Source organism: Hibiscus syriacus, unplaced genomic scaffold (genome assembly GCF_006381635.1).
Source record: "Hibiscus syriacus cultivar Baekdansim isolate YM2019G1 unplaced genomic scaffold, ASM638163v2 tig00110418_pilon, whole genome shotgun sequence".
In the NCBI taxonomy this organism is placed as follows: Eukaryota; Viridiplantae; Streptophyta; class Magnoliopsida; order Malvales; family Malvaceae; genus Hibiscus; species Hibiscus syriacus.
In genome coordinates this window covers 293,271-437,449 of record NW_024062730.1, presented here as the reverse complement: position 1 = coordinate 437,449, position 144,179 = coordinate 293,271, and the positions used below count along the sequence as shown (strand labels likewise).

The 144,179-nt window shown below is 34.8% G+C and overlaps 7 protein-coding genes and 6 pseudogenes across 11 annotated transcripts in view; 6 read left to right on the top strand and 7 right to left on the bottom strand.

Annotated features, from left to right (window-relative positions):
• LOC120124473 overlaps positions 1-439 on the bottom strand; it is a 4,328-nt gene extending 3,889 nt beyond the window's left edge. For both annotated transcript variants that reach the window (XM_039143133.1, XM_039143134.1), the window contains exon 1: positions 29-439. In XM_039143133.1, coding sequence (XP_038999064.1) covers positions 29-330 — 302 coding nt within the window. In that variant the 5' untranslated portion in view covers positions 331-439. The remainder of the gene's footprint in view (positions 1-28) is intronic.
• A 37,942-nt stretch (positions 440-38,381) lies between these two features.
• LOC120124371 (protein NRT1/ PTR FAMILY 7.1-like) lies at positions 38,382-40,527 on the top strand. The gene is given in 5 exon segments (XM_039143072.1): positions 38,382-38,583; positions 38,687-38,904; positions 38,986-39,545; positions 39,628-39,791; positions 39,794-40,527. Coding segments are annotated over 5 exon segments (1,716 nt in total). The 5' UTR covers positions 38,382-38,498; the 3' UTR covers positions 40,483-40,527.
• Positions 40,528-45,836: 5,309 nt separating this feature from the next.
• LOC120124403 lies at positions 45,837-48,289 on the bottom strand (annotated as a pseudogene).
• A 1,060-nt stretch (positions 48,290-49,349) lies between these two features.
• LOC120124323 lies at positions 49,350-53,347 on the bottom strand (annotated as a pseudogene).
• A 1,045-nt stretch (positions 53,348-54,392) lies between these two features.
• Positions 54,393-55,268, bottom strand: LOC120124402 (annotated as a pseudogene).
• A 2,926-nt stretch (positions 55,269-58,194) lies between these two features.
• Positions 58,195-60,766, top strand: LOC120124363 (serine/arginine-rich SC35-like splicing factor SCL30A). Of its 3 annotated transcripts, none has more exons than XM_039143065.1 (6): positions 58,198-58,464; positions 58,720-58,797; positions 59,398-59,562; positions 60,082-60,207; positions 60,302-60,426; positions 60,473-60,766. In XM_039143065.1, the coding sequence occupies exons 1-6, from the start codon at positions 58,322-58,324 to the stop codon at positions 60,478-60,480; spliced, it is 645 nt and encodes a 214-aa protein (XP_038998996.1). In that variant the 5' UTR covers positions 58,198-58,321; the 3' UTR covers positions 60,481-60,766. The 3 variants fall into 3 exon arrangements, with proteins under 3 accessions (XP_038998994.1, XP_038998996.1, XP_038998995.1); XM_039143064.1 differs by having other exon boundaries at positions 60,302-60,434; positions 60,482-60,766; XM_039143063.1 differs by having other exon boundaries at positions 58,195-58,464; positions 60,302-60,766.
• An 849-nt stretch (positions 60,767-61,615) lies between these two features.
• LOC120124383 lies at positions 61,616-63,635 on the top strand. 2 transcript variants are annotated; one of them, XM_039143085.1, is made up of 3 exons: positions 61,616-61,774; positions 62,626-62,771; positions 63,225-63,635. In XM_039143085.1, the coding sequence occupies exons 2-3, from the start codon at positions 62,705-62,707 to the stop codon at positions 63,530-63,532; spliced, it is 375 nt and encodes a 124-aa protein (XP_038999016.1). In that variant the 5' UTR covers positions 61,616-61,774; positions 62,626-62,704; the 3' UTR covers positions 63,533-63,635. The 2 variants fall into 2 exon arrangements, with proteins under 2 accessions (XP_038999016.1, XP_038999015.1); XM_039143084.1 differs by lacking the exon at positions 61,616-61,774 and having other exon boundaries at positions 62,578-62,771.
• Positions 63,636-64,231: 596 nt separating this feature from the next.
• On the top strand, positions 64,232-75,383 carry LOC120124401 (glucan endo-1,3-beta-glucosidase 4-like). Its single transcript, XM_039143095.1, has 6 exons — positions 64,232-64,337; positions 72,996-74,060; positions 74,391-74,418; positions 74,507-74,605; positions 74,796-74,837; positions 75,290-75,383. The coding sequence occupies exons 1-6, from the start codon at positions 64,232-64,234 to the stop codon at positions 75,381-75,383; spliced, it is 1,434 nt and encodes a 477-aa protein (XP_038999026.1).
• On the top strand, positions 75,325-77,265 carry LOC120124348 (annotated as a pseudogene).
• Positions 77,266-78,284: 1,019 nt separating this feature from the next.
• On the bottom strand, positions 78,285-79,867 carry LOC120124329 (probable polyamine transporter At3g13620). The gene has a single exon (XM_039143033.1). The coding sequence runs from the start codon at positions 79,817-79,819 to the stop codon at positions 78,380-78,382; it is 1,440 nt and encodes a 479-aa protein (XP_038998964.1). The 5' UTR covers positions 79,820-79,867; the 3' UTR covers positions 78,285-78,379.
• A 22,355-nt stretch (positions 79,868-102,222) lies between these two features.
• Positions 102,223-105,690, top strand: LOC120124400 (annotated as a pseudogene).
• A 500-nt stretch (positions 105,691-106,190) lies between these two features.
• Positions 106,191-109,663, bottom strand: LOC120124338 (annotated as a pseudogene).
• A 15,429-nt stretch (positions 109,664-125,092) lies between these two features.
• LOC120124361 (non-specific lipid transfer protein GPI-anchored 6-like) lies at positions 125,093-125,775 on the bottom strand. Its single transcript, XM_039143061.1, is given in 3 exon segments — positions 125,093-125,229; positions 125,326-125,440; positions 125,443-125,775. Coding segments are annotated over 3 exon segments (570 nt in total). The 3' UTR covers positions 125,093-125,107.
• Positions 125,776-144,179: the final 18,404 nt, after the last annotated feature.

Here is a 144,179-nt window from a genome sequence, read left to right as displayed (position 1 = left end):
GAATCGTCATTTGATTTCGTATATTTACACGATCGAAACGTCACGTTGTTGAACCTCGCGACGAAGCTCCTCGACGCGAATCTTTCGGAGCTGGTCAACCAAACTGGAGGAAGAATCGGCACCGGCTGGAGATATGAAGCGACGTTTAAGATCGGAAAACTTGTCCTTACAGAGTTGAGGAGTGAAGGAAGACGAGGAGATTCTCCGGCTCTGGAGTCCGAGGGCGATAGAGTCCCAGCTCTTAGTGCCGTGGCGGTTGACGGCACAGACGAGGAGGAGTTCCTCTAACGTACCCCAAGGTCGCGCGGTTGGCTCGTGTTCCCTAGCCATGGTACGCTCAAAGTAGCACCATCATCAATGTAATTTTGTGTTAAACAAAAAAAACTAGGGTTCTATTTTCAATTTTTTGTTTTGATTCTTCTGCTTCGCCGTTTTGATTGGTTCCTTTTATATTCTCCTCGTCCACACCTGTTAAATTGCTTTGCTTGTATGATCTTTATAAGGAAATTACATATCACCTTTATACAAATTTTGACATTTTAATAATATAAATTTAAATCTAAGTATTAGTCTTATTAGTTGTGAACAACTATTCCATGAGAATAATGAGGGTTCAAGGGTGCCGCTATTCAAATATATATATATATATATATATATATATATATTTAGTATATTATTATACAATGATTAGTAGTTTTTTAGAGTAAAATATAAAGGTGATTTAACTACATTTAAATTATTAAATTTTTGAAAAAATATAAAATAATTACTAAATTTATTAAATTATTAAAATTATTATAGTATTAAAATATAATTTTTAAAAATTTAATAATCAAAGTAATTATTTAAATATAATTTAATTAATTTTAATATGCATTATCCAAAATTTTATTATGGGAGTGGGCTGTGTGCGTTCACTAATGTTTGGGCCATTGGATTTCGATGACGGTAATTTTGGGTTCAAGCGTACTATTATGATATTTTGAGGAGAGCTATGTGACACGATGGGATCATTCCAACCGTGCCATAATATTTTTTTCCACATACACAAGTATCCAATCATAATACTAATTAATTTTATAATTTAAACATTATATAAGAAATAATACTCATTGAGTCAAAATCTGAGTATAATTTAATATTTATCTATTTCTTTAGACTCTTTAACCTTTCTTATAAGAATAATTGGATAATTAATTAAATTTTTTAAAGGGAGAGTTCGAATTTTATTGTATTAATAGTTGACACTAAAATCCTTAGGTTTAAATCCTATCGCTCTCTTATTTGGACAGTTGAAATAAATACACTGATTTAGCCAATTGATTTAATTTTAACCAATAATCCACATGCAGGCTTGCTCTTTCGTGAGCGATTATTCTATGCTTCTTTAATTAAATTTGACGATTTAAGATGTCTTTGTTGGCACCATAAATTAGAGCGGTCCCTGGTATGGGGGACTTGTGTGGTAATTTTAGCCACGCGAGGACCATATAACTGCATGGAATCTTTTGAATACTTCTTTGAAAAAATGCTGTACAAGTATGCATTCGATTGTGTATATATGAATTCAAGGATGCTCAAGTGTTACATTTACAATTTAAAGTTATTTTAATATTAGAAGTTTAAACCAATAAAAATACATTTTAAAAATTATTTGTAACATCCTCAGTACCGGGTTAGTGACTAAATTGTAAAATTTCAGAATTTGATGATTAAAGTAGAATAGTTTAATAGTTCAATGATTTATTTGGAAATATTTCCTGAAAGTTGTTAGTAATTATCAAAGGAATTAAAGGGCAAAATGGTCATTTGAGAATAAAGATATTTTCCCCCTTGATAAGAATGAATCACGGGGGGGGGGGGGGGAAGAGAGTTATCTGAAAACTCTCTTCTTCTTCTTGTTTTCTTCTTCCTCAGACGTGAGCTACCGAAGGCAAAGGTGAGTTTCTTTGTTAGCTAATTATTTGTTGATTTTAAGAGTGAGTTTTGATCATTTGGTGCTACTTAAGCTTAAGGAAAGCTTAAGTTGTCCTAAAATCAAAAGATGAAGAAGTTATGAAAGATTAAAGAGAATGGGGTTTTAAGTGAATTTCTGGAAAAGAGTTGATAGGTTGAATTTGCAACTAAATTTGACTTGTCATCAACTTAATTAAGATATATGAAGGGATAGAATTAGATTTAGAGCATCTTGAAAATTTGGTATGATTTTTGATTTCCATATGAAAAATGGAATTTTGAGGTTAAGAATGTATTGAATGAGTAGAAATTAGTTGAAGTATATGTACTTGAGTTAAGAATAGAAAAGAGAATGAAACATGAAGAATTTAAACTGAAAAGAATGAATTTTCGGGCTTAAAATACAATTTTCGGGCAAGGTACATCGGTACACATTCAACATGTACCGATGCATCAAGGATAAATTTCTAGAAATTATTCAGTGTGTATCGATGCACTCCTTTAAAATGAAAACATCGAATGCCATGAGTGCATCGATACACTATAGTGTGTACCGATACACTACAAAGGGAAAATGAAAATAGATCTTTATTTTAGTTTAAGAAATGAAAGATCAGAGTATGCCAAGTGGAATACTGATATGTATACTATATGTGTGATTATGTAGATATAGAACGTAATTCCGTTCTGGAACGATCAAAGAATTAGGATCGACTCAAAGTAAGCAATGCTAAGGTGAGTGCAATTTAATTTGTACTTATGTTATTGAATAAACATTTGCTTGTGATGGGACAGTGACGGAGTTACTATGGTAAGAAGTGACTCCTAAAATGTTATTTGATTTGTGATTCTTATGTGTGCATGAGTACATGGAAATGAGTATATGTTATTATATGTGACATGATCTACATGATTACATGTATATGTGATATGTGATACTGAACTACAGGAATATATGAATTATAATATAAGCTATGTGTTATTGACATAAGTGATTATACGAATATGTAATATAAGATATGTGAATCCAATAATAGTAAATACATGGAAATAATATATAATTAATGTGATATAAGTGATTATGTAAAATTGTGAGATAAGTTATATGGTATTGATATACAGACTATATGAAAGTATGTATATGAGTACATATATAAAGTTTATATGTTATTCTATGTGCTATGTGATGTATATGTGAACATATGTGAACAATATATAACATAAGTGGTTACATGAACATATGTAAAATAATAAAAACTATGAGACACGATCTACACAATTTCATGAATATATGATACATGTTATATGATATGAGATAGATGTTTACACATACATGTGGTATGTGATAGAAGATAATGAACATGTGATTATAAGAGAAACGATATGAATACATGAATTTATGCAACATAATGATATTGCCCATGATAGGTGATATGAGAGATATAGGTATAGTTGGCATGCCAAGAGTCGAGGATTACCTATGTCTTTCGGGACATATGGACATGATTATCTATGTCTTTCGGGACATATGGACATGATTACCTATGCCTTTCGGGATATATGGACAGGATTATCTATGTCTTTCGGGACATATGGTTATGATTACATATGTATTTCGGGACATATGAACAGGATTACCTATGTCTTTCGGGACATATGGACATGATTACCTCTGTCTTTCGGGACATATGGACAGGATTACCTGTAACATCCCAAACTATGTGTTAGTGACTAAATTGTAAAATTTCATAATTTAGTGATTAAAGTGGAAAAGTTGAAAGGTTCAATGATTTATTTAAAAGTATTTCCTGAAAGTTTTTAGTAATTATCAAAGGAAATAAAGGACAAAATGGTCATTGAACAAATAAAAGAATAAAATAATATTTGGGGGGTTATCTTATAACCCACGTGGAAGAGAAATGTGAGAAACAAATGTTTCCATACATTTCTCTTATCTTCTTCCCCTTCTTCACCGTGAAGCATACAAGCAAAGTGTTGAATTATGTTTTGATATAACAATTTAAGGCAAAATGATTTTTGGACTTGAATTGAATTTACAAAATGTTTTTGGACTTAATTGAATTTATTCATTGTTTTAAAAGGTTTAAAAAATAATTCAAAGTCCATTAAATTCGAATTTGAGCCAAAATGCTAAAGGGTGTCAAAGTGCATCCATGTACCCCTGCAGTGCATCCATGCATCCCTGCAGTGCATCCATGCACCTGCACTAGTGCATCGATGCACTATGCAGTGCATCCATGCACTCAAACACCGAATGCAATTAGTGCATCGATGCTTCCTTCTATACATCGATGCATAAAGGTTGTGCATCGATGCATCATGCTGTGCATCGATGCATCCTGCTGTGCATCGATGCATCCTACTATGCATCCATGCACGAAGGTTGCAACGACTAGTAACGGCTAGTTTATTTGAATTTAATGAAGGGGTATCGTTGCACCATGATAGTGCACCGATGCACGATATTATGGGCAGCCTTTTTGAGTAGAAAAATCATCCCCAAACGGTTCCAAAACATCCCCAACGTCTATATACAATATCAAACACATTCCAAGCTATAAATACAAGCTAAGGACACTTGAAGAAGGATGAGAACAACTATCAAAGCAATCAAACACAAGAGAAGAGTTTTTCATTCTTATTTCATCTTTCTCTTGTAAATATTTTGTTATTGTGAGCTCAATCTTATAAACACCTACCTTAGAGAGGTTTTCTTGTTTACTTATTTTATCATTTTGTAAAAGGGAAATGTTCTAGCTAATCCAGTGTAAAAGCTAGGGAAGGTTCTATTTTATCCTGAAAAAACTAGGGAGTTTGTAAGGTTACTCTTTGGCCTCAAAAGAAAAAACAAATTAGTGAATTTGTTGGAAAATCCTTAGTGTGGATAGCTAAGGTAGTGGACGTAGACTTTGATTGAGAAAGTCGAACCACTCTAAATCGCTGTGCAATTACTTTCAATTTTCTTCAAAATCTTCCACCAAAATTTTAATTGCCAATTCACCCCCCTCTTGGCTTTTGCAGAAAATTGAAAGTAATTGCACAGCGATTTATAGTGGTTCGACTTTCTCAAACAAAGTCTACGTCCACTACCTTAGCTATCCACACTAAGGATTTTCCAACAAATTCACTAATTTGTTCTTTCTTTTGAGGCCAAAGAGATAACCTTACAATTCCCTCAAGAGTATACCCCAACTCTTGAGAACACTCTTTTCTCAAAGAGAAGATTACAAATTTGCAAACTTACAAGAAAACCTCACAAGGTAAGATGTTTGCACAATTCTAGAACAAAGAAAAGAACACTCAAAGATGAATACAATTGAGCACAAAAAGTGTTCTTGAAAGCAAAATGAATATTGAATGAAAATAGGCTTGAAATGCTCAAACTTGAGGTTTGATGCTTTCTCTTTGATTCTCTCTTGATTCTAGTTGCTTGATATTTCTTGTTACTGATCAATGGCTTCTAAGCTTGCTTAAATAAACCTTGGATCACTTCTGAACGTTGGGGATGATTAGAGAAGATATTATAGCCGTTTTAGTGTGAAAACATTTAATAAAACAGCTTGGAGCGTGGGGGGAATCGGTTCCCTGTCATAGGGAATCGGTTCCCTAAGTGTAAAATTCAAATATTTCGACCGTTGAACAGGGGGAATCGGTACCCCCTTGGGGGGAATCGGTTCCCTCCGAGCATTCTGGAAATCTCGGAGCCAAACCATTCAGGGGGGAATCGGTTCCTCCTATGGGGGGAATCGGTTCCCTCTGAGCAATCTGGAATTTTTGGCTTTGAATTGGTTCGAAATACTTTGTAAAATTATTTTGAAATTGTTTTATGATTAAAACTTAATTTTACACTTAAGTAAGGATCAAAAATGATTTTTGAAATATTTGGAGTAATGTTTTGATATTCGAATAGTTATATCGAATATACTTAGAAAATCATTTGGAAAATCTTAAAATCCATTTAACTTAATTTGTTATATCGAAATATTAAAATGTTTCAACAATCTCCCCCTTTTTGATATAACAAAACATTTTAGTAATTTTAAGATTTTTGAAATCAAGTTTTGAAATTACTCCCCCTTTCTTTAACACTACTTCAATTTATTTACTTTAACACTACTTCAATTTATTATGTAAAAACATTTAACACTTATTCTTCTCCCCCTTTTTGTTAAATCAAAAAGACATTGTAAAACAAGGTTTTGAAAATCATTTAGCCAATTGATTTATTAATTATAAGCTTAAGCTACTAAGATCACAATCAAAAGATAGGTTAGCCATTAGTTTCATAAATCAATATTCATAAATAATGTGATATGGCAAAATTGGTCATATTGCTAATGATAATGTAAATGATGCAAAAATGAATAAAACACACCAAACATATAAGTTCACACCATTCATAAATCCAAAATCCAACAATCCACAAAATCAAACAATTCAAAATGTTGAAACAATATTCATTTTGTTCAAAGTTTTAAAGCTAAAACATAAAATCAAGCATCCGGATCGGTAGGAGGAAAACGGGCTCGCATAGCGGCCATCTCATGTGTGAGTTCATTGATACGAGCGTTGGTTGATTCATTGTTTGCACTTATCTCCCGAAGAATCTCTAATTGTTGAGCTCCCATTGTGGATAAATGAGACTCTATAGAGGAAAAGCGCGAGTCCATGGTAGCGTATCGGAAATCGAATGTCTCCATAAAGGATTGAAAATATGGAGGCATTTGATGCGTTTGTTGTGCTTGCTCCTCGGGCTGATCAGGCTCATCTTCGGCTTCATCGATATCTTGCATTAATTGCTCAAGCTCGGGATCTTCGTCAGCTTCGGGTGGAGCTTGTGAAGAACTAGCTCCCGGAGTAGAAGATCGAACCCATTCACCGATTTCTTTATCCTTTACCCATCCCGCTCTCGTTAAGGAAAGAAGATTTATTTGTTTCTTAAGAGGAAAAACGGCATCTAGACCGACTCTAAGCCCAGCTTTGGAAAACAGATTACTCAAAAAGCAACCGTAAACTAGAGATGAACAGTGTTTCTTGTTAGGAACAAGATTTACGGTTTCAACAATTTCAGCAAAAATAATCTGAGGTAGGTTAATTTTAATACGGTTTTCGAAACAATGTAACCACCAAAGATCCAAAGCTCTAAGAGTAGAATAACGACCTCCGGATGGTCGAAACCACCAAGAAATCATTAGATGAAGAAAACGCTCATGTAGGTCTAAGACACTCGCACTATCTCTTCTTTTATAACGAGAACCTAAAATTTGTTTTTCATTCGAAATACCATCATTATCTAATCCAAATGTATTGGCTATATATGCCGGGTCAATATATAAGAATTGTCCTAGGAGGTAGGAACGAATTCCTATGGTTTCGGTTTCAGCTTGGTTTTTAACACATACGGCATTAGAGTAGAATATACGAACAAGTTGATGGTAAACGATGGGTTCAAGATCAAATAGTTTATCAAATTTCCATTCTTGTAAAATGGGAAGATATTTAAAATCGATAGCTAACATAGCTTGACGAGAAGGAATACGTTCTTCCCGGATTTTGTAAGAATCGAAATATTGATAATACCAAAATCGGTGATTTCTAGACCCAGGATGATTAAAACACGAATTTTGAATAGTCAAGTTAGGATCAGTGGGATTGGGATTAGAAATTGGAATAGAAAGAGGATTTGGAGGTGGATTTGGTTGACGACTAGAACGACTAGATGAAGACCTAGGACGTTTAGGATTTGACATGGTGAAGGAAATCGGAATAGATAGAATAACCTGCAATTTTAAAACAAATGTATGCAACTCAATTAATCCCAAAACTCAATTGAGTCCTCAATATTTCAAGGTTCTCTAAATCAATCCTAATGGGCAAAGTTTTTGAGAAACTTTTGAAAAATATGGTTTTGAGAAACAATATATGTATAGTTTTCATAATAACAACATAATTTAATCAAAACACAATAATTTGAAAAAATAACATTTTTTTTATTTCGAAAATTAAAAAAAATTTGAAAAATTCTTGTGTTTTTGATGAAATTAGTTGTAACATCTAGTTTCTAATCACTAAATAATCAATGTCCGATCACTATTTCAACCTAGAACTAATTAAAACTAATCCTATGTTCAAAAAATAATGAAATAAAGAGTTTAGAAAAATTACCTTGAAAGATGAAGATTGAGGGAATTTAGATGTTGTTTGCACGACTTTAATGATTTCAACAGGTTTAGAAGATGATATATGAAGTAAATTCCGATTAATATCGTCAATTTGAGACAAAAATGGAGATTTGAGGGTGTAGGAGGTGAAAAACGGCGGAAGAGAGAAGAAAATGAGGGTTTGGGATTTTGGGGGTGTTCTGTCGATTTTAACAGAACCCCAGGGGGGTATCGATTCCCCTGTGGGGGGAATCGGTTCCCCTTCAAAGGGGGAATCGGTTCCCTCAGGGGGGGGATCGATTCCCTCTGCACCAAAATGCTAAAATCCGATTTTTTAAGCACAAAATGCTAAATTAATCTTTTCTAGTGGTATTGGCAACTCATATATCAAAAATTAATTATGTTCAAACAATTAAATTAATCTTTAATCGATTTTTGAACATAAAATTAATTTTCACTAAGAATCACAAACTCCCCCTAACTAATAGCAAGAATGCAATCAAAAATTATTATTATAAGCATTTTTCAAGATTTATTAAAAGTGCTAAAATTATTTTAAACACTAAGTGAAGATAGGTTGGTCAAACCTAATTCTCTCCTAAGTGTCCAAAATCTTTCCTTGTCTAAGGGTTTTGTAAAGATATCCGCTAATTGGTGCAAAGTATCAACAAATTCTAGAACTACATCTTCCTTAATGACATGGTCTCTAATGAAGTGATGTCTTATTTCAATGTGCTTAGTTCTAGAGTGTTGGATGGGATTTTTAGTGAGACAAATAGCACTAGTATTGTCACACTTGATAGGAATGGTACCTACTTCAATTCCATAATCAAAAAGTTGTTGTTTCATCCATAAAACTTGTGCACAGCAACTACCGGCTGAAATGTATTCCGCTTCAGTGGTGGATAATGCAACACAATTTTGTTTCTTTGAAAACCAAGAAATCAACATATTTCCAAGGAATTGACAAGTACCGGAGGTGCTTTTCCTATCTAATTTGCATCCTCCATAATCCGCATCAGAAAAGGCATGCAAGCTAAAGCTAGAGTCTCTAGGATACCAAAGTCCTAAACTAGGAGTGTCCTTAAGGTATCTAAAGATTCTCTTAACAGCTAGTAAATGTGATTCCTTAGGACATGATTGAAAATCTAGCACATAAGCAAACACTAAACATAATGTCTGGTCTATTTGCAGTAAGATAAAGCAAAGAGCCAATCATTGACCTATATAATTTAACATCTACACATTTACCTCCTTCATCTAAGTCAAGCTTTGTTGAAGAGCTCATTGGAGTGTTATGAGGTTTCCCATTTTCCAGTCCAAATTTCTTGAGCATATCTTTGACGTACTTAGCTTGATTAATGAAGATGTCATCTTTTCTTTGCTTGATTTGGAGTCCCAAGAAAAATGAGAGCTCCCCCATCATGCTCATCTCAAACTCACTTTGCATTAGCTTAGAAAATTCTTGACAAAGAACATCATTAGTAGAACCAAATATTATATCATCAACATAAATTTGAAATACTAATAAATCTTTACCTTTTCTTTTTAAAAACAATGTAGTGTCAACCTTTCCTTTTAAAAAACCTTTTTCAATTAAAAAATTTGACAATCTTTCATACCAAGCTCTAGGAGCTTGTTTTAAACCATAAAGAGCTTTTGTCAATTTTAAAACATGATCCGGAAAATTTGAATCTTCAAAAACATGGAGGTTGTTCCACGTACACTTATTCTTTTATAAAACCATTTAAAAATGCACTTTTAACATCCATTTGATATAATTTAAATTCATTGAAACATGCAAATGCTAATAACATTCTAATTGCTTCCATCCTAGCTACGGGAGCGTATGTTTCATCATAGTCTATGCCTTCTTCTTGAGTATAGCCTTGAGCAACAAGTCTAGCCTTGTTCCTCACTATATTACCACTTTCATCAAGTTTATTTCTAAAAACCCATCTAGTACCTACAGTAGATTTATTACTAGGCCTTTCAACTAATGTCCATACTTTACTTCTCTCAAATTGATTTAATTCTTCTTGCATAGCCATAATCCAATGTTCATCTTTTAATGCTTCTTTGATGTTCTTAGGCTCTATGCATGAAATAAATGCAACATAATTACAGATATTTCTAAGAGAATATCGAGTAGTTACCCCTTTTGATGGATCACCTATAATTTCACCATCCTTGACATAGTTGTACTCTCTTGGAAAAGATACTTCCCTTTCTTCAATGGTTGGATTCTCGAGGGGATCATGAGTTTCCTCATCTTTTGTTTCTTCCTTTGATGATGATTCTCCAACGTCATGTCTAACGTCATTTGCTTGTACAATACCTACATCATCATTAACAGAAGAATCCTTCCTCGGAAGGGGATTATCATCGAAAACAACATGTATAGACTCTTCTACAACTAAAGTTCTTTTATTAAATACACGATAAGCTTTAGAATTTAAGGAATAACCCAGAAAAATTCCTTCATCACTTTTAGCATCAAATTTACCAAGATTTTCTTTACCGTTGTTTAAAACAAAACATTTACATCCAAAAGGATGAAAATAGCTAATGTTAGGCTTTTTATTTTTGAGAATTTCATATGGAGTTTTCTTTAAAATTGGCCTAATCATTACTCGATTTACAACATAACAAGCGGTATTTGTGGCTTCCGCCCAAAAATATTTTGGCAAATTATTTTCACAAAGCATGGTTCTAGCCATTTCTTCTAAAGTTCGATTTTTCCTCTCAACAACTCCATTTTGTTGAGGGGTTCTAGGTGCTGAAAAATTGTGGCTAATACCATTAGAATTACAAAACTCAATAAATCCAAGATTTTCAAATTCAGTTCCTTGATCACTTCTAACACTAGTGATAGAGTAACCTTTTTCATTTTGGATTATTTTTTAAAATGTGATGAAATTTTCTAATGCTTCATCTTTAGTAATTAAGAATAGAACCCAAGTGTATCTAGAATAGTCATCTACCAAGACAAATGCATATTGTTTTCCTCCCAAGCTAGTAGTTCTAGTTGGCCCAAAAAGATCTAAATGGATCAATTGTAATACTCTACTAGTTGATACATCATTAATAGATTTAAAAGAAACTCGTTTTTGTTTTCCTTTAGCACAAGCATCACAGATTTTATCATTATCAAATTTAAGCTTGGGCAACCCTCTTACTAAGTCTCCTTGAATTAACCGTTGCAAAACGCTCATACTAGCATGACCTAGTCTCCTATGCCATAACCAACTATCATGTTCATCCTTAGCAACTAGGCACAAATTAGTCATATCAATAGAATCTAAATGCACCATGTAAATGTTTCCTATTCTATGACCAACAAGCATAATCCGATTAGATGTAATGTCAATGACTTTACAACCATTAATTTCAAATAAGACATTGAATCCTTTATCGCATAATTGACTAATACTTAATAGATTATGCTTTAATCCATTCACATATAAAACATTTTTAATTTGTATGGAAGAGGTATTACCTATTGTACCAATACCTTCAATGTGACCTTTTGAATTATCACCAAAAGTCACTTCTCCTCCATTTTTGGCGTTAAGCTCAATGAACCGGCTTTTGTCTCCGGTCATATGTCTTGAGCATCCACTATCAAGGTACCATGAGTTTGAATTTGTTTCCCGTGCCTTGTAGCAATGCTCCTTTCCCTACAAACATAGATTAATTTTTGATTTTTGGTACCCAAATTCTTTTGGGTCCATATTCATTAGTTTCCAAAATCCTAGTCCCCTTAGGTTTCCATTTGTGTAGGATATTTTTATCTTTAGTAGTAATGAGTTCTTTAGGAACCCACACACTTCTAATGATTTTTCCATTAGAGGTTCTTTGGGGACCTCTATGATTGTAGTTTCTAAAACTTTTTCTAACAAAGTTGGATTTTGAATTTCCACCTTTTTCAAAATGTTTTGTTCCAACTTTATCAAAAGAAGTTTTAAGATCATCAATTTTCTTTTGATGATCATCATTGATCTTTGAAAGTAAATTTTGCAAATCTAAATTTTTCTTTTCAAACTCTTCTAGTTTGATTTGCAAATTTTTGATTTACTTTCAAGATCGTTGTTGGTTTTGGATATGAGTTTGTTTTCATTTTTCAATTTTGAAACATCATTTTTATATTTTAAAAATAATTTCTCATAATCCGAAGCCAACCCATTGTACTCCTCAAATAACTCATCATAAGATAAATCATCAAAATCGGATGAGTTAGAGGTTACCTTAGAATCTTCCCCGAATGCCATCAAGCACAAGTTTGCTACTTCTTGTTCCTCTTCATCGGAACCTTCTTCATCGCTCCATGTAGCCACATGAGCCTTGTGCTTATTCTTTGATTGACCCTTTTTCTTCAATTGTGGGCAATCATATTTGACATGCCCCGGCTTTTTGCATTCATAGCAAATGATTGGGTCCTTCTCTTTTGGTTCATTTTTGAGGCCTTCGTTTCGTTTGAATTTTCTTCCTTGGTAAGGTCTCATCATTTTTCTGAACCGTTTGGCAAACAATGCCATTTCCTCGTCATCATCATCATCATTAGAATCACTCTCATCTTTTGTGGATTTGAGAGTAACTCTAATGTTTTTCTTCTTCTCCTTCTCCTTTGGTGTCTCTTCAACTTTATCAAGGTCCACCTCATCTTCAAGCATCATCTCATGAGTGAGGAGTGAACCGATAAGTTCTTCAAGAGTTAAGGACGATAGGTCCTTAGACTCGATGATTGCCGTCTTCTTTGATTGCCATGATTTTGGGAGGGAGTAGACTAACTTCCTCATAAGCTTTTCATTTGAGATGATCTCTCCATATGATTTGAGACCATTGACAATCGTTGAAAATCTATCCGTCATAGCTTTGATGTCTTCATTTGGTTTCATCCTGAAATTTTCATAGCTATGCGTTAGAATACTAATTTTTGATTTCTTTACCTCATCGGTACCTTCATGTGTGACTTGAAGCTTGTCCCATATTTCTTTGGCGGTTGTACACGATGAAACTCTTCCGTATTCATCTGGTCCAAGAGCACAAAAGATAATATGGATGGCTTTGGAGTTGAGCTGGAACATTTTTGTATCTCCTTCACTCCACAACCTTGGATGAGTGATAGGCTTAATGTATCCTTCTTCTACGGCATTCCATGCTCCCATGTCACTTGCTTGAATGAAGTACATCATTCTATTCTTCCAATAGGCGTAGTTAGCTCCATTGAAGAAAGGAGGTTTGTTGACGAGCATCGAATCGAGACCGGAGTCGAAGTTTGAAGCGGAGGCCATTGATGACTTTAATAATCGATATAACTCTTCCCGAATCGACTTAAGAGGCGATAAAACCTTCAAATGAGTTAGGCTCTGATGCCAATTGTTGAGTTAATCGAATGACGAAATAGGCCAAGAGGGGGGTGAATTGGCAATAAAAATTTTGTGGAAGCTTTTGCAGAAAATTGAAAGTAATTGCACAGCGATTTACAGTGGTTCGACTTTCTCAAACAAAGTCTACGTCCACTACCTTAGCTATCCACACTAAGGATTTTCCAACAAATTCACTAATTTGTTCTTTCTTTTGAGGCCAAAGAGATAACCTTACAATTCCCTCAAGAGTATACCCCAACTCTTGAGAACACTCTTTTCTCAAAGAGAAGATTACAAATTTGCAAACTTACAAGAAAACCTCACAAGGTAAGATGTTTGCACAATTCTAGAACAAAGAAAAGAACACTCAAAGATGAATACAATTGAGCACAAAAAGTGTTCTTGAAAGCAAAATGAATATTGAATGAAAATAGGCTTGAAATGCTCAAACTTGAGGTTTGATGCTTTCTCTTTGATTCTCTCTTGATTCTAGTTGCTTGATATTTCTTGTTACTGATCAATGGCTTCTAAGCTTGCTTAAATACACCTTGGATCACTTCTGAACGTTGGGGATGATTAGAGAAGATATTATAGCCGTTTTAGTGTGAAAACATTTAATAAAACAGCTTGGAGCGTGGGGGGAATCGGTTCCCTCTCATAGGGAATCGGTTCCCTAAGTGTAAAATTCAAATATTTCGACCGTTGAACAGGGGGAATCGGTACCCCCTTGGGGGGAATCGGTTCCCTCCGAGCATTCTGGAAATCTCGGAGCCAAACCATTCAGGGGGGAATCGGTTCCTCCTATGGGGGGAATCGGTTCCCTCTGAGCAATCTGGAATTTTTGGCTTTGAATTGGTTCGAAATACTTTGTAAAATTATTTTGAAATTGTTTTATGATTAAAACTTAATTTTACACTTAAGTAAGGATCAAAAATGATTTTTGAAATATTTGGAGTAATGCTTTGATATTCGAATAGTTATATCGAATATACTTAGAAAATCATTTGGAAAATCTTAAAATCCATTTAACTTAATTTGTTATATCGAAATATTAAAATGTTTCAACACAAAGATATTGAGCCTAAACAAATTCCGGAACAATCAAAGAATTAGGATTGAATCAAAGCAAGGCTAAGGTGAGTGCATCTTATTTTATAGAATTATATGGAAATTGGACTTGTGATAAGTCTATTTTCGATAGTTATAGTGCATGAAGTCTTGATTATAAGTAGGTGAATGATATGAAATGTATGTATGCTTGATTATATGAGGTAAATGATATAATAAGAAGCTGTGTGATAAGGATATAGAGAATGAAATGAATGACATGAAAGTGTATATATAAATATGTGATATGAATGTGATATACTTGATGTATGAGAATCATATGAGAATAAGAGATGACAATGATTTACATACCATATGAACACAAGAGAAGTGATATAAGCTAAAAAAATTATATGATATGAGATAAGACAAACATATGTGGTTATATGAGGCATGATATGAAAAATAGGAGAAAATGAATATGTGATATGTGAAAGTGAATAATATGAAAATGTGTACGTACAAGTGAACCATATGATTAAATGTGATATGTGAAAGTGAACCATATATATATATATATATATATGAGAAATAATATATGCTTACACATACATGTGGTATGTGACAGAAGAGAAAGAACAAGTGATATGAGATGTTATAAATGATAATACCCATGTTATGTAATATGAGAGCTAGTGGTATAGTTGGCATGCCAAGATTCGAGGGTTTACCTATGTTCTACGGAACATATGGACAGAATTACCTATGTCTTTCGGGACATATGGACAATATACCTATGTTCTAAGGAACATATGGACAGAATTACCTATGTCTTTTGGGACACATGGACAATATACATATGTTCTAAGGAACATATGGACAATTTACCTAGGTTATTCGGGACCTATGGACAGTTGCCGAGGTTCTTTATGACCTCTGGATAGGTCCGTCAGGACATTTATACGAGCTGTGGTGACAGCATAGTGGTGCACAACCTTAATGTACTCATATACCTTAAGTTCTCAAAAGTATACATGGGCTAATACGAGGGCTTTAAAGAGAGTAAATAAATTAATTGGTATGACACTATGTGTGTTCTGTTGTGAAAGGATATACGTGATCATGATGTGTATAGAAATGTTTAGTATATGCTTATATGATAAAAATAATTAGGGACATGTGAAAATTGATTAATAAAGAGACAATAACAAATACCATATATGAGATGTATATGCTTGTGGTGATATGAAATGTATTATAGGAATTACATGATGTTAGGTGTATTATATGATATACAAAAATGATAAGTATAAAATCATATGATAAATAGAGATTATGATAATGATGGTATATGTACAGGTATGCATTTTGTTATGTAAAATGTTCTATGATTTCTATTATATGTTTTATATGCCTCACTAAGTCAACGACTTAGCGTGTGATTGTTTCATGCGTAGGTTTCGAGAAGAGGAAGATTGATAAAAGTTATGCAAGAAATGTCAGTTCCTCCTTTCCAAAGATCAGATCAGAAAAGAAATGTATAGTATGTATTTTGTAATAAGGATAGTGGTTGGCATGTAAATAAAGGTTTAAATCCGATATGTTCTAATCGGTTTTTAAAATCATATGATAGAGTTTTGTAATGTTTTAAATGTGTATATGTAAATGGAAATTTTATATGAATTTATATGTATTTTGCCGAAGTTACTATAGCAGTATTGTAGCAGGGGAATCGATACCCCATAAGCAATCTTGAATTCTTATACTGAAACATAATTTAATAGAATATTGTGGTATTTTCTTAAAAAGAGTTCAAATGTTTTGATATTTTGTAAGAATATCGTTTTAAAAGTTAATGTGACATCTCGAACTCGTATCCGGGTCAGGTACGGGTTGGGGTGTTACATTACCTATGTCTTTTGGGACATATGGACAGTTACCTATGTTCTTAGGAACATATGGATAGGTCATTCGGGACATTTATACGAGCTGTGATGACAACATAATAGTGCACAACCTCAATGTACTCACATACCTTAAGTTCTCATAAGTGTACATGGGCTTTAAAGAGAGTAAATAAGTCAATTGATATGATACTATGTGTGCTCTGTTGTGAAAAGATATATGTGTTCCATGATATGTATAGAAATGTTCAGTATATGCTTATATGATAAAAAATAAATTAGTTATAGTAATATAAGTACGAAGAAGCATATTAATGGACTTACAAAAGGCATCAAAAGTGTTTGCATTGTTACATGTTATCATGCTATTATCATTTACAATGAATTATTTGTGACATGATAGAATAATTAGATTATATGTTCATATGTATATGAGATGCATTATAGTTATTATGTTTTATATGTATCACTAAGTCAGCGACTTAGCATGTGATTGTTTCACACGTAGGTTTCGAGAAGAGGAAGATTGATAAAAGGTATGCAAGACATGTCAGTTTCTCATTTCCAAAGATCATATCAGAAAAGAATTGAATAGATTGTATTTTGTAATATTGATTGAGGTTGACATGTAAATAAAGATTTGAATCTGATATGCTCTAATCGGTTTTGTAAAATCATATGATTGTGTTTTGTAATGTTGTAAACGTATATATGTAAATGGTAATTTTATACATATGAAAGCTTAAATTTTTATGAGTTTTATATAAGTTGAGCTGAAGTTCCTGTAGCAGTACTGTTATTTTCTTAATATAAGTCTAAATGTTATGTTATTTGGTAAGGATATTGTTTTGAAAAGTCAATGTGACATCTCGGACTCGTATCCGGGTCGGGTACGGGTTGGAGGTGTTACATTATTCATAAAACAAACATATAAATTTATTTTGTGGTACCTAACATTATAAAAAGTGAAAGAACAAAATTTATATTCCTATCCGATTGCAGTTCCATAAATATTTTTGAGGGTATATACACATAAGTTAATGACACAACTTTTAAATAAGGTTGACAAAAATAAAATTTCAGGGTAGACACCATCAATAAAATAAAGAATTAAACGAAGAAAATTCTTATTACAGGGTAAACATGTTCCTACCCTCAACTATATGCGACTCTGCCACTATTACTTTCAAATATGTCTAAAAAGAAAAATTAACCTCATGACAAGTGATATATGAGTGATCCATTAACTGCATGATTTTATAATGAGTATCACAACGCGGGGAATAAACATAATAAAAAGTTAAAGAGTAAAATTGAAATGATACATATATTTTATAATGATTGAAGAATATATTATTTAAATTTGATTGATGAATAGAAGAAATTAAAATAAAATTAGGGACTAAACTTCAAAGTAGAAGCATAGTCCATCCCTTTGAAAAGGCCATCCTGCCACTTGAAAGGGCACTAGGCTGCAAAAACTGCTAATTAATTGAGGCCACGTTTTGCAAGGAGGCATGTTTGGAACTGTTAGAGGACATGTATGGAACTGTTAGAGGACTGACTGTCAAACGAACCTGACGATACGGGGGCGATTCCATGAAAAGCAAAATGAATGTTGCTACATATGACGATGACCCACGGTTGAAAAGAGAGGCGATTAGGTTTTTGTCTCCCTAAAAAACATAGTGGTTTGAAAAGAGAAGTCGGTTTGGTTTTGGTCTATCGAGTTAAAATATTTTTCTAGTCCCTGTAATTTTTTACATTTAAAATTAAGTCACTATTTTTACTTTTTAGGAATGTCCCTATAAAATAGGGTTGACCAAGCTATATTTTTCAATCAAATTTTTATTATGAAGAAGCATGTGGCCAATCCTTAAACATCATAAAATGATTCTTTAATTCGAGAATGTAAAAAAAAATTAAATACTTCAATCCATTTTATATAAAAAAATATTACATTAAGATTGAAAATATTAAATGATGGATTTGGTATTTCTCACTAGTAAAAAAGCTATTTGTCATTTCAAATGTATAGTGTTCACGTGACAAACTATTTGTTAGTCTTCCTTGGTGAAAATTTCTAGGGCTAACGACAAAAATACGAGATTGGCTTTGACTTAGCTTGTGGTAGCCTAAATCTAAGAATTAAATTAAACTAAATCAAAAATTTGACACATATAAACAACTGATATCTAACCAAGAATTTAATGAAATAATCTAATTTAGAAATATATTGATATTTGGGGACTCAATTAAAATATTTTAAAATTCCGAATCAGTTTAAAATTTAACACACATAAATTTAAAGATGTTTGGTGTAAATAATCCTAAATACTTTTAAGATGTGAATTTTGTAATACCCTAATCCAGTACAACACGTAGTCGATCAATTAGGATGCTACACGGAACCATCGAATTGGCTGACCAACATTTTTCTTATTTCTCTTACTTTAAAACAACAATTTTAATAAGTAAACATCCATAAAAAATATAACTTAAAACTTTACACTGGGAACTCCCAAAATAAATATATATACATTCCAAAATAATTAAAGACCAAACTTTAAATTGAATATACGACTTAATTTTACAACAAGGTTTATAAATATACATGCCCTTCAAAACCCTGAGACGTACTTTGATCTGCTCTGGTCTGGACCTTGGTCACTCTAAAGCTCCTTGGTTGCTCCACCTAATCAGCGTAAGGAAACAAATTCCAAACGTTGAGCTAACTAGCTCAGTGCCACACTAACAACTAGATCATACTAAAAGTGTATCACTGAAAGGCTCAAGCTATCAAGTCTACTGCTTTGCTTTTGTGAATATACTTGTATACTCACTCTCTATTCTATGGTAGATATCATAGTGCGGCTGAGGGTTCTGCATCTCGGAGCTCACACTCATCTAGTCTATCGAGGATGAGACCCCATAATCTTTGCGTCGGACACCACACCCTTGACTAACCCACCCCTTGCAAGTGTTAGGCCTTGACCTTAGTTAGTCAGTTTAAAGTGCCTTGCGCACTCCCTAAGGATATCCGAACTGAATCTATACTTTCGACACTGTTAGCTTTTCTAAAAGAACTCGGGTGTCATGGTCGTTTCCCGAGCACTCAAACAAGGCTAGTCTTATTTCACCATACTTTATCTCGTTTCTACGTTTTCTTAAACATTATTATTGTTCTCACTTGTAATCTTATTTGGGAGTAATTATAAACTTTTGGGAAACCTCATTTGATTCTATAATTCCCCTTGAATTAAAGCCCAATTTTTAGCTTTGGTATCGATACTGGCCTTACAATATTGATACCCTACCAAAGGTATTAATAGCCCAGCTGAAATGCCTTGAAAGAAAGAGGAAATATCGATACTCATATGGGAGTATTGATACTAGGACTTTGGGTATCGATACTCCCTAGAGTACCGATACCAAAATGGCATTTTTGAATTTTCTGGTCTCGATACCAAGCACCACGATATCGATACCGAACCCTCAGTATCGATACCCTTAAAGGAGTATCGATAATGCTCTTCAAAAACTCTTGATTTTAAGCTTGAAACATGAATATTATCGATACTGCGTCTTACAGTAGTCGTACTCACCCTTAAACATGCCCTATTTAGGCACGAATTTACCACCCAAACTCTCTAATTTTCCTACTTTAAGGTTTCCCAATGTGTTATTAAGTCTTATTTGATTTTAGAGGTCATAAATAAGGCTCTTGAGCATACTATTAACATTAAATCTAACATGAAAATTACATCTCTAAACTTTATAACTAACTCTCAAGCTAGAACTCATTTCTAATAATCCGCAACGGGTATGAGAGAGTTGTGAGTGTGTTACCTGATTGCCTTGGCTGCTAAAAACCTCTCCAAATCAACTAGGGGTCTTCTTTTCTTTCCCTCTAGCCTTTAAACTTTCTCACACTTCCTTAGCTAAACAAATGCAAGAAAATGGTTTACTAGCTTATCTAAGACTTAAAACAAGGTTAAAGATACTCCAAACAACTCTAATTTACTAGAATTGTAACACCCTAACCCGTACCCGACCCAGATACGAGTCTGAGATGTCACATTAGCTTTTAAAAACGATATTCTTACAAAATATCAAAACATTTGAACTCATTTTAAGAAAATACGATCATATATTATTGAATTGTATTTGTTATAAAATTTTGAGGCAAAAACTTATTTATGAACAGTAAAATACGGTATGAACAGTACCGTTAACAGTACTCAAATGTTAAAATTTTCCAGATTGTCATAGGGGAACCGATTCCCCCGCTACAACGAACCGATACCCTGCTACAGTACTGCTACAGTATTTCCGTAAAACATATATAAACTCTTAAAATTTAAAATGTTCATCTCTATACATTTACCATTTACATATATATACGTTTAAAACATTCCAAAACTCGATCAGAGTGTATCCAATACAAATATGTTATTCATTACATGCCAACTAAATTCTTTCTAACAAAATACATGTAATTCGATCTACATTTCTGATATGATCTTTGGTAAGGAGAACTGACATGTCTTGTTCCTCTTTATTTCTCTTTTCGCTTTCCAAACCTACGTGTGAAACAATCACACGCTAAGTCGATGACTTAGTGAGGCATATAAAACATATAATATAACCATATACCATTTTATATAAAACAAAAGGCATACATCTGCAAATACTATCATTAATCACTTTTACTTACCATATATTCATCATATAAACACATATATCACTATACCAAGGAATAAACATATCATCATGTAATTTCTATAACATATTTCATATTACCAAATATACACATCACATATAGTGTATTTGTTATTATCTCTTATTAATCCATGTACACATGTCACTAATTCTTTTTATCATATAACATATACTAAACATTTTTATACAGATCATGGAACACATATATCATTTTCAACACGTTTAACATTTCACATTCATTATCATTAATTCTTATAATTTAACACCCTTATACATAACATATCATGCATTAACCAAGCAATACACCATTACATAAATCCTGTGATCTATTCCATATAACAAATCACATATACATATCATATTCAGTATACTTATTAAATTTCTTTGTTAGCCCATGTACACTATTGAGAACTGAAGGTATGTGAGTACATTGAGGTTGTGTACTAATGCTGTCACCACAGCTCGTATAAGTCCCACTGAGTGGCATATGAAATTTTTCCCGAAGGACCACTATATTGTCCCGAAGGACCACTGTATTATCCCGAAGGACCACTGTATTATCCCGAAGGACCGCGTAAACCCTCGACTCTTGGTATGCCAACTATACCTATAGCTCTCATATCATATAACATGGGCATTTTTCTTTTTCTTTATATATTCATGTACTCATATCATTGCTCTTATGATCACATATCACATGTGCATATAATCACGTAGTTTATTCTCGTATAATTCATGTCACTTTTCATATCAATTCATATTCATATGTCACATAGCTCGTATCACTTTGCATGGATTCACATAAACATATATATCATTTGATTCATGTCTTATTCTTATATCATATATATATATATATCATCTATGTTTCATCACTTAATCTCATATCATATAACATGCTATATTCTCTTATGTTCACATGACATATAATGCATACAAATTATATTCACACATGCCTTTACTCATGAATTCATACATCATACAAATCATGTCATCTCTTGTTCTCATATGTTTCCAATACATCACATATATCACTAGTGCATTTTCACGTAAACATGTAAATCATGTAACATATAAGAATATATATCCATTTCTATATACTAATACACACATAATAATCACATAACATTTTAAAAGTTACTTCTTACCATAGTAACTCGATCATTGGCTCATTGCAAGCCAATGTTTTTTTCAAGAACCTAAGTACAAAATAAATTGCACTCACCTTAGCCTTGCTTTGATTCGATCTAATTCTTTGATTGTTCCGGAACTCGTTTAGGCTCTGTATCTACATAAATATAATTTTCAAAACAATTATCAGAAGCCTAAACCTTAAACTTGATGTTAATAACTTAAGTTAGTTTAATGAACCAAAATTCCATTTTTCCTTTAGGGGGAATCGATACCCCCATGGGGTATCTCTACCCTCTGCGTAATCTGTAAAACCCAGAATTTTACTATTTAAACCTGAAAATCACTGTTCAACTATGAAAATTCACTATTTCCAACTTCAATTCTTCATATTTCATTCTCTTTCATATTCTTAACTCAAATATACATACTTAAACTAATTTCTACTCATTTATCACATCTTAAACCTCAAAATCTTCTCCTCTTTATGAACTTAAAAAGCATACCCAATTTTCAACATATTTCAAATCCAATTATAACACTTAATACTTCTTAATTAATCTGATGACAAGTCAAATTTAACTTCAAATTCAACCTATCAACTCTATTTCAAGATTTCATTCGAGAACTCAAAATCTTTAATCTCTCTTATACCTTTCATCTTGTTGTTTTATAACAAATTAAGCTTTATTTAAGCTTAATTATCATCTAATGATCATAACCCAATCTTAAAATTAACAAATAATTAGCTAAACCAAAAACTTACCTTTGCTTGTATGCTTCACGGCGAATAAGGGGAAGAAGATGAGAGAAATGTCTGGAAACATTTGTTTCCCATATTTCTCTTCCACGTGGGTTATAAGATAACCCCCAAATACTATTTTATTCTTTTATTTATTCAATGATCATTTTACCCTTTATTTCATTTGATAATTACTAAAAACTTTCAGGAAATACTTTCAAATAAATCATTGAACCTTTCAACTTTTCCACTTTAATCACCAAATTATGAAATTTTACAATTTAGTCACTAACCCATAGTTTAGGATGTTACAAGAATAAACTTGAATCCTTTGATTCCCTTAACCTTCCTTGACAACCCATTTTGAAAACTTAATCAAAACCTAAGATTTGGGGCTTGAAATGAAACTTGAGGGATGGAGATTAAGACTCTTACATTGATTACTTCTAACTAGGCTTGGAATTTGAAAAGCTTCCACCTTTAAGCTTTCTCTTGGGAAGGAAGGAAGAGAGAAAAGAAAGATAATTTGGGGTTTTAGTTTTCACTTGAAATCATCTAATTATAAAAGTTTTTTATCCTTTAAAACCCACAATGGGAAAACTACACTTTTGGTCCCTCTCCTTTTAAACCCATACTAAAGTCATCACTTGTGTAACATCCACAATACCGGGTTAGTGACTAAATTGAAAAGTTTCAGAATTTGATGACTAAAGTAGAAGAATGAAATAATTCAATGATTATTGGAATATATGATGAAGGTTATTTAGTAATTATTAAAGAAAATTAAGGGTATTATGGTCTTTTTCCTTTAAAAGATATTTTTCCCCTTTTATAAGAGTGAAAAACGTGGGAAGAGAGCTATCTGGAAGCTTTCTTCTTCTAGCTTTCTCTTCTTCATGTGGGGCTTAGCTACAATAGGTAAGTTTAATTTCAGTTGGTTAATTCTTGAGTTTTAAGCTTAGTTTGATTCTTTGGGTATTAAATAAGCTTAAGGAAAGCTTATATGGGATTTAAACAATAAGATAAAGGAATTAAGAAGGAATTTGTAATATGAGTTTTAAGATGAAATTTTGATATGGTATGGTTGTTGAAGTTTTATGGATGAATTTGACTTGTCATCAATCTAATTAAGAAGTATGAAGTGTTAGAATTGGAATTAGAACACATTGAAAATTTAGTGTGATTCTTGAATGCCATGTAAATGATGGAATTTTGGGTTTAAAGAAGTGATTATGTAATAGAAATGAGTTTAAATATGTGTAGGGAAGTTAGGAATATTAAAGGAAGTAAAATATGAAGGTTTAAGCTGAAATGAAGTGAATTTCGAGCTCAAAAATGTGATTTCTGGGCAAGGGGAATCGGTACCCATTCAAGGGGAACCGATACCCCTTCAAACAAACATGGAATTCCAGAATGCCAGAGGGGAACCGATACCCCCACAGGAGGGAACCGATTCCCCCTAAAGGAAAATTATAAATATTGGTTTAATAAGTTTGTTTAAGTTGCTAGTATCCAATTACAAGGTGTAGGTATCTAATGATTGCCTCAAAATGTACATTTATGTAGATTCTGCGCGTAAAGCAATTCCGGAACATTTGACAAGTAAGATCAATCAAGGGAAAAATAAGAGATTGAAATTGACTAGTGAGACCAAGGTGAGTGCAATTTAATTGTACTTATGTTATCGAATAAACATTGGCTTGTGATGAGCCAGTGATGGAGTTACTATGGTAAGAAGTGACTCCTAAAATGTTATTTGATTTGTGAATGATATGATGCTTATGTGTGTATGAGTACATGACTACATGTATATGTGATATGTGATATTGAACTATATGAAATTATAATATATATATGAGAATACATGCCTATGTGACAAGCTATGTGAAACTGAATTAAGTAAATACATGAGAATATGACATGAGATAGATAATATGAGTTATGTGATCATATTAGAAAATATGTTAAGTGATATGTGAAAGTGGATTACATGTTTATGTGAATAGGTGATACGATATGAGATTCATAAATATATGTTTATGAGATATATGTTTACACATACATAGGGTATGTGACAGAAGAGAAAGAACATGGGATTATAAGATTAATGATTACACGTATATGTGATACGTGACAGAAAAGAAAAGATATGTGTTTATAAGAGAAATGATATGATATAAGTTATGTGATTTCATGTATGTATTAATACATCTTGCTTGCATTACATGTTAGTGTGATTGTGAATAGGTAGGAAGGAAATAAATGATGATATAAGAATCTATTATAAGATATATGATATGAAATACATGGTTACACATACATGTGGGTATGTGACAGAAGAGAAAAAACAAGTGATGAGAAATGTATTCATAATGATAATGCCCATGTTATGTAATATGAGAGCTAGTGGTATAGTTGGCATGCCAAGAGTCGAGGGTTTACCTATGTTCTACGGAACATATGGACATAATTACCTATGTCTTTCAGGACATATGGATAGTATACCTATGTTCTAAGGAACATATGGACAGTATACCTAGGTTCTTCGGGACCTATGGACAGTTGCCGAGGATCTTTATGACCTCTGGATAGTTACCGAGGTTCCTTGTGACCTCTGGATAGGTCATTCGGGACATTGATCGAGCTGTGGTAACAGCATATGTGTGCACAACCTCAATGTACTCACATACCTTAAGTTCTCACTAGTGTACATGGGCTAATAAAGAGATTAAACAAACATACTGAATGTGATATGTATACGATGGGTTTATAAATGGTTTGAAATGTGTTACATGAACCATATGATGTTTTGTGTGTTTCTTAATGATAATGATAGAGATTATGATAATGATGGTATATGTTTATGTATGCTTTATGTTATATGAAATATTATATGTTTTATATGCCTCACTAAGTCAACGACTTAGCGTGTGATTGTTTCGCACGTAGGTTTCGAGAAAAGTAAAGAGTAATGCGGAGCAAGACAGGTCAGTTCTCCTTACCAAATGTCAGATCAGAAAATATATGTAATGTATATAGAGTGTAGTTGGCATGTAGTCTAAAGATATAAATTGTATGAACTCTGATATATTTTATAAACGTTTTGAATAAGTTAAATGTTATAAAAGTTTTTAAATTACTCACTATTTTATACGAATAAATGTTTGAAAAGTCAATGTGACACTTCGGACTCGTATCCGGGTCGGATACGGGTTGGGGTGTTACATTTAATGGTATCAGAGCTACGGTTTAGCCTATTCTAGGCTAAAAACGAAGTCGAAAGTGTTTTAAAAAGTGTACATGCCAACACAACGTGAAAATTTTTCTGATCTGATAGGGTAAGGAGTGTGATGTCTTGTTAATAGAGTTAAATTGTTATGTTATATAAGATAAGTGAATACTGAGAATGAGTTATGAGATATATATATGTTTATATAATATGATAGATGATATGTGAACATATACAAATGACATATGTTATATGATATGAATTGGAGGATCATATGCACACGTGATATGTGATAGAAGTAATGATATGAGCACATGAATGTATGAGAACTTCCAAAGTAAAGCACAAGGCGATCGACCTGAAGGTAATAGCATTCACCTGCCCTGGCCAAGCAGGGAGAAGAGCAAAAACCTCAGGGAATGCATGTATAAGATTAGAGAATGATTCATGATGTTGAATGATATTCCGATGTGTTTTAAATTGTATACTTTGTTAACTCATAGAATGAATGTATCGAATAGAGTTAAGTGTACCCGAGTTCAAGGGTGAATTTGAGAAAGGTTCTGTTGTTACAGACCTTTGGATAAATTATATGAAGATAATGCTAGAAGATGTTCATTTCTCCATAGTGGAGAAATTAAATTGAGAAGTTTGTTATTATGTGGATAAGATGGAATATGGTGAACGAGTGTCACCATAAGGATATTAAAAAAAAATCAAGTGACGCTGTTATTGTTTGTAAAAGAGTTTGTATTCTAGATGGAAAGAGTTAGCATTGGCTAACAAGAGTATGTGATGAAAATGTAATGAAATTATAATATATTGACAGGTTATGATAACCAAAATATGAAGAGGATTTGGATACAGTTGTATAGTTTGATCATAGTAAGGTGTTGTGGTGAAGAAGATAAAGATTTGTATGTTTGAAGGAAATACAAGTACAATAGATGATAAGAATGAGGTTCTATACAAGTAAAGTTGATTATCAAAGTTATGAAAAGATATAGTTTAGTTATGTTATAAGAAGATTTTGATAATGAAAGGATTAAAAATGATAAAGGATTCTAAGGAAGTGCAGATTATAAGTTTGATTAGAAGTAAGAAAAGTATGTAAGGTTATATAAAAAGAGATTATGTGTATCGTAATACAGACAAGGATGAAAGAATGAGTAAAAGTTTGGATTGCGGTGAATTAATTAGAAAATGAGGAAAGAAATCAATTGATTGATTTTTGATTTTGAGTGATAAGAATTGATGTTACTGTCTATAGGATAAGTAACATTATATGAATGAAATCAGAGTTATGAATTTGAAACAAAGGGATAGTATTGTGTATAAGAAAGAGTGTGTAGATGATAAGGATTTGTACTTTAGAATGAAAGAGTTAGCGTTGACTAACAAGACTTTGTGATGAAATTGTATTGGATATAGTTGTATATTTTTTGATTACGTAAATGTGATATAGTGAATGAAGTGAGGATTCGTATGGAAGTGTAAATGATAAGTTCGATATAGAAACACGAAAAGTGTGCAAGGTGATGTGAAAATATTGTTTGACTCCTTAAAGTATATGTTTAATCACAATTGAAGAAGATTTAAAGTTGTGTTTTGGTCAAATGATGACGAAATACAAGTTTGGTATGGTTATAAGGTAATTAGAGAGTTATGAAGAAATAGATGGATTTATGATATAGAGTGATGAGATGGATGTTACTGTCAACGTGATGAGTGACATTATATGGAATTTTAGAAAGGTCAAAGGAAAAATGCATAATCGAATGAGAGAAAAGACAACAATGGATTGGTATTACTGGTTATTGTTTATATGATAAGCAACAGAAGATGAATGTATAAACGAAAAAGATAGTTGGAAAACTAAAGGATTGAAAAGTAAGTTTCTGATGATGACAAGAAAGAATAAGTCAGGGAAGCAACATAAGAACATTAGAAGATATGTTCTTATTAAGATGTGCAGTGAAAATTCGAGGACGAATTTTCTTATAAGGAGGGGAGAGTTGTAACATCCACAATACCGGGTTAGTGACTAAATTGAAAAGTTTCAGAATTTGATGACTAAAGTAGAAGAATGAAATAATTCAATGATTATTGGAATATATGATGAAGGTTATTTAGTAATTATTAAAGGAAATTAAGGGTATTATGGTCTTTTTCCTTTAAAAGATATTTTTACCCTTTTATAAAGAGTGAAAAACGTGGGAAGAGAGCTATCTGGAAGCTTTCTTCTTTTTGCTTTCTCTTCTTCACGTGGGGCTTAGCTACAATAGGTAAGTTTAATTTCAGTTGGTTAATTCTTGAGTTTTAAGCTTAGTTTGATTCTTTGGGTATTAAATAAGCTTAAGGAAAGCTTATATGGGATTTAAACAATAAGATAAATGAATTAAGAAGGAATTTGTAATATGAGTTTTAAGATGAAATTTTGATATGGTATGGTTGTTGAGTTTATGGATGAATTTGACTTGTCATCAATCTAATTAAGAAGTATGAAGTGTTAGAATTGGAATTAGAACACATTGAAAATTTAGTGTGATTCTTGAATGCCATGTAAATGATGGAATTTTGGGTTTAAAGAAGTGATTATGGAATAGAAATGAGTTTAAATATGTGTAGGGAAGTTAGGAATATTAAAGGAAGTAAAATATGAAGGTTTAAGCTGAAATGAAGTGAATTTCGAGATCAAAAATGTGATTTCTGGGCAAGGGGAATCGGTACCCATTCAAGGGGAACCGATACCCCTTCAAACGAACATGGAATTCCAGAATGCCAGAGGGGAACCGATACCCCCACAGGAGGGAACCGATTCCCCCTAAAGGAAAATTATAAATATTGGTTTAATAAGTTTGTTTAAGTTGCTAGTATCCAATTACAAGGTGTAGGTATCTAATGATTGCCTCAAAATGTACATTTATGTAGATTCTGCGCGTAAAGAAATTCCGGAACATTTGACAAGTAAGATCGATCAAGGGAAAGATAAGAGATTGGAATTGACTAGTGAGACCAAGGTGAGTGCAATTTAATTGTACTTATGTTATCGAATAAACATTGGCTTGTGATGAGCCAGTGATGGAGTTACTATGGTAAGAAGTGACTCCTAAAATGTTATTTGATTTGTGAATGATATGATGCTTATATGTGTATGAGTACATGATTACATGTATATGTGATATGTGATATTGAACTATATGAAATTATAATATATATGAGAATACATGCCTATGTGACAAGCTATGTGAAACTGAATTAAGTAAATACATGAGAATATGACATGAGATAGATAATATGAGTTATGTGATCATATTAGAAAAATATGTTAAGTGATATGTGAAAGTGGATTACATGTTTATGTGAATAGGTGATACGATATGAGATTCATAAATATATGTTTATGAGATATATGTTTACACATACATAGGGTATGTGACAGAAGAGAGAAAGAACATGGGATTATAAGATTAATGATTACACGTATATGTGATACGTGACAGAAAAGAAAAGATATGTGTTTATAAGAGAAATGATATGATATAAGTTATGTGATTTCATGTATGTATTAATACATCTTGCTTGCATTACATGTTAGTGTGATTGTGAATAGGTAGGAAGGAAACAAATGATGATATAAGAATCTATTATAAGATATATGATATGAAATACATGGTTACACATACATGTGGTATGTGACAGAAGAGAAAGAACAAGTGATGAGAAATGTATTCATAATGATAATGCCCATGTTATGTAATATGAGAGCTAGTGGTATAGTTGGCATGCCAAGAGTCGAGGGTTTACCTATGTTCTACGGAACATATGGACATAATTACCTATGTCTTTCGGGACATATGGATAGTATACCTATGTTCTAAGGAACATATGGACAGTATACCTAGGTTCTTCGGGACCTATGGACAGTTGTCGAGGATCTTTATGACCTCTGGATAGTTACCGAGGTTCCTTGTGACCTCTGGATAGGTCATTCGGGACATTGATCGAGCTGTGGTAACAGAATATGTGTGCACAACCTCAATGTACTCACATACCTTAAGTTCTCACTAGTGTACATGGGCTAATAAAGAGATTAAACAAACATACTGAATGTGATATGTATACGATGGGTTTATAAATGGTTTGAAATGTGTTACATGAACCATATGATGTTTTGTGTGTTTCTTAATGATAATGATAGAGATTATGATAATGATGGTATATGTTTATGTATGCTTTATGTTATATGAAATATTATATGTTTTATATGCCTCACTAAGTCAACGACTTAGCGTGTGATTGTTTCACACGTAGGTTTCGAGAAGAGTAAAGAGTAATGCGGAGCAAGACAGGTCAGTTCTCCTTACCAAATGCCAGATCAGAAAATATATGTACTGTATATAGAGTGTAGTTGGCATGTAGTCTAAAGATATAAATTGTATGAACTCTGATATATTTTATAAACGTTTTGAATAAGTTAAATGTTATAAAAGTTTTTAAATTACTCACTATTTTATACGAATAAATGTTTGAAAAGTCAATGTGACACTTCGGACTCGTATCCGGGTCGGATACGAGTTGGGGGTGTTACAACTTGCCCCTTTACTTTTGGGCCGACTGAAGCCCAATACCTTTAAGAATTGGTCTAGGAGATCTCATGGGCTCAAATTACGGGTTTCGAGTTGACCCGAACTATTGATCCGAAATTCGGGGTATTACAAATTTATAACTTCTTCCGAAAAATGCATATAATTTAATGAGATAATATTTATATATTTTTATAAATAAATTTAAATATTTATTATTTTTTATTTTAGATTTGGATAGAGCTAAACCACTTTAACTGAAGGATAACTTGTGAATAGATCGATCTTATATACTTTTTTTATAACTTTCATTATATAATTTATAATCAATTAATTCAAATCATATATTATAAAAGTCTATTATAAGTAAAATTCTCTCAACCTAATTTATTTCATTCAAAATATTATAATTTAAACTCTAATAATTAAATAATTTAATACAATTGTCACGCCCCCAGAACTTCGACGCCTCACACCGTCGGAATATCAGAGTCAAGGTCTGACGGGTCGTGCGGCCTTAGACGCTTTAGACGCTCCTCGGTCTTCTCGGCGACTAAGTAAGCCTTACCCAAGCTAAGTGAGTGTGCAAACTCACAAAGGTTGGAACCAAGCCCTCAAGGCTTCGGATTGCGGAAGCTTTAGAATGCCGACAAGGTCGGACTATCGTGTGGAAGTGCTAACACGAAGGTGGCTACTCCTGACCACCGAGATAGGCAACAAGAACAAAGAAACTAAAGAACTCAGAAACATAGAGCAAATGCCTCAGAGCTTTATTACTCTCTCAAAGAGAAGAATGGAATTGGGTCATTACAAATGAGGAGGAGAGCTCTCTATTTATAGTTGAGCTCCCTCTCAATCAATGGCCTAGATCGTTTTACATCAACGGCTATGATTTGCCCAATTAATGACAAATCCCCTAAATCAAGGAATTACAACCAAATCCTTCCTAATTACATCCATTAGTAGGATTCTTTCCTTGGATAGGTGTTCACACTGGATATGGTAAGATTTTCCCACAATATCTTCCTGATTTTGTTGCCTCTTGCCATATTTACCGAGCTTCTGTGATCATCTTCAGATATGATGCCACTTTCCTTTTCTGCACGGCCAATGTGAACGGGCTCTATAGCATTCTCCAAGCGATGGGCCAAGTCTGGTGGCTTTGGCAAGCCCGATAACTATCTTGAGATTCCCTTTCGGACTCTTGCACCAATGTCTTAGCAAGTCCGATCCTCTGTCTTGAACCTCTCTGTCGGACACTTGCACCAGTGTCTCGGACCCAAGTTCCTAGCCCGTGACACTCTCCCCCACTGAACTTAGAGACGCCCTCGTCGCTGCACTCAACGATCATGGGCAACACCACTCTGGATACTTTTCCTTGCCTTGGCTTGTTGCGGTCCTCTCATACGAACTGCTTGCCTTGGCTTCTGCCGCATGTAACTTCACGATCCCTCGCGCCATACTTCACATCAACTTGGTTGCCTTTCGACGCCTTCGCTTGCTCATGTCCCCCCATAAGGACTCAGCCTCCCATAATGGTTGTGCTTGCTTCGGCTCTTGCCGCCAAGTGATGAAATAGGCTAACACGCCCACAAGTGCATCTCTTCCGTAGGAACTCCTTCCTACAAGTCTTGATTTGCCTCGACTTGGACCTCCTTGTCCTTTGTGGCAAAGTCTTGGATCCCATCCAAAACTTTGTTCCATCCGCGTTAAGAGTTAGGTCTTGCCCGACCTAAACTCACTTAAAGTTGCAAATCAAGCTCACAAGAACACAAGAATAGTGTTGAGATGTACCTTCCCCTCTGATTTAGTTGGCATTTGCTCAAATTTTTGCGTCAGCCCTTCTTACTCCATGAAGTCTGACACTCCCCGCATTGAACCCTTGTCATTGGAGTTCTTTGCGCCATCCTGCATCGGCACTTTCTAGCGGCAAAGTCCGATGCCCCTCCTTGCTTCATCCCTTCTAACACGAAGGTTGGAGCTCGCTTCCCACCTTTGAAATGGGTGGTGTCTCCATGGTTGCCTTGTCCCTCAACGTCTTGGCCTCCTTCGACTCTTGTCTACGAGTCTTTGAAGGATTGTTCCTCTCTTGAACATCCTTGGTAAGCCCTTGTCTCGACTCCTTGGACATGGTCAACTCAGTCTGCCCTTGGCCTCTACTTGCTTTGGCAGAAATGAACCGTATTGAGCCAAGTTGCAACGCCCCCTCGATCCTTGGTTCGTCCTCTTCTTTGGACAACTCGATCCTGGGCTCATCCATCACCTTGGATGACTCGGCTCCCCTTGGGTAATCTTGCAACACTGTTGGCACCTCAAGTTTGCGCCCCTTCGCTTGCTCGACTCTTACCCTCGGCTTATCATCTGTGTCACTTGAACTAGTGCACACATCATTACCAGATCCACCGTCTGGTTCATCATTGAGTGGACTTTCCCTACCACTCGAGGAACAACCTTCCTCATCATCCGACTTGCCTTCATTTCGGAATCTCCTGCCGCTACCCTCGGCTTTGGGCTTTGCTTTGGAAGTCTTCTTCTTGACTCCAAATTCTTTGATGGACTCGGCGGTTGTCAAGGCTTTAGACAGCCCCTTGACTTCCCTTCGCTCCAACACTTTCTGTGCCCACGGCTTTAATCCGAACATGAAGGTGAAGAACCCTTCTTCGTCAGTCAAACTTGGGACTTTGAGCATGAGTCCTCTGAATCGGCTCACATACTCCTTCAGTGTCCCCTTATGCCTGAGGCGCCTCAACTTGGACCACGCCTCCATCCTGGCATATTGTGAGCGAACCTGCTCACTTTGAACCCTCGGCTTGACGGCTTTATCCCTTGCTATCGCACCGGGTCCTTTCCTGTGCTCGACTGCTTTGACACCCGCAGTCTCATCACGTCTCGATCCTGGCTTGACTACTTGAGAACTTGTAGTCGCACCATGCTTTCCCCTTGATTCGACTACTTTGGAACATGTAGCCTCGTCAAGTCTTGCCCCTGACTTGATTGCTCGATCATTCGCAATCGCATCGGGCTTTCGTCTAGGCTTGGCTGTCTCAACATCAATAGCCTTGCCTTGTCTGTCTCCTTGCTTGGCCGCATTGATCCCATCAATCGGACCAAGTCTTTCCCTTGACTTGGCAGCTTGAACTCTTCTGCCTCCGCCAATGCTTGCTACTCCTCCTTCTCCCATCCTCTCCATGATGGTTGTAAGGCGACGTTTCTCGGGACATCCTCTAATCAAGTGAGGACCATCACAGAAGTAGCACTTGAGCTTTTCCTTGCTCGCCTTCTTCTTTTCCCCGGACTTGGCCTTGCCATTCTTACCCGATGGCTTTCCTTGGCCGCGAACAGTCGTTGGCTCAACTTGGCCACTCGAAGAGCTTTCTATACCATCTCCCCGCTGCACCTTTTCCCGGTCTCCCCCATTGTTGCCACTATCCCTGGGCATGGGCCTGGACGACACATCGCTCTTTGGCTTGACATCTGCAAGCTCAGTCGGCGTTCCGGCTACAGCTATGGCTTCCGAAAATCTCTGGGCATCACCTTGCTCTCCCCCGAGCATCGCCCCTGGTCTAAGTCCTTCCAAGAAGGTCTTGAGCGCACCCCATTCACTCATTGCTCCCTTGCATATGAGTAGCTCCCTCTTGAGCTCATCCACCTCGCTTCTCAAAGCCGCTACCTCGGCTTCTTGGGCATTTCTCCCTCGAACCATCTCTAACTCGTCAAGAACTCGTTGCGTCTCGACCTTGAATCTGCCCTCCATGGACTCTAATCGATCAAGGCATGATTCCACAACACCTTGGGTCTACTTGGCCTCATCCTCGGCTTGTTCAAGTCTACCGACCCTTTGTTCCCACGAAGTTGAGATATGCTCTAGATTAATGAGCTTCTCGGTATGGTCAGCAATAACTTCCATCCAATAAACCCACTTCTCGTCGATCGTCAGTTCTTCTTGTTCCTCGTGAAGACTTTCCTCGTCTTCATGAGAGAACGTGTCTCGCTCGGACATGCCTTCGGCGTCACCCTTGAGCCTCTCTACCTCGAGAACCGGCTCCTCTTGGTGTGCTATCGTTGCCTCGAGCATTCCTTGCGAACTCATCACGGCATCCTCATGCTTGGACACCGACGATGCTCTCGAGCCCAACGGACTCTCTTCCCGTTTCCCACCATGGCACTCCTTGCCTTTGCGTGCGGAAACTCCTCTTTTCTTGTGCCCCATTCAATTATCAAAGTAAATTGATTGAAAGTAAGTAAAACAAACTTACCCGACTCGCACCTTCCACCAAAACACGGTTGAAACGATCGTTGCTTGCCCACAACGACTCGCTCTGATACCACTTGTCACGCCCCCAGAACTTCGACGCCTCACACCGTCGGAATATCAGAGTCAAGGTCTGACGGGTCGTGCGGCCTTAGACGCTTTAGACGCTCCTCGGTCTTCTCGGCGACTAAGTAAGCCTTACCCAAGCTAAGTGAGTGTGCAAACTCACAAAGGTTGGAACCAAGCCCTCAAGGCTTCGGATTGCGGAAGCTTTAGAATGCCGACAAGGTCGGACTATCGTGTGGAAGTGCTAACACGAAGGTGGCTACTCCTGACCACCGAGATAGGCAACAAGAACAAAGAAACTAAAGAACTCAGAAACATAGAGCAAATGCCTCAGAGCTTTATTACTCTCTCAAAGAGAAGAATGGAATTGGGTCATTACAAATGAGGAGGAGAGCTCTCTATTTATAGTTGAGCTCCCTCTCAATCAATGGCCTAGATCGTTTTACATCAACGGCTATGATTTGCCCAATTAATGACAAATCCCCTAAATCAAGGAATTACAACCAAATCCTTCCTAATTACATCCATTAGTAGGATTCTTTCCTTGGATAGGTGTTCACACTGGATATGGTAAGATTTTCCCACAATATCTTCCTGATTTTGTTGCCTCTTGCCATATTTACCGAGCTTCTGTGATCATCTTCAGATATGATGCCACTTTCCTTTTCTGCACGGCCAATGTGAACGGGCTCTATAGCATTCTCCAAGCGATGGGCCAAGTCTGGTGGCTTTGGCAAGCCCGATAACTATCTTGAGATTCCCTTTCGGACTCTTGCACCAATGTCTTAGCAAGTCCGATCCTCTGTCTTGAACCTCTCTGTCGGACACTTGCACCAGTGTCTCGGACCCAAGTTCCTAGCCCGTGACACAATGAATCAAATATTACTACTATTTATATCCTTTAATCTCATTATTTGTGGTTGTTAAATTATGACAAGACCAAAATATCGGGGGGAAATCTAACAAAGCTACGATTTCAAAGGACAAACCAAAATAACATAACATCCCGTGCCACCAAATATAATATGTCGTCTAAAGCATACTAAAGGCCAAAATAGAACAATTTTTAGAAGTATTTGCGAATAATACTAATATAATTAGATTTTTGTTATGAATTAATATTTATTTATTTATGTGGATGCCTATCTCTATCTAAAAGATATGATTTTTATATATTTTATAATTAGAATTTTAATATCAATTAGAGTTAAAGTTTTATATGATATTTACTCCCGGAGAACTTCGACTATCGCGTTGCAAATCTGGAAACTGATTTGCGATACCGGAGATCGCGTTGCGAATTATCGATCGCATTGCGATTTACTTGGCCATTTTGGCAAATCCAAAAAAATTGGTCAAAATCGTATATTACAAAGCATTTTCGGTCACTGAGGTTATTTTCTCTTATTATAAACCTTATTGATATTTATTTGTTATTTTTGGCCCATCTATCTTTCTAAACAACATCATCTTCAAGATTTATAAATGGATCTCTGGTTGAAAGTGTAATGTCATTACACCTAAAGGTGCGTTTGGTTCACGAAATGTAAGATTACCAGTGGGAATAAAAGATTACCAGGGGATAGGATTACTGAGAATGTTATATTTTGTATTTGGTTGGTTTAGCAGGAATGTAAGATTATCGTGTTTGGTTAAAGGAATAAAAGATTATTAGAATGTATATTTGACCAAATTGTCCTTATTATATATTTGTTTTTTTAACAAGTTGGAAATTATTTATATATTTTCTTTAAAAAATTTAAATTCATAAAAATTATATAATTTTTTTTACAAAATTGAAAATATAAAAAGGTTTAATGAAATGGTAAAATTTTATTTTAACCCCTTAACTTCATATAAAATTTTAATTATACATTTTTTGTAAATCTAAAATAGTTTAAGGATAAATTTGTAATTTAACCTTCGTAGAATTTTTATTATTCAACGACAGAATAAGGATATTTTTGAAAGAATTTTTTTGAAAGAATTTTTTTAAGGGCATTTTTGTCCAAAACGCTGGTAATCCAACAATATCTAAGGAAATGGAGGTAATGACATTCCCGATAATATGCCAAAAAATCCACTATTGGTAATATAAGATTACAGGGAATGACATTCACATCCAACCAAACGGGGGAATGTGGATTTCATTCCCATGGGAATCTCGCATTCCCCCAACCAAACACACCCTAAGAGTTATGGCCAATTCATTACGAGGGGATTATAATCTAGCAATTGATTTTTTTTTATTTTATCAATCGTATCACTTAATTATTTAGTTAATGTAAATCAAGCCACTTGTAGTTAATTTTTGATGGAGGAGTTAACGTGAGAGTTAAAAAAAATATCATTACACATTTGATTCTAATTACTTTCACATTCCTTTAATTTAGTTCTAAGTTTAATTTCATCCAATGGTTTTATCTTTTAATAAGATGACTATATGTGCTACTATATGATTAGATAATTTATTTAAGGATGAGGTTGAGAGTAATTGAACTTGGGTATTTGGGGAGTACGGGACGTGCTTAATCACCGGACCAAATGTGCAATTATACCGATTTTGTTAATTCTTTGAGAATTAATTCGTCACATGTTAACAGTAGTTGACTTGATTGACAAAATTAAAAGATTCGATGATCCTCTACATAGTTTATCCAATTTCTTTTAACTGTTTGATTGTTACTTGGATTTTCAGGTTTATGCACAGTTTGAAACTGTTCCATATGGTAAATGATGAAATTAATAAAGCCTCTACTGGTTGGATTTTTGTTCTTTGTATTTAAGTCATTTAGATAATTGAAAAACCCGGAATTAAATAAGTGATTGCAGTGTAGAGAAAACAGCAGATCATAGAAGAGTGAAATTTAGGAGTGAATATCAAATATATTTTGAAAAACTTAGCACAGAGATAATGATGGAATATCACTTTCAAATTGAAAATAAAAATCCCACTAACCAATATTTCATGGAAGAAAAAAATGACCTAATATATGTGGCATACACTCTTCGTATTAATTTCTATCTTTTTCTTGATGATGAATGATTCTGTATATTTCTTAATAAAATTATATAATAATTATTAGATTATAAAATATTATTTATTTAAGTAATGGTGTCACTTCAAATATAAATTTTATATGTATATATATAATGGATTCTTCCCTCGTATTGTTTCTCGTACCATCCTATCATCTCTTCTCTCCTAACAAGAAACCTTCCTTTTCTATCTCTTGATAGCTTGCCTTCCGTTAAAGTCTAGGTAAGTTTATCTTAATTGTTCCCGCTGTTTTCTTGCAGAAGAAACCATCAATGGCTGTTCACGAGACTGAAATTACAGTGAACGAAAATGAGAGGAAGAACTCGGGAGGATGGAATTATGCAAGTCTTTTACTGGGTACTTCTCAAATAAGCATTTAAATGATCTTTTGTACCTGAAGTTATACTGTTCATATGAAGTGAACATGAGAAATGACTGATGAACTTGTGTTTTGTTGCAGTGAATCAGGGCCTGGCAACGTTAGCTTTCTTTGGAGTAAGTGTGAACTTGGTTTTGTTCTTGACAAGGGTTCTAGACCAAGATAATGCCGATGCTGCTAATAATGTCAGCAAATGGACCGGAACCGTTTACCTCTGTTCGTTGATCGGAGCGTTCCTCAGCGATTCCTACTGGGGTTGTTACTTGACTTGTGCCGTCTTTCAGCTCATACTCGTGCTGGTAATATATCTGAATATCGAAATGTTTTCTGCGTTTAATCAATAATCAGTCTCGGATTGATATTGAGAATGGTGTTTTCAGGGTTTGGGGCTATTGTCCTTTGCTTCATGGCTTTTCTTGATAAACCCTGCTGGTTGCGGCGATGGGACGAAGATCTGCGCACACTCATCGCCAGTCGGTGTCGGTATCTTTTACTTATCGATATATCTGATAGCATTCGGATACGGTGGACATCAACCGACGATAGCCACTTTCGGGGCAGACCAGTTTGATGATTCGAACCCGAGGGCGGCGTATTCGAAAGCTACATTCTTTTGTTACTTCTACTTTGCACTTAACGTCGGATCTTTGTTTTCAAACACCATACTGGTTTACTACGAGGACTCAGGAGAATGGACGCTTGGCTTCTTGGTTTCGTTAGGTTCTGCAATTATAGCCTTACTGTTGTACTTGTTGGGAACATCAAGATATAGGTATGTAAAGCCATGTGGCAACCCGCTTCCTCGAGTCGGCCAAGTATTCGTCGCTGCTTATCGGAAGTTCGATGTCGTGCCGGCTACTGCAGATGAATTGTATGAGGTGGAAGGAACAGAATCTGCAATCAAAGGCAGCAGAAAAATTCTCCACAGTGATGATTTTAAGTAAGTGGATAGAAGATATCGTTTTAACGAGTCTCGAGTTCAAATCTTAACATTTACTACCTTGCTCTGTATTTACTTGCAGGTTCCTGGACAGGGCGGCTACAATAACACAAGATGATATGTGTGGAAAAGATCCATGGAGGCTTTGCACCGTAACTCAAGTTGAAGAAGCCAAATGTGTACTAAAAATGTTACCTATTTGGCTATGCACCATAATTTATTCTGTTATCTTCACTCAAATGGCATCCCTTTTGTGGAGCAAGGAGATGTAATGGCCTCGAAACTCGGAGACTTCCGCCTTCCGCCTGCCAGCATGTCTGCTTTCGACATCTGCAGCGTTCTTATTACCACCGGAGTCTATCGACAAATCCTCGGGCCTTTGGCCCGAAGATTTAACGGTAACCCCAAGGGATTGACCGAGCTTCAAAGAATGGGAATCGGCCTCGTGATCGGAATGTTCGCAATGGTCGCAGCCGGTGTCACCGAGATACATAGACTCAAATATGTGACCCTGGGCGAGAGAAAAAGTTCTCTGAGTATATTTTGGCAAGTTCCACAATATGTTCTAGTCGGTGCATCGGAAGTTTTCATGTACGTCGGTCAATTGGAGTTCTTCAACGGACAAGCTCCCGACGGCATTAAAAGCTTCGGAAGCTCCCTCTGCATGGCGTCCATTTCACTCGGAAACTACGTCAGCAGTTTATTAGTTAGCATTGTCATGGGGATCACAGCAAGAGGTAACAGTCCAGGTTGGATCCCGGCCGACTTGAACCAAGGCCATATGGATCGGTTCTACTTCCTTATCGCCGGTCTAGCCGCTCTCGATTTTATAATCTACGTGCTCTGTGCCAAATGGTACACATGCATCAACCTTTACACCAACGAGAAGGAAATTCAACTCGAAGAACAACAGAAGGACATGCTTGCAAAGGTTTAAACTCTCTTGAACACTAAAATAAAGTACCCTAGCTTGTTTGATTAACGTTTTCACATAGGAGGCATGACCTTTAGCCACATGATTGCCTCCATTAGTTTGGCTAATTATGTTTGTTTCTTGAAGCTTACCCTGTTTTAATTCCGCTGTGATTTATATTATCTTTTCACTTTAATTATGATTACAACGATCGATGTTACGATATGAACTTTTACAATAAATCGTAATCTATGTCATGATCACGACGAAAAGCAATGAATTGTAGCCAATACACTTTAGAAACCTTGGGAACTCATCGGATCAATCTCGAAATTTTAGCCAAGTGAATGGAGTTTGGAGCGATCAAGCAGCAGAATCGGAAATGTAAGTTATTGATGGATACTGATCGAAAATGAATGTGTTTTTGGATTTTACAAGTGGAATTAATGACTTTACAAACTCCTTTAAAGTAGGGACTTGAAACACTTGGTCATTATTTGAGACGAAACATTGTCTAAACGCCATCAAGAAAATGATATACAAGGGGCCACATGCATGAATATACAACCTTGTTTGCATTCGAGTGAACCATGGATGAGACCTAAATGATTAAGCAACCTTAATTGTCTTTTTACAATATCCATATGGGGAAAAAAGGCTTCCATATTCATGGAACGAATGAGGCCATAATCTGTGTTCTTTCAAGGAGAAGGCCAAAGGGGGGCAAACGCTTAAAAGAAAATTTACAGAAAGGGAATCGAAATAGGTGATAGTTAATCTGTTAAAGTGTGGGTTGTACAGAACGAAAAGAACATAATTGAAGCATGAATTAACTTACTTTAGTAGTTAAAGGAATTATTATCTATGCTAGAGGTTACGGGTTCGAGTACTAATCGTAGCAGTTAGATTATGTAGCGTTTATTATTAAATGATTGGGACTTGATAATATTTAAAATAAATATTCTTGAGTGATGAATATTGCTTTCAATTCTTTTTGGCCGGTTACTTGCTTCCATTTACTGTAATTCAAATCCGAATATTAAATATAAATATTTTCTACATGCCACTAATAGTTAATGTTGTAGATGAAGTATATAATATCTTGTTCGAATTAATTAATTAATTAATGGACGAGATACATGTGATTATACTCAAAAAAATATCTTTTTGAATTTTCGATGTATTTAAAGAATTCTAAATTAGAAAGTTTATCGCTGATTATAGGATGATGTTTTATTAAGTTATCTGACTATTAGTTTTTTAAAATTAATCCGGGATAAGTATAAGGAAGTATATGTTTAAAGATAACTCTCAACCCTTTAACATTAAACGCTCACACCCCTGACATTCCTAGTGTTCGAACCCGGACCTCAAGGAGTAACAACAATTTATTTAACACTGAGGTCGCTTGGGTCGTACATTCTCTGACTATTAAAAGTTATGAAATGGTCCTTCAATTATAGAATGTTGCTTTGTTGAGTCATTCGATTATTAAAAGTTACAAAACGGTCATTTGATTATTCATTATGTTCCAAACTCATCATTTTCCGTTAAGAAATTGATTACAATCTGAACTGAACGTTAACCTGTTGAATGAGATATGATAAAATCTGACATCAAAATATCAAACGACTACTATATCTCAATTAGCATGTTAACATTCAACTCATACGGCCATTAATTATATAACTTTTAATAATCAGGAAACTCAATAAAACAACATCATATAATTACGGGACAATTTTTGTAGTTTACCTTATTTTTAATAGTTTGGATAACCTTATAATTTCCTATTTCTTTTAACCTAATTTCTTAAATAAATTTCCAACGTTCCTATTTCCTTAAAGAATGTAGTATTAATTTTTATTAATTATTTCTCAAAACAAGCCTCTTAAATCCCTGGGGTAGCCGGGGTTTAAGGTTAATTTGAAGAGAGACAATTAAAGCAGTGGCTTCACATCGTAATCCCCTTTTCCTATGATTTAGACTGCGAAAAGGAGATGACATGAGCAGCTTTCATGAATAATTCAAACCCAGAAAATGGGAGGACACCAACACGACCTGCAAGTCCAGGAAAGCACCAGCCATCCCACCTTAAAACACATCCATCTCTTCATGCAAAATCTCGTCAGATGACAGCAATTCCATTTGATTTGTAGACGATGAACATGAACTTTTCTGCTATGAATATGATGGGAAATTGTGGGGGGAAGAATTAAGGAATAGTGAAAAGGTTGACCTGCAATGGTGTAATTTCTTGGTCACTGTCGGATATCAAATGATTTAAAGGCAAAGGCAATAACAAGAGATTCAGACTTTGGCAAGGGTGGGGAATTTATTATTAAGTATTATTCCCATGACCCCAAAGGAGTTGTGGCTGATATTCTTCCTCACACAACCAAGCAGGAAGTATATTGTATAATCGTATTAATCAAATTATTTTAGTAATTAAAAGAATAATTATTATTTTTAGAAATTTTAGATCTGAACACTAACAGCTGCAGTAAAGATTACTGAGCATTAATTGTTAAATGATTAAAAATATTTAAAACAAATATTATTTTATAATCACCTTAATTTAATAAAAAATTGTATATTATATAATCATATAAGAAAGTCTACTCTTCTTTTTGGTGAGTGGGATTGGTTTATGATTGGATAAGGTTTGTGAAATTTAGGATTCAGATTTAATGTTACTTTTCTTACAACTTTTATTATTTTAGATTTTGTTCAATTTGAGTATAAATTTAATTACTAACTTGGTCCCTCTCCTTATTACCCAACTTAAAACCACCACTAACTAAACTCTTGGGCCTACCTTAGATTTAATACTCTCAAGAATTGATCTAAAATAGCTTTGACGATCTAATGGGCTCAACTAATGGGTTTCGAGTTGACCGAAACTATTGACCCGGAATTCGGGTATTACACATACAATATTAAGATTGTGGTCGTCAAATGAATGGACAATTTAAGTTTAAGAACTATATGAACAAATATATTAACGAGACAATATTCCATCCTACAATACATGACCTATGCAAATTAAGCAAAAGAATGCATATATGGAGAATACTTGAATTTTCTTTGATCCAGCCAGACAATCCATGAATATCTCGTTGCACTTCTGCAAGCTCAGAAAAAAGAAAACGAAAAGAAGTTATGTATCATTAATTGTTAATTAGTGTGTTAAGAGTTAGCACCTATTTGTCATGGTTTATGTACCCACTTGGATTCTGCTTCTGCTTCTGCTTCATCTTCACCAGTTCTGGTGAGGATGATGTGTGGCTTAGTGGGGAGGTGGTCAGTTGCTCTTCCGTATGATGTTTCCAACCGTGTGGCAGTTGTCTCTACTCCTGGCATGCCACAACGGTAAGTTCTTTAAGGATAATCCGTTTAAATGTAAGTGTTGAAGCTTTTCGAACCCTTCGGTGAAACATAAATGCTCCCCATCAAATGCCTTTTCCGAAAATGATGCAATCCCCTTTTTCTACGATTTAGACTGTGAAAAGGAGATGACATGAGCAGCTTTCATGAATAATTCAAACCCAGAAAATGAGAGGACACCAACACGACCTGCTAGTCCAGGAAAGCACCAGCCATCCCACCTTAAACACATCCATCTCTGCATACAAAATCTCGTCAAATGAAAGCAATTCCATTTGAATTGTAGACGATAAGCATAAAGTTTTCTTCTGTGAATATGATCGGAAATGAGATAAAGGAATTAAGGAATTGTGGAACGGTTGACCTGTTATGGTGTAATTTTTTTGGTCACATGTTAATATTTGTAAATATTAAATTTAAAAAATATTCTCTAATTTTCCTAAGGAATTTTTAATTTCTTGTCAAAAGCATTTTATCCGAATAATTTCACCCCAATAAAAACTAAAATATTATAAAACATATATGTACTTCACAACTAAGTGTATCATACCCTTATTTGTCATTTTACCCATTTCATCTATCAGCTAAATCTTACCGAACACTTCTATAAACAGTTAATCAAATCAGTTTCTCAAATCAGCTAATCAAATCAGTTTGTCAAATTAACTACTGGAATCATCTACCAGCTATCAGCTATCGGTTGTTTGCCAAACATCCCCAATGTTTTGTAATCACCTTAACTTAATAAAAAAAATAGTATATTGTATGATCATATAAGAAAGTCTACTCTTCTTTTTGGTGAGTGGGGTTGGTTTATGATTGGATAAGGTTTGTGAAATTTAGGATTCAGGTTTAATGTTACTTTTCTTACAACTTTTATTATTTCAGATTTTGTTCAAATTGAGTATAAATTTAATTACTTGAGTTTATATTATATATTGGATAAAATTAAGAGCTTCCTACTGAAACGAGATGTAATTATAAAATTTTGGGACTAAGATTAAAATTTTTGTGCTAAAAAGGCTTAAATTGAATTGTTAATGTTATGAGAGACTAAAGATACAATTTGACATTTAGTAAAAGAGGATAGAATGACTTAAATTTAATTATTAATTTTTTGGAGGACCAAAAGTAAAAATTATTGATCAAAGTCCCTGTTTAATTTAATATAGAAATAGATAGATATATTTATCTCTATGAATATGTATAATTGAATTAAAACCAGTATTTCATATATTTGAAACACAATCAAAAGTCAAGATTTAATATAAAATTAAATAGAGTTTGGTTGCCATTGTGGATCATATCATCAAATGAATATAAGTTCCAGAATTATTTGAATAAATATATTAATAACATGATAGTCGAGCATACAACACTCACTGAGTGCCTTCCTGGTTATCATAAGAGAGATGATTGACTCAGGTTTAGCAATTATTTAAGCCCTATCCAAATTAAGTAAAAAGCATATGTATAAATGGAGAATACTTGAATTGTCTTAGAACCAGACCTTAACCAGCCAGCAGCCAATCCATGAACATCTTGTTGCACTTCTGCAAGGTCAGAAAAAGGAAAGAATGTTATGCATCAGTAATTGTTATTAAGAGTTGGTTTGGTGGCTGTTTGTCATGATTTATGGCACCTGGGATTGTACAAAAATCAACTAATTGAGGATATGATGTATCCACTTGGATTCTACTTGGGCTTCATCTTCATCTTCATCGTCAGTTCTGGTGAGGAGGATGTGTGGTGTAGTAGGGAGGTGGTCTGTACCTTTTCCGCATATGCTCTCCACCAGCTCACTCGAAACATCATACAATCTCACCCTCTTTAAATGGGTTTGACGTTCCCAACCGTATGGCAATCGCCTCAACTCCTTGCATCTCAAGACGGTCAATGATTCAAGACCAGGCATCGCACCATTCTCTATCACAATCTCCTTCAGCTCACATAATTCGTCTAACTCTAACCAGTGAAGCTTTTTGAATCCTTCAATGAAGCGTAAGCTTTCCCACAAATGCATTTCCCATAAGATTGAGTCGCAACAAATTAGGCAATGTCTGGATGTGAGTAATTGCAGCTTTTCCCACTCTAGAGCCCTCTAGGGACAAGAATTTGAGGCTGAGTAGGGTGTTAAACCAATGTGGCACTTTCCTCAATTTCCCAACTAGAAAAAGCCTCTCGAGGTAAGGAGGGGCTGATGGAAGAGCATCCAACTTTAATACAGCCTGAGGTAGTGCAGTCAACCATAAGCAGTGAAGGTGTTGCATTCTTTGAATAGAGTTGCACAAATGCTCTTCATCGGTTTCTGTCAATCCAGAAAGCCCAATCCTTCTTAATTGTTCCATTTCTTTAAGTTTAATTAACAATCCACTCGTTGCTCTGGCATAGTTTAGAACTTGCAAACCCTTTATCATACAAATATTTGAGGATACCTCTATGCACTGAACATCCTCCATGACATCCCTCACTTCGCTCTCTACCAAATAGAAAGCACTTAAATGCCTCAAATTTTGCAGCTTCCCAATTTCAGTCGGAAGCTCCTTAATTTTACCAAACTTGAGGAGTAATGACTGCAAGTTAAAAAGTTTATCGATGGACTTCGGGAGCTTCTTCACTTGAGTTCTTAACAAGTTCAGATATCTCAAATTAAATAATTCTCCAAACTCGGTTGGTACTTCATCCATTGGTGCATTTTCTAAATCCCATACTCTTAACAACTTTAAACCATATGGAAATTTATTGAATTTAGAATTTTCATCAACAAAAATGATCAAAGAACGGAGTTGAGATGTACCGTTCCTTGTCATTGTTTCTTTATCCTTCACTCGAACCGAGTAGCGATGAATTCCTCCCTCTTCTACTCCTTTGTCTCCATTACATGCAGCAAGAAAACTTTCTTCTTTTGCTATCGAAAGTGCAAAGTCTCGTATAATGTCATGCATTTTAAATTCCCTTGGTCTTCCGAACTCATTTCTCCTCGTGACTTGAATCAAACTTCGGCTGATGAGTTCCATTAGGTAGCTTTCAGCAACTGCTTCTGGTTGTACGTCGTTAACAATTTCTAGAAAGCCTTCTGCCATCCAAAGTCTCATAATTCTTTTTCACGCAATCTCATAATCTTCTGGAAAAAGAGTGCAGTACAAGAAGCACTGCTTGAGTTGGAAAGGCAAATCATGATAGCTAAGCATAGAAATGGTTTTCATTATTTCAAGTGAAGGATTGTTGCTTAGCTCCCAAGCCATATTATCATGAACTCTTTTCCACTCAGTTATCGACTTCTTTGAAGACATCAAGCCTCCTAGAGCTGAAATAGCTAATGGCAGGCCTTCACACTTTTCAACTAGATTTCTTGCCAGTGATTCATCTAGATGTGATGGACACCCTCCTAAACCGTTTGGAAAAGCTTTCTTACAGAAAAGCTCCCAAGCATCATTCATTCTCAGGGGTTGAATTCGGTGGATATGGCTTACAAACCCGGATTGACAAGGCACTACATCTTCTCTTCGAGTAGTAACCACGACCCTGCTTCCTCGCATACCTTCTGGCAATGCAATATTGAACTCCTGCCAGAAATGAGTGCTCCACACATCGTCTAAAACAACGAGGTACCTTCTTGACTGCAAGAATTGCACGAGTGTCTCTACCAACCATCTGTAGGTCATGGTTTCAACCTGCATCGAAACTTCTCCAGTTGTCTGGTTGTAGATGTCTTTTACAATGGACCTAAACAGATCTTCAATTGAATATTGTTGGGAGACGGTAATCCAAGTGCAGAACTCGAAATGTCGTTTAACACTTTGTTTGTTGAAGGTGTTGGCAACAAGGGTTGTTTTTCCTGAACCGCCCATGCCGACCACAGAAATGACAGTGCGTCGGGGTTCTTCAGCTAGTAGCCACCCCAATAACTCGTGCTGTGCCTTTTTTATTCCCACGAGATCGTCATCTTTAAAGAATAGAGATGACTCGCTATGTCTTTTCTTCCAATTAGGATCGTAGTGAGAAGCGGTAGCCCTTTCTTCTAGTTTTTGAACTCCAAATTGATGGGCTCTCTCTGTGATGCTTGTCATCCTTTTGTTGATGTCCTGCAACTTGGATGCTACTTCATGCCTTACATACAAATCCTTTGGGAAATGAAGACTCGTTGGATGAACCTTTTGCAAGTGTTACCTCGCCGCCACTGTTGACGCTTGTTCTCATGATAAGTGAATTCGTCGATAACATCTTCGACTTCATAGGCTAGCTCCCGGACGTTTTTCACCGAAACCTTCTGGATTTGACTTCCCGCCCCTACCCTATCAGCATCAACGAGAAAGGAACTCATGCTTTCCAGTAGAAGCTTCATTTCTCGGATTTCGTCAGGAACTCGTAATAGGGAAGATGCTTCATTTTGGAGGAGGGTGATGAGTCTGCCTAGTACAAAACCAACAGAGCTTGAACTCATTTTGGTTTAGAGTCGATCAATCAATGGCTGTAATGAATGAATGCTAAACATTTGTGTTTTGTTAAAAATCAATGAAGGAGAAAGGAAGGGATTGAAGATTCATAAGTTTCCTAATACTGCAAGATAGGAATCAGAAAGATGATGGAGGTTCATAAGAAGCGTACAAGTTGAGAAAGAGACAATCCGCTGATGCTGCTTTGTTTGGATACTTTCCAAACGGAAAGCACATTATTTTCAGGATTCATAAGCTGCTACTAATGGAAGATAATGATCAGAAAAATAAAGAGAACATCGTTTGCTTGTTCCCTTTGTTTATTCCAGTTTTGAGCCATATCTCAAACCTCGGTTCATGGTGATGTTCCGTTGGCTGTGTACCGATTAGTGGCTACGTAACTTGTTTGTCCAATTCAGATGCTATAGAAGCGAAATTCTGATGCTAAATTCATTAAAAGAAAAAAAAATGGATATCACATTCGTAAAAAGGACAAATTCGAATACCAAATTGTATATTTTATAACCTTTTGAAAGAGAAACTCCCAGGCATCCATTGATGACATCTAAGGATAAAAGGAAATTTGCAAACATGATAGGAAAGAATAACCATTCAAAATTTCAGTTTATAATGAAAATTGAGGCAAAATATTTTGTGCAAACTGAAACTAAAACACATTTGGGACACCAAAACTACTACAAGAATTGCCCTTATTGACAACCCTCAAGCCTCATGCACTTACTTGACCCCATGAAAATGCAAAAATGCTCACAAGCATAAAATCACTTTATTCTTCTCTTCCAGACTCAACACCCCGTATTTATAAACCCACAACTTGGAATACACACATTCTACCGAGAAAACAAGATAAAAAAAGGATTCACTTCAATCGTCAGTCCGACCACTTTTTCATGCTTAATCAAAGTTTCGCCGGCCTGCGAGTAAGACATCATGCAAAGACAAACAATGGGAACCTTCCCGGGGAAAGAATTGGTAATGAATAATGCTTCAACACACAGACAGGACGGACTTGGATGCTGGCTTCGAAAACAGAAAGTTGCTTTTTGGCATCAGACCAATATACTATGAGGACAGGATGGATTGCAGAGCAAGCTGTTGCTGTGGCTGCAAAGATGACCAAGCTGAGGCCAATGTTGAAGCTGCCAAAGTTTGCTGAAGCTGCCTCAGTAGATTCACCATCCGACTTGCAGTTTGCTCTGTTGCTAGATCCTTACCGCATAGAACCTACAAAAACAGCAACTGCCTCTAAGATAAAATACTCACTCGCATATTTCACATCCTCAAAAGAATCCAGCTTTCTTGGCAACTGCCGCTAAGTCCTAAATGTCATATTTCTTCCAAGATAATGTTCATTCTTTTTATTTAATTAGTATTTCATCCACAGTATTATAAATTATGGAATTATTAAGTTCTAAGTGCCAAAAGAAATGATGCATGATACTAAAAAATTGTCAGGATTATCATTTTTTAATTATTTTTCAGAATCATATTCATTGGATTCTAAAGATAGCATGTGTTTCAAGAAGAGTTTAATGCAGTAACTTGAAATTTTACCTCGGCAAATATTGCAACTATCTTAGGAAGATACTGATGGTTAGGACCCAATACATCGTTGTCCGACCTGAAAACATATTAGATACATTGTAATGAGAAGTAACAGCACATTAAGACAAAATGAAATTGTGGAAATCAGATCAGTGCAGTTAAAACAAGAAAGCTGAGTTACCTCTCTACCATTGAACAAAGCTGTTCGTGAACAACTTTGGCTTCTATCAGATCACCTTTTATCGGCAAGCAGTTTAACCATGCAGGAACAACCTAACAAACACACATGGGAGCATTCAGAGCAAGCCAAGATAGAGAACAGAAGTGAAGCACCAAAATAAGTATAATGACATACAACTAGCATTACTTCAATCAAAAAAGCTTGCAAAATTGATTCAAAAAATTATTGTCACAGAATAATTTCAATCCATCAGAAATTGTAGAATGGATTTAGCCAGAGTAGGTATTTGGAGTCTTGCACGATAGCTCAGGGCATGCATGTGTTTAATTGAAAGCACAGACCCTCTCCATTTATATCAAAACAACTAATCAACATGGAAAACAATTTTATTGTCTGCCATACCTGAGCTGCATCAATACTGCCCCGATGGAACAGACATATTTTTCCCAAAGCGGACACAGCATTATCGTATGCCATCACATTTTCAGATTGCAAAGCATTGAGATGCCGTATTACAGCATTTAACCTTGACAGAGCCTCTGGAAAAAGTAAAAAATGCATATGTTAATTCTGAAAAATGAAATAAAACACTTTATTAACAATTATGCAAAACATACCTCCAACAAGTGGCTTAAATATAGGACCACAAAATTCTGTACAAACGCCAAGTCCGTACACTGCTGCCTGAATATTAATCATGCAGTTGAATTACAAGCTCAACATTAAAAGATGCACTAGTTATTCAGAAGTAAGAAAGTACATACCTGTCGCACATCTGGGCTCTCATCATTGCAAGCCTCCAATATGAAAGGAAGATATGTGTCATAATACCTGTTTCAACAATGTTACACCAATTGCATCAAATGGAAGTTCTCTATGATGATAATTATCCTAAGAAATTCATGCAGCGTACTTTATAGCTGCTTCACGACACTGCTCTGCAACATCATCAAAAATACAAATTGCAATTCTTCTTTCTTCAGCTGTCTTATCCCTTCCCTGTATTTAAGACACATACAAGAGAGAGAGAGATGAGCACACATTAGCAAAGAAAATTCTCTTTTGGCTGTTCCTTGAGAACTGTGATCTGACATTCCAAACAGAGAATGTTCTGGGAACTTACCCACATGGGTGTAAGATATGAAGATAGCTCATCAAAGAAAGGCAAGAAAGAGGCTTTAAATGTTTTGACCAAAGTTCCCAAGATTTCACTCACCTGGAAGCAGAATATTCAAGAAGTAAAGAAGAGTGAAGCATTGTTGCTGAAAATCTTATGCACTTATTAAGACAAAAAGAGGTTACAAGGCAAAAAAAACTTATGAGCACTATACCATAGATTTTTTATGAAGACTTACTTGGTCAAAACTTCTTCCTCTTGTTCATTTTCCTCTTTTATCAGCTCTCCTTCCTCAACGTCAAAGTCTTCGGCTTTAGCTCTTTCAGCTCTCTCCCTTTTCCTGCTTGCACTAGCAGTGATTACTTGTTTTATCTCGTCCACAATAGATCTAACCTAGCTTTCATCCAGAAGAGTACCAGAGATCTGAAAGAAAAATGCTCAGAATTTTTACAAGAGTTATGCACTTTATATGATATACAATAACAAAGAGACATATGCTGATTAGACCAGAGAACATCCCTGGTCAATGGTACTCATACATGTCCATTAAAGTAAATGAACCATAAAGGTCGTGAATGGAACTCTGAAATAATACTCTCTCGATAGCTTAACTACACATGTCAACTAAAAAAGAGATTAAAAATACCTTGCGTACAGTTTTCAATGTAAGTCATTATGAAAGATTTGATTTTGGAATTAGTTCAAGTTTTAGCCGATACTGAAATACCATATTAAGTTCAAGTAGTTCCCATTTTTTATTTATTTAAATATATTTTCACTTCTAATCATCTGTTGCCCCATAATGTTAACTAATAAGCAGTATGATTTCAAACAGATGGCAGCAAACAGAAAAGACGCTGTATAATTAAGTTTATTTCTTAGTAGAACAAACCTGTATGCATTCATTCAACGCATCCAACATGCTTGCACAAATTTCTGTATCAGGCTCCTACAAGAAAGAATATGACAACTTAAGTACTTCATGTAAAACAAGCAACACATCAGCAAAGCAATTGGATCTTCGATAAAAGAAAAATATTAAAGCCAAAACAACAATAACCTTATGTAATGCCTCCACCAAAGCCGGAACGATGTAGTCAGATAATTGCTTTGCATAGGTCTCGTTACGCCCTTGAGCCATTCCCTTCTCTACAGCTAATTTCGCTGAACGCAATAACTCCGGCATGGCTAGAAATAAATTAGAAAAAAGGGCAAAGATAGAATTAATAAAAGCCCTGACTTGGCAAAGAATGATTCAAACATTAAAGAAAAGTCTATACTTATACCTGAAACAGCAGCTTTTCTAACTTCCTCATGGAAATAAAATTTAAGAAGGGGAACTAGGGTTGGAGCGACCTGCATAATATGTTCATTTTTTTGTTAGTATTAAAACTGCTAGAAAATAACCTGATACCAATATAATGAATTGAAACAAACCTGATCAATCCATGGAAAAAATCCTTCCTTCAACTCATCAGCATAGCAACATAGCATGTTACATGCTGTAGCCTTTTCCTCTAGGACACTAGTCTTGATCCCAATCCTTTTGTCCCCAAGTGTAATGGTTTCCATACTGTTCAATACCAACACAATATTAATACAACATCAAATAACAGTGCAAACGACATGCCGTAGTAATAAGCCATACACAAACACAGCGAAGGACAAGACTCAGCGCAGCTAGTGGTGCGTGAGAACATGCCAACTTGTGCGCATGTGTGTGTTTCTCACTGTTTCTGCATAACAGAGAGAAGAAGAGGAAGGCAATAGACTTTTCCAAATCTATACAAATGAGTGAGGAGGGTAAACAAAATATAAATACATGAATCAATGTTTCTGCTACTTATTAACAGAATATTATAGTTAAAGAAGTAACAAAGTATAACCTTTCATCATCAGAGTCCTCAATGTCATTATCTGGATCTGCAGATGTAATAGTTACATCAGGCTTAAGTTGAGCAGACTGAAGAAGGGGAGGCATCACAACGCTCATGTAAGGGAGGAAGTCTTGTCCCAAACACTTGCAGAGTCTGGCCCAAGCCTGTCACGTGGACAATATCATCATAAGCAAGGATGACCAAACATGCAAAAGATATGATATGTCTCTGTATTTTGGAACTATGGATATACTTGCAGCATGTAACTTGTTGTTGGATCGTCAGTTTCCATTTGGGATCCTTGCAATGACATTAGCACTTCCATAACCTTGTAAGAAGAGTGGAAGGGAAAAAAGTAAGATAAAAGGTACTCCTATTACTGATGGAAGAACATAAAAGATATTCAACAGTTCGAGTTCAATATAACTGAAACTATGTAATGAAAATAAAACAAAGAACAATGAGAAAAACAAAAAGAAAAGTACATGATACAAGTTACAAAAGACACAAAATGCTCATTAGCAGGAAGGTGGGGTTGATACAAAAAAAAAAAAAAAAAACAGAAGTGTACAACAATGATTATGCAGTAAGCTTTCTCAGGCATGGATCACATATAAACATTTAAGACAAAATGGAAATGAAGTCATATGTTAACATGCTAACCGTGAGATGATAAAATTTGATCCTATTATCATAAACGACTATCATATATTAGTCAACATGTTAATGTCCAACTGAAATTGCAATCAAAATTTTAACGAAAAAAAGAGACAATTTTGGAATATATGAATAGTCAGGTGATCATTTTGTAACTTTTAATAATTTAGGGACTCAACAAAGCAACATCGTATAATCGAATGGTCATTTTATAAGTTTGAATAGTTGATGACTCAACAAAATGATATCCTATAGTCGAAAGACCATATGTATACGTTACTCAGTAATCTATAACATATAAACATTTTAAAAATATAAACCTTTATTAAATTGAATATCGTTGAATGACATTACACTCGTATGATCAATGTGCCCATGAAAGACCTTGAACGACAATCTCTTAATAAATAAATTTGTAATCACAGACTTTACCCCGATATGCCCTATACACTGAACTTTCTTATACAACCGGGAACTTTACATTAATGTGCTTCAACTTTAATGTTCTTCTGATGTTATTGAAATAAAGGATTGTAGTTTTATTGTCATAAAAATAACTTACGTGATATTTATATTTCATTTACAATTAACTGCTCACGTGATATAAAAATTGTATCTATGTTTTCACAATATCAGAGTCTATACTTGATGATTATCAGAAATTGGATACGCAATCATAAAGAAAATACAGATAAGGGTATCTCACAGCCTGATCAACATGTATTGATCCCATCCTTGCAATCTTTGGTTAAGTTGTAAAAGGTTTCTACTCGTGTCTTTGCGCGGTAAAGTACTTCCCTGTCGACAGCGACTCTCGTGTATCCATCAAACTCGACGGGTTTTCCATCATTCAGCTGTGTTGTCTCGTTGTACCACTCACTCGTGCTGCTCCATAATTCCTTGTAATCATCAAGCAAATGGACCTTGTATCGAGACCTCAATTTATCGAAGTAATTGTAGAATGGTTCGTTCGTTGCTACGTAAAGGTTCCTCCAAGGCGGAACCATTTCTTTAAGCTTTGTGAGAAGAGCATCGGGGGATGTATCGGAATCCAAGTGTGGCCAGAGTTCTTTGTTTTGTGCTTTCTCCCCTCGAACCACATGGACAGCATCGAAATCCCAATCCATTTGTCCACTGCTATCGGCCACTATGTTCGTCAATCTCTTGGATTTCCATAAAGCATGCTATGGCCTCTGAATGTATTTGGCTTCTTGCCCCTTACAAACCCTGTACCAATAGTTTTCAGGTTCGGGCAAATCGAACTGCCTCCAAATGATCGTGCTCTTGTTCTTGGCCTTAAGTTGCATCGGTGTGACTTTATAGCTTGTTACCTTCTTGACTGGCATTTTTCTTTTATGGCCCCTATCCCATTTCTTCCAAGCTCTCAAGAACCCACTCTCCTCAACGACGGATGCTACTAAATTAAGATGCTTAAAATCGAAACAATACCGGAAATCTTTTCCCTCCTCGTCCTTATTGCTTGGATTATAAGATGCCGGTAAGCATATGCTCAAATCCATCACAAATGTCCTATTCAAATACATTGCCTCCCCTAAACCACACAATAAACTCCACAAGTAATGAATCATTTGTCTTCATCATGTATAGATGGTGCAAGAAATGATTAATGGGGTGTAGCTTTCAGTGAAAGCAAGCAGATCCACTGTGAAAGTAAAGTCAACAATGGCAGCAAAGGGGAGACAATGGAAGGAGATCTGGGTATGTTGGGGAATATAAAAGTGATTTTCGTGAAAGATGAGTTGATTATACGCTCCACTCTCACTTTCTCACTTGGACCCCTTACATGCTCACAAATCTTTCAAGTAAAAAGAAACCCATAACCTAATTAATTCATTCTTGTCCGTTTAAATTCTTTTATATAATAGTATTTCAATTTTTTTAAAATTTAAATATCAGTTAGATAATATCTTCAAAATATTAATTAAATAAGGTTTTTGTCTCAATCAATTTTTAAAATTTAATATTTAATATATTTATGTTATTTTATTAAAAAGTAGAATAATCCCTTACAATATTTGATTTTACCCGTCTTTAATTTAAAAGAGAAAATTTCATATGAAATAATAAATATAATTTTCATTTAAATTTATTCAAGAACATAAATATTAATATAAAATTATTGTTTATATTTTATTATTTAAGTAGTAAAATCAATTATTAGATCAAATCGAACGAGCACCTGCTGGTGTGGGAACTTTGGGACTCAGGCTACTAGCTGGCCTGGGAGAAGAGTATAATTTTGGGTTGCCAGCACTTCTTGGGGACAAGCTTACTTGCTCCGACGCCCGGAATAGGAGTTTGGAGGGGTAGTCCCTCACGCAACCGATCCGGGGCCCTGCTCCCGTAGTCCACTTGCATGACAAACATCTTCCCTAATTGGTATGAGTTAATTCCTTTTTTTTTTTTTAGTTAATCCTTTTAAGAATCGATTCTTCGGGAATGTCTTCCACCTTTGACCACCACTTCAAGTAATAAAAATGAATTTATACTTTTCAATATATAGATGATGTAAATATTCTACACTGTAATTTGATTTTCAATTGGCATTGGGGCAAAACGTCGAACGGTGCAACTATCAAAGGATTGAGTAATAAAAAGCAGCAACGGCACAGAACAGCGACAAGAAGAGAGAAAAGGAGATAGAGTCGGCGTGGTGGGTGGCTCCGTCTCAGGCACACAGGTTCCGTAAGTAATAGTAGGGATGGCAACGGGCCGGGTTCGGGCCGGGTATTGATCTCCCGTCCCCATCCCCGTTTAAAAAACACGTACCCATCCCTACTTAAAATACCACGGGATTTAAACGAATATCCTCATTGGATAATCGGGGAAATGGGTATCTCCGTTTAGCATAAACAGTTATTTAAACGGGTATCGGGCCGGGTATATATATTTAAATTAAATATATAAATATTATATATATATATATATATATATATTTAATTTAAATTAAATTTATTAATTATATATATATATATATATATATTATAATTATTTTTAATATTTATCGGGCTGGGTAATCGGGTAATCGAGGTAGAGATTACCAAACCCGTCCTCGTCCCCGTTTAGCATAAACGATTTTTCCCTAATTTAATTTTCGGTTTTCCCCATCGGGTTCGGATTTTTTGTCATCCCAAAGTAATAGTAATAAATATTAGGGTAAATTGTGCATTTAATATCTAAACTATCAGTTTTATTCCGTTTTAATACCTAAAATTTAATTTATTTTCAAAATCATCATAACGTTTAGTTTTTGCTCCATTTTAGTATCTCATCGTTAAAAATTCAACTGAATGACACGTAGACCGTCGCGTCTACAGTTTTCGGTCATCAAATCTGTCAGTCGATGAAGCTCATACTTTCTAGCCCACACTTTTTCGATCCCATGAACACGATTTCAACCTTTATTTCACTGAGAAATGCCCCAATCTCTTTAAATCAGTGATGCACTATTCGATTTTTTCACCTTCCAATCTCTATGATCCACCGTCCGATAGGCCTGAAAACTGTACTATGTTAGTCGACTCATCATTCTCTCATGGTACACCGTTCAAATTGATTGTCCGTCTATTAAAGTTATGACACGTCGGTCCATCCATTAAGTTTTTGGATGACTTGTATTAAAATTAAACTAAAACTAAATATATAATATAATTTAAAAATAAAAATTTAAATACTAAAAAAATTAATTTGATTAACAATTAAAAAATAAATAATTCGATTTTGAGGAGAAATTGTTTGATAGACCATGCTCAACACATCATCCGTGGTCCCAATTAATAAGGTACATCAATCTCTAAGTAGCTTTCAAAGGAAAAGTTGAAGATCCACCTTGAAAAAAAATGACGTTTATGAACTTTATTGATTAGAATCACAGATGATATGATCAGCCGGATCCATCTAATATTTTATGATTTTGAGGAATTTAATTCGGTCGAATTGTTTGAATTTTGAAAACACTTAGGGGTTGTTTGTTTACTTAATGATTAAGCGTTAAATGATTCAAATGCTGAATGATTCAGAGACTCTGTATGAATTAGCTCTGAATGTGACATGCTGTTTGATAATGACTCTAAATCATTCAGAATGTACTTATGTGCTGAATCATTCAACACTGTTTTACTGAATCATTCAGAGGTACGAAACAAACGCGTTGAATGCTGAACGGTTCAACATTTCGCGCTGAATGCTGAACGGTTCAACATTTAACGCTGAATAATTCTATTATCAGCATTTAACGCTGAATAATTCTATTAAAAGACAAACAAACAACCCCTTAATCCTGAAAGCTGAACAATGACTTTGTCAAGTAGTATGGGTTATAGAATTGGGCTGGCTCGCCAAACAACAAAGGCCCACATTATTCAAAACATTCACAATCTATGAATTAGCATGAAAACGCGTGGCGCGAGCAAAGAGAAGGTCAACCCTAGAGTAGAGACGCTATATGACAAAAAAGGGTAATTCCAGAGATCTATTTTATCATCCCGTTTTCCTAACCCTAGCTTCACCCCTCGGCCTTTGCCGCTTTCTTCAACCTCCGCCTTCATCTTGGTTTATTCGATCTTTTAATACCAGGGTTTTGCAGATAGGTATACCGTTTGTATTTATTATCCCCCCATAAATGAGAGGCAGGAGCTATACTCCATCTCCGCCCAGAGGCTACGGCCGTAGAGGGCGGAGCCCTAGTCCCAGAGGCCGCTACGGTGGTCATGCTCGCGATCTTCCTACGAGCCTTTTGGTTCGCAACCTCCGCCATGACTGCAGGTTTCTTTTGCTCCTAGATCTTATTTCTTGTGCATTTTGAAATTTGTATTATTATTAATTCACAGGAAATTTTACTTTTCGTCTCCCATTGTTGAATGAATCATTGAATTGTACCTATTATTTCCGTGTGGAGATTATTTATTTATGTGAACTTTTAACCCGTTATTTTTTGTCTGTGATAGTGTAATGGTTAAAATTATTGACTATTTGCGTTTCTACCTGCGGCATTCTTATATTGGTTTCTTGCTTTTGCAGGCCTGAAGACCTTCGTAGGCCATTCGAAAGATTTGGCCCTCTTAAAGATATTTATCTGCCCAAAGATTATTTTACTGGGTAAGGTTATTTGTCGCCATATGAATGTTTCAGTTGTTTAGTATACTCTTTTTAACCTTACCACAGGTTTTGTGTGAGATAGGCCATTCAAAAGATTTGGCCCTCTTAAAGAAAATTCCTAACTTTGATATTCCATTTAGGTTGTCCTTGGGAAATTTGTGGTTCTTCAAGACTCTCTTCTCTGATATAGGGGTTGAAGCGAAGTTTTAAAAACCCATCTTTTTTCTCTATGCTTTTACCATGCACGCCCTGCTCTTGCTCCATCATCAGAATAGCCATTCTGATGTTGGGGCGTTTCCTTAAGTATACTCTTTTGTAATCACAAATTGGGTGTGTTAATTTGAAGTTCTTGAGGTTTAACAGTGAAAATAAAGTTTTGAAGACATCAACCAAGTAAATAGAGTTCTTTTGAAGATGATGTTAGTGGTAGTGACGATTGGAAGAAAGTTGGTTGGTTTGAATACATTGTGATGATGTTCCAAGTCTTGAAGATTTTCAAGTGATCTTTAAACTGATACTTGCAAATGTTAGCAGGCAAGTCCTTGTTAGATTTTATTTTCTTTTGTTGCCTCGAAGTCATGCTATCATGTAATTCTTCAGGGAACCTCGAGGGTTTGGTTTTGTCCAGTATGTTGATCCTGCTGATGCTACTGAAGCCAAATACCAGATGGATGGGCAGGTTCTTCTTGGTCGAGAGTTGACTGTTGTCTTTGCTGAAGAAAACAGGAAGAAACCTACTGAAATGAGGCACAGAGAGCGAGCAAGGTACACTTTTCAGTATGTTTACTTAGCTGTAACATATTTTTTTGACATTTATTTTAGTTGTCTAGCTTTCAAATAAAATGGCGTGTTACTAGTTTTTGAACTTGCATCCATTTGAGCCTTTCCAACGATGACCTCATAACTGGTCTAGTTTAAATTTTTCTATCTTCTATAATAATTTAAGAGAATGTAGGATTAATTTACTTAAAATTTTAAACTTCCTTTGGGGGAGATGATATATAGTAAAATGGTCCTATTGAGATGCTTGTTATATTTTGAAGTAACATTTTTGTTAGTTGTATGCAGCTTATCTGCGTGTTCTTAAGGGCAATGTTAATATGCTAATATCCATGTTAATAGAGGTTGGATGTTGTGTATTTAGTAGGCTCAATATTCTTAGTGTTGTATTTTTTTGTAAAAATTTGTGATGCTAAACAAGTAAACATATTCATAAATGGCATGGAGCAAAGAAATTGTTATGATCTTTCCTTGTTTCTCAACTTTCAATGTTTTTTGCCCCAGAGGAGGTCGATACCATGATAGGAGAAGGTCCCCTCCTCGATATCCTCGCTCTCCACCACGTCATGGAAGATACAGGTCACGTAGTCGTGATTATTCTCCTCCTCCTAAAGATAGGCATTACTCAAGGTAGTGGATGTGTTTCTTCCTCAACTCTAAAGCATCTTAAATACCCTCTTCTTCATAGGCTTATGGTTAACTCCATGATGTTTGCTTCATGCAGATCTCCTTCACCACAAGGACGCTACAGCCGAGAGAGGTATTCACGTTCTCCTCCACCATATAATGGCTCTAGGAGTCGGAGCCGGAGTCTAGACAGGGGGCAGGGCCCCAGCCAGGGCAGAAGCCGCAGCCCAGTGAGCCCAAGAGAAGTTGGAAGCCCAGTGAGAGGCAGAAGCCTGAGCCCAAGAGAAGTTGGAAGCCCAGTGAGAGGCAGAAGCCGGAGTCCATACCATGAGGAGTACAAGAGGGAACGTAATGGAGAAAGGTCTCCCAGTCAATGATATATGTGCTGCAATTTTTTTTTATCGTTTGGTGTTTGAACTGAAGCTTGTTAGGATAGTTGGTTGATTTAAGAGCCCTAACTGGTAATGCCAAACATGGAATGGGTGCTGCTGAGATATTCTTTATTAAGGGCCTATGTTAACTAGTACTGAAATTGAGTTACTTCCCTTTTCTTTTGGTGCAACTTTTGAAATTATGCTGGTATGGTATCATTAGCTTATTGTGGATGAAATTAGTGCAGCTGAGATTTTATTCTTTGCAATATTACTATCACTTTAATCGCCTCCCTTAGTGAAGTCTTAAATGTTTAGATCTGATGAATTAATTTACATATCGGTTCCCCTTGTTAACGTGAATACATAGGTTCCCAATTCTCATCTCTTATAAATAAAGGTGATACCATTTATTTATCTTATAAATAAGGGTTCTCATCTCTTATACATCTTTAGAATTTAGTTTACATATATGTTTTATATCATTTAAATTGGTATTTAGATTGATAAACAATTAATTTAACAATATATTATTATATTCTTAGTTTAATGACATGCAATAAATATTAGTAATTATTTATAATTTTAATATTATAATTCTCATAATAATTTAAAAAGTAATATTATTGAATTAAATTAACATCATGATTAAATTGATAAAATTTTTAAATAGTACTGATATATGTAATCATATAAATTTATTTAATTATAGTATCGATTTTTTCATTAATTAATTATTGTGTCAGTATTTTCGTTAATTATTGAAAATAATAATCCCGTCGTTATTATTTAAATAACTAGGTAATTATTTTCAAAAAAAAAATTAGATAACTTAATTAATAAAATTAATAAATGAATTATAAAATTAGAATATTCCTATAATTAACTGACTATACTATTCAAGTAGTTTTCACTAATAAAAATTACACCCATATCGACAAGCCTTGTATTGGTTCCAAAAGAAACTGAACTAATTTAATTTAATAACTCATTTATTTACTATACAGTCCCCAAACAATTATTCTACTGCTTCTATATTCTTCCTCTGGCAATATTTTCCATTTCATATACATAATTGCAAAAAAGATAGCCCAGAAAACAACAAAGAGTTGCAGAGCACCACCAAGCCATTTGTTTCAGGAACAGTAACTGGCTACTAAGAACCTCAAAGATCAAACGAACAAGCCGCCATCACAGAGGTTTCTTCACTCTGCATCTGAAACACACTATTTTTTTTATTAATAAAGTACTGTTTTTTTTTCTACTTGCAAATGTAAGTAAATGTTTTCTTTCTTTTAGTATTATGAAAAATGTATTTAATAATGTAAATAAAGATTTCTTTTATCAGCCGAAGCTTTACAGCTCTCTGTCTGTTTTTTCTCCCTAGAATTCTTTTATTTGCAGCTTGGGGAACTTGGACCTACTCTAGAACTTCCTTATCTTGATTTCTTTATCTGGGTACTTTAATTTAGGGGAGTTGGCTGCCGGGTAGTTCAAAAAATGCAACTTTGGGGACCCTGTGCATCTGACCATTTTGGAACTAGACTTTACTTTCACAGTTGCATTGCTTGCCATCATTTTGCTTTTTTATTCTCAGAATGTTAAAGGGTGTTTTAGATACTTAGTTTCTCAACTTCTTTTCATAAATGTTTCTCTTTTTCTTTGTGCAATACGTCTAAAATACTGGCTTTGATGAGCAAAATTAGATGCGGAGTCTGGTCTGGACTAATATCTCCTCCTAATACTAAGATTTCCCTTACATAATGTCAACACCATGTTCATATAGGACAACCATTGTTGAGGAAATGGACTTACAGTTGTATCTACTCTGTAATGGATATGGAAATTTACTTTAATTAATCTTTTGAGCTAGCATTTGCCTTTTGGAAGATATGTATATTTTTCAGACACCAAGGTGAATAATTTTCATAGTTTTGCCATATACTTAGATTTCTTGTGGCTTTTATGAGTTTATTTTGTTTTCTTTTTTCCCATAAATTCTTAGTATTTGCCAACCATGGTCTGCTAGATATGATTCTTTTGTTTGCAGAACATCTTAGTATTTAAGTCCCGGCTGAGAGTAAACAGCACAAGACAGTTCATTTAGGTGGGAATTTTTTTATGATCAGATGATTCCCGACAGATGTTTTGGAAGCTTGCTTCTGGTTCTAATTGGCATGTTTTCCAATGTAATAGGTAATTTAGAAGTTTTCATTGATTGTTTATCTTTTAGGCCAAGTTTTATTTGAAAGCTTAGTATTATTCAAGTCTGCTATTACTTTTGGGGTTAGTCCTTCCTTCTAGTATCTAAGCATCAGCTGTAAAATCATACTAATTTTAGAGGATCTTTATTGTTAATGTGATTTTTTTAATTAGTTTTACTTTTTTGTTTTTGTTTTCTGATAGTAACCACTTTCGGTACATTTTATGGATCAAATACCGCCAATGAAACCATTTTAGTCATGCTTATGGGTAATAGGCTGGCTGCATGGTTCTTAGCTGTCTATAAGGAGACGTCTATTCTAAAGGACTGTCTTATTTGTGATCCTTCGCTTGGGGATTGTTGCGCTATTTCTAGATCTTCAATCATTAAAATTAAGGTCTGGACTCGGCCTCCAAAGGGCTATATTAAATTGAATGTGGATGCAGTTGTTATTGCAGATTGGAGGAAAAATGGAGTTGGGGGAATTCTAAGAATGGAGAATGGCTCGGTGGTGGGTTCTTTTCAAGAGGCTTCTGGTCCGGGTCCTCCCATTTTGTTAGAGCTTATGGCAATTAAGAAGGGCTTGATTTTCTTTGCTTCAATCCAACGGCGTTTTGAGGATCGCTTGATTGTTGAATCCGATAGTAAAGTTGCGGTGGACTGGATCAAGAACTTTGATAGATGTCCCAATGTATATGTAGACCTTGTGTACGAAATTATTACTAAGTTAAGAGGTTTGGGAGGCATCATTTGATGGATTGCTAAGTCAGCTAATGTTGAGGCTGATGCCTTAGCAAAGGCCGGTATTGGCTAGCTGTTTAGCCTTTTGGTTATGTTCGGGTCTGTTATTTTTTTACTATGGGTTGGTGTGTATAGGGAGTCTATATGATTGTTCCTTAAGTATTATGTAATTTATGTGTTTTAATGAATTATAAGGCATTTTTTTCTCCTTCCACTGATTAAGAAGCATTTTATGATCTATTAATCATGAAGGAGGTTTTTAACGAGGCTTATTATTCCTATAAAAAAAAAATAGGTTCAGCTTGTGTTTTCTTGTCGTAGTATTTAGAAGGTGCCTACCGGACATGCCTTTGAAGATCTAGAGACCATTGAAAATCGAAATGCTTGTGTTCTGTTTGTTTCGGTTTCGGTTTCGGTTTTTTACTTTTTCTTTTTAACAGGTAGTTCATCGAGTATGTACTCCACTGGAGATCACCCTTGAAGCAAATATAAGCTAAAAAATATGAAGCACACTAGATTTGTCATTTTGTTATATGAATTTACCTCTACTAATCCAGTGGGACGATTTGTTTTTCATTTGAGTTACAAGGGTCCTCTAAATATTTTAGGTAATCTACATAAAAATATCATGCAATTGGGTTTTTGGCTGGTTCTTACTGACAGATTATTGACTTTATAGGTGCATACGTCGGGGTAAACATAGGCTTCCAGCATGCCGTCAGCTTCAGATGTCGTTTCCATTATCAGAGCCCATCAAATCACTCACGTACGACTCTATGATGCCGACTCTCATATGCTGAAAGCCCTTGCAGGCAGTGGTATTGAAGTAATTGTTAATATTTTTTGAAGTAGCACCTTTTTTACTGAGTTGATAAAATATGAGTCTTTAGGGACGCGTTTTATTCGTGTTTTCGTTGAGTTGGATGTCACGTGTGGAAGGCATATCTCCGGGGACGCGCCTTTCGCCAGCTCGACTGTCACGTATTTTGTTTAATAATAAATATTTTAATTTTATTATTATTATAAATTAATAATATATTATGTAAAGTGTTTTGATTATAATTTAAGAATTATCAAATGTATTTTGTTAATGTGTATTAAAGGTGGAGTGAATTATTTACATTAATATGTTATAACAATATATGAAAACCAGTTTTGACTTTATTGTAGTTATAGGAAAAATGTATGAAATTATAATATTACACATATGGTTATATTATTATTTTTGATTTTGATTATCGATTTATTAATTTTATCAGTTAATTATTTAAATGTTATCAATCTAGTCATCTCATATTAATATTTAATAAAAATATTGATGCATAAGTTAATAAATTAGTATAATTACATATTTAAACTTCAAGACTTACATATTTTATGAAATTAGTCTTATTGAAAATTTAATTTAATAAATTTAATCCTCCAATCAGAACATGAAATGTGTCATCGTATACATAAATTTTTTAATAACTTTTAATTTGTTTAATTTAATATTTGTCTCAACTTAGAAGGTAGAATTATTATTATATTTTTTTAAAAAAAATTATAACTAATAATATTAATTATTATTTTAAATAAATATATTAAAAATATTTATGTATTTAAAAATTAAAAAAAATTATTTAGGTGTACATACATTGACAAATTATATAAATGCAATAACACTAAATTATTAGAAACAAAAACATTCATTTAAATATAATATTAATTACATAAGAGTTAACGGTTATATTATAATAACAGAGCTGGATATTTTTTTCTATTGTGCCCGGTGTTTCTACAATGCCCACATCGTTTTTGTTCTATTGACTTCTCCCGAATATCCATATCACAATGTATTCTAGTAGATTTTGGACGACCTGAGTCCCTCAATAGCAATGGATCTGGTACAATTGTAAGCCAAGTTTGAATCTCATTTGGACTCTTTCTTTTCCTATGGGCGGAAACTCAAATTCATATACCTTGAATACTTGTGAAAGTTGGTATACGGGATCAACATAATTTTTGTAGTCCAAATGCGAATGTGAGCAAGCAGCAATGACATGAGAGCATAGATATTTGAGTGCTTGAAAGAAACCACAATCGCACTACCTCTCTTGCAGATTAACTCTGAAAGAGTTAGCTCCAATCTCTTGCAGCGGACGTGGCATTTCGGTTACACGAAACAATTCACGGGTGCGAGAAAAATTTGTAACTAACATCCCATTTGATGCAGCCACTTTTTTCTGTAAATCAACTACTAGTCTTGGGTGGTAAATATGTCCGTTTTGCATCCAAGTAAGAGCTTGTCCACCGAGCTTTGCAAAGAGTTGACCCAAACGAAAATAAGTCATTTTAACCAACGCCGTGATTGGTAAATGACGCGCCCCCTTTAAGGTTGAATTTATTGCTTCAGCCAAGTTTGTTGTCATATGACCATAGCGATACCCCCGTCATATGCATTTGTCCACATTTATTTGTTGATGTCCATAATGTACTCGCACCCCTTCTTATTTTTGCCAAACAGCTCTTGTAGCATCGACTCAAACCTTTGAGGTAAGAGTTCGTAACCTAAGCCATTAGGAATATGTAATAGTTAATATGAAGTATAAATAAGTAATAAGAAATTGATAGAAAAATTGAGAAAAAGTAACATACTCATCCGCACGACTAACTGACGTTCATCGTTCTTTTTGTATTTTCCGTAATAGTTTACAACAATATGACGGACACAATAACGACGTTGAACATGTGGAGGTCTATACATTGTACCCAAAGAGTCCATTGCTTCTTTTATCCCGGCTCCTCGGTCTGAAATAATGCATACTCGTTCCCTGGTGACAACATGTAAACGTAAATTTTTAAGGAAAAAAGCCCAAGACTCAGTGTCTTCTCCTTAAACGAGGGCAAACGCAACAGGAAGAATATTGCGGTTTCCATCTTAGACTACAGCCAATAATAAAACTTGCTTGTATTTCCCATACAAGAAAGTACCATCAATTTGGACAACTGGTTTACAGTACTTGACTGCATTAATACACTGAGGGTAAGTCCAAAAGACACGGTAAAATTGGCAGCGATCGCGAACCATTCGATCATTCACGTAATGATGTTGAGTTTCGAACTCAACAATTGTCCCGGGATTAAGTCTTTGCACAACATGAAACCAACTGGGCAGCTCGTTGTAAGAGGAATCCCATTCGCCATGAAGTTTGCAAATAGCATTCTGTTTTGCCAACCACGCTTTTTTATATGAGACAATGTACCCATATTGTGACTGTATAGCAGAAATCAACACTGCAACAGCTATATGAGAGCTTTGCTTCACAATGGGCATGATTGTTTGACAAATAATGTTGGAGTCCAAGTTGGGATGATCCTGGTTTATACCTGTTGCACAACATGTATGAGGACCGTTGTATCTGGTTAGTTCCCATAAGTTGTTCTTCCTCTTTCTCTTTGATACACGGACCATCCATTGACATCCGTTGTCACGTTGGATGCAGTAGCAGACATATTTCTCCGTGTTAGATCGATCAACTCGGTACTTAACTGAGTTACGAATATTGTAACTCTTTATTGCCATCATTGCTTCCTCCTTCGATGCGAACTCCATTCCAATATGTAAATTACCGTCATTGACTAATGATTGAAGTCCATAGTTGCCAACATCAGGAAGATCTGGAAATTCAGGCTCATACATTGCATCATAATCAGCCTCATACATATGTGCAGGAAGTTCGGCTGGTGTTGTATTTATCGGAACGTCATCCTCGTCATCATCAGAATGTACGTTAAACTGTGGTGAGTCAGGTTCAACGAATAATCCCGTTTCAGCACCATCTGCACCTGGCTCCCGAAGAGGTTCTTCTAGTGGAGATGAGGGTTCCTCTGATAATCCAATATTGAGGTCAAATAAGTTCCCGCTTGCGTGTCCTCCCCTTGAACTTGAGGCCATTGTATCATGTGGGATGTGAATAGACTGTCGTCTCGTTGGCATTTTCATATGTAAGTCGAAAACATTGGCAGATGAATGTCTGCCCCTTGAAGTAGAAGAGATGTTTCCATATGGATTATTGGTGAAGCCACGTGGGTTGAGATCATAAGCAGTTGCAGATGAATGCCTTCCTATTGAACTTGATGGCATGGTATCTGGCGTTGGATCCGCCATTAATGATGTGAAATCATTACAGATCAGTTGTGTCGGGCTATCAACTTGATCAGTTTGATATGCAATGCCAAAGTGAGAGGAATATGAGAGACCACGAGTTGCACGAACCTCAATAAAAGTGGCATACATTTCAATAAGAGATTGTGAACTCCCCGTATGAGCATCAACCATCATAGAAACATCATCATCGTTTGAAAGCTGAAATGATGTATACGTGAGCGGAAACAATTCAGTAGGAAATTTGTACTGAAGTGAAGATAGTCTTCTCTGGCCTGCTACACGAATCTTTAACGAAATTTTTGTGATTAACTCCTCAATTGTGATGTTTCGCTTCAAGGTTAAGGGGATATAATGATCTGACTCAAAAACAACCCCCTCTTCAGCTTCCTTAATTTCTCCATCATACAAAACAACAACAGAAAGACAACTCATTTTCAGAGAATTTGAGAATTTAGAGTTTGAGAATTTAAAAGCTTGTGAACTGAAGATTGTTTTGAAAGTTTATAATATGTTGCATATAATAGTGTCTATAATCAGAGTACTATTCACATGAAGGCGCGTTCCCGGGGGCGCGCCTTCCATTATTTTGTCAAGAATATATTATCATTGCCCTATTATGTCACTCATGTCCCTCGGGGACACTAGATATATCAGTACCTATTATTTCACTATTCACATTAAGGCGCGTTCCCGGGGGCGCGCCTTCTATTATTTTGTTAGAGAATATGTTATCATTGCCCTATTATGTCACTCATGTCCCTCGGGGACGCTAGATATATCAGTACCTATTATTTCACTATTCACATAAAGGTGTGTTCCCGGGGGCGCGCCTTCCATTATTTTGTCAGAGAATATGTTATCATTGCCCTATTATGTCACTCATGTCCCTCGGGGACACTAGATATATCAGTAAATCAGGTAAATTATAACCAAAATTTAACTTCTTTTGAAAGTTCAGCAAGTTAAGAATAACTTAAATTAAAACATTATGTGAAGTTTGAATAAATTAGATAAAATGTTATGGATAAATTGAATAAATGTGAAGTGATAAGTTGATTGTGACATTGAAATTGTATGGAATTAGCATCGAGATGTTTTTACGAATAAATGTGAAGTCATAAGTTGTTGAAAACATTTTGATATTTCGATATAACAAATTAAGATAAATGAATTTTAAGATTTTCCAAATGATTTTCTAAGTATATTCGATATAATTATTCGAATATCAAAACATTACTCCAAATATTTCAAAAATCATTTTTAATCCTTACTTAAGTGTAAAATTAAGTTTTAATCTTAAAACAATTTCAAAATAATATTTCAAAGTATTTCGAACCATTTCAAAGCCAAAAATTCCAGATTGCTCAGAGGGAACCGATTCCCCCCAAGGGGGTACCGATTCCCCCCTGAATGGTTTGGCTCTGAGATTTCCAAAATGCTCGGAGGGAGCCGATTCCCCTATAGGGGGTACCGATTCCCCCTATTCAATGGTCGAAATATTTGAATTTTACACTTAGGGAACTGATTCCCTATGAGAGGGTACCGATTCCCCCCACGCTCCAAGCATTTTTATTAAATGTTTTCACACTTAAACGACTATATTATCTTCATTAATCATCCCTAACGTTCAGAAGTGATTTAAGGTGTATTTAAGCAAGCTTAGAAGCCATTGATCAAAAACAAGAAACATCAAGCAACTAGAATCAAGAGATAATCAAAGAGAAAGCATCAAACCTCAAGTTTGAGCATTTCAAGCCTATTTTCATTCAATATTCATTTTGCTTTCAAGAACACATATTGTGCTCAATTGTATTCATCTTTGAGTGTTCTTTTCTTTGTTCTAGAATTGTGCAAACAATCTACCTTGTGAGGATTTCCTTGTAAGTTTGCAAATTTGTATTGTTCTCTTTGGGAGAGAGTTTTTCTCAAGAATTTGGGGTATAATTCTTGAGGGTTTGTAAGGTTACTCTTTGTCCTAAAAAAAAAGACAAATTAGTGAATTTGTGGAAAATCCTTAGTGTGGATAGCTAAGGTAGTGGACGTAGACTTTGATTGAGAAAGTCGAACCACTCTAAATCGCTGTGCAAATCTTTTCAATTTTCTGCAAAAGCTTCCACCGAAATTTTAATTGCCAATTCACCCCCTCTTGGCCGATTCCGTCGATCGATTAACTCAACATAAGTTGATTTTAATGTATACGTTTTAATATATATGTTAATGATAAAATCATATGTATGGATAAATTTAATTTCAATTTAAGTATTGTGAACTATAATTGGAATATAACTTTTAATTTCGAATACAATTGGAATATTAAGTTGAAATTTAATGTTAAATTTTGAATACTATAATTTATATTTTAAATTTAAATTTCAAATAATATTATTTTATTTTTATTTTAAATTTTGAATAATATAATTTGTATTTTAAAAACATTTATCAAACATTTAATGTTAAATGTGAATAAAAAATAACATTAAAAATATGTATGTAACAACCATGAAACATTTAAATAACATAACCAAATTACATAAAATTATGAAATATAATTATTTAAATAACATTAAATACAACTGGATCACCGATGTCGTCTTCTCGAATGAGTTCCACATGACGGTGGTTGTCTATTTCGTGGAGGATTTCTTCGTGGAACTTGTTCTTCAGTCTTCTCATCTTCACTATCATCATCAGCAACATTTTCTTCATTTGGTGTAGATGACGCTGAAGGGGCTAAAGGGCCTGTATAAAATAACGACCCTGGAGGAGTGCTAGTAACAATCCCACCGCTCTCCGGGAACTGTGAAAACTGTGGAAACATTGACATCGATGTTTGTGATCCAGATGGAGATTGAGGTGTCTGCGGAGAAGCACCACCATCCAAATAAGATGCATATGAACCATATGCTGGATCATTAAACATAGTCGTATATGCACCTCCATATGGTATAAAACCCTGCGGGCTAGGAATGTAACCTGGCGGGCTAGGAATGTAACCATGCGGGCTCGGAATGTAACCCTGCGGGCTCGGAATGTAACCCTGTGGGCTCGGAATGTAACCCTGCGGAGATGGCATATAAACTGGTGGGCTTGGCATATGAAGTGGAGGGCTGGGCATGTACCCCTGCGGCATCGACGTATAAGGATGTTGTGGTAGGACTGATGCAGAACCGGTAGCGCCTTCTCTCCGTCCACGCGTCGGGGGACGATGATATTGAGACGGTTGACGTCTTTCTCGGCGCCTAGGAATGTTAACCCCTCGTGCTTCCGCCGAAAGTAGAAACGGCTTCCCATTTTCATTAAACCAGTCCATATAGTTATCCGTAACCATATAACCAGTTTCAGCGTAATATTGTCGAGGGGCTAACAGTGTATATCGGTTCTCCCAAAGCGCAATCCAATCTCTGTGTCTCACCACCCAGTTAACATCTTTCTTTCCTCGTCTATCTATGTTATGTACGTCGTCTAAATTCCTAGGTGCTCCAGGAATATATTGCGTACAACCATACTGACAGAGCACGCGATCAACTGGATGCCACTCAATAATAGCATAACATATAAGAGGCATAACCGATATCCATACCTCTAATGACCCACTAAGGTGGGGTGAGATGCAAGCTTTCACTTCATCGCTCGCATAAGGTATCCACTGAAACTGAAATATAAATATACAATTCAAATAAATAAAATATTCTAATTATATCTAGCATTTAAATTAAAATATTAATAATTAAACAAATTTAAAAACATACCTCAGACCCAGCTTTCGTATCAATAAGTAAACGAATTTCCTCTAACCCAGTAGGTATACTTTTATGGTCATTTCTTTTCATCGACCACCTATGAATTATAATATAAACTAAATATAACCCTATTTAATTGAAAATATTTAAATCAAAATTTAGTTCAAAAATTACCTCAACAATAAGGAGAATACGTATGGTTCATTCACGATCGGGCATAAGAAAGGCATACGGAACCACGCCCATGATTGTAGAAGCAGAAGACATCCACCGATAGCAGTTTTCTTATAATTCGTCGCCCGACACATTTCTCTAAAGAGAAATGCCAAACTGCAGCGCCCCAACTATATCTTCCAGTTTCATCAAAATCGATCAGATACCGCAACCACATACAATGCACCTGGTTGCGAGATTTGTCGGGCATCAATATTCCTTCAATTATTCGTAGAATATATGCCCGAGCACATGCCTTTGCTTGATCCTCTGAAGCATTTTCATTTAAAACCTCAAAATTAGTTTTCAACCAAGATAAAACTATTTTACCTCCATTAAACTCTAGCGGAGCAGCTCCAAGATAATCAATGCACATTGATTGCCAATCACCATCCGCCATACCACACATCATATTTCCGTCGACGAGAAGCCCCAGATGCATAGAGACATCCTCCAATGTAATTGTGGCCTCTCCACATGGAAGGTGAAAAGTGTGTGTCTCGGGCCTCCACCTCTCAATCAGTGCAGAAATTAGGACAGGTTCGAGTTTGCAACCGCCTATAATTGTTGCAATATACCCGAACCCTGCAGAAGCCAAATATGGCAAAATACGTTCTGGTGTAGGTATACGTGGATTTTTAATAAAAATCTCTAAAATACGATCAGTATCCTAAATAATATACATTATAAAAAATAAAAATTAATATAAATTCATAATAATTTTAAAATAAAAATAAATTTAAATATTAACATTAATTATAAAAATATTACCATATCGCTAAAATATCTGGAGATATGATCAGTATCCAATCGCAACAACATTTCGTTTTCCATTATAACTGTAGACAAAATAATATAATTAGCAAAAAAATTAATAATTCTAAATAAATAATAATTATATAAATATTATTTTAATAAAAAAAAATATTTACAAAAATATATTAATATAAAATATAATAACTATTTAAAAAAATACTAACATAAAAATAAATTTCTTACCACTAATAACAAATTTAAAACTCAAATAGTTGGAGAATTTGAGTTATATAAGAGAGGAGAATATGATTTTGGTGTGAAGAATGAGGGAGGGTTGAGGGGGTTTATATAGGGGAGGAGAGGGTAGTTAGGGAAAACGGATGGGGGCATTTATGGCATTTAATGGAAGGCGCGTCCCCGGGGATGCGCCTTCCACACGTGGCATTCAACTCAGCGAAAACACGGGTAAAGCGCGTCCCCGGGGACGCGTCTTTTGCCAGCTCAGCAGAAAGGGTGCTATTTTGAAAAATATTGATCAAACGGTGTCAGAAAGGGGATATTAGAGAAAATTAGTGTCAGTTATGTCAAATAGCCGTAATAGTCGGTGTGACAAAAAGTCCTAGGAGTCGGACAATCCGCATCAACAGCAGCAGCGTGGGTCAACAAAAATGTTGCATCATATGTGCCTGCAACCAACATTACAGCCATTGCTGTTGGCAGTGAGGTTCTTTCCTCGGTCCCTCGTGTTGCACCAGTTTTAGTTTCTGCTATGAACAACCTCCATAAAGCTCTTGTTGCTTCTGATATGAATTTTCATGTTAAAGTCTCGAGCCCCCAGTCCTTGGACATCATCCCCAAGCCTTTCCCTCCATCTACCGCCGTCTTTAATTCCTCACCGAACTCTACAATATACCAGCTTCTTCAGTTTTTGAAGAACACTAACTCCTATTACATGTTAAATGCATATCCCTATTATGGTTACACTAATGGAAATGGCATATTTCCAATTGACTATGCACTTTTCAAACCTCTCACTTCCGTCAAACAAATTGTTGACCCGAACACTCTCTTCCACTATAACAGCATGTTCGATGCGATGGTTGATGCAACCTATTATTCTATGGATGCCCTCAACTTTTCCGTGATCCCTATTGTTGTCACAGAAACGGGATGGCCTTCGCAAGGTGGAGCCAATGAACCTGATGCCACTGTGGAAAATGCTGGGACATTCATTAATAACTTGATCCGGCGGGTTTCAAATAATTCAGGTCCGCCCAGTCGGCCGAATATTCCCATCAACACATACATTTATGAATTGTTTAACGAAGACAAAAGACCTGGGCCTGTCTCCGAGAAGAACTGGGGGATGCTTTCTACGAACGGCACCGCAGTTTTTCCTTTGAGTTTGAGTGGTTCTAGTCAGACTATGGGAAATGCTACTGCAGTTTTCTGCGTGGCGAAAGACGACGCCAGTGAAGATAAGTTGCAAGATGGACTTAACTGGGCATGCGGGCAAGGACAGACCAACTGCAGTGTTATACAATCCGGGCAGCTATGTTATCTCCCAAATAGCATCAAGAACCACGCATCTTATGCTTACAATGATTATTATCAAAAAATGCGTAGCGTTGGCGGGACATGCGATTTCGATGGGACAGCCACAGTTACCACTAATGATCCAAGTAAGTATGACAAGTTTTCTCATCATCGATCTTAATAATTTTATCTGTAATATCGATCTTTTAAAAATAGTTTACATCCTCGACTGGAAGTTTTTCTCTTCCTGCCACTAGAGAATGTTCTATGTCTGAATATAAACATATGTATATCATACATTCGGTGTGCAGAGCGTCATGCTGTGTCTGAAATCGAGTTATCGACTTTTCATAAACCTTTTTGTTTGCGACATCAACCGTATTGCATACTCATGTTCTTCCTACCGTCTGTCATGATATTCGGCTTTTTCTTTCTTGTTTTTGGTTAATAACTCCATTGGTGGATAACTCGTGCAGGTTACAGGCCCTGCATATTTACGGGAAGGTAAGGTTCAATATCTTTTGCAGTTAAATATGTTCCATATTATCAACTCCTTGTATAGGATCATGACCTTTTTCTTTTATTGAAACAGTTCTAATTCTAGTGGTGGGAGAGGGCTTTTCCCTGCCGGAGATTTTGGTCCTGTAAGTCCACTGGGAGAGGGTCCGAAGCCTTCGGTATCAAAGATTCAGTTTGCAATCTCAACGGCTTGTCTTTTAGTAATATTGCTCTAACATCGGAAACCTTGTCGGGGTCGAAGATCATTACGCAACGAAATCTGCGACCCATGAACCATGATAACGGATTGTTATTTTTGATCTTTTATGAATCACGGTGGTATTCACTTGTTCATCCTTGACCATTATTGCTTACTTTTTCAGTTCTTCTCTGGAGTTCATTGCGTTGTTCAATGGTAGCAGCAGGTATTTGTAGCCATGAAATTTTTAGGGACATTATAAGTAGACTTGGATTTTGTTTTCTTCATTTTTATATTTATTCAGTGTTAGTTGCCAAAGTAACTTCTTTGACAAATTTTCAAATTGATCCTTAATTTTTTGGCACTTTATATTGTGATACGTCAACATCAACTTTTTAAGGAAAACTATAAATCTTAATAATTTACATATATGCATATTGATTTTTTTAAAACTGTAAAATTTATAATAACATTCTAATTTTCAACTGATTATGTGGTATAGTCTTAGTTAGTCACATAATCACCTGAAAATTAAATTCCATTGTGGAACCAAATTATGAAAAATTATGAAGTTTCAAGATTAATGTACACAAGATTTGGGGACTAAATTGAGAAAAGTTGTCAAGTTTAGTGACTAATGCTACTTTATACCTTTACTTTTTTCTGTATTATCAACAGCGAACCAACACCAGATTTCAAATCCCGACCAGAAAGCAATATGAGAGATCGGATTCAGGCTGGGATTTTTGAGAGATTGAAAGAGAAAAATTAGAAGAAAACTGAGAAAAAAGATCACAATAATAATGATAGGAGGACGGGGAAGATCAGCATCGTCTTCAACAATAGCGACGGCACCCGGAGGAACATGGGTTTCGGCAACCTCGGTGTCGGATTCAGGGAAGAGGATACAAAAGGATATGTCTGAGCTCAACGCCAACCCTCCTCCCCATTGCACCGCTGCCCCCAAGGGCCACAATCTCTTCCATTGGGTCGCCACCGTCATTGGTCCTCCTGGTTTACAACTATTCTTCTTCTCTGCCTTTTCTTAAACATCTCTCCTTTTACTTTTTCCCTAGGATTCTTCCGTTTCTGGGAAACGGGTGTTTGTTAAATCTCTGGGTTTTAAGCTCACTTGCTGTTCTGTTGTAATTTCCTTTCTGTTTGAGTGTCAGCTTAAGGCTTACTTTACTTGGTTAGCTCTAAAGGAGAAAGGGTGAAAAACTGCTGGCAAAAATTAGTTGAGTTTAACTCAAATTACTGATTTCTTTAGAAGAAACTAACAATTCCTTTGGGTTTAATTTGGGCTTCCCAAAAATCGTGTTTTTTTGTTTTTGTTTTTGTTCGATGAAAAGGTTAACTCAGCTAAATTGACTAGCTTCCTCATGTTCATGTTTCGAGGAACACCATACCAAGGCGGCATATTTTTCCTTGATATGACATTTCCGAGTAATTATCCCTTTCAACCTCCCAAGGTATGCTCATTAATCATATCGTTGAAGATCATTTACAATATTTTTATCATCTAATTTTCTGTTTGGATCATCGCTGCTCGAGAGGGGAGGGTGATGGGGTGTTTTATGAAAGTGGGAGGTGCTTGATGTTTGGCTAGGCAGGCTAGCTGAAAAGTACATGATCATGTTAATACACTAGCTATACTTGATTTTTGGCCACCTTATATTGCGAATATCGAGAGTTTTACTTCAAATTCAAAGTTCAGGAAAACATATAAGGTTCTCTTTATGTATGAGAACCTTTTGTGGTCTTAACATGTATAACACTAAACAAATTTCTTCTATTCTACACATGGCTTGATGCTTTGTTTGGGGAATTTTTATTGCACTTCTTTACTTTTTTTCCTTATTCCTTTTGATTACATGTATCATTTCTCAGGTGGTATTCAAAACTCTAATATATCACTGAAATGTCGATGCTGCTGGCAATCTTAGTTTGGACATCTTGAAGGAAAGCTGGAACCCTGCACTAACGATTACAAAGGTTCGTATTGCAATCAGAGCAATTTTCATAAAGCCTGATCCTTGTAAGTTCCTCGATACCTCTTGAATTTTGTCTATCCTTTCTTAATGGGTAGGCTATTGTCGAGTTAAACAAGTATCCTACAAGTAACTGTAAGAAATAAAGAGTTTGGTGCAGTTAAACGAGTAAAATGTCTTTTCGTATGCCATGATCATGCTGAAGATGTGGCTGTTCTTTTTATATGACAGATACCCCTCTCACCTGCAGTGTTGCTCGCTTGTACTTAGCTGACAAAGCTAAACATGATGAAATAGCTGCGGAGTGGATGCTGCGGTTTGCTAAATAATCCATCAGTAATGCTTTAGGGAGCAATATAAGAAGTAACAAGTTTGAACTGAACCACATGCTGAATTCGTCGTAAATTTAAGCGTCACGGATTCTGAACTCCTTGGCATCTAATATAAAACTTATCAGCTGCTCTGCAAGTTAACTATAATAGTGAACTGCTCGTAGACCCCATATTTGCAGGAAAAATGAGGCAATAGTGGATCATTGAGTGAAATGTGGTTCAAGGGGGCTTATATATCAGGCTTCTTTGTTCTTTTTAGTGTTTCATGGAGGAGAATAATTAGGATGGTTCCATGCTTTTAGAAAATTATAGTGTAAACATACTATTTTGTAGGTGCCAAGAGAAAGAATGTCTTGCAATGTGGCGCACCATCTTGTAAATAAGACGAGACATGCAACTTATTCGAGTTCAACTCGATCAAAGTTCGATTTTAATAACTCGATTCGAGTTCTTAATGAGTTGAAGCGAAGTACTTGGTTTTTAATTCAAAATTCACGAGCAACTTGAAAAAATAATATATTAAAATTTAATTTTAAATTAAATTAAATTAAATTATTAATAATATTAACATTTATATATTTTTTAAATGTAGTACAAATTTTTTACGTACGTAAGATTTAGGTTTAAACATGAGCTTCAACCGAGCTAATTATGAGAATATTTCGAGTTTAATTTTTTTGAGCGTAAGTCGAGTTTTAATTTCTAATTTCGAATTAGAATTGAGTTTAACGATTTTAAATTTTTGGGTTTTTCAATGGAGTCGAGCTTAGGTTTGAATTTTCCAAGTCAAATCGAACTTAGTAATACTAGATTCGTCTCATTTACAACCATATGCATAACTCATCTAACTTGACTGGGCACTATAGGATGTCCGATAACGATCCATGCCCAACTCATCGTACAAAACTAAGATCAATGGCGAATAAGTTGTTGCACGACGACACGAGTCCGTAAAGCAATCGGAAAACACCAGTAAGCTTGCCTGACATCGACACAAACTTGGGAAATACCTAAAATACAAGACTCGAGCTCTTCAATAGATGACACGCCAATGATGCGCATGACACAACAGGGCACCTAACTTAGTACTCACGCATCAAGTTATGGATATGGTCCACACTTTGATTCAAGTAGCTTTTGGTGAGTTGCTATCCTCCTAATTAATTAGAGCAAAGTGCTTCACGTTCTCTGCTTCTTTTCAGGCTCACCGAAACTGACTTATTTTGGGACCCAATGCCTTAAAGAGATTCTTGAATATGCAGCATTTGGTCCACACAGAGTCAAGTTGCTTTTTGGTTCCAATGTTTACACCTATAAAATTGGGCACAGACAACAATGTAATAAAAATGATTAAACCCAGTAAAAAACAATCAATTTCATTAATAATGCAATCCCATGAAACTAATTCTTGTACTAATTACTAATAACAATCTTAATACATCCGCCTACTGCAAATCTACATCCACCAATTTGGCTCCCTTATTGAACTCGGTCCACATCTTGGATTTGCCGATATTTTTCTTGACAAAGTACCACAAAACGGTAAGCAGAGTCACTGTAGTGCTCACCAAAAGCACAGTCACATTGGCCACTGACATAATGTAGACCAAAAACCCACAAGGAATCAAGCACATGATAATCAAACCAGGCAACTCCATTGGCACTTTAAACGGCCTCTTCATCGTTGGCATTTTTCTCCTCAACCAAAGAAACGATGCGAATTCGAGTAACATCCCTAAACTGTACAAGAAATTAACTGAAGAAATTAAGTTTGCAAAGTTCATATAAGAGACCGCGATGGTAATCGATGTTGAGACCACAATCCCCACCCACGGTGTGTCGAACCACTTGGATCTCACCGAGAAACACTGAGGCAGGAATCCGATCTCTGCCATGCCGAGAAGCTGATAGGCGCTGCTAGTCAGTTGCGCTTCGTAGAATCCGATGGTCGATAAAACGGCACCGATCTCAACAAAGATCATTAGCCATTCGCCTGCTATGATCTTGGCAGCATCAGCGAAGTACCCATTGACCCATTTCTCTTGCTCAAGTGGTATAGCCCCGGTAGCGGTTAAAAGAGGCACTAAATTGGATAAAACAGTGAGCATCCCGGCTGAGAAAAGAGCTTTTGGGAATGTCTTTTGGGGTTGGTCGATTTCACCAGCTAAAGCACTGACGTTGTCCCAGAAGTTCAGGTTCCAAAAGAGGGTGTTGAAAAACAATGACCAATTGGTTTGTACTCGGTCCTGACTGAGCCAACTACTCGGGTTTTGACTCAAACTGAGCCATCTACTTGGATCAATCCTGGGAATTGAAATCAAGGCCAACAATATGAAGGGAACAAGTGTAATAACACCTAAAACTATAGCAGCATAGCCAAGCACAACCAAGCCCGTGTAGTTTAACAGAGATAACATCGAGGATAAAAATGGAATCGCAATGTATCTAGGCGCACCCGATGAAAAAACTGGGAAAACTAACTTGAGGTAGTCGATGCAAAGAACGGAACATGAAGCGAGGTTGATGACACCACTGACGAATTTCCAGGATCCCATTAGTGAACCCCAGAATGGCCCGAAAGCCTGGTGAGCCCATATGACGTAGCCACCGTTACCGGGGAAGGCCGTGGCAAGCTCAGCCGTGATCAGTGCCTCGGGTATGCTCCATAGGAAAGGGAAAACAAGGAACCCCAATATGGCACAAAACGGTCCGGCGGCACCCACGGCTTCCTCCGCACCGTATGCACCACCTGATACCTCGAAGTAGATGAGGAAGATGAAGGGTAAGATAGACAGCTTTTTGGAAGTTTTAGTGGTGGCGGTGGTGGTCGGAAGAGTTTCTTGGTGGTCTAAAAGCTGATGGGATTCATCACAGGAAACTCCCATCAGGAATTATATATATCTTGCTTTGATATTTCGTTCTGAAATTCGAATTCAAATCCACTCCATTATTTAAACATCAGATGCAGGTAGTCTTAAAAGCATCATCAGCTAACTGTGTAATAATTTCATCTGAAAAGCCAAGTAAACAAGTTGGCTTTCTCCCATGATTATTGGAGTATGCCCCACACACGTTATCAACATGTATGTACATATATATGGCTGAAAATGAATCGAAGTGCAAATTGAGTGAGTGATTAGCAAACTCAACAGCTCCTATACTCATCTGAAATTTGTAAACATAGTCACACTTTTATAAAAATAGATTAAATTACATAAATACTCATTGGTATTTTCTAGTGAGAGAGTTCAACTTCCTGTAATCAATGCAGACTCACCATCCGTTTTGAACTATTTTCGGCACTAACTCATTTTGTTGACTTTCGATCACCATCCGTTTTGAACTATATGATATCAGATAGATCACGTCGAAATTAAGAAGTTTTTGAATCTCTTTTTTACCACTTCCATTATTGATGGATTTAATCGATGTTGTCCTTCTCGTGATAACTTTGCTCCTTCTTTAATCTTGATTTTGTGTATGCAAGTCGAGGGACGAAGTCCCCTAATGTCGGGAATAGACCATTCTATGCCTTTCTTGTGCTTTCAAAACACCTTCACCAATGTTTTCTCTTCTTCTTCGAATAACTTGTTTGAGATGATCACTGGTAAGGTCTCATTTCCCCCCAAAAAAGCATATTTCAAATGCTCCGACAACTGTTTTAACTCTATCTCAGGTGCCTGCAAAATAGAAGGTATCATTTTAGTTTTAGATGAAGGTAAAAATAAGTTAAAATTGATAGCAAAATATTTTCAAACTTCTTTTCTTCCTCTCTACGACAAAGTTCAAGGTCTCTATAAAAATTATAAGAAAAATTAGATTCAACAAATTCAAAATTCATCAATTAAGGGATCAATAATATCGACAAAATTAATTTTTTCAATTCGATTTGGATATTTCATCGTTTTGCAAACTTCAAACTCTACGGTCTCACCATGAAACTCCATTCCTAATATACTGCTTCTCACATTGATCTTTGTATGCATAGTGCTTACGAAGGGTTGGCCTAAAGGTACCTCAGAACAAGTATTCGTCCTATCGTTTTCCATGTTGATGACATAGAAATCGGCAGGAAAAATGAGATCATCGACATTCACTAAGATATTTTCAAGCACTCCCTCCGAGTAGATAACAGAACCATCAGTCAACTGGATATTTATTCTTGTTTTCTTCAAAGGCTCGTTAGTAATTATTTTATAAACAAAAAGTGGAATAACATTTATTGGCTCCTAAGTTAAAGTTGCTTGATTATCTATCGATGAATAATATTTATTGTATTGATTGATTGATAATAATATACATAGTGATAATAATATACATAGTTACACATATATTTAACAAATCTAAAGAATATGAGTAATATATTTTCGATCGATTGGTCAAACTATTCATTTTTGTTACTTCATATTCCCTTAGGCAGAGATATAAATGAACATAGGTTCGGTGAACTGTTCGTGAATCGTTCGTATAAAGTTCGATTATATTCGTTTATTAAGCTGAATAAATGAATATGGATAAAATTTCTATCTTCATTTAATCGACGAACGAACACGAACAAAGGTGTGTTCGGTTGTTTATGTTCATGAATAAGCTCTCTTTTAAGCTCTTTTAAAAGCTCATTTATTTTTTTATATTTTGAATATTAATGAACGTACATACTAAATTGAATATATGATGCAATTTGGAGTTTAAACTATGAATACTAAGAAGTTTAAGCACTAGTTGTGTAGTTTTACCATTTTTTTCTATTATAACACAAAAAAATATCCTTTTGCCCCTCACTCTCTTTTCCTTTTTATTCTAAACGAACATGTTCGCGAATGATAAACTAATGCTAAACGAACATGTTCGCGAATGATAAACTAATGCTAAGCGAACATGTTAGCGAATGATAAACGAACGTGAAATGAATATGTTAGCGAATGATAAACGAACGCGAAACGAACATGTTCGTGAACAATAAACGAATACTAAACAAGTTCACAAACGCTAAATGAACATATAAATGAACATGTTCACGAACATTAAACTAACACGTACGTGAACGTTAAATAAACGAACACGAACAACTTCAAAAATAAATAAACGAACACGATACTAAAAAATTAAACGAATACGAATCGAAAATGAACACTTTCAAAAATAAACAAACGAACACAGACACAACTTTTTTCGTTCAAGCTCGGTTCATTTACACCCCTACCATTTGGTCATGAATTCTAGAGTTTAGATTCAACAAGAGCACTCCCCATAGAGCCCTTCTTCCCCTCTTTTAAGTAGGATTAGAATTAAATTTAAATTTATCCAAAAAAAATAATTCTAAAGTATATAATTCATTCTTACAGATTTTTCTCTAGTAACTTATCATGAATAAAAGAAAAAAAAACTATTATCATCTATAATAAATTTTTTTCTCTTATAATTTAATATACATTCTCATTCAATTCTCTTATAGTTTATTATCGATCGATTATAATAAAATTATCGACTAAGATACTAAAATTTACTATACACTCTCACATTATTCACTTATAGTTTACGATTATAATAATAATTTTTTCTTTCTATCAATGATTTTCTAAAAACTTTTTCTTATAAATCTATGTGTTTTTGTGATAATTTTCATTTACTCATCATTACTTTAAGAAAAGAAAATAGAAGTACCAGACAAATAGGTCGGAAACTTCCAAATCTGCATGTTCAAGAGGCCCCAAAAAGCTCAATCCTGCCATTGTCACCATTGTAGAAGCCATTTAGAGCTTCCAAGCAATTTCACAAATCTGGAGGCTCAGATTATTAAAACAAAAAAGAAAGTATACGAGACAGGAGGCCGAAATCTTCCAAATTTGTGCTCTAGTGATTGTTGAACCTTCGTAATACCGTCCAAAAGAACATTTCGCACTTAATCGTGTCTAATTTTCTTACCCTCTAAAATATATGTGACCCCCTAGATCCCGCCTATGCGTATCGACTAAGTCTAACGGATTACATTAAAAATTCTTAAAACATTTTTCAAAACGTTATTTGATAATTTAAAATCATATTACAAATAATATTTATAAAAGTATAATAAATAACGATAAAAACCCAACTCGTAAATATAAAACTAAAAGCAACTAAGTAAAACAAAACATGTAATAAATCTGAAGCATAGTAAATCGAGTATTGTGTAGCCAAAAGCAGTAAACATCATAAAAAGATAAGTACTTCAAAATAAAGACATATGCCACCGTAATTGAAAGCAGTTCGGAAGATGAAAACATTACAACAAAATGATATGTACTAAATGTGTTGATCCTCCAAGTGTCTGGTACGGAGTGTCTATCCAAGAGTATCTGAAAGGGGTAAAACAGTTTGAAAAGTGAGCTAGGGGCTCAGTGTGTTTCAACAGTGCATAAATAAAACATACAATTATGTTTTTAAAATCAGTTCAGGTAACAATAATTAAAATATCATTAGAGTTTTTAATTTAACATTCAGAATCGTCCTCCAACCGAACACCATATGCAGTTCCCCAGAACTGTATAATCTAAGGGAGTACCTTGGGGCCTGAGAGCCTACCCAAGAAATTTCTCGGGGGCCTCAGAGCCTACTCAAGGGTCGCCTTAGGTCCATAAGGAATTACCAGTCGGTGCTGAACCTATCCAAGGAATTACCAACAGCAACTGAACATGCAGAGTCTTCATACCAGATCCCAGAGTACCCCGAATAAAAAAATATTTTTCAGATAGTAACTAGTGGTAACAGTAAATCAGAGTTCAGACATATATTCAATTCAGTAAAACAGTAACCAAAGATCTTAGATCAGACAATCATGCTTTAAATTTCAGTAAATCAGGAATCAAACTTCAAATCAGGTAAATTATACAGTAGTCAAATCATATCAAACATATTATTTCAAATAAGAGAAAACAATAATGTGCACATGGTATTTCAAACAGATATTTAAAACAGTTGTATTGCACATAAGGAACACACCTCACAAAAAGAATCAGTCTGTGAACTCTACTGATCACCAGCTTCACTACGCTCCACTACTGTACGAGAACCTAATTCATATAAGAACACGGTCATATTCAGAATAAATTTCTAAACTGAATAATTAACAGAGTTACAGAACTTTACGAGTATTCACTAGCTCTCGTGGATGAACGGATCGGGAGGAACCGGGTCGAGCAGTCGAATGATCAGGAGAACCTCGAGTACCTTAAATAACAATAACAATAATTAGTCTTTGACCATTCGGTTAAATTAATTGAATAAAATCACTTAAATAAATATGCAAATTTTGGGTTTACGGGTCAATTCAGATGCTTTTGGGTTCGAATTTAGCAAAACGAACTCCAAAATCGGGCTCAGGATGTCGAAAAATATAAAATAGGGGTTTTTCCGAAAAAATTTGACTTTTTGGTCAAAGTCAATGGTCAGACCAATCAAAGTCAACGATCTGACTAGTCAACTCTGGCCAAAGTCAACGGGTCGGGTCAAGTCAGTGGGTCGGGGTCAAAGCATTTCGGGTCGGGCAGGCGGGTTGGGCCTGTCTAGACTGGTTCAAGAAATTTCCTGGACCAACTGGAGACCCCCACGCGTACTGCCGACACGTGGCGGCACGTGTGATGGTGACAAGGGCTTTTTTCTCGAGTCAATTACTCCCAATACAATCAAGGCTTTAATTACACCCAAAATTAATCTAATATCACCATCAAACTATACCCAAATTACCAAAAACTGATTGGTAACTTACCCACACCGGCGATCGGTGACAGCATGTTAACGGTGAACAAAATCAGTTGTGTTTTGAGCGTGCAGCGATGGTGAATCCAATGGTGCAGGCAGTGAGGCAAGACAACATCGGAGGCGGCCAGAATCGTCGAAGATTCACTCAACAATGAGGGTTTTTCGACGATAGTTTCTTGGCTACTCCACGACGAACGGTGGCGATTCACGACGGGCCAAAGATCGGGTTATGATCACCGTTCGACAGTGAGTCTATTAGTAGTGGTGGCTCGATCTAGGGTGACCAGACAACGGTGAATTTTGGATGATAAATGACCGATGAGAGAAGGTAATTTGGGAGTTTAGGGATTCGGGTAAATTTTTTTGGGGAAAACCAGATTGCTCGATGGTGTTTTAATTTTCACTGAGTATAAAAATGGGTAAATTTGGGATCTAGTCTATGAACTTCCTATAATTTGCACTTTAACCCATAAATTTCCAAAAATTATCAATTTAGTCCTTTAATAGAAAAAATGATTTTAAGTTCTCTTTTAAAATCGAGGTGTGATAACTCTCCTTCCCTTAAAAGAATTTCGTCCTTGAAATTCTTCAGTGTCGAACAGAAAATAAAAATAGGTTTCTAAGGGTTCTTCATAGGACAAAGGTTAATTACTCTATTGACAATAACAAAGAATCTTGTTAGACTCAGAACGAAAACAAGGGTCTCAATGCCTTAATCAAAAGTCTGAGGGGTCTCAAGATATGAAACTCAAACATAGGAAGGACATTATAAGACATGCATGACTGGAAACATAATTAACAATAAATATACCTGCAGAAGTCTCGCGCTCAAATCGATCACTGGAACGTTGGGTAGCATAAACAAGGGTAGGCTGTCGAGCCTCAGAAATAGTTGATCATCTGCTCTGTGATCGAGCTCTACTGTTAACCCTAGAAACATATCCAGAAGTCTTACCCTGATTATAACTCATATATGGAGTCTGAACAGAGGCCTGAGAAAACATATGAGTCTGTGCATGTGTCTGATCGACAGGAGCTGGATGCGGATAATTCCTCAAAAAGTGTTTACTGAATCCACAACGAAAACATGTACCCCTCTTCTTTTGGCACTCTCGCCCATATCGATTTCCACATAACACGCATATTGATTTCGAAGTGGAATATGAAGAATCACCTCAACTAGCTACTGGAGGTGGAGGAGACGTAAGACTCGAACTAGAATGACTACTCTGATGAGCAGCAGTACGATTCCTCTTATCAGGGCGTACAACAGGATCAGATTGACCAAAATGCCTCCTAGATCGATCTTGATCTACCCTATCCCTATCAGCTGTAGAATCCTCAACTTCCTCTGCGTCTTTCGCTCTCCAAACTACAATATCGAATACCACATCCTGATGAGTAACTACCTGACGATGCAGCTCGTATCAGAGTCCTTGAGTAAACTTCTAGCACCTATCTCTCTTTGTGGGTACCAGATTGAATCCATACTTCAACAACTTCAATAACTCGATCTCGTACTCAGAATGATCATATCTTCCTGAACCATGTCCTAAAAATGCTGTCGTCCCTGAACTAGATAACGCTCTCCTAGAAAATGGCTCCTTAAGCACTCCTTAAAGAAATCCTTGGTCAAACGATCGACTGGAATACTGCTAAACATAGACTTCCACCAGGTGTAGACATTCCCGTCCAACATAGAAATTGCTCCTAAATAACGTTGATGCAGATCTAAACCTAGCTGATCCATACGTCGCTTAGTATCACAGAGCCAATCCTCGGCCTCAGTCGGGGCTCTACTAGTAGGGCCACTAAACGTCCTAACTCTATTTATAATAAGAGTTTTAGAGATGGGGACCTCGGGTGCAACTCTAACTACTCCCTAAATCAACTGGAGAAACTGACGTATGGGATTCTCATATAATATAACTCTAGTAAACTCGGGCTCAGTAACAGTCGCTCTTCTAATTGGAGTTATCATGCCAATACCAGTTGTCGCAACCGTCTTTCGGTTGGGCCCCGGAATTGGGCTTCGACTTAGGAAAATGGATTAGGAGTCACCACCGATCATTTATTTTAAAGCAAATGGGTTGATCGGACACCCTATTTCTTACCTGATCTGCGTCTTACCAAAGATGTGTCAGATTCGGGAGTCGGTTACAGTCAAGGAAGGGTTAGCACCCTTGAACTGCCCTTTCGGTACTACGTAATTTCCAGTTGTCTTTGATTAAGAAAATTGTAAGTTAAATTAAAAGATAAAATGATGATCCAAATTACTCACCTCTAAGGTTTGGAAAATGAACCCTTAAATAATCAAGAAAAGTGTTAGAAAAACAAAAAACGATGAAGATAAATTGAAAATAAAGAAAATGAAATAAAGAAGAGATAAACAAAAAAAAATAAATACTAACAAATATGAACGAAAAGTAAAAAACATAGTTGATATGGAGATTATGAAAATAAAAGGAATATATAAAAAAATAAAGACAATGGAATAAGATAAATAAATAAATAAAATAGAATAAATGAATAAAGAAAATAAAAATAAAATAAATAAACAAAACGAAGGGAAAAAAGGTAAAAAAGGAAATACATACATATTAGCTTGTAAACTAAAAAATATATAAAGAAAAATATTAAGAAATAATGTAAAATATATATATATATATAATATAACATATAAATAAAATAAGTAAATAATGAAATAATAATGATACATGTATATACATAACAACAAAAGGAAATAAATAATAATAATATATAGGAGTAATATCAAATATATACTATTATGTAATAATAAATAAAATAAGAAGAAAATTGAAATTCAAATCTAGAAAACGGACTAGAATGTAAAAATAGAAAATCGAATGACAAAATTTGGAGCACTTTGAGGATGAATTGGGATTTCAGGGTGGAAATTAAATCCTTTATAAACGAGGGGACCAAGAGTGAGATTACCCCTTTTTCACACCCATTCCGAAAATCAAAGTATTTTCTCAAGAAAAGAAGCCTCGGGGGCTAGATCTATAAAAATAGATCCCGAAAAATGCCCCTGTTCATCGGCAAAAAATCATTTTCTTTGGTGTTTTATGAATACAAAATGTAACGAGACACAAGCATGCAAGCGTAAACTCGAAAAAGGTACTATATTTACCTTGTATTTCTCTTCAAAAACTTGCAGAAAAAAAAACTCTGATTTCGCTCTAAGATTGCTCGTAATTTCTGCTTGTATTTCGTATCTCCATTCGTGTGTTACAAATGATATGGATTACATGTATTTATAATGGAAAAATCAGACTATTTTTAGAATCCTATACAAAATAGACTTCTAACGCTCTTTGGTTGCTGTGAAAATTGGCTGCAGGAGGAGTCTTCGGGGAGGAGACATGTGGCGCTAGAAAATTAGTGTCTACAGCTGCCCCTCTTTGTCCTTTTTTCGTGAAACGAAAAATAGGGCAAAGATAAAATACACAAATTTTCATTCATATCGAATATCCTCTATCGCAGAGTTAAAATCCAATATTTGATTGGTTTGCCAAATTGAACTGAAATATGGAATGACTCCCTCATTGTGAGGTCGAGTTGAACTGGGAGCTTCTGAGCACGATATCCTTCGTCGTGAAGTTGAAATCGAACTCAAAGCTTTTGGCGAGTGGCCTTTGAATCGTCTTTTGGATCAAGATACTTTGTCGTGAAGGTGAAACTTGTCCTGAAGACTTCGGTGTTACTGCGTTACAGATGACTCATTCGTCGTGAAGTTGGGTCAATCTGTTTGTGAAGTTGGAATCGAATATGGCCCCTTCGTCGTGAAGTTGAGCCTTGGATTTGGATATCATTCGTCGTGAAGCTAAAATCCAATGTAAGTTGCGTTGTTTCGAGGCTAATATCCTTCGCTGTAAAGTTGAAATTGACTCTGAAACTGAAAAGTGTATTGACAGACGCTCCTTCTTTGAGTTGGATATCCTTCGTCGTGAAGTTGAAATCTAATCTAGAGATGGATGTTGCTTGTGTGCACGATTCCCTTTGTTGTGAAGTTGAAACTATTGGTGACTCCTTCGTCGTAAAGTTGAGTATGGAATTGGATACTCTTCATCGTGCAGTTGAAATCCAAGTAGGTTGTATTGTTCCGAGTCCAATATCCTCCGCCGTGAAGTTGAAATTAGTTCTGGAACTGGGAAATTGTTTGTTGACATCCAACCGTACCTTCGTTGTGAAGTTGAACTTGTGTTGTCTCGAGTCCAATATCCTTCGCTGTGAAGTTGAAATTGGTTTTGAAATTGGGAAATTGTTTGTTGACAACCAGTCGTCCCTTCGTTGTGAAGTTGAACTTGTGCTGTCTCGAGTCCAATGCCCTTCGCTATGAAGTTGAAATTGGCTCTGAAATTGGGAAATTGTTTGTTGACAACCAGCTGTCCCTTCGTTGTGAAGTTGAACTTGTGTTGTCTCGAGTCCAATGCCCTTCGCTGTGAAGTTGAAATTGACTCTGAAATTGGAAAATTATTTGTTGACAACCAGCGTCCCTTCGTTGTGAAGTTGAACTTGTGTTGTCTTGGGTCCAATATCTTTCGTTGTGAAGTTAAAATTGGCTCTGAAATTGGGAAGTTCTTTGTTGACAACCAGCCTTCCCTTCGTTGTGAAGTTGAACTTGTGTTGTCTCGGGTTGCGCGATATCCTCTGTTGTGGAGTTGAAATCGTGGATGTGTGGGAACGATATCCTCCGTCGTGGAGTTGAAATCGTGGATGACCCCTTCGTCGTGAAGTTGAGCCTTGACTTGAATATCCTTCGTCGTGAAGTTGAAATCCAAGTATTGTGAAGTTTGGCTCCAAGTTAGATATCCTCCGTCGCGAAGTTGAAATATACTATCGAGTTATTTGTGTAGCTTTGAGCTCAATATCCTTCGCTGCGAAGTTGAAATTGACTATAGCTAAAACCTAAAAAAGTTATGCATATATGTGATGAGATGGATGCAATGCTCTTAGGTATGCCTAAAATGCATATGCAACATACGTTATTTTTGGGCTCAGGAGAGAAATCTCGATCTCCGGCTACTTTTCTGGAATCTTAGTTCTGGAATCTTCAAGTTATGATCCCTGATCTCGAATTCTTCAAATGTTCAAATCTGATGTGCACATTCTATTTTTTTGATTTGAGAAATGCTTTCGATCATCCCAAGTATGTGCCTGAGCTGAGTGTAACGGTTCAGATGATGCTTCAAGAGAAATTGTATCGAAAGAGACATAATTCGTTTCAAGGGAAACGATCTCAAATATATCTGTTGTTTCATGGGAAACGGTCTCAAAGGAGACAAAATTTTGTTTTAAGAAAAACTGTCTCAAGAGAGACAAAACTTAGTTCCAAAAGAAATTGTCTCACGGGGAGATGAAATTAGTTCCAAGGAAAACATATTCAAAGATTTTGTTTCAAGGGAAACTTTCTCAAGAGAGACAAAATTCATTTCAAGGGAAATGTTTTCAATGTTTATGTTTCAAAGGTTTTTGTGTTTCAAGAGAAACAATTTCAAAGGTTTTTTTTAAGGGAAACTGTCTCAAGAGAGACAAAGTTTGTTTCAAGGGAAACTGTCTCAAGAGAGACAATGGTGAGCACAATTCCCTTCGTCGTGAAGTTGAAACCGTGGGTGGCCCCTTCGCCGTGAGGTTGAGCCAGGAATTGGATATCCTTCGTCGTGAAGTTGAAATCCAACTTGAAAATGCGAACTGGATCGGCTCTGAATTAGCTCTTGAACTCGTCTGAAGTTGATTCTAAGATCTGTCGATCTTTTAATATATCAAATTAGTTGAGGTGTAGCTCCTTGCTACTGAGTTAAGCAACCACTATCAATTTTTACAAACTCTTTTGAATCAGGTATCTTTCGCATTGAAGTTGAAACTTGACTCTAAAGCTGTAAAAATTATGTATGCTAAAAATGATAAATGTGATGCTCTCAAGTATGTCTAAGATGCATGCAACATGAATTAATGTCATTTATATCTTGGATAGAGCCTCATTTTTGCCTGCTTGTTCCTGCATGTGGAGGAAATGCCTTCAGAATGTCTGATAATTCGCATTAGGATGTTGAAATCCCCAAAGATGCCCCAATATCCAAAAATGCCCTAATATTTGATGTTGAATTTTCAAAGATACCCCAAATATTCCTCATTTCTTGCTTCAGCATTGATTCTGAGCACGAACTTTGTGTCTAAGATTCACATGTCATTTACCAAGATCCACTATAGAGAGACTGTCTTGTTTGAAAAAAAAATGTTTTTCTTTCTCTTTTATTTTCAAAGTTATGAAAATATCAATTAAAAGAGTTTCGAAAAATGTTTAACCAAAAGTTTTGAAAATATTGTCACTTTCACGGTTTTACAATTGAGACGAATCATAAAACTTGAGTTCATCGGATATCAAAGAATTAATTACAATGTTAATCCTTCAATAAATTATAGCTATTTGACAAGTGTCAAGATCAAAGGTATCTTTGGGAAATGGTTAAGTAAGGAACGGATAAAAAAGTCTCAGATTATCGTGTTTGGTCAAAGGTTTGGCATTTTATACTCAAAGGATTGATGGGGTAGCTTGCATGTTTCTCTGCTGAAAGTGTTCTCTGACTCCCAACCTTCGTTGTCACACTCGGATTGTGCGATGCCTTATCAAGGAATTTGTGTGATCGCCTCAGTTGCACAATTTTTATATTCGAGCCTCCTTTTCAGGTTTTCAACTCGAACCCTCCTTTGGTTTCAAGACGTTATTCAAGATTTACATCTTGAACCCCCCTTTGTCATTTTTCTCTACCATGCATTAATTACATTGTTCTTTTGCAAATTAATCCTGATGGGCATGATGAAATCTGAAGATAGTATCTTCTGTTTAGAAATCCATGTATGATTAGAAGGGACTTTTAAGGCACGTAATGTAGGCCAGAGCTCATGGTTATAAAAGAAAAGGATAAATAGGCCCAAATAAGTGTTTCAGGGTATTGAACCAAGGATCAATTCATTTTGATGCCCTCGATCTTGTCTTGCTCAAAATGTCTCTTTCTCCTGATGCTCTATGATCTTCGAGTGAAGTGATTCAGTGATTCAAGAATGATTGTGCTTGATCAATCTCATAATTTGAAGCTTGATGTGCCATTTGTCTTTAGGGAATCTTTGCATGTGCTTTTGTCCCTTTTCCTTTTGATTTTTGCTTCTTTCTTTTTTTTCTTGTTTTTTTCTTTTTTACTTCTTTTCTTTTTGTTCTTGATTGAATCTTCGCACTTGGTATTTGGCCCACCTTTTGGTATTTCCTTTGGATTGATGTCTTCACTCATGTGAGTAGATTTCTTCCACCTTGACCCCAGTGTGGAGGGTGATCCTTGGTTAGGGTTTAATCAGAAGAAAAAGACTATAGGCTCAAAAGGGGACACAAGGGATATATTTTTTCTCCTGTTGTGAAGGGATAAAGAAAGAAAGTCGTTCATCATTTCATACATGGAAGTCCTCACAAAAGAGGTATCCCCAGGGGGATAGATTTTCAGGATTAATTCTATTTACATGAAAATATTGTAATTAATGCATGATAGAATTATTTTGGATGAATTCTTCTTCTTTTCCCCCCCAGATGTCTTGATGTTCAAGCTCCCTGCGAGATGACCCAAGTTATGTCTTATAAGAATGCTCATGTTGAAATGAACAACTCGATGCTGTGGGCTTTAATGGTGTAAAAATGTCAATTTTGAGTCTAAAAAGACAATGGTGTGATCTTATTGACTCAAAGAAAGGTGTGGGTATATCAAAAAGATACAGGTAATGTTCAAGAATTTTAAAGGGATGTAATGTCAAAATTTGGTCTTTTTGGTAATGACCATGAGTTATTTTGGGTAAAGAATCAAGGTATTTTATCTTGGGGTTTGAGACAGGATAAGAAAGGTCTAACCTTGCCATATGTCAAAAATCTATAATTCTTGAAGAATTAAAAGAATCCTTAATTCATTTAATATTCGAAGAACTAAAGATTAGAATTTGTTCAAAATCTCCACCTTAGAAAGTAGCGTAAATTCAATCCTTTAAAAGATTAAGCAAATGATGAAAGATTAGAGACGTGTTTAAACAAAACAATCCTCTAAGTGCAAATAGTATATGCCATGCCCCCTTCTTCGACCGTTTATGCCCATGAATCCATCAGGTTTTGGATCTTGTGCTTCAGCACCTTATAGTTTTTAGAGGAATGTTTGGGGCTTCTTATATGGTAACAGCTAACAACTTTAACATCGTAGTCCTTAGGATATGGGGATTCTTTTCTTAGATCATCCTGGCCGGCTTTGTCCTACCATCAGCTGATCAGGCTCTTTAATGTTACAATCTTGCTTCCATGTGGGTAAATCCACTTCATCGAGTCCTTCATGACTTAATTTCATGTTTGTGAAAATGCTTAAAAATGTATATGAAGATGCAAAAAGGCAAAAATGCAAAATGCAAGAATGCATGAAATGTTCGAGGCATTGATCCAGAAAAGTGTCCATTATTATAAATAATATTTACTTAGACAAAAATGTTTTATCTTGTAAGAGACATAAAAACGATCAAAGGTACATTCGGACTAAATCATCTAGACCCCGAACAGCTTCTAGTAGGTTGACAAGTCTTCTGTCTTAATCTGTCACTGGTTTTTTGCCTTGTCGGACCATTCCAGCTTCCCTTGCCAGGCCATGTAGATGACGAGCTGCCTTCTGTACTTGATCCAGGAAGTCTCGGATGACTGCGTCTCTGGCCTTCACCCTTTATTGTGCTTGCTCCCAACGGAAACGCCACTGTAAACCTCCGTCGAAGAGCACTATCTGAAGCTCGGTCACTTTCTTCTTGAACCCATCTACAATAGCTTCTAACTCAGCTATTGTTTTGCCATCTCTCTCATGTTGTTTCTCCAGATCAGCCATCTAGATTCTCAAGCATTGGTTTTGATACTGAATGTCTGCTAAGCACCTCTGGGCAGTCTTCATCTGTTCCTTCCAAGCTCTCTCATCAGGCCCTTCGAACTTTCTTTTTAGGCTATGAGCTTCGTCTTTCCAGTATTCAGAAGCCACTTTCAACTTGGAGTTATCCTTGACTTTATCTTGATACCCATTTCTCAAGTCTTCGAGCTCAAAACAGACTTTTTTCTGTTCTTTTTCAAGTTTGTCTGCTCGATCTTTCTGAGAGTCGACATCTAGCTTCCACTGATAGCGCTCAGCTTCAAGCTCCTTTACCCTCTGCTTCAGCTCGTTATTCACAGCTTCAAACTCTGTCTTGGCTATCTCAAGTTCAGAAAAGATGGGCCCGAGATGTTCTTCCAAGGTTCGGGTGTCCTCACAGTCTGGCACCGGGATATTGTCATTTTTTCTCAATCTTCGCCACTCCACATAGTCCGGAGTAAGCATGTTTCTGGCAGCTACAACATCCATCCGGAATACTTTCTTCCATGAATCGACTGCTTCCTTGATCATCTTCTTATAGTTGTCACCGTGATACTCAAACTCTGATCTGGCTAGTCCGCATGTTGATGGGACAAACTGAAGTGCCACATACTGTCTAAGTGCTAACAACATAGCATACCCAACTTCACCCCAAAGTCCAAGTAAGGTCATAGTGTCGGAGTCCCCACATCGAAAAAGAACGTCACTGAGGAACAACCAGGGGGCTCTCCAGGTAATATCCTGATCTTGGAGATGAGTGAAGACTTTCATCCAATTCTCTTTTGAAGCGCCTTCATGCCATTTCATGGTGATGAACTCTCTCAAATGTGAATACGTAGTGCTAAATCGGCGGTAGGCAACCCCATTAGTCTTCCAGAAGTGGTTGTGAATCCATACTTGAAGGAGCTGAACACCCAATGAATCTACCTTCGCCAGCTCTTCGGCAATGGTTGAGAGACCGAAAGGTCTCGGCTAAGATGGTCGGTGCTGGGTTGACTAGTTTTGAAAGTTGCTCAAACAGTTCCACCACGGCTGCGTCAATGTACCCCAAAGTCTTCGGGAATATAATCAGACCATACAGTCCCAGTGCAAACAGGTCTATTGCCTTCCACTCATCGGGATGGTCCTTCATCAGTTGCTTGATATGAAGCCAGGCAATTCCTTCCCCACTGCCTTTACATCGAGCTCGGTCTGTTACCCATCTTTCGTCAACCCCAGCAACCTTGGCTAGTGCACTCTTGAAAGTCTGACTTTTGATGTGTTTAATATAAGCTCACTCCAGTCTGATATTTTCACAGTGCAACAGTGTAGTGTACTCTTCAATGGTGGGCACCATGTCCTCCTGATTAAAAGTGAAGCAACTATATCCCGGGTTCCAGAACTGAACCAATACTCTGATCAAGGGCTCATCAGTCTTGATTTGAAGCAACAATGCAATGTCACCGTACCGTTGGCTGAACTTCTGTTTCTGATCATTCTTTCAACTGCCCCAGATGTCCTGAAGCTCTTGCACGTCGTTCTGCTTTAGGCTGATAGAGGCGTAGCTAACCAGCTCTGACACATAGCTTCCTTGAAGACTATCTCCATTTTCCTTCTGAGTCTTCTCGGACCATAGTCGTACCTCGGGGTTTTTAATCTCTTGTATTACAACACCTTTATCCATTAATTCAGATTATTTTGTGTAACAAACACCTTTTTACGGATCAATGGCCTCTTGTTATGATGTAAATGCTTTAAAAACAAACACAAAGGCAAATATTTAGTAAAATAAAAATAAACAGAAATAAATAAAAAATAAATCAAAATAAAAAAAATAAATGGCAAGAAAAAAACATAAGAGGAGAAAAAAAACATGGTTAGGAAAGAAATGTCTTAGGTTTTGGAATGTGGTTTTGGAGTAGGCTTTATTTCTTCAAATTCTCCTAGTTTAGGTTCTAAAAAATGGTACCCTAGTTCTCCTTGCTGGTGCCCCCTTGGGCTTACCAGACCCTTAGTCCTAAACCCATCACAGGCTTGTGTGGACTAAGTTAAACTCGAGAGGACACATTCCCTTATGTCTATACGGAGAATAAATTCACACGAAGACATAAGGTATATGAATCCCGAAGGCTACTTGCTTGGCATATACGGTGAATAAATTCACACGAATGTGTCGCTTTCACCCCCACTTAAAACGGGTTCAGAGCTCGGGTTTAGAGCCTTGAATGAAAAAGTTTGGAAAGCTGAAATCACTAGAAAACAGTCAGTTCAACTATTTACTCGAAAAAATATAATCAAAGGTAAGTAATAAGGATCGAAATGTTACCTTAAAATTTAAACTTACCCTTTTCGTTAAAAAGACAACTGGAAATTACCTTAGCCTGACTCACTTACCTGTGTCCCCAGTGGAGTCACCAAGCTGTCGCAACCGTCTTTCGGTTGGGCCCCGGAATTGGGCTTCGACTTAGGAAAATGGATTAGGAGTCACCACCGATCATTTATTTTAAAGCAAATGGGTTGATCGGACACCCTATTTCTTACCTGATCTGCGTCTTACCAAAGATGTGTCGGATTCGGGAGTCGGTTACAGTCAAGGAAGGGTTAGCACCCTTGAACTGCCCTTTCGGTACTACGTAATTTCCAGTTGTCTTTGATTAAGAAAACTGTAAGTTAAATTAAAAGATAAAATGATGATCCAAATTACTCACCTCTAAGATTTGGAAAACGAACCCTTAAATAATCAAGAAAAGTGTTAGAAAAACAAAAACGATGAAGATAAATTGAAAATAAAGAAAATGAAATAAAGAAGAGATAAACAAAAAAAATAAATACTAACAAATATGAACGAAAAGTAAACAACACAGTTGATAAGAAGATTATGAAAATAAAAGAAATATATAAAAAAAAATAAAGACAATGGAATAAGATAAATAAATAAAATAGGAAAAATGAATCAATGGATAAAGAAAATAAAAATAAAATAAATAAAAAAACGAAGGGAAAAAAGGTAAAAAAGGAAATACATACATATTAGCTTGTAAACTAAAAAATATATAAAGAAAAATATTAAGAAATAACGTAATATATATATATATAATATAACATATAAATAAAATAAGTAAATAATAAAATAATAATGATACATATATATACATAACAACAAAAGGAAATAAATAATAATAATATACAGGAGTAATATCAAATATATACTATAATGTAATATTAAATAAAATAAGAAGAAAATTGAAATTCAAATCTAGAAAACAGACTAGAATGTAAAAATAGAAAATCGAATGACAATTTTTGGAGCACTTTGAGGATGAATTCGGATTTCAGGGTGGAAATTAAATCATTTATAAACGAGGGGACCAAGAGTGAGATTACCACTTTTTCACACCCATTCCAAAAATCAAAGTATTTTCTCAAGAAAAGAAGCCTCAGGGGCTAGATCTATAAAAATAGATCCCGAAAAATGCCCTTGTTCATCGGCAAAAAATCGTTTTCTTTGGTGTTTTTCGAATAAAAAATGTAACGAGACATAAGCATGCAAACGTAAACTCGAAAAATGTACTATATTTACCTTGTATTTCTCTTCGAAAACTTGCAGGAAACAAAACTCTGATTTCGCTCTAAGATTGCTCGTAATTTCTGCTTGTATTTTGTATCTCCATTCGTGTGTTACAAATGATATGGATTACATGTATTTATAATGGAAAAAGCATACTATTTTTAGAATCCTATACAAAATAGACTTCTAACGCTCTTTGGTTGTTGTGAAAATTGGCTGCAGGAGGAGTCTTCGGGGAGGAGACATGTGGTGCTGGAAAATTAGTTTCTACACCAGCGATAGGAGGCAGATATGTCAGGATCATAGGAGCATGATCATCTTTCGGAGGAGGGGGATCTACACGTATCTCATATACCAAGTCTGCAAATCTAGTCTCTCGACCTCATAAATGGTCAGGTCGATGACCACGTCTAATATTCATCTTGGTGGATCTCGAGTTTACTACAAAATATAAAACCTAGGGTTAGATTGGCACTTGGAGTCCCGAACACAGTTAAACTCGTAAAAACTTGGTGATATAGCCTTCGTGACTTATTTTGTAAAACATTTCAAAACCATATTTTCGGTTTGAACCTATTCAAAGTCCAAGGTTTAAAAACCAAAAGCTTTGATACCAATAAAATGTAACCCCCTAGACACAGCCTATGCGTTTCAACTAAGTCTAACGGATTACATTAAAAATTCTTAAAACATTTTTCCAAAACGTTATTCGATAATTTAAAATCATATTACAAATAACATTTATAAAAGTATAATAAATAACGATAAAAACCCAACTTGTAAATATAAAACTAAAAGCGACTAAGTAAAACAAAACATGTAATAAATCTGAAGCACAATAAATCGAGTATCGGTAGCCAAAAATAGTAAACATCATAAAAAGATAAGTACTTTAAAATAAAGACACTTGTCATCGTAATTGAAAGCAGTTCAAAATATGGAAACATTACAACAAAATGATCTGTACTAAATGTGTCGATCCTCCAAGTGCCTGGTACGGAGTGTCTATCCAAGAATATCTGAAAGGGGTAAAATAATTTGAAAAATGAGCTAGGGGCTCAGTGTGTTCCAACAGAGCAGAAATAAAACATACAATTATGGTTTTAAAATCAGTTCATGTCACAGTATTAAAATATCAGTAGAGTTTTTAATTTAAAATTTCAGAATCACCCTCTAACCGAACACCATATGCAGTTCACAAGAACTGCATAACCTAAGGAAGTACCTTGGGGCCTGAAAGTCTACCCAAGAAATTTCTCGGGGCCTCAAAGCCTACCCAAGGGTCGTCTTAGGTCCATAAGGAATTACCAGTTGGTGTTGAACCTATCCAAGGAATTATCAACAGTGACTGAACCTGCAGAGTCTTCATACCAGGTCCCAGAGTACCCCGAATAAAAAAAATATTTTTCAGATAGTAACTAATGGTAACAGTAAATCAGAGTTTAGACATATATTCAATTCAGTAAAATAGTAACCAGAAATCATAAGTCAGACAATCATGCTTTAAATTTCAGTAAATCAAGAATCAGACTTCAAATTAGGTAAATTATACAGTAGTTAAATCAGATCAAACATATTATTTCAAATAAGAGAAAACAATCATGTGTACATGGTATTTCAAACAGATATTTAAATCAGTTGTATTGCACATAAGGAACACACCTCGCAAAAAGAATCAGTCCGGGAACTCTACTTGTAACACCCATAACCCGTATAATTATACATATACAGATTATAGATGTCACTAGTGTTTTAAAACCATTTCCTATTCAAAAGTAATTTAAAATTTATTTTCTTAAATTGGTAAATGATATTATACAATATTATTTCATATTAATTGTGTTTCATTATAACAAATTTAATTCAAAAGATTTTTTTATGAATAGTGAACAGTGGGAAATACATATAAATTCATAAAAATTCCATTTGTTTTCCAATTTTGTTTAATAAAGCAAATAAAACATTAATAATTACATGCCACTAATTAAGTCTACATTACATCTTAGGATGTCTTATTGATATTAATATACTATCCTCGATGCTTGATATCAGCTTGAACTCTTTATTCCACTATTGGCTTTTTACCTACGCGTGAAAATCATCACACGCTAAGTATATACTTAGTGAGACAATTAAAACAAGAACAATGCAATACAACTCATGCATGAATTTCATTTTCAAAACAAATGCCATTAAATCATGTTAATAGCTTATCCAATATTTTACCATGATCAAAATAATATAACTGAATATAAAATTTCATATCAATACACTTGCCATTTATTTTATAAGCTCATAAGCTTATTTTCATGCTTACCATTTATTATCCAAAAATCTATAAACCATAGACAATAGCTCAATATATAACCCTGAGGACCCTGGGTATTCGAGTAATATTTGCACCGTAGTGCTACACATAAGGTCGTGCCCACCATATACACCAAAGTATATTACACATAAGGTCGTGCCCACCATATACATCAAAATGTATTACACATAAGGTCGTGCCCACCATATACACTTTAGTGTCCTTACACACTATAGTGAAATATAAACCTGCAGCTGCTATACTCTATGGCATGCCAACTATACCCTGTCCCTCAATGACTTACTTGGGCATATAGTCTATTTTATTCAATCAAACCATGGCAAAGTATATTATCAAATTTAACATTTGGCATTTCATACCCGAAAAACATTCATGGTAAAATATCACATTTTTCATCATCAATGCATTTTAATTTCATACCATGACATTTCAATGTCATGTCGAAGTTATAAAAATAACATATATCATGCTGATATAAATAAGGTCGACTTATCGCAAGTCTTCCTGATGATGTATAAAACATCCATGTATAATTTCATGCATGTATTGCACTCACCTTGACACTTTATAACTTTCAAAATATGTGCCTCACTATTGTCCACAATAAACCCTTTATACTTAACTTGCTTCAATCACAAATCAATCACAATTTGTATAAATCACAAATTCATAATGATACATATGTTAGTATTGTACTAACATAAACACATCTCATAATAACTCCATAATATACTTGGAACTCATTTTCTACCAAGTATTTAACATTTAATAATTCATTTTTAACATTGGAAACAACTTTTCTAATTTATACAAAATGGTCCTTCACCATTTTATCACTTAGATTCTTAGTACCAAAAATTCCAGCATAGTACATCAATTACATAACACTTACACAACAACCCATCAATTTCTAAAGTTGTCGAATTGATCCCCAAATTTTCAAAAATTATAAAATAGTTCCCAAATTTTCTAAAGCTTGTAAAATACTTCCATCATCATTTCCAACCCATATATAATTTTTCCTTACTCAAAAAATCCATTGCCAAAACTTAAAGAACGAGTTTTAGAAAGATTAAACATGTTCTAATCATCATACATGCTTGAATATGAATCTACAACCTCAAAAACATCAAGATTAATCATCAATTTCATAATTCCTTATATGAACACAAACCCTTAGATTTGGGATCTTTGAAATCCAGCAAAATTAGAAAGCAATATTGGTACCAAATGATAGCGTTTTTCGTGTAGATCACTTTCCTATTTCACGACATAACCCGAATCCCAAAGGAATTAGCTTAAAAATTGAAAATAAAATATTTTCTTACCTTCAAGCTTTCTGACGTGAAAATGTTGAAGAAGATGAACATTTAGCATGATATTTTAGATTCATATCATGCTTATCATCTTTTAAAAATATTATTTAAATCATTAACTTGAGAAAATGCCATTATACCCTTAATATAACTTCATAATTACCATAAAACCAAGATACATATCCTTATCATCTTCAAATAAGATAAATATCAGCCTTTTCATCTTTCAATAGTAAAAGATGAACAAATTAGTTTTCCACTTTACCGTTTTGCTCTTGCAATTTCCAAAAATTACAATTTAGTCACTTTAATCAAACAATTCAAGTTAAACATGGAATTAAACCATTTAAATATTATTTTCCAACATTTCAAAAATGTGAAAATAATATTTTTATTTCCTTATTTTCGTGACCTATTTTTAATTTTTCCAACATTACATTTTAGTCCCTGAACGTTTCAAAGTTTATACTTTGGTCACCAAACTTTACCAAATTTATAATTCGGTCACTAAATAAATCCATTTATGAAAGAAAATTCTTTTTGGGAAAATCACCACTTAATTCCCTAATTTCCCCCCATTTTCTACTTTGACCATCAAATTTTCAAAATTTACATTTTGGTCATTGTCTAACTTTTTGGGGTATTACACTACTGATCACTGGCTTCACTACCTCCACTATTGTACGAGAACCTAAGTCATATCAGAATAGGGTCATATTCAGAATAAATTTCTAAACTGAATAATTAACAAAGTTATAGAACTTTACGAGTATTCACTGGCTCTCGCGGACGAATAGATCGGGAGGAAACGGGTCGAGCAGTCAAACGATCAGGAGAACCTTGAGTACCTTAAATAACGATAACAATAATTAGTCCTTGACCATTCAGTTAAATTAATTGAATTAAATCACTTAAATAAATATGCAAATTTTGGGTTTACGGGTCAATTCGGAGGCTTTCGGGTTCGAATTTGGCAAAACGGACTTCAAACTCGGGCTCAGGAAGTCAAAAAATATAAAATATGGCTTTTCGAAAATTTTGACTTTTTCGGTCAAAGTTAACGGTCAAACTAGTCAAAATCAACGGTCTGATCGGTAAACTCTAGAGAAAGTCAACGGGTCGGGTCAAAGCGGTTCGAGTCGGGCAGACAGGTTGGGCCTGCTTGGATTGGTTCCAAAAATTTCCTGGACCAGCCGGAGACCGCCACTCGCTTTGTCGACACATGGCGGTGCGTGCGACGGTGACAGGGTCTCTTTTCTCCGGCCGATTACTCCCAATAAAACCAAGGCTTCAATTACACCCAAAACTAATCCAATATCACCATCAAACCATATCCAAATTACCAAAAACCAATTGGTAACTTACCCACGCTGGCGATCGGCGACGACGCGTCAACGGTGAACAAAACTGGTCGGGTTTTGAGCGAGCGATGACGTTGAATCCAATGGTGCAGGCAGTGAGGCAAGACAACGTCGGAGGCAGCCGGAATCGTCAAAGATTCACTCGGCGACGGGGGTTTTTCGACAAGCTTTTCTTGGCTCCTCCACGGTGAACGACGACGATTCACGATGGGCTAGGGATCGGATTATGATCACCGTTCGACGGTGAATCTATTGGTGGCGATGGCTTGATCTGGGGTGGCCGGACGACAGCAAATTTTGGGCGATAAAGGACTGACGAGAGAAGGTAATTTGGGGGTTTAGGGATTCAGGTAAATTTTTGGGGGAAAACCTGATTGCTCAGTGGGGTTTAAATTTTCACTGAGTATAAAAATGGATAAATTCGGGTTATGGTCCCTAAACTTCTTATAATTCACACTTTAACCCATAAATTTCCAAAAATTATCAATTTAGTCCTTTAATAGAAATAAAAAAATGTTTTAAATTCTCATTTAAAATTGGGGTGTCACAATATATATATTTGAATTAAAATGAACCTAAAAAATTAGGTTATAAATCTAACAGTTATGATGTTGGTTAATAGATACGTTTCTGGTTAAGATACTGCAGGTGGAGTGTGGTGGATCATCAACTAGAAGTGATGCGGTGGAGCTGTCTTATAGTTTATTATCGATCGATTATAATAAAATTATCGACTAAGATACTAAAATTTACTATACATTCTCACATTATTCACTTATAGTTTACGATTATAATAATTTTTTTTCTTGTTATCAATGATTTTCTAAAAACTTTTCCTTATAAATCTATGCGTTTTTGTGATAATTTTCATTTACTCATCATTACTTTAAGAAAAAGAAAATAGAAGTACCCAACAAATAGGTCGGAACCTTCCAAATCTGCATGTTCAAGAGGCCCCAAAAAGCTCAATCCTGCCATTGTCACCATTGTAGAAGTCATTTAGAGCTTCCAAGCAATTTCACAAATCTGGAGGCTCAGATTATTAAAACAAAAAAGAATGTATACGAGACAGGAGGCCGCAATCTTCCAAATTTGTGATCTAGTGATTGTTGAACCTTCGTAATACGGTCCAAATTTGTGCTCTTGTTTTTATTGCAGTGATTGTTTTTATTGGAGTGTGGTGGATCAACTAGAAGTGATGCGGTGGAGCTGTCTTGGTTAATTTGTCGGCAGTTTGGTTCTTTTCGTGTAGAAGCCAACGAGTGTCCGTTACTCATGCATGCTCATTTTGAACGAGATATTAAAATGAAACAAAAATTAAACTTTAGGTATGATTTTAAAAAAGTTAAAAGTTTAAATACTAAAATGAACCAAAAGCGATAATTTAGGTACTAAACATGTAATTTACCCTAAAAAATTTCAATGAAAATAAGAGTATCAGTGACCAAAAAAATAAACAATAATGAGACTAAATAGTGAACATTAACAATATTTCAAAATCAGTCTTCCAAATGCTATATCCTACAAGTATTTCATCTTTTTACCTAATTATCTAAATTAAAATTAAGTTATTATTATAATTTTATAACTTTATTTATAAAAATATATATTTCACCGTTGGTGACAGCATCAACCTTGGACCGGCCACTTATCAATTGATTTCTAACTTTTATAATAATCTAAATTATGTTATTTTATGTTTAATTAGTTCTAATTTTCATATAAAAATGGTACATGATTTTTTCTGCTTCATAGCATTTTTTAACACTTTTTTTACGGTCCATTTTATTCTTAAGTGGACCGTTTGTGAACTTCTATTATTTTAGGAGAAATATCCAATTTATGTATTTAATTTACTCTTATTTGTGTAGATTTTACTGTAATTTGAAGTATTTTTTATTTAATAAAATTAGTGGTTATTATTAATTAAAAAGTATACATTAAAACAAACAAACAACATTATATAAATAGTTTTATTTATAAAAAATAAATTATTAAATGTGAATGGCTTTAGATATTTTAAAGCTATAAATAACAATGTGAAAGCTAGACTTTAGTATTATCAGTTAACTTTTTTAATTAATAGAAACGGCTATGAATAATGACATTGTCCCGGCTATGAATAATCACACCATCAACACTTACATAAAATACATATAACAAAGATGATTCGTTAACAAAATGATATTACCATAACACAACCTATCTTTCTTAGTTACGAACGCTTATCAGTATCAAATCTAATGGTCTAAAGTAAGAATAACATTCTAACAAAATAAATCCCGGAGACCACGGTTCGATCCTACATTCATCGATGAGGCTCACGACAAGTGTAGGACCATTTGCGCGGAATATGCCAAGACTTTCTATCTAGGAACCAAACTCATTTCAACTGATCATCGGTTTTGCTTCTTTAATGGGAAAAGCTTTGAATATTAATGCATTAGTTTCCATCATGATGCAGGCACCTTTTTGATGACAAAGGAGAGGCAGAAGGCGATATGGACAATTTACGGTAATTATGAAGATCATGCTGGCTTTGTAGATCATTTAGTGTGTTGAAATTTGACATTATTTTCGCGAGTAAAATATGTGGCTGCAGTTTGGTGCAGGAGGACCGATGAACTGGTCGACGGGCCGAATGCGGACTACATGAGTTCGACAGTACTCGAGAGGTGGGAAGAGAGACTGGAAGATATCTTCCAAGGCCGCCCATACGATACGCTAGATGCTGCTCTATCCAATACCGTTTTCAGTTTTTCCTTAGACATTAAGGTATAATTGGACACTTATCGAGTTATCTGTTTATTCGATCGATCGTCGTGGAATGAATGCCGTTTTATCTGTATCTGGTGCAGCCTTTCAGGGACATATTTGAGGGAATGAGAATGGATACAAGAAAATCACGCTACAAAAGTTTCCAAGAGCTTTACCTTTACTGCTACTACGTAGCCGGAACTGTGGGATTAATGAGTGTTCCGGTTATGGGAATCGCACCAGAATCCTCTGTTTCGGCTTGTACGATATATAATGCAGCATCTACATAGGCATTGGGAATCAGTTGACCAACATTCTCCGAGATGTTGGGGAAGAGTAAGTGTTCGTCTCGATCATGTCTTTGATCTTGTCGGAGCCCCGAACAGTTCGGATTATCCGACAAAGATGTGTTCTCCAGGAAGGTGACCGATGCATGGAGAGATTTCATGAAGGAGTAAATCGTGAGGGCAAGGTTCTTTTTCAATCTAACTGAAGAGGGAGCTTCGCAGCTCCACGAGGACAGCCGATGGCCTCGAACCCGACCTCGATCGTTTTCTTGAGTATTGGACAAAGTTGAGAGGAATTGTTCTAACATTGTGAAAATGTGTTTGCAGGTTTGGTCTTCGTAGATATTGTATAGGAAGATTTTGGATGCAATTGAGGAAAACGATTACAATAACTTGTCGAAACGAGCCTATGTTGGAAGGAGTAAGAAACTGCTCTCGTTGCCTTTAGCGTACACTCTAGCTTTACCGAAACCTGGTTTGAGCATTCGTTGAACATGAATCAGCATTGCAATTAAATATGCTCAAAATATATTAATCATCACATCAAATATAATGTTAAAAATTATGTTTTATTATTTCATGATTAAAGTTGGGTTTAAATGCATCATTGCTTTCTAAATTATACATTTCGTATCGAGTTGTCCTCTTAAAGTATTTTTTGGGGCATTTTATCCTTTGGAGTTTAATTCGTTATCTAATTTACTCCAAAACGTTAACTCCTTCCAAAAAATCGATAACCAATCAAAACTCGCACAGACCGGAAAAGAATAGGAGAAACAGAAGCCGGAAACGGGAACCTTGAAAGCAAACACCATATTTATTTATTTCGGGTTCTACATGAAAAAGATCTTTTGTATCAGCGTTTCAGTGTAATTTTCATTTTTGGGGCCTATTTTGGATATACACTTTCACATTTTACAATTTCAAAGACAAAGCTATAAATAATCGGCATAAACTTAAATGATAAATAAGCAACATGCATTTGTCCTTTCCTTTTTTGGAAATACCGCATGTATTTTGGTCGTATTGGTGAGGATGAACGAACCAGATTCATGCAAATAGAATCCGGCGACGATATTCTCCAAGCGTGCAGTATGGGGAAAGTGTTTCGGAATGACGAGTAGTGCAGCGTGCAGTTCCTCATAAACACTCCTGTAATTTCCTGTCGTAAATAATATATCTATGTTACTCGAATTCGGAATCGAATTTCGAATACAATTATGTGTATATCTATCAGGTATTTTCAAAGTTTTACCTGCTGGGGAAAGTCACCATCTTCCATCTGTGAATTAATCAAGACCTTTATCCCACGGTGAATCGGTGTAGGATCCACATTAACCTACAAACACAATGTAACATATTCAAGAACTGGCTCGTAAAGATTTAAATTATTCGAATCGACTCGTGTTAAATACAAGTATATATCCGATAATTACATGTCGAACACGAGTACTAAAAAATAAAGAGTTACAGGGAACTTTAGACTAACCTGTCCAGCATCAATGAGGGATAACAGCGCCCATGCTGTTTGAAACAAATTTGCACGGTTGCCCTTCAAGTTGGTATATACCTGTAAAAATGGAGTTCATTACTGAAGTATTTGCTGTTCATAGCGTTTGTTCATGTCGTGTTACTTCGATTCGGTACGAATGGATAACAGTATCGTTATATTCGTATGTTAGACAGAGTGTCCGACACGATTACTTTAGAAAAATGTAAAGATTCGAAGCAACATACCTTATTTTGGCTAGAGAGGTAACTCTCTCCCCCCAGCCACCATTGGGAAGCTGCTTTGACAATAAAAACTCACAAGCTTTGCACATCGAAGGACTATTGTGGTAGTTTCTGCCACAAGCTACCAGCCCTTCAACGGCAAACCATGTACCATAAGTGTAGCAAATTCCTCAGCAACCGTACCTGTTTCATAAGGCTATCATATAGTATATGTATGATTGTTCTTTCTCGAATCGTATTGAGAATGTAAGTTATACTCTACCATGAACCATCTGGATTTTGAGTATCTTCAATGAACTGACCCCCCTCGCTATGCAATGATCGATCTCAACTCTCCTGTGGTTGGGATGCAGTTTCCGAAAGAGTGCAAGGGCTTCGATTGCAGAAGAAGTACATTCTACATACCTAAAGTTAAAAAAGAGTGGATGTTGAAGTAAAGTACAAGTACTATGGGCTAAAATAAATTGCATTGGAGAATGCTTACTCTCTTTCTATGAGTGTGTCTTCAAAGAACTCAGTAGGATTGAATTTCTACGTAAGAAACAAGGGAAGTCAGAAACACGGGATCGTTTCGGATAAGTGGAGGAATTAAAGGTGTAAACTATGTCAAATGAATTACCTCCAGCCAACTATAAGCCCGTTGAGGCTCCCAGGCCGGGAAACCGCCATTGTTGCTCTGCATTAGAAGTTAAAGAAATGGAATTCTTCTCATGACTTGTGTCTTAAGTAAGACGTCAGGAACATAGGGTTCTTACTTGCAAGGAAAGTATAACGTTGACAGCGTCGTAGAGTCACTCGGTTTCCATTTTTTCTCCGACGAGATCAGTTGGCATTTGTGAAAACAAGAGCGCACACTGTATCACATAAACAAATTGCAGTACTTATAATATTTTTTGGGGGGGAAGTCAAAACATGGAATTGCTTGTATAAAGGAGTTTGGGGATTACCTTTAGCCCTTCTGAAGTACAATCAGAGACTTGCCAGCCATGCTCTTGTGTATAGAATGTCCACGAACCTTTTGATATGTGTCGGTACATAGCGGAGAAGTCACCGGATGGATTCTCTCGTACCTTTTCAGGATAAATATCATTTAGTAAGCTACATTTCAAGGTTCAGATGACCACTGGTACTGATGCAGAACAATATTAGCAACTAGAGAGTTAACCTGTGAAGCTTTTATGAAATCGTGAGCCTTACGAAGAGTTGGTCCATAGTATTCACTTAGATTACTCGACAAGATCGCCTGAATAGCCAACGCTGCATCCCACATTTGTGAACCAAAAGTCTGCATTTCATAATGTAAATATTATCAACAAATTATCCCAGTTTCTTGCCATTGATATTAAAACATGGGGTTGATCTATAGCCTGCATTTTCAAGCCATCTTCTTCCATCCAAAAGTAATCCGGAAATCTTGCTAAGTGACGCTTATACGCTTCGGAGTTAGGATCTTCAACCCAACAGGCTATTAGACACAATACCTTCTCTACACATCCAATGCAGAGGTACCTACTGTTCTCATCTTCATAATGAACATGCCGAATCGCAACTTTCAGCGCCCTCTCCCTTAGCTTAGTGAACGGCCACCGTGATAGTATCGGCTCGGCAACATGGTAGAGAACACCCCATGTTAGATCCTGAATAAGAGGATGCGGGTAGTAAAGATCCTCCTGAAACAGAACCATGATTAGACGTTAGTTTTTAGCTACATACACGTGGATCGATCTCGGTAACAATAACGCAAGCACCTTGGCGACGCTGTTTCGAGCTGCATTCCAGTTGATTTCATGGTAAGGTTGATTACACAGCTCTTGTCTTAGTTGTTTAATCAAATCAGTGATGGCACCCACAAATCTCTTCCCATATAAGTACGACATCGGCATGTAAAATAATCGACAGTAGCATAACATTTTCCCGGGATGAACCGACAAGATGTTAGGTAGAAGCCAGAATTCCGGTGGCATAGGGTTGCAACCATCCCACTCGTACAGTCCAAATACCTGTGTTCAACACATATATAAAACTACTTTCGACTACAATGTTTAACTATGCATTTAGAATCTATTAACTTGTGACACATAATACATATATACATACCGTGACCCACAACTTTCCCCATGATGGAATCCCGACCAGACCACCATGGTCAAGAATCCACTTCCGACCTCGAGCAACGGCCATTTCCTCGCCGTCTTCGGGCCCTTCCCCCAGCAACCTCAAGGTAATGTAGCTCAATGCTGTTCCGAACATCGTACTGTGACCCTCGATATGTTGTCCCCAACCTCCATCTTCATTCTGCAAAGAAGAAAGGGTTTCGTGCTTGGTATCATGGAAACAACTGGCGTGTGCGGTCTTTTTTATTTGATTTCGATCTTGTACCTGGTGATTATAGATATATCGAATGATTTCCTTTTGATGTTCAGGAGATAATATAGCATTAAGTCCCCCCAGTAACATAGAGCGCCATTACCTACATTATAATAATATATATCATGTAAATGGAAGTTATATACTTTTGCAAATGACATGTAGGGTGGAAGTTTACCAAAGGAGGAAGGAAGAACAGAGGGCCAGCATTTTCAGCAGGCCGGTGACCATCAAGAGCTTGAAGAGAAGAATAGAAACTGATAGCCCTTCTCAGCGTAACCATTACGGCCTCCTCCGTCACCGCTTGTTCTTCGTCCACCTTCACCGGACACGGAATCGGCCCACACGGATTTTCTTTCGTAAGCTGCAAAACCGTACATAATGCAATAAGGAACGGTATGAAAATTTCAGATTATTTTCTTTATAATTTCTATTGATAATTTATTTTCGTATATAAAGCGTCCAGCATGAAAATAGTTCAACATGCCCGTGTAAGACTTGGTTTAAACCCTAAAAATGAACATCAAACCTCACTTCATTTGTTTAATCTTAACATCATTATAACATTAGTTGGTTTTATATTAGGTGAAAGAACTCGACTCCCAAACTCCCAACTTGCCTGCTCAGAAGGTGACTGAAAGTTCCCCTTGTTTTTGTTTTAGTAAAAATTATTGGCTAGCTTGTAGTAGAATTGGGATCCAGTGCCGTACGTTCTTATTTTTTTATATTATATTATACCTATCATCTTTTTTTTTTATATATATATTTTCCATACATCTACTATATGATAATCCTATATCTAGAGTAGAATTAAAAATTTAAGTTCATAAAAAATTCTTCTCATTTATTTTTTATTTATAAATTTAAACTTAAAGTTTTATTTAAAAAATCAAATTATTTTATTTATGAAAATTTTGTTCATAAATAATATTTCTTGAACAAGTGTAAAATCTTTTAATAGATATTATCTTATATTTATTTTAGATTAATGAAAAATAAATAAATAATATTTCTTCCAGCACCATATCATAGTTTTGGAATATTGTGTGATGTTAACAGCTAACTTTATGCATAATTAGTGCAGATTATATAAACCGTCGCTCCACTCTCCTGAACGCCGATCTGGGGTCAAAATCGCAAGGTCGAGACTCTAAAAGCCTCAAAAACCTTCTTGATGCTTCGGCTTCACTATCTCCGGCGACCCCCCATCTTTCCGGTGATGAAGACTCAACAAGGTAAACCCGAACCCCCTCTTTATTTTGGTTTTGAAACGACACACACACGAAACCAAAACGAAAAAAAAGGATACCTTTCGAAATGCTAAAAAATATCTCTGATTTCGATTATTGTTCCTTCGAAATATGGGTTTCTCCTGTTTTTTACAAGATATTGTGGGTTTATATACCCAGTACAAGGTTACATTCGAAAATAATAAAAAAATGATTACAACTCGACGCTGCTTTGTTTTTTTTTTTTTTGCTATCTTGCTTGCATGGATCTGATTTGGAGAGCTGATGAGGAGCGTTTGTGGGGCTCTGAAATGAGCTGAAACCAACGTACGCTCCTTCCTAGTGAGAGAAGTATCACTTGGGCAGATAACATTTTTGACATTGTATAGACTATTTGGTTGGCCAGAAATGATGCTATATTTAACAAAAAATAGTGGGATCATCTTCACATTTCGATCTAGCCTTGTTAAGGATAGGCTTATGGGCAAAAAGCAAGTGGCCTGATTCAATCCTGTCCGTAAACGAGTTTCTCATGTAGCTTCCATATGGCCATTATTGATAGAGATCTTCAAGATCACAATGGCACAAGTCTCATTCGATTCTCAAAATCCATTGGTATATCAGATTCTAATACAGCGGAACTTGTACCACCCCAAATTTAATTGACTTTTAATTTGTTTTTATTTTAATTTGGGGACTATTTTGCAAGAACTTGTGAACTTTGGAACAACTTTTGAAATTCTATGAAATTTAGAGACTTGCTCCCGAATTAGACCATTTTTTGTCAGCAAAGAGAAAAAGAATATTATGTGGCAGGTGGGTTTTGAAGCAAAAATATTAAGGGTGTGTTTGGTTTACAGAATGTAAGATTATCAGTGAGAATAAAAGATTATCAAGGAATGTTGTATTTTGTGTTTGATTGGTTTATCAGGAATGTAAGATTACCGTGTTTGGTTAAAGGAATAAAAGATTATTAGAATGTATATTTGACCAAATTGTCCTTATTATATATTTGTATAATATTACAAATTGTAAAATATTTATATATTTTCTTTAAAAAATTAAATTCATAATATTTATATAATTTTTTTACAAAATTAAAAATATAAAAAGGTTTAATGAAAGGGTAAAAATTTTTTAACCCTGAACTTCATATAAAATTTTAATTATAGATTTTTTTTTGTAAATCTAAAATAATTTAAGGATAAATTTGTAATTTAACTTTCGTAGAATTTTTATTATTCAATGACAGAAGAAGGATATTTTTGAAAAAAAATAAAAATTTAAGGGTATTTTAGTCCAAAACGACGGTAATGTTACAATACCTGAGAGAATGGAGGTAATGACATTCCCGGTAATATACCCAAAAAAAATCTACTATTGGTAATAAAACATTACCGGGAATGAGATTTCCGACCAACCAAACATGGGAATGTGGGATTCTCATCCCATGAAAATCCCACAATCCTTGAACCAAACACCCCCTAAGGGATGGGGAGCCAAGCTAGGGTACTATTTGTGCTCGTGTTTGGTGAAAACATTTTTTTAAATAGATTGGTTGGGATTTTAAATCCCCAAAATCCATCTCCCCCATTTTCTAACCAAAAGGCAATGAAAAAAAAATCAAAATTTCAAGTAGTCATCGCCTCTATCACCTATCAGCGCCGTCGCCTGGACACCTTTATTGACATTGCCACCACCATATTCGCCATCCAGTTGCGACCAAAACCCCTCTGACCATTCGTCGAGCCTCACCGTCAAACGCCATGAATTTCCCCAAAAATCTTCGTCGAATCTATTTTCTATATTTTACGTCGATCTCTTCATCGTTGTGTCACATCGCCCTTGCCATGGTGTTCCCCCACTTAGTCGCAACCGAAACCCGACCAATAGGTTACCTCGCCACCATCGTTTCCTCCATCGTCGCTGTGGGTAAGTTCATTTTCCCTTTTCTAGTTATTTCTTGGCATTTTAAGTTGAGTTTTGGCTCGTAATTACGTTGAAATAGTGAATAGAAGCTTTTGGAATGATCAACCGACCTCAATAGCCCTCGTCGCCGTTGCATGTGCCCCCACACGTTTCCCCTGCGTGTGGGGTTCCTCCTCAATTAGGATGGTCTTTGAACCGGTCTAGTTAGATCTAACCGAGCTAAATCGGTTTGATTAAACCGAATCAGTTTGAACTCGAATCGACCCACTGAGTTAACTTAGACCGTTGAATTTGACCTAGACTGTTGACTTTGACCAAGAAGCCAAAAAAATTAAAAGTGTCTATTTTATGTTTTTTAACGTTCTGAGTCGAATATGATGTCTGTCTTGCCAAATTTGAACCTGGTAAGCTATTTTCTACATTTTATCCATTGATTCGATCTGATTTTCGCATTTAAGCTTTGTTTCTAAAGTAATTCTTGTTGCCATGTATCCGAGATATTATGGAACATTGAATTCAAGTTCAAGAACAATTGAATGGACTTTTACTGGTCGACCAATGTGGTTCAGAAATCGAGTAATATATTACTACTTTTTGCATGCTTTATGGAATACGTCGATATTAGTTATTACATGGACAACTGTTATTGATCAATTATGTGTAGTTAATTATTTTTGAGCTTGATTTGAATATGGTAAGAAATTAGTAAACTGTATAAAACTCGAATAACTCGCATAAGAGATTAGAAGACCAATGAGGAATAATTCCAAGTTTTGTGATTAATTGATAATACGATAAATCTCAGAATTCTTAAATTCTGATTATTCTCGTTGAAAGTCTTAATGCTGGAAATACTTGGATAGAAAATTAAAAAAATACCCCTATGAAGTAAGAATGACATAAATTATCCCTTAAAGCGAAAATCATTCTGAAAAGTCATATTTGATCCGATAAAACTATCATTTCACATGTTAAATACTCGATCTGTTTATTAGATTCCTGATAATTATTTTTTACCTATGAGAAGGAAAAACATACTTAGAATTTTTGATTTCTTGAGAAAACCCTTAAAGACCAAATTAATGAAAAATATGCATTCGTTTGGATTAAAAAAAAAAGACTATGATAGTGGAAAGGACATAGAAACTCATATTTTGATCCATTAGAACCTTTGAATCACTAATTAAATTCTTGATCTGCTCGAGAAACCCCAAAATCCAATTTCTACCTTTGGGATTTGAAAATATGTTGATCTCTAATCTTTGAATGGTTATTTGAAGATTAAATTACTGAATGTACGACACGTCACTGAAGTATTTTAAATGAATGGATTATTTTTGAGTTTTGAAATGACCAAAATGCCCTTGGATCCCTAAATGGTCAAAATACCCTCGAGCCCCAAAGTGACAAAAATAACCTCAAGTACTGAAATGGTCTAAATACCTTTATGAGCTAGAAATAAGTGAATTCCAAAAATGCTTGAAACATCGCTAAACCTAAATGTTGTATCGCCTGTAAAGGTTATAGAACACGACTCAAGTACATCAACCACTCTTGATATTGTGGCAATACAAAAATAAAATAAGTATAACCAGAATATATGCTCGTCCCCTCAAGATCTGTTCAATAATGACTCCAAGTTAATCATCTCAATTAGGGCAATTTGTATTAAGAAGAAAATATTCATGAATTATCTCGGTCCGACTGATCGACAAGTATCATAGTGTGAGGATATGTGTAGTTCGATTTAACTCGATAACCTGATAATTCGACATAAATCCTGAATACATGTATGCCTCCTTGAGTCAGGTTCAATGATGGTTTGTGAAGGTGATCTATTCAAGCATAAAATGCAATCAGTAGCAAGAAATGATCGTGAAGTGTTTTTGTCCAAATATTTGATAAATATCGCGTTATTGAAGTCTGCTGAGTTAATCGGATGACGAAATAGCCAAGATGGGGTGAATTGGCAATTAAAATTTTGGTGGAAGCTTTTGCAGAAAATAGAAAATATTTGCACAGTGATTCAGAGTTGTTCAACTTTCTCAACCAAAGTCTACATCCACTACCTTAGCTATCCACACTAAGGATTTTCCAACAAATTCACTAATTTGTTCTTTCTTTTGAGGACAAAGAGTAACCTTACAATTCCCTCAAGAATTATACCCCAAATTTTTTAGAACACTCTCTCCCAAAGAGAAGAATACAAATTTCACAAATTTACAGAAAAACCTCACAAGACAATTTGTTTGCACAATTCTAGAACAAGAAAATAACACTCAAAGATGATTACAAATGAGCACAATATGTGTTTTTGAAAGCAAAATGAATATTGAAGGAAAATTGGCTTAAATTGCACAAACTTGATGTTTGAAGCTTTCTCTCTTGTTTCTCAATGAATTCTTGTTGATCAATGGCTTCAGAACTTGTTTAAATACACCTTGGATTGATATTAGTCGTTGGGAATCATTTGGGTGATGTTAGAGTCGTTGTAGTGTGAAAACACTCTTGAAAAAGGCTGCTGGGAGCGTGGGGTATCAGTACCCCTTCAATGGGTATCGATACATGCAGTGTAAAATTCAAATATTTCGACCATTAAATGACTAGGGGTATCGGTACCTATTAGGCATTCTATTTTTCTCGGAGCCAAAATTGGCATAGGGGTATCGGTACCCATTTGACATTCTGTTTTTCTCGGAGCCAAAATTAGCGTAGGGGTATCGGTACACCCTATGGGGGGTATCGGTACCTCCTTATTTAAAATTTATTTTTGGCTCGATTAAGGTTCGAAATACTTTGTAAAAATTATTTCAAAAACATTTGAAGATTTGAAACACAATTTTACACTTGAGGATTGAAATTGACATTTGAAAAACTTGGAGTACTATTTTGATATCCGAATAATTTAATCGAATATATAATTTAAAATATAAAATCTTAAAATTCATTAACACTTAATTTGTTATATCGAAACATCAAAATGTTTTCAACAATAAATCCTGAATACATGTATGCCTCCTCGAGTCAGGTTCAATGATGGTTTGTGAAGGTGATCTATTCAAGCATAAAATGCAATCAGTAGCAAGAAATGATCGTGAAGTGTTTTTGTCCAAATATTTGATAAATATCGCGTTATTGAAGTCTGATTTGTTTGATGGGATTTAAAGGCCTGATAAATCATTATACATATGGAATGTTGTAAATTATTGTTTTATCCTTATTAGACCAAATTATCAAGTTTTCTCCCGATAGCAAAATGACTAAGATGCCCTGTTGGCTTAAATAATGGAATCACTCTGGTTATATCTAAATCTTAGTAAATTCCGATGTGAAAATTCCTAAATACCTACTGGTGTATTTGATCTTAAACATTCCTAAAGCAACAATTTTTAAAAGTCTGATTAAATCACTTAGCAATTGAATCCTTTTTGTAGGGATCTCATTTATGAAATTCGACCAACTTACAAAAGTTCATAGTTATCTTCCTGATAATTACTTAGTGCCTCTAAAAATTATCTAGATCCTATAGTATGTTCCTTATACACAAATATGTTTTATATTATTATAAAAAGTATGACTCTGATATCTAAAATAAAAATCCGATCTCTAATCTCTGTTTTCTTATATACAAAATATATATGGATATGAATTTCTATATTATTGGTTTATGTTAACCTATTTTATATTGGGTATTATCCGGGATCTGTTATGGAGTTCTGTAGTTTCAACTCCGATTAATATGGTAATTCCTTATGGACCTAAGGCGACCCATGAGTGGGCTCCTAGGCCCAATGAGCCTAGTGGTATGACCTTACGGACCCTAAGGCACTTTCTTAGGGTGGTTCATTTGCTTTGTGCTTAGGGTAAGTCCTTACGAACCTAGAGGTACTCCCCTTAGGTGGTTCCTACGCTTTGGCTAGGATAAGTCCTTATGGACCCAAGATGTTCCCTTAGGTTGACTCCTACGTCCAATGAGCCTAGGGTAAGTCCTTATGGATGCAGTTTTGGAGAATTGCATATGGAGAGTTCGGATGGAGGGTGTTATATTGATTTTAAAAATCTATTTTACTGAAATAAACTACTACTGTTTTTAAACTATGTTAACATTGATTTTTGGTTTCGTGGAAACATACTAAACACCTGTTTTCAATCTCCAAAACGTTTCCTCTGAACTATAGGTTTCATGACTATTATCCGAAGATTTAAATAATAAACCTCAACTTACCACTAGAACCTGTATATGCATGGATCAATAAGAAAGTTTTATGCTTTGCCATTTATTTGCTTGTTCTTTAGCATCATCTGGTAGTCAATATTACTAATCTTTCCCAAAGTTCACTCTGTTACTCACCATTTTAGGTTAAAAGAATGATCACGTGTAGTATCGACATCAGTAATGAGAGTTCCTTCGACATTACTTGTGGAGTATGGTACATGTTGTAATCATGGAAGCTTGTCAGATTGTCTCATCTTCTTAGAAGGACTGTCTTTACAAGATGTTGATTGAGTAGGATAGCCTTTTATTTATATGCTGGATCAATAATCCAAGAAATTCTCCAACTCTCTTTGCTGAAATGGCTAGTAAGTGTAGTTCCATGTGTGTGTTACTTCTGGATTGTTGATTTTGTGCATGGAGAGAGGAAAGTCGATGCTAATATCTTAGCCAGACATGAGATAAAGAGAGCTATACGTTGGTGTGGTCGTTAATGAATGGGTTAAGGTTGAGCTCCAAGATGGACTGAATGGTTCGTGTAGCAGGTCATTGTAGGGGCAATTTTTGCTTTTTTTTTAAGTTTTTTGCTCGTGATCTAAAATGTTTGAGTTGGTTTAATATCTCATGCTTTGTGTTGTGTCATTGTTTTATTATAGGAGGCTTCTTTTATTTTGTGTATGCCTTCTTGGCATCAATACGTTGTACTATTTTTCCTCTACATAAACATTAGAGAGGTTTTTTAACGAGGCACGTAACTCTGTCGAGTTATAGTTTCTCCTGATAATAATAGCAATCTACCTTTTCAAAAGAGAAAATATTATAGTCATGGTAGTTAGTCTCTTTTTTTCTCTCATCTTTGTTGGTCGGTGGCTATATTAGTCTTAGTGTTAGTCGTTGACCATCGATATCCATTATTTTTCTTTTATTTTTTGTATTGTATCTTTACTTTTGTTTTTTAAATTTTAATAACTCTGCATTTATGAGACGTTTTTCTCTAGCTTTATGGTACGCGTTTCTCTCTCTTTTGGCACAATTTTAGTCATTTTATTGATCATTTTGGGCATTATCTTTTAATTTTCTCATGGTTGTTTTTGATGTTACTTCGACTAATCAAGATGACGCTAATTTGTTGCCATATTGATCTTTACTGCTTTGGACCTTTAGGTTGGATTTGGATACACGGTTTGCGTGCAGAGATAGTTTTCTCATGGCGCTTGATTATGATTTGCTATTGAAATTGTCGGTGATCTTTCAATAGTTTAATACCTTATTATGATTTGTTTCCGATGATTTAGTTATATTTTTATCTATATTTTGTTCAAGTTTTTTAGATAAGTTTTAAACCTTCTCCTTATATCGCCCATATATGATCACAAGTTGTTAGTTTCTTATGTCAATCATTATAAAAAATACCTTAATTTTATGTTTAATTATAAATCTTTATTATTTTAAATATTTTATTTATTTAACAAATTAATGTTATAATATCATATATATATATATATATATATACCTACTATAGAAGTAAAGCATAATTAGAGTCTGAAAAGTCTACTTACCATGACAAGTAAAATGTCATCAAAACGATTTTAGACATTTTCCGGTTTTTCTTAAATTTTATTTTCGAAGGTGATTTAGGTTAAGTTATGTATCTATAAGAAAAATAAAATTACATATTTATGCTTGTATTATTTTATTGCTTTTACAAAAAATTAATATTTTTTATGTTCGTACAATTTTATTGTGTTTCAAATTTTTTATATTGTTTTCATGTGATGTCTAAATTACTTTCATTGTTTGTATAATTTGTTATTGTGATTCATTTTAGAGGCAGTGACTATTCTATGTTCGTTATATATTTATATAAAATTTAAGCAATAATATTTCGTTTTAGCTTGTAAGGTTAAGTTTGAATCTTACTACCGTCACTCGTGATAGACAATCTATAAATTTTTATGTAAATCATAGTTGGATCTTAGGTATACCTTGGCTTCGGACTGAGGAGCCACTCATGACCTAAACTTTTGAGGATAAAAAAATAAATTTAATAAATTAATCATAAGAAGTTAAATAATTAAGTGTATTGCATTCTCAAAGAAAAACAATAGATTTAAATCCGATATTATTTTAAAAAATGCAAAAAACCAGTAAATTTAAATATAAGTGATAAAATATGTCGAGTTATTTCCTTATCCAACCATAATACAATAGTATTTAAAATAAATTCAAGAAGTTATATTTTAAATTTTAGAATACATCATCATAACAAATATTGAATTGTAATAATAACTAATGTTACAAACAAAACCAATTGTTACATGCACAAAACCACATATAATTTATGCAGGTTGGGACACAAAACTAGGTATTCGGCTTGAATTCGATTAAATTTGTTTATTAATTTTAGGTTTAATAAAAAAATATATAAACTATGCATCGAAAAACACTTTAGTGCTTAAAGAATTTTTAGTTAAAAATAGGTGTCTAATATTTTCAACGTTACACTTTTAGGTACTCGGACGTTAACCGCCATTAATTTTCCGTTAAGTGACACATGTCATGTTCTCATAATTTTAAGAATTTATTTAAAAAATAAAAAAAAATATTTGAAAAATAACCAACACCCCCTGTTGCTCTCCCCTCTCCCTTTCTTTCATAGTTGTCGGTCAATTAGTAGTGACCGTCACCGTAATTGTCATCAGCACCGATGTCGATCCCATATCAAAACTTTGTTGACCTTTCGTCATAATATGTCACCGTTTGTCGTGGAGAAATATTCAAAGGTTCGTCGGATTTTAAATCATCGTCGTTCTCTTCGTCGATTTCGACGTCCATAAGCCACATCGCTGCCTCCATTCGAAACATCGTACAATTCTGATCAAAACCCAATTGTTCGACGATGACAATGATTGTTGGAGATGACCGGCAACCATTTGGGTTAGGAAATTAAAATTGAGAATTGGAGATTTAAATATTGAGAATTTTAGATATAAAAATTTAGTGGATGAGTGAATGGCCGTTTGGTGATGACAATGGTGGCCGAAAATGACCGGTAACAGTTGTCAATAGTCGGAAATGGCAGGTGATAGCTGGGGAAGGAGGGAGGGAGAGGAACGGGGGTTGGGGTTGAATTTTTTTAAATAAAAATAATATTTTTATTATTAAAAAAACAAAAAAGTTAGATATATAAAAGTAAAACTGAAAAAACGTTGGACACCTATTTTTAGCGAAAAAAATCTTTAACCACTAAATAATTTTCGAGACATAATCCGGACACTTATTTTTATATTGAGCCTTATTTTTATGTTTAAATTTGACTCAATTGCCAATTTGAATTATTCTAGCTCGGTTCAATTAGTGTCAAATCAAGTTCAATTTAATTTGAAGTCGAATTTAAATAATTTACGAGCATAGATATCTTATTTACACTCATATTAGGTACTTAAAAGACTCGTAACCTCAACCTTTAAAAACTGTACCAAGACTTTATTAGTATAATAGATAAGGTTTTAGGTTGTCAATGTATTTTTAATCATAACATAAACTATTAATAGATATTAATAATTAATAATTTCATTAAATCAGTTACTATTTTTGTGTTGTAAATTTATTACACAGATTTAGGGACAGGACCATTTGTTACGTGGGAGGGGCTTTGGCCCCAATTTATTTTTGGAACAACAACATATTATGTTTTTGTTAGTTTAAATATTAATTAAATAAAATTTTATCTTTCTCAATCATTAAATTTAAATATTAAAATATCTTTATCCTATTAATGTTTGATCCTAGCTCCATCCTGATATGAATTGATATTATTCGACGAAAACAAGAACCAACGTCCCAAATTCTAATATTGCCAAAACTTAAAATAGTTTATGAGTAAATTGCAATCAGAGTACTGAAATTTTACCCAATTTGGTTTTATCCTTTCTAAATTGTCATTAGAGTTTTTTTTACCTTCACAGGAAAAGAGTTGATCATTATCGTGCATCCTTATATTAAACTAAATAAAAAAATAGCTAATTGTTGATTTCCAAGAAAATTAGGGTAACTACAAACTAATTGACTTCCCCTTTCTCTAACAACTTTCATTCACTACAACAAAACAGGTTTTTTGCGGCGTTTTTCAGTCATATAACGATGTTTTTAATCGCAGTTAAAAACCTTTGTGGTACAGAAACAAACGTCGCAACAAGCGCTGCTGAAACAAATGCCACAAAAGGTAGCGATGTTTGTCGTTCACAAATGCCACTAAAGGTTATGTTTTTAGCCGCATTTTTTACCAACGCCGCTAAAGATAATAATATTTAGTGGCGTTTTCTACAATCGCTACTAAAGGATATGATATTTGGCGGCGTTTTTCCAAACGCTGCTATTTATCTTTTCTTTTGTGGCATTTTCCCCAAAAATGCCGCTAAATGTTCTGACATATAGTGGTGTTTGTTCCCAAAAATGCCACTAAATGTTATGTCATATAATGGTGTTTATGAATTTAAAACGCTGCTATTGACTAAGTATATAGTGGCATTTTCTTTATAAACACAGCAAAATATCTAGAACTTTAGTGACATTTTTCAAAAATACTGGTATTGACTATGCATTTAGTGACGTTTTTAATACAAACGCTGCGAATTAAAACTAATTTTTCAAATGCTATTTTCTACTCTTTTGTTACCAAAATTTAACCTGTAGCATTATGCAATAAACTTAACATCCAGAAAACAAACTTGAAATCCATAATAAGTAACTTGAAAAAATCCATAATAATAAATCAAAGTTTACATTAACGTAAAATATAATGTAGTTCAACATTGTTAACTAGAATAAACAATAATAACACCTAAGATGGTGGACTCTGGGGTTGATTTTGTCGTATCATCTGCATCATAACTTGAAGTTGATTTTGTCCTATAAATGCATCATACACCTATTATATATGCATAAACAATAGCTTAGATAACTTTGAACATGACACAAGAAAATCAAATAAAACATGATAACAACCTATAACAATACATGAATTATATAATACGAGCTATTAATATGTCAATATTAATTTATATAATCATGTAATTACAATAGGTTAGAGTGTGAATTTTTCGAAAGACATACTAAAAATTTAAGAGTATAAAATTATAAAATTTTAGGGATACAAAATTAAATTATTTATAAAATATAAAAAAGAACCTAGATTATATGAAAGTTTTAAAATCTAATTCCATGTAGGAACCCTAAGGTTCAACCTAATTATCTTATTGTGGGTTGAAGCAATTTAGTCCAAAATTTTTGTCTAATGTCAAGTTTAGTCTTATATATTTATTTGAAACTTATTAAATTAAATCTTGTATCTTTTAAATTTTGAATTAAATATTTATTAAATTATTATTAATTTTAAAGTTAGATAATTCAACTCTTTTCATTGTCTATTTTTGAATCAGTCTATTCTCTATGCGTGCATGAGAAAGATACATCTCTGCGTGCATTTCACAAGAACCTGCCAAAACCTCTTGGTTATATCCCGATACTTGCAATTTACAAGTTTTCCTTTACGCCAATAAGGTAATGCAATAGCAATCTGTCAATGAAATTCTAAGAGTAATCAGCTGAGATGTGCATTGATTACATCAATAAACAAAAAAGCAGAAGATAAACCCTGAAAACTTTAACTATATTAATAAGAAATATCAGTTATTTTATAGTAAAATAAATTCACCCTTGCAAAAATGTCTGCCATCTTGAACAACTAATAAGGTAAGATAAACCAGCCAACATAGCATATACTTCAGTAGCTGCCAAGGAAGGAACCTTATAATGCCACTATAAAAAAGTTTTAGACAGAATCGTAGTTTGTGCATATGCATACATTCAAATCAATTAATAGAAGTTGAAGTTCAAAGTAAGCTTAATCACGGGAATTATGTTTTGATTTGAAGAAGTGAGAAATGGTCAGTTAATAAGCCTAGTAATATATAGAGTAAACCCTAAATTCAAAGTTTCAAGTCGGCAAGCAAAACCATGCAGACCACACGTTAAATGACTGTGTTTTAAATTTTTAATAATAGAAATTGAAGTTCAAAGTAAGCTTAATCAAGGGAATTGTGTTTTGATTTGAAGAAGTGAGAAATGGTCAGTGAATAAGCCTAGTAATATATAGAGTAAACCCTAAATTCAAAGTTTCAAGTCGGCAAGCAAAACCATGCAGACCACACGTTAAATGACTTGTGTTTTAAATTTTTAATAATAGAAATTGAAGTTCAAAGTAAGCTTAATCAAGGGAATTGTGTTTTGATTTGAAGAAGTGAGAAATGGTCAGTGAATAAGCCTAGTAATAGATAGAGTAAACCCTAAATTCAAAGTTTCAAGTCGGCAAGCATAACCATGCAGACCACACGTTATGACTGTTTTAAATTTTTAATAATAGAAATTGAAGTTCAAAGTAAGCTTAATCACAGGAATTATGTTTTGATTTGAAGAAGTGAGAAATGGTCAGTGAATAAGCCTAGTAATATATAGAATAAACCCTAAATTCAAAGTTTCAAGTCGGCAAGCAAAACCATGCAGACCACACGTTAAATGACTGTGTTTTAAATTTTTAATAATAGAAATTGAAGTTCAAAGTAAGCTTAATCAAGGGAATGTGTTTTGATTTGAAGAAGTGAGAAATGGTCAGTGAATAAGCCTAGTAATATATAGAGTAAACCCTAAATTCAAAGTTTCAAGTCGGCAAGCAAAACCATGCAGACCACACGTTAAATGACTTGTGTTTTAAATTTTTAATAATAGAAATTGAAGTTCAAAGTAAGCTTAATCAAGGGAATTGTGTTTTGATTTGAAGAAGTGAGAAATGGTCAGTGAATAAGCCTAGTAATAGATAGAGTAAACCCTAAATTCAAAGTTTCAAGTCGGCAAGCATAACCATGCAGACCACACGTTATATGACTGTTTTAAATTTTTAATAATAGAAATTGAAGTTCAAAGTAAGCTTAATCACAGGAATTATGTTTTGATTTGAAGAAGTGAGAAATGGTCAGTGAATAAGCCTAGTAATATATAGAATAAACCCTAAATTCAAAGTTTCAAGTCGGCAAGCAAAACCATGCAGACCACACGTTAAATGACTGTGTTTTAAATTTTTAATAATAGAAATTGAAGTTCAAAGTAAGCTTAATCAAGGGAATTGTGTTTTGATTTGAAGAAGTGAGAAATGGTCAGTGAATAAGCCTAGTAATATATAGAGTAAACCCTAAATTCAAAGTTTCAAGTCGGCAAGCAAAACCATGCAGACCACACGTTAAATGACTGTGTTTTAAATTTTTAATAATAGAAATTGAAGTTCAAAGTAAGCTTAATCAAGGGAATTGTGTTTTTATTTGAAGAAGTGAGAAATGGTCAGTGAATAAGCCTAGTAATAGATAGAGTAAACCCTAAATTCAAAGTTTCAAGTCGGCAAGCATAACCATGCAGACCACACGTTATATGACTGTTTTAAATTTTTAATAATAGAAATTGAAGTTCAAAGTAAGCTTAATCACAGGAATTATGTTTTGATTTGAAGAAGTGAGAAATGGTCAGTGAATAAGCCTAGTAATATATAGAGTAAACCCTAAATTCAAAGTTTCAAGTCGGCAAGCAAAACCATGCAGACCACACGTTAAATGACTGTGTTTTAAATTTTTAATAATAGAAATTAAAGTTCAAAGTAAGCTTAATCAAGGGAATTATGTTTTGATTTGAAGAAGTGAGAAATGGTCAGTGAATAAGCCTAGTAATATATAGAGTAAACCCTAAATTCAAAGTTTCAAGTCGGCAAGCATAACCATGCAGACCACACGTTATATGACTGTTTTAAATTTTTAATAATAGAAATTGAAGTTCAAAGTAAGCTTAATCACAGGAATTATGTTTTGATTTGAAGAAGTGAGAAATGGTCAGTGAATAAGCCTAGTAATATATAGAGTAAACCCTAAATTCAAAGTTTCAAGTCGGCAAGCATAACCATGCAGACCACACGTTATATGACTGTTTTAAATTTTTAATAATAGAAATTGAAGTTCAAAGTAAGCTTAATCACAGGAATTATGTTTTGATTTGAAGAAGTGAGAAATGGTCAGTGAATAAGCCTAGTAATATATAGAATAAACCCTAAATTCAAAGTTTCAAGTCGGCAAGCAAAACCATGCAGACCACACGTTAAATGACTGTGTCAGTGTGTCTACCCTCATTGATCGTGCATGCCATGCTTGCTGTCGATGTTTTCACGGGTGATAGGCTAAAAATCCTCTCCTAAACTAATTATTTGCTCTGATAGTCACACCAAATCCATTTTTATTCTTCTTCTTGTTCTCTCTCTATCGTGTCGTTCTTAGGTGATGTTAGCTGTTTTGTCCTGTCCAGATTATGAGAGAATGTCAATTTGTAAGAATTCGACTACTTTTTACACACAAGATACGAAGATCCATAGTGAAACTCCCAAAGCCATCTTAAATCCCATCCATCTCTTCCCTCTTCCTCCCTCACTCTTCTCTGCAGCACTTGATGCTCCGCTACTCGAACTTCCTAGTCCCTACAATATCCGACGTCGGATATCCTATAATCATATTGAATCTTGATTATTTTAAAGATCAGAAACCTTACAATGAATATATATGTTACCAGTGGCAGCTGGGGTAGTGGCATGCGCCTCTGTCAGCTTTAGATATTCTTCGAATAACTTGGCGTCCTTGGAATTTGGTGCCATACGTATATGTATGTATGTATGGTTTACTTACAGATACAGTTAGTTATGTTAACCGGGGCATGACACGTACTAGGAAGGGTAGCTTCTATAGTGGTGTTGATCTTAAGCCCAAGGCTTGGATCATCTTTATCTTTAAGCAATTCACAAAGGCATTTCATGTTCTTATCCAACACCTGTTCGATCCCACCGCAACAGTCTACGGTGGGCGTTTTCGCCTCTCCGCCGACGTACTGGATACATGGAGCAAGCCCCGCCAGCTTATCAGCGCATTCAGCTTTATCTTGGTTGACATGGGAGCTCGCGAAACCGAGCAGCATCGGAAATAAGAAGAATGAGAGTGTCCAGATTTGATGCTTGGACTCCATGGCATACAGGATGTGTCCTTTAGGAGCTTATGGAAAGGGAAGGGAAAGCAAAGGAGAAAAAGTTAAGGGGTAGGAGCAAAGAGTGTTACAGGACTTTTTATAGGGCTGTAAATACTAAATATAAAAATAAAAAGATAATTGGAATCAAAGAGATAAGCAAGACCAGTGACAGATCACAACATTACATGTGGAATAGGATGTCTGCAATATCAAATTCTCACAAAATTCTGAATAGAAAGAAAATATATATTTATACACACTCTAATTCATATTTTCCTTCAAAATTTATAATGACAATAATATTAACTTAATTGAATTTAATTCATCATATCAAATTCTTTATTATATGTGTGATATGAATGTCAAAACTATTTTTAGAGGCCCCACGATATTTAAAAATATATATATGTACGTGTTTTGAACATATAATCATCATCAACCTTAATGATCATTTATAAAAAAAATATGAGTAATTTGAGATCGGTGCTCACATGCAATGCGTTATATGTAAATCAAGTAAGATGTACCAACCAAGCCATAAGGGGACACGATTTTTATAGTTGCAAAAAAAAAAAAACAATTATTGTACATAGGTTAATCTTATATATCTAGGGTAATATTGTAAAAAAACGAATTCACCATCCGTCCGTAGTTTTAATTGGATGATTCAATAACTTAAACTCGTTTTGGATATCTAATGGATCTGAGAATGTCATATTTAAGTCACGAAACGACCCATATAATTTCTAAAAAATTTTACTTAAAATTGAATGGTTATAAAATAATCAAATCGAATAAATCATAAAACGTACTTATTTATGAAATAAGTTGAATACTAAGAAATATTGAATGATTTTACATACAATACTCACTAAAGGTCTTATAAATAGTACGTGTCTAACTAAAGTGAATAAATAATGTACTTAAATAGGAGGATCGCTTGAACTCTATTACGGATGTCGATACCTTAACCCGGGTGTAACCAAAACCTAACTACATGTGAGGAGAAAATAATTTTGAACATTGAATTTTATAGAATTCAATAATGCAGACATGTCGAACTCAAGGATGACATGAATTGTTAAGGCATTTGACATGATTTGGCATACTTTGAAACATACAATTGACTTTTACTTTAATGTAGCTCTTACCAAGTTAAGGGTCACATACTCACTTAGTCCTTAACCAATCTAACCAAACGAGTTATCCGCGTTATTATTTAAAAAATCCCTAAAAATTCATTTATTGGAAAAGTAATCTTAAATAGAATTAATTGGAAAAACACTCCTCCAAACTGTTCACGTAAGATGACCTCGCGTTCTGTGAAAAGTGAAGTCATATCTCACGTCCTGCAAAAAACGAGTTTCAAAGTTCATTAAACGCGTTTTATAGAACGCAAGGTCTGAGTTCTAAGCTTGAACTCAAGGGGTATTTATACTTGAAAAATCCGAATAAAATAAATAATTCAAAATCCTTAATAAAAATAAAGATAAATATAAAGCACTCACAATTTAAATTTAAAAGGTTTATCTCAAAGATAAAGTAAAAATATTTAGAACTTGCCTTTATCTTGTAGACAACCTTCAATTATCTTCAAACTTTATATTCAAAATAAGTTTGAAATTAATTCTCTAAGATAATTTAGTCCATCTTTTAGAAATACGACCGTCTTCTAAAAGGTGTTGAATGGTGCCCATGACTGGAGTCATGACTCCTAAAAAAATACAAGTTATGTTATTTTACTGTTGGTTCTGGCCAATTATTCAAAATGAAGTTCTTGTACGAAAATAAACCAAAATGGAGAAAAATCAACAATATCCAATCAAAATCAAGGTGTAAATAATAACAAATGTATGCAACATCGAACACCTATCAAGACTCGATCAAAAACGAAACCATGTCCCCCTACGGAAGCCCCAGCATCAATGCCCTTTAGCCATTTGCACGGACACGCCATTAAACCATGGGATAAACTCTGCAGAAGCAGTGGTACACTATCAAAACCAAATTATGAACCTCCCTAAACAAGTCTGAATCCATCTGCACAGAACATCTACAGGAAAGACCAAACACGTCAACACCAAAACCACCGCAATATACATCAGAAAGCATCAGACCTGGAACCATTCTGTCCAAATACAAGCACTCCTCCCATTAAAACAGTTCAGACTTTTGGTTTACCTAACCAATACCACACAACACTCCATAGAAAAGACAAACATGAGCTCGCATGACAAAGATCCCTGATACGCTTGACATATATGCATCTATTTTTCAAAAACTAAGGTCCTTTTAATTTTAGAAAATATATGTTCTTTTCATTTTTATTTTTTAGAATGTATGTTTGGTTGTAAAATTAAAAAATAATTTTTGAAAAATGAAAATAAAAATAAGTGAATATATGAAAATATGAAAAAATATGTTTTCATTATTTTAATTAATTTTTTTTTAGAAATTTGAAAAATAGGAAAATATAAGATCTAGATTTTTTTAACTTAACTTGCATGGATTCAAATCTCTTTAAATGTAATTTTTGACTTATGGATATCTAAAACTCTCAAACTTTTGCCAAAAAATTAATATGATCTCTGAACTTTTTTGCACTCAATTTGGTATTTAAGCTAAATATTTAATAATTTAATTTGTTAACGTTTTTATACTTAATGTATTAAATCTCTTAATAATTATCTATATTTTATATTTTAAATTAATTTTTTTAATTTTTCTAAAAATAATGAAGTCTTTAAACTTTTTTAAAAGAATCAATTAAGCCATCAAACTTAGCAAGAAGATCAATTAAGTTCACTACCATATCATCATCCAGCATGTACTACCACAACAACATCGTGAACTGTCACATCAAGATTGTATATTGATATGTAAGCTTTGTGAATTTTTGTGTAAGCATCGTTACGGGTAACGCTTGATTTCGTTAGTCAAAGGGTTAGATTGATTTTTTTCTCAATTTAAGGATTTTATTGAGTGTGAAAAAAGTTCAAGGGCTACACTAGTTTTTTTTTTCTTTCAAAAGTTAGAGTGCCTTAAATGCCACTAAACATATTTTTTTTATTTTAACGACACTTTCTGTGCTCTTGTTTACAACAATATTTTTTTATATTTTTTAATTTAATTGATGTCCAATATACATTAACATTATATTTAATTTTTGTGTTATAAAATTTCTTATCAACTTTATTGTTATATCTTAACAATTCATGATTTCATTTATAATAACCAAACATGTTTTCTAATTAAAAAAATAAAATGAAAAGTATTTTCCAAAATTAAAAATGAAAAACAAAAACAAAAAATATTTTTTAGAACCAAACGAGCCCTAAATTTTTTAGTGTTACTAATTAGTTTTAGGAGTTCTTTAGTTTTTCTTTCAAAATTGTAGGACTTAACACTCATTTATTGAGGGGGTATTTTGATCTTTTCACCTCTTAGGGCTATTTGGTCATTTTGTAAATTTTAGGTTTGATAACCTACTAAAATTGAACTTAAGATATCTTAGACACGTCAGCGCTTAAGATTTCAAACTAGGCCTAAAAACTGGGTTTTCTTTTTCCAATTAAGTCATCTGGTTTTTTTATTTAACCCATTAGGGTATTTGAATTTTTATTTTGAGATCTACGATATTTTTATAGTGTTTATCGAACTCGACATATTAGTGACTTCAAACGAGTTTCACATATAAGTTTGTAACTTTTTCAATTAACAAGAATCATCAAGCATGCTTAGCACCATGAACAAGACACGCAACATGTTTAAGCAACCAAATCATTCAATACGTACATCCGTGAAATAAAAATCAAGTTAGATGTGTATTGACTTTGTTTTCTTCAATAAGATGAGTCTTTGTCCTACACCTCCAACATTTTCTTCTTTCTGATTTACAATGCTATTTTTAATACTAATATGTAAGAAATATACTTAAGAAATGAAGAAAAAACCCGCATGGAAAGCTTGTCCTTTCAAAACCCTACTAAAACCCCCCACTATACTCTAAGAGCATCATTGTAGGAGATATTGAGCTCAACTTGAAGCTCTCAAGATGGAGATGAAAAAGTCTACCACTTTAAGTTTTGGATACTTAAAAAATCTGTAGAAAGTTCATACCTTGCTCAAGTTTAGGCTCTAGACATGGTGAATCAATAAGGGAGAAAGTTGGGAGGAAAAGATTAATGAGGATGCAACAATTTTTCAATTTAGTATCCAATTCTTACCCAATTAAGCCTAGAAAGGAACCCTTTTTCGCTCAGCCATAGTCACACATAGTTTTCTGAACGCTAGCCAGTAGCCACAAGCCGCAACCGTTTGACATTGCTACTGTCAATTACAAGCTACTGCCATTGCATGTCTCAATTAATTGTAAAAAGGTTGCTGTCTTTCTCAATACAATGTAAGAAGGTTGCATGCCTCAATATATATGTTGTTATTAGTTTTAGGGTTTTGATTTGATCAATGATAAACAAGTGGAATATAGACTTCCCACCGTTTCCCGTAGGGGAGGAGTCAGAATTTAATGTTAACAGAGGTCGGATTTTTTTTAACGACTTCAAATATTATACGTAATTTTATTTTATTATTTATTTATTTTAAAAAATATAAAGGAAAACATCAAAAATACACATTAGTTCTATCATTTCTATGAAATAACAAGTAAAAAATTAGAAATTAAATTAAAGTAAATAATAAAAAATATATGATTTTAAAAGGTGTCAAAGACATAACTAACATATAATCATAATAAAACATGTCGCCCCTTTAAATCTTGAAATACATCCACGAGTGTGCTAAATATACTAAAATTAAATATAAGATCAAACAACTCCAATTAATAAATATAATATTGCTTAATTGTTTACCTTTAAAAATTTACACACAATTAAATTTGGACCACTTCAGTAAATCTTTGATAATCGTAGTAGAAGGGACTTACTTTTGTTGTGGGGTTGATTGTTCTATTGTAATAGTTTATGTTAGAAGAATGAAGATTTTACAATTTATTATATTCTATTTTGAGAACGATGAAATCTCTATAATATTTTAGGATAAACTATACGTTTAGTACATAAATTATTACTTTTTTCTATTTATGTATCCAAACTTTATTTTTTTTTTCAAAATCATATATAACATTTAGTTTATGTTTCATCCTGGTACCATTCGTTAAAACTTAATGGTGATATTGACGTGTCAACATAAAATAATATTACATTATCATTGAAAAAGAATAAAAATGACATGTCAACAGTTGTGTTACCTTTTTTAGTGACGGATACCAAATTGAAACTTAAACTAAACATTATGTATGATTTTGAAAAGAAAAAAAATCTTAGGTAACAAAATAGAACAAAAATAATAACATAAGTACTAAATTTGTAGTTTATCCAATTTTTAACCATTCTTATACTAGTGTAACTATAAACTTATAAATTACAACAGACCCTTTGTGCTCCAATCACCCTTCGTCCTTGATTTCCCGTCCATTCAATTTCCTCTAATTACTGATACCTTTTATATTTACGGCAAAGTAGGGCACTCTTACCACATGACACTGCGTTATTGAATATGTTGAAAACATTTTTGATATTTCGATATAATAAATTAAGTTAAATGAATTTTAAGATTTCACAAATGATTTTACAAATTCGATTCAATTAACCGAATATCAAATTATTACTCCAAGTTTTTCAAGATCAATTTTAATTCTTACTAAATGTGTAAAATTGTGATTTGTACTTAAACTATTTTTGAAACAATTTTCACAAAGTATTTTGAACCAAAAACAAGCCTTAAATCAATTATTCAAAGGCATGCACCGATGCATCAGTACATGCATCGATGCATCGATGAATTAATTGAACATGGAATGCATTCCATGCACCGATGCACTCTCCATGCATCGATGCCCTCTGAATATTTTCAAAACATCGAATGCATTTGATGCACAAGACATGCATCGATGCATCAGGCTATTTTTCAAACATCGAATGCATTTCATGCATCGATGCACACTTGGTGCACCGATGCATCAAGTGTTCCAACGGTCAAAATATTTGAATTTTACACGAATGCACCGATGCATACTTGATCATGCATCGATGCATGAGACACTCCACCTAGAAAAATTAATTGTTTTCACACTTAAACGGCTCTATTATCCCCACTAATTATCACCAACGTTCAGAATTGATTCAAGGGGTATTTAAACAAGTTCTGGAGCCATTGATCAACAACAAGAAACATCAATCAACTAGAATCAAGAGAGAATCAAAGAGAAAGCATCAAACCTCAAGTTTGAGTATTTCAAGCCTATTTTTCATCCAATATTCATTTGCTTTCAAGAACACTTTTGTACTCAATTGTATTTATCCTTGAGTGTTCTTTTCTTGTTCTAGAATTGTGCAAACATCTTACCTTGTGAGGTTTTCTTGTAAGTTTGCAAATTTGTAATCTTCTCTTTGGGAAAAAGAGTGTTCTCAAGAGTTGGGGTATACTCTTGAGGGATTTTGTAAGGTTATCTCTTTGGCCTCAAAAGAAAGAACAAATTAGTGAATTTGTTGGAAAATCCTTAGTGTGGATAGCTAAGGTAGTGGACGTAGACTTTGTTTGAGAAAGTCGAACCACTGTAAATCGCTGTGCAATTACTTTAAATTTTCTGCAAAAGCTTCCACGAAATTTTTAATTGCCAATTCACCCCCCTCTTGGCCGATTCCGTAGATCGATTAACTCAACAATTGGTATCAGAGCCTCACTCATTTGAAGGTTTAATCGCCTCTTGAGTCGATTCGGGAAGAGTTACATAGATTACCAAGTCATCAATGGCCTCCACTTCAAATTACGACTCTGGTCTTGATTCGATGCCCGTCAACAAGCCTCATTTCTTCAATGGAGCTAATTATGCCTATTGGAAGAATATAATGATGTACTTCATTCAAGCAAGTGACATGGGAGCATGGAATGCCGTAGAAGAAGGATACATCAAGCCTATCACTCATCCAAGGTTGTGGAGTGAAGGAGAGACAAGAATGTTCCAGCTCAACTCCAAAGGCATCCATATTATTTTTTGTGCTCTTGGACCAGATGAATATGGAAGAGTTTCATCGTGTACAACCGCCAAAGAAATATGGGACAAGTTTCAAGTCACACATGAAGGTACATATGAGGTAAAGAAATCAAAAATTAGTATTCTAACGCATAGCTATGAAAATTTCAGGATGAAACCAAATGAAGACATCAAAGCTATGACGGATAGATTTTCAACGATTGTCAATGGTCTCAAATCATATGGAGAGATCATCTCAAATGAAAAGCTTGTGAGGAAGTTAGTCTACTCCCTCTCAAAATCATGGCAATCAAAGAAGACGGCAATCATCGAGTCTAAGGACCTATCGTCCTTAACTCTTGAAGAACTTATCGGTTCACTCCTCACTCATGAGATGATGCTCGAAGATGAGGTGGACCTTGATAAAGTTGAAGAGACACCAAAGGAAAATGAGAAGAAGAAAAATATTGGAGTTGCTCTCAAATCCACAAAAGATGAGAGTGATTCTAATAATGATGATGATCACGAGGAAATGGCATTGTTTGCCAAACGGTTCAGAAAAATGATGAGACCTTACCAAGAAAGAAAATTCAAACGAAACGAAGGCCTCAAAAATGAACCAAAAGAGAATGACCCGATCATTTGCTATGAATGCAAAAAACCAGGGCATGTCAAATATGATTGCCCACAATTGAAAAGAAAGGGTCAATCAAAGAATAAGCACAAGGCTCATGTGGCTACATGGAGCGATAAAGAAGGTTCCAATGAAGAGGAACAAGAAGTAGCAAACTTGTGCTTGATGGCATTCGGGGAAGATTCTAAGGTAACCTCTAACTCATCCGATTTTGATGATTTATCTTATGATGAGTTATTTGAGGAGTACAATGGGTTGGCTTCGGATTATGAGAAATTGTTTTTAAAATATAAAAATGATGTTTCAAAATTGAAAATGAAAACAAACTCATATCCAAAACCAACAACGATCTTGAAAGTAAAATCAAAGATTTGCAAATCAAACTAGAAGAGTTTGAAAAGAAAAATTTAGATTTGCAAAATTTACTTTCAAAGATCAATGATGATCATCAAAAGAAAATTGATGATCTTAAAACTTCTTTGATAAAGTTGGAACAAACATTTTGAAAAAGGTGGAAATTCAAAATCCAACTTTGTTAGAAAAAGTTTTAGAAACTACAATCATAGAGGTCCCCAAAGAACCTCTATGGAAAAATCATTAGAAGTATGTGGGTTCCTAAAGAACTCATTACTACTAAAGATAAAGATATCCTACACAAATGGATACCTAAGGGGACTAGGATTTTGGAAACTAATGAATATGGACCCAAAAGAATTTGGGTACCAAAAATCAAAAATTAATCTATGTTTGTAGGGAAATGAGCATTGCTACAAGGCACGGGAAACAAATTCAAATTCATGGTACCTTGATAGTGGATGCTCAAGATATATGACCGGAGACAAAAGCCGGTTCATTGAGCTTAACGCCAAAAATGGAGGAGAAGTGACTTTTGGAGACAATTCAAAAGGTCACATTGAAGGTATTGGTACAATAGGTAATACCTCTTCCATACAAATTAAGAATGTTTTATATGTGAATGGATTAAAGAATAATCTATTGAGTATTAGTCAATTATGCGATAAAGGATTCAATGTCTTATTTGAAATTAATGGTTGTAAAGTCATTGACATTGCATTTAATCGGATTATGCTTGTTGGTCATAGAATAGGAAACATTTACATGGTGCATTTAGATTCTATTGATATGACTAATTTATGCCTAGTTGCTAAGGATGAGCATGATAGTTGGTTATGGCATAGGAGACTAGGTCATGCTAGTATGAGTGTTTTGCAACGGTTAATCAAGGAGACTTAGTAAGAGGTTGCCTAAGCTTAAATTTGATAATGATAAAATCTGTGATGCTTGTGCTAAAGGAAAACAAAAATGAGTTTCTTTTAAATCTATTAATGATGTATCAACTAGTAGAGTATTACAATTGATCCATTTAGATCTTTTTGGGCCAACTAGAACTACTAGCTTGGGAGGAAAACAATATGCATTTGTCTTGGTAGATGACTATTCTAGATACACTTGGGTTCTATTCTTAAGTACTAAAGATGAAGCATTAGAAAATTTCATCACATTTTCAAAATAATCCAAAATGAAAAAGGTTACTCTATCACTAGTGTTAGAAGTGATCATGGAACTGAATTTGAAAATCTTGGATTTATTGAGTTTTGTAATTCTAATGGTATTAGCCATAATTTTTCAGCACCTAGAACCCCTCAACAAAATGGAGTTGTTGAGAGGAAAAATCGAACTTTAAAAGAAATGGCTAGAACCATGCTTTGTGAAAATAATTTGCCAAAAATTTTTGGGCGGAAGCCACAAATACCGCTTGTTATGTTGTAAATCGAGTAATGATTAGGCCAATTTTAAAGAAAACTCCATATGAAATTCTCAAAAATAAAAAGCCTAACATTAGCTATTTTCATCCTTTTGGATGTAAATGTTTGTTTTAAACAACGGTAAAGAAAATCTTGGCAAATTTGATGCTAAAAGTGATGAAGGAATTTTTCTGGGTTATTCCTTAAATTCTAAAGCTTATCGTGTATTTAATAAAAGAACTTTAGTTGTAGAAGAGTCTATACATGTTGTTTTCGATGATAATCCCCTTCCAAGGAAGGATTCTTCTGTTAATGATGATGTAGGTATTGCACAAGCAAATGACGTTAGACATGACGTTGGAGAATCATCATCAAAGGAAGAAACAAAAGATGAGGAAACTCATGATCCCCTCGAAAATCCAACCATTGAAGAAAGGGAAGTATCTTTTCCAAGAGAGTACAACTATGTCAAGGATGGTGAAATTATAGGTGATCCATCAAAAGGGGTAACTACTCGATCTTCTCTTAGAAATATAGTAATTATGTTGCATTTATTTCATGCATAGAGCCTAAGAACATCAAAGAAGCATTAAAAGATGAACATTGGATTATGGCTATGCAAGAAGAATTAAATCAATTTGAGAGAAGTAAAGTATGGACATTAGTTGAAAGGCCTAGTAATAAATCTACTGTAGGTACTAGATGGGTTTTTAGAAATAAACTTGATGAAAGTGGTAATATAGTGAGGAACAAGGCTAGACTTGTTGCTCAAGGCTATACTCAAGAAGAGGGCATAGACTATGATGAAACATACGCTCTCGTAGCTAGGATGGAAGCAATTAGAATGTTATTAGCATTTGCATGTTTTCATGAATTTAAATTATATCAAATGGATGTTAAAAGTGTATTTTTAAATGGTTTTATAAAAGAAGAAGTGTATGTGGAACAACCTCCAGGTTTTGAAGATTCAAAATTTCCAGATCACGTTCTTAAATTGACAAAAGCTCTTTATGGTTTAAAACAAGCTCCTAGAGCTTGGTATGAAAGATTGTCAAATTTTTAATTGAAAAAGGTTTTTCAAAAGGAAAGGTTGACACTACATTGTTTTTAAAACATAAAGGTAAAGATTTATTAGTAGTTCAAATTTATGTTGATGATATAATATTTGGTTCTACTAATGATGTTCTTTGCCAAGAATTTTCTAAGCTAATGCAAAGTGAGTTTGAGATGAGCATGATGGGGGAGCTCTCATTTTTCTTGGGACTCCAAATCAAGCAAAGAAAAGATGGCATCTTCATTAATCAAGCTAAGTACGTCAAAGATATGCTCAAGAAGTTTGGACTGGAAAATGAGAAACCTCATAACACTCCAATGAGCTCTTCAACAAAGCTTGACTTAGATGAAGGAGGTAAATGTGTAGATGTTAAATTATATAGGTCAATGATTGGCTCTTTGCTTTATCTAACTGCAAGTAGACCGGACATTATGTTTAGTGTTTGCTTATGTGCTAGATTTCAATCATGTCCTAAGGAATCACATTTACTAGCTGTTAAGAGAATCTTTAGATACCTTAAGGACACTCCTAGTTTAGGACTTTGGTATCCTAGAGACTCTAGCTTTAGCTTGCATGCCTTTTCTGATGCGGATTATGGAGGATGCAAATTAGATAGGAAAAGCACCTCCGGTACTTGTCAATTCCTTGGAAATATGTTGATTTCTTGGTTTTCAAAGAAACAAAATTGTGTTGCATTATCTACCACTGAAGCGGAATACATTTCAGCCGGTAGTTGTTGTGCACAAGTTTTATGGATGAAACAACAACTTTTTGATTATGGAATTGAAGTAGGTACCATTCCTATCAAGTGTGACAATACTAGTGCTATTTGTCTCACTAAAAAACCCATCCAACACTCTAGAACTAAGCATATTGAAATAAGACATCACTTCATTAGGGACCATGTCACTAAGGAAGATGTAGTTCTAGAATTTGTTGATACTTTGCACCAATTAGCGGACATTTTTACAAAACCCTTAGATAAAGAAAGATTTTGGACACTTAGAAGAGAATTAGGTTTAACTGACCTATCTTCACTTAGTGTTTAAAATAATTTAGCACTTTTAATAAATACTGAAAAATGCTTATAATAATTTTTGATTGTATTCTTGCTATTAGTTAGGGGGAGTTTATGATTCTTAATAAAAATTAATTTTATGTTCAAATAAAGTTTGAAGATTAATTTGATTGATTGAGCATAATTAATTTTTGATATATGAGTTGCCATTACCATTAGAGCCAAATTATTTAGCATTTTAAGTGTTTAAAACGGATTTTTGACATTTTTGTGCTTCATGCACCGATGCATTTAACAATGCATCGATGCATCCTTGAATATGCATCGATGCATAAGACCATGCACCGATGCATCCGTCGGGTTTTAGGTTTAAAATCTTCATCTTCTTCATTTTTCTCAAAACCTAAAACATAAACTCACGGCCGTTCGTCCCACTCTCACCTCAAATCTCTATTTTGCTCAAAATCTTCGGGAAAACATCGGATTCTTCAAGTTTTTCATCCTAAACCTGCTACACTCATTAAATCGCGCAAAACATCTCCTCATTCCCCTCAAACCGAATTTTTCAAGGTATTTTCACAAAAACTCTATTTCATTAAATTTTTGAACTTAGGACTAGTTTAGATTAGTTCTAGTTTGAAATAATTATCGGGCATTGGCTATATGATGATTCTAAACTAGTTTCTACAACGAATTTCATCAAAAACGCATAATTTTTCAAAATTATTGGAAATTTCGAATTTAAAAAAAAATTATTTCGAAAATTATTGATTCAATTGTGTTGTTTTCATGAAAATTATGCGTATTATGATATTAATTTTAAATAGTTTTCAAAACTTTGCCCATTAGGATTATGTTAGAGAACCTTGAATATTGAGGACTCATTTGAGTTTTGGGATTGAATTTTGTGCATACATGTTTTTAAATTGCAGGTGATATTTCTTTTCCGATTTCCCTAACCATGTCTAATCCCAAACGCCCTAGATCATCCTCGATTCGGTCTCACCAAAATCGTCCTCCCGCTCCTAGACCTCAAAATCCATCCAATATTCCTTCATCCCTCATTAGTACTTGTTTTAACATGCCTGAAAACCGTAGGGATGAATTATACTCTAGGTACATGAACTCCTTCCAATCCTATCGTATTAGGGAAGAGTGTATTCCTTCTCTACAAGCTATGATAAAACTTGAATTTGAATACCTCTCAATTCTTCGCCGATGGAAGTTTGATAAACTATTTTCTCTTCAACCCATCGTCTTTCACCAACTTGTCTGCATCTTTTATTCCAATGCGGTTTGTATTCAGAACACAACTCAGTGCGGTACTATAGCGATTAGATCCTATCTTTTAGGACAATATATCACTATTACTTCTGAATCCATCGCATCTCATTTTGGTTTAGATGACGAGGGTTTATTTAATGAGAAGGAAGATGTGGAATAGCCATATCTTCCTAATGCTAGTGTCAGTACCTTTAGGCCTCACCACGATCGATTTTTTCACTTAATGATCTCTTGGTGGTTTAGACCATCCGCAGGTCGGTACTCCACACTACGTACTACAGACTTATGGTGGATGCACTGTATAAAGAACAAAAAGAAAATCAATTTTCCACATATGTCTTTAGCGCGCTTGTCGATATCATAAACATCATTCCCTCAAAGCATGTAGAAACCCTACCTTATGGTTGTCTACTAAGCAATTTGTTTATCAAACTCGGCCTAGATGTCTCCATTAACAATCCTATTCCGCTCCAAAACCCAATCAATATCACATCCTTAAAGAAATCGGATTGGAAATTGGATGAGAACACCGGACTATGGTCTTTTCGACCCGGTAAGCAAACCCCGGGAGCTAGTTCTTCACGAGCTGCTCCTAGTTCTTCTCGTGCTCCTCCTCCTCCTCCATCTCCTGACGCTGATAATGATCCAGAGCTTCAAAGGCTTATGAGAGATATTGACGAGGAAGTACCAGCTCGGCAAGATGATCAAACGCCACCATATTTCCAATCTTTTCTAGAGTCGTTTGATCTGCGTTTTGCTTCCATGGAGTCTACGATTACTGAGTTTCAGAGGGAGATGCGTGATCGTATGGATGCTCTTACTCTTGAAGTTAGAGCTCATTATCCTCCTCCTCCTCCCGATTCCGCTATGGATGATTAACGTTATTGATGATATTTGGTTTTAAACTTTAAGAACTGGATTGTTAAACTTTTTGATTTGAATGCTTATGTTTGTTTGGATGTTTGGATGCTTGAATGTTTGAACTTAATTTTAATATATTTGGTTTGAATTTTATTCATTTTGCATCATTAGATATATGACCAATTATGCCATTTCACATTTTATTATGAATATTGTTTATGAAAACTAATGGCTAATCTCTCTTTTGATTGTGATCTTAGCAGCTTATTATTAATAAATCAATTGGCTAATTTTTTTTTGAATTCTTGTTTAAAACGTTTATATAGAGTCTTTTTGATTTAACAAAAAGGGGGAGAAAATTTAAGATGTGCTATAGTAAGGGGGAGTAAGTTTTTCAAAATCAATTTCAAAAATAATTTCTTAAACAAATCATAAAATTATTCAAATGTTTTGTTATATCAAAAAGGGGGAGATTGTTGAAAACATTTTTGATATTTCGATATAACAAATTAAGTTAAATGAATTTTAAGATTTCACAAATGATTTTACAAATTCGATTCAATTAACCGAATATCAAATTATTACTCCAAGTTTTTCAAGATCAATTTAATCCTTACTAAATGTGTAAAATTGTGATTTGTACTTAAACTATTTTTGAAACAATTTTCACAAAGTATTTTGAACCAAAAACAAGCCTTAAATCAATTATTCAAAGGCATGCACCGATGCATCAGTACATGCATCGATGCATCGATGAATTAATTGAACATCGAATGCATTCCATGCACCGATGCACTCTCCATGCATCGATGCCCTCTGAATATTTTCAAAACATCGAATGCATTTGATGCACAAGACATGCATCGATGCATCAGGCTATTTTTCAAACATCGAATGCATTTCATGCATCGATGCACACTTGGTGCACCGATGCATCAAGTGTTCCAACGGTCAAAATATTGAATTTTACACGAATGCACCGATGCATACTTGATCATGCATCGATGCATGAGACGCTCCACCTAGAAAAATTAATTGTTTTCACACTTAAACGGCTCTATTATCCCCACTAATTATCACCAACGTTCAGAATTGATTCAAGGGGTATTTAAACAAGTTCTGGAGCCATTGATCAACAACAAGAAACATCAATCAACTAGAATCAAGAGAGAATCAAAGAGAAAGCATCAAACCTCAAGTTTGAGTATTTCAAGCCTATTTTTCATCCAATATTCATTTGCTTTCAAGAACACTTTTGTACTCAATTGTATTTATCCTTGAGTGTTCTTTTCTTTGTTCTAGAATTGTGCAAACATCTTACCTTGTGAGGTTTTCTTGTAAGTTTGCAAATTTGTAATCTTCTCTTTGGGAAAAAGAGTGTTCTCAAGAGTTGGGGTATACTCTTGAGGGATTTTGTAAGGTTATCTCTTTGGCCTCAAAAGAAAGAACAAATTAGTGAATTTGTTGGAAAATCCTTAGTGTGGATAGCTAAGGTAGTGGACGTAGACTTTGTTTGAGAAAGTCGAACCACTGTAAATCGCTGTGCAATTACTTTAAATTTTCTGCAAAAGCTTCCACGAAATTTTTAATTGCCAATTCACCCCCCTCTTGGCCGATTCCGTAGATCGATTAACTCAACAGAATATCATATTATTAAAAGTTATAAAATATTTTTTTTAATTATAATATATTGTTTTGTTAAATTTTATAACTAATAAAATTTATAAAATAATCACTCAATTATTCATATATTCTAAACTCTTCTTTTTAAATTAATAAGCTACACTTCAACTGAGATCACTTGCATACTACCTTATATTTAATTGTATGTTTGCGTATAACCGATTTACTCATTGATTTTATTTACTCAGGTGGTTGCATGTGTTTTAAAGACTCTTAATTATTTGTTAATGGATGTTCAAATATTTTGGCAATTGTCGATGCTCGAACCTAAGACCTCTAGAAATAACAATCATCACTTTAACCATTAAATTAGTTTGGTTTGTGTTGGTCAAGTACTTTTAAATAAAAACTAAAGCATAACGGTAAATTATTTACTATAATAAAATTAACAATTGTCCTTAATAGGATAAACTTTGTATTTAACCACTCAATTATTATTTTGATTATATTTTGATCATTTAATTTTTTTATTATATCTAACATTACATTTTGATTTATTTTAATTACGTGTTAAAAAATTAATGATGATGTTATAGAATTACTTTTTAGATCTATAGCCTAAATCATATTATCAAAAAGTATCAATTATTAATGAGACTCGTCACTTAAATTTGAACTAAATAATATCATAATATTATAAATATTCACAATTAAATCTAAACAGAAATTTAAAAAAATCGAATCGACTAAAATAAAATTCAAGTCAATCCGAGTTGTAAAATAAGACTCGTCAACTCGAATAACTCGAAATTTTTTTACTCGACTCGAACGCTCATCCCTATTATATTAATTTATTTGAGAATAGATCAAACTTATACTTGATAAGTTCCGTTTGTGCTAGGCATTTAAGAAATTAGAACGATTCAAACTATCTTAATTATTAAAATGATGATTATCATTTTTGGATATTTTAAATTTGAGCAAATGATTTACGAAAGTATTTAAACGTTCATTATCAAATTATTAGAAATATTTCAAATAGTTACTACTTAGATATCACAATAAATTAATTAAAAGAAATCTAATACACGCAAAATTGACCATGGAAATGCAATCTGCAAGAAGTCGACCATTAAAACAACAGTTGGGTAATAATCATACGGCCACCATCGCCACTAATGAGTTGTACTAAAACTTGATGGAACTGGTGTATATCATTTCATTTAACAAAGGATGATCAAAATATCCGACGATTTTTTATATGATCTGATTTTATAGGAGTAATGTTTTATTTTAAAAAAAAATTTGAGATTCAAGACGGGACGAGACGGATTATATAGTATATAATTTCGGGCCGGGACGAGGTCGAGTTTAAGATGAAAATATTGACCAACTTGATCCGGTTAATATATATATATATATATATATATATATATATATATATATATTAGATAATTTTATTTTATATCATTAAAATATATTATTTAAACTATTTAAAATCTAATAAATAATAATAAAATAATATTATAAAATATATTATTTTATGTTTTAAAATATTAATATATTTGGATCTAGTCGGATCGGAGTTTTAGCTTAAAAATCGGGACATATTTCAGGACGAAAAAAACCTAAGGGTGCGTTTAGTTCATGGAATGTAAGATTACCAGTGGGAATGTAAGATTACCAAGGAATAGGATTACTGTGAATGTTGTATTTTGTGTTTGGTTGGTTTAGCAGGAATGTAAGATTACCGTGTTTGGTTAAAGGAATAAAAGATTATTGGAATGTATATTTGACCAAATTTTCCTTATTACATATTTGTTTTTTAACAAGTTTGAAAATATTTATATATTTTCTTTACAAAAAATTAAATTCATAATTTTTTAACAAAATTAAAAATATAAAAAGGTTTAACGAAAGGGTAAAATTTTATTTTAACCCCTGAACTTCATATAAAATTTTAATTATATATTTTTTTGTAAATCTAAAATAGTTTAAGGATAACTTTGTAATTTAACCTTCGTAGAATTTTTATTATTCAATGAAGAAGGATATTTTGAAAAGAAAAACAATTAAGGGCATTTTAGTCCAAAACACCAGTAATCCAACAATACATAAGGAAATGGAGGTAATGACATTTCTGGTAATATACTCCAAAAAATCTACTATTGGTAATAAAACATTACCGGAAATGATAATCCTACATTCTTTGATTCAAACACCACCTAAAAGTCATCGGAACGTGACAAGATCATATATAAAATTTATATGAGAAAATAACCTCAGTGACAAAAAATGCCTTATAATATACGATTTTAACCAACTTTTTTTGGATTTGCCAAAATGACCAACTAAATCGCAATGTGATCGATAATTCGCAACGCGATCTCCGGTATCGCAAATCAGTTTCCAGATTCGCAACACGATTTTGACTATCGCATTGCGATTTTCCAAATTCGCGTTGCGATTTTATAATATGTGAATATGTAAATCGCAACGCGATTCTGACTATCGCAACGCGATAATACATAATCGCAACGCGATTCTGATTATCGCAACGAGATTTTGACTATCGCAACGTGATTCTGACTGTCGCAACACTGAATTTCAAATTCGCAACAGGTTTTAGTTTCGCAACACAAATGTTTTAGGTATATAACTACGCAACAGAAGCAACTCATAACTTAAATCCCTAAATCGCAACTCATTCCATCTTCATCTATCACTCTCTCCAGGGACATCCGTTCCTATATCCAACGACATCCTTCCCCATCCGACAACAGGTTTTAGTTTTGCAGCTCGTTTGTTTAGTAAATTAATTTACAATAATGAAATCATCTAATGTTGATCATGTTTGGATAGATTTGTGTTTAGTAAAAACTAACCCTCGGTGGTTGATTTGGTTGATTTTCCATTTCTGACTGTGAATGATTGTGAGGGTGGCTCTGAGAGATGGAGATAGACAAATTTTGCGGAGATGGGGACTGATTTCGTCGAAGATATGGACGAATGTCGCCTTAGAGAGTGAGAGATGGAGATGAGACTGAGTTGTGATTTAGGGTTTTAGGTTATGAGTTGCGATTACAGGATATACTGTGGACGGTTCAGTGTTC

Coding starts and splice junctions, on each gene's coding strand:
- LOC120124363 (XM_039143063.1), top strand. CDS start 58,322: ATGAGAGGCAGGAGCTATACTCCATCTCCGCCCAGAGGCTACGGCCGT. Junction 58,798..59,397: donor CCCAAAGATTATTTTACTGG/GTAAGGTTATTT, acceptor GTAATTCTTCAG/GGAACCTCGAGGGTTTGGTT. Junction 60,208..60,301: donor AAAGATAGGCATTACTCAAG/GTAGTGGATGTG, acceptor TGCTTCATGCAG/ATCTCCTTCACCACAAGGAC.
- LOC120124329 (XM_039143033.1), bottom strand. CDS start 79,819: ATGGGAGTTTCCTGTGATGAATCCCATCAGCTTTTAGACCACCAAGAA.
- LOC120124401 (XM_039143095.1), top strand. CDS start 64,232: ATGCCGTCAGCTTCAGATGTCGTTTCCATTATCAGAGCCCATCAAATC. Junction 64,338..72,995: donor GAAAGCCCTTGCAGGCAGTG/GTATTGAAGTAA, acceptor TGTGACAAAAAG/TCCTAGGAGTCGGACAATCC. Junction 74,838..75,289: donor TTGTTCAATGGTAGCAGCAG/GTATTTGTAGCC, acceptor TATTATCAACAG/CGAACCAACACCAGATTTCA.
- LOC120124383 (XM_039143085.1), top strand. CDS start 62,705: ATGATTCCCGACAGATGTTTTGGAAGCTTGCTTCTGGTTCTAATTGGC. Junction 62,772..63,224: donor CATGTTTTCCAATGTAATAG/GTAATTTAGAAG, acceptor ATGTGGATGCAG/TTGTTATTGCAGATTGGAGG.